This window comes from Sciurus carolinensis, chromosome 9 (assembly GCF_902686445.1).
Source record: "Sciurus carolinensis chromosome 9, mSciCar1.2, whole genome shotgun sequence".
Taxonomy (NCBI): domain Eukaryota; kingdom Metazoa; phylum Chordata; class Mammalia; order Rodentia; family Sciuridae; genus Sciurus; species Sciurus carolinensis.
Window position 1 is genome coordinate 80,858,844 of NC_062221.1, and position 144,179 is coordinate 81,003,022.

The following is a 144,179-nucleotide window of genomic DNA, read 5'->3' on the forward strand; positions in this document are numbered from 1 at the left end:
GAGGTTCAGGGTAGGAGAAAACATTAAATTAAACATTCTACTACAAAATTGCCTTATTTTTATTGAATCTTTTGGTATAACCCTGTACATCCATGTGTGAAATCAACGGTACTGATGACTGAGGTAAAGTAACCAAAAGTTTCTATGTCACGGCTGACAGGCACACAGAATTAACTTCCAGTCCCACCCACAAGCTTCCAATATGATTGGGGAAATAGTTAAACAAGAAATAACAGAACTCATGTAGAAGCAGCAGACGGGAAGTTATCCTCTCTGGAACTTGAAATTCGGGGTAGATTTTCTGAAAGAAGTAAAATCTTAGTTGAAATCTAAAAAAAAAAAAAAAAAAAAAAAAAAAAACAATTTTTTTTTTTTTAAATAAGAATACAAGCTTTCAACTCAACCCATCTGATCTCAGCTGTAATAGTAGTGGTAGGTGAGGGCAGGGAGTGTGCCAATTGTGAAATGCTAGATTCAGTTCTGAATCATCTCCCTCCCAGGCTCTACCCGTGTTCTTCTCAGCATGGCCCAGACTAAGTGCATCTGTTCCTTCCACCATCCTAAACCTGCTGCTTCTCCTGTGCCAGTGTCCTTGGGAACACCACCTCCTCCCACTTACCACTTATCCAATCCAGTTGCTTTAACCCTCCAATTAATCACCAAGGCCTGTGGGTACTTCCTTCTAAATGTCTCGAGTCTGTCCCTTTTCTTGGCCTATGGTTTTACTCTCTTTTTCAGATCAGATCACCTCCCACTTGAATGACCTCATCCCCTTGGTCACAGTTCTGGTTCCATACATTCTGTGCTGCAGCCAGAGAGATCTTTCTAAAACACAAAGTTGATCTTGTTATTCACCTGCTTAAATCTCCTCACACTCCTGTTAAGATAATGCTGAATCCCTTTAACATGGTTGATTGGACCTCTAAGTACCTTTAGTTTCAGCTTCTCTCCTCCTTGTAAACTTTGGCACAACTATGATTAGTTGTTTTGGTTCGTTAATGGCCACTGTGTCTCTTGAAGGTCATCACCCATACTGCACTCTCCTGCCCGCTCCAGAACACTGCTATCAGGAGGGCTAGTTCCTATGTATCCTCCAGAATTTAGCTCCTCATCACTTCCTCCAGGAGGCCTCCCTGGACTTGAAAGTCTTATTAAGGTGCTCATGCGCTTCTTCCAGCTGCAACCTACACCTCCAGGGCTCTCTTGCACGGCATGTTATAACAGATTGATGAAATGTGCATTTCTCCAACTAGACTGTAAGCTCCTTGAAGATAAGGACTATGTCTGTATTGATCATCATCAAATTGGGAAAGAGCCTGGCACATGGAAGGAAATTAACACGCTTAACGTTGAATAGAATGAAAAAAACAATGATTTTCTCACCTTGACCCTCACTCTGTCTAATAACTGACAGGTCATTTTGTCTCATTTCACTCTTATGCAGTTATCTTACAGGCTTCCGACTGACCAAGTCATTCAGTGGCTGCTTTTTGCTTTTAGGTTGAGGTTCAATTGTAGCATGACAGACGAGGTGCGTTAGGATCTAATTTCTATCACTTTTCTAGTCTCATCTCCATTCCTTTTTCTTTAAATGAAATGTATTCTTTGACCACACCAGACTGCCTAGGTTTTTCAAGATCACCCTCATCTTCCTCTCCTCAGTCCCTCTGTATTTTTTAAAATATATTTTTTAGTTGTTGATGGACCTTTATTTTTATTTATTTATATGCAGTGCTGAGACTCAAACTAGTGCCACACACATTCTAGGTGAGTGCTCTACCCCAGCCCGGTCCCTCTGCATTTTGATACTCTACCCTCCACCTGTAAGCCTGGCTATCTACTCCTATTACTTATGATTCAGTGCAGGCACCTCCTCTTCGAAGCCCAGTCTATCAAGGTTTCCTCTTACTACCAGTAATGAAATTGGGTATTGGTTTTCTGAGTGTTATAATATGCTATGCATTCTTTTCTATCATGTTTGAATTTTAACTTTCTTCTAAGATCAAAATTTCATGGAAAGCAGAGAGAAGAATTTTACTCATCTCTATAATCACCTTATCTAATATACCTGACACAAAAGGGTATTCAATAAATATTTTGTGGATTAATAACTTTATTTTAAACAAATGCAGTATTTTACATGGGCAATGAGAACCAGAAAAAGGAAAAGGAGTACACAAGCACTAATATTATTGTAGTCAAATTAATACAACATGCTCACAAAATTTTCATGAGAATCCATATGGGCACTTCCTTCCAGGATCCGAACTCAAACCTAAGAAGGATGGGTGCAAGTCTTGTTTTCACCTTTTGCTGTCTGGCTTTTTATTTTTTTTAATCTAGTTTCAATTACACGTTAAGAATATTGTGCCCAGTACATAGCCCTCAAATCATACATGTTCATAAAATATTCATCCCAATCTGACAGAGCTTAGGAATTTTTCAGTTCTATCATTACTGTTGACTACTGCTGCATTCTAAACATCTCAATTACTGGGCACAAATGAGTCCTATTTTCTCCTTTATTTTTATATCATTAGATCTGTACAGAAAAAATGCTGATAAAATATCCTTTGAGAATAAAGGATATTTTATAGCTGACAGTTACAGAGTAACTGAAATTTAAAAAAAAAAAATCAACATGTTATTTTCTTAGTCTGCTTCATAGACAATGAATTCATGAAAAGACTATCTGTGTCTTATAGAAGACACAGCCTAGATGTCCCCTTTACCAGCAACACAGGCCTCCACAGCCTGACCCACTATCTCTTGGAAATGCCATCCTCCTGCATAATGTTTGATTCCAAAATTCTACCAGTATTTAACTAAGCAAGTGAGAGGGCAGCAAGATCCCTGCTTAACCACATGCATAAAATACAGAAATTTGCTCACAGGTCTCCCCCACCTAAATTTGTTTCTTGATGTGTGTTCAGATTCTTTTCACACACACGAACACACCCAACTATTACAATGTCTATAAGCAGCCCTTCCTCCACAGGCCGGATTCAAAACTCTAACTGGGGTTAGTCAGCATCTGCAAAGTGGTCTGCAATTTTCCCAAAGGCAGTTAACAGGATGCTGAAGCATTTCGCTGACATTACTTTTAGTGTGCCTGTGCTCATAAGTTCCTGGTATCCCCAGAGAGATATACCAGATGTTGCCATCTGTCGCATCTAGTGGAGGTCAAGTCAGACCACACATTAGACCAAGTCCTTGGCTTCAGGAGCATGCGTGAGGAGAAGAGTGTGCAGGTGAGAGCAGCCGGCTTGTAAGATGTGAGAAGGGCGAAAATAAGAGGCATTAGTTAGAACCAAGGCCTTCTGAGGGTGCAGTTGAGCTCACAGCTAAGTGTGTGTGTGTGTGTGTGTGTGTGTGTGCGCGCACGCGTGCCTGTGAAGACGAGGTGTGGCGCTTGTGTGATTGTATGGAGGATGACGTCTGTGCCGAGAGATCAACAATAAAACATGTATGCAGGTTTGTTTAACAAAAAGCATTCTGCAATAGTCTCACTCTAGAGCTGGAAACACAAGACTGGGCTAGGACTCGGTAAGTAATAAGGAAATGGGAACAGCAGAATGAACAATATGGTCCTGTCATGTCACAGAGAACTGAATTTTTCCCAAAGGCTTCCCATGTGTGCAAATGAAAAATCTGACAGCTGAATTTTGGATGGGTAGACAGGACTGAGCAAATCCTAAAGACTTTCTGGCTCTCTTCATCAGTCAACCTCATATTGCATTTAAGACTCACTGGGCAGCCCTCTGAGTATCCTTTCCTTAACTCTAAAGCCCCCTGGAGGGGTGGCCTGTGGAGTTGCCCTAATCTGATCAAATAGAGTGGGCAGGGCTTAATTGGATAGTCAACTCCTTAATGAGATTGTGAATTACCTGAAGGTATGGACTGCATCTTACACCTCTTCTTCATTATATAGTCCAAGCACGGGCTTTCGATAAATGAATATTGTGATATGATAACAATAGTCATTATTATATGGTGCTTATTTTGCATCAAGAAAGCACACTGTCTGAATTAAATTCTCACACCTAGCAAATGAAGTGGTACTATAATCATCTGTTTCAAAGAGAAGGATACTGAGGTCCAGAGAGGTTAAGTAACCTGCTTAAGATCACACAGCTTATGAGGGATAAATCCAAGCAGTCTGGCTCTAGCATTCATACTCTTAACCAATCCATGATCTTGCTTCTTATAGACATGCATAATTTCTGAATTCTTGGTGGTTTTTGTGTGATTTTCAGGGAAGGTATGATAGGAGTGATAAACTGTCTCAGAGGACAAAATCTACTAATGGGAACACCAAAGTTATAACCTCTTTTTATCTTTTCACCATGACCACCCAAAGGAAAAGTGAAAAACAAAATAAGAAACTATTTCCATTTAAGAAACCATTTTAGTCTCATACAATTTTTTTTTTCTTGATTGAGTCAGAAATGGTAGATTTAGCTTTGTCCTTGGTTTTCAAGTCTCAAGTGCTGTGAAAAAATGGATTTGTTTTAGGCCCGACTCACAGCTCATGCTATCCTTCAAGTAGAGCCAGCCAAATCTTTTTGTGAGACAAGTTATTCTGCAGTCTTTGGGGATAGTTCCCAACTCTCTTTTAGCTAAACCAGACCTGGTCCGACTTCTAGCAGCAGGAGTTATGGCCCCATCATCCTTGTCCCCTTAGTGATTCTGTCTCCAAGTCACACACGTGGGAAGACAGCAGGGACCCACAGGGAAAAGAGCAATAGAAATTACCAAGTGGTCGCACTTGCACAACTGCATCCCAGAAAGGTAGGAAAAAAGAGAAGCGGGTGAACACCAACAACTTGAGACGACAGAGCCATTTGGAAACTGGAGAGCCATGAGGAGCACCTGAGGAAAGGCAAGGGGAGGCGGGAAAGGAGAATTGGGAGCAGGGAGAGGCAGCAGTCAGGCAGGAAAATGAGACGCTGCAAGGACAGAAGGAAGACAGAAAGCATGCTAGGGAAAGAAAAGAAAAGAAGTTACACCAAGTTCCGCCTCTGACTCTTCCGACCATTTCTTCTGTCTCAGCTTTTTTTTTTTTTTAAAGGGGGCCTTTTATAGTAGGGTTTCAGAATGAGACGCAGCCAGGGATGGACTGGAAAATCTTCCTCTGGCTTCAGGTGCCTATTTATGAAAGGTGAGCCTAACTAAACCGCCCATTTAGCTCTGATCCCAGAGGAAAATGAGGGTGGCTATAAGACACTTCTGCAGCATTCTTTACTCTGCGGGCTATGCATTGAATTATTCACCTAACGGTGACCAGTGACTGAGCTGCTGCCTTCTACTAGAATTTAGGGTTAAAAACAGAAGTAAGTCATATTCTTTATCTCCAAGTTGTTCACAGGCCATGGAAAAGATAGATACCTAAAAATAACTATGTCAGGAAGTGTTATGATAAGGCACCAGAAAGGGACATGGAAGGACAGGAGAGGGTGTCTTCTAGCTATTTCCTGATTGATCCTCAGTATTTAGCTCAATTAGTTTATTTCTCCTGGGAAGTCCCCTTCCTAATGCTGACCCCTTAAGCTACATCTTTTGAAATCCTGGACATTCTTCAAATCTAGGTCAAATGCCATTTTCTCAACAAAGTAGTTCCTCCTCTTAAAAGCTGTAATTAATCTTTCTATCCTATGTTATTCTGTAACACATTATTTATATCTGTTCTGACATTTATAACAATTTGTTCTTTTTTTAAACTATGTTTGGTGGGGGGGTTGGATAGATGGGTGGATAGACAGATTGAGGGTTTCATTAGATTGTAAGGTTTTTTGTTTTCTGTTTTTACTATAGGGCTTTGTTCTTCTTTTGGTTTACCACAAGCCTGAGCATAGAAGTTTCATAAAAATGTTCTCAGATGAAAGTTCATTTTAATTAATCTACAAGCCCTGTTAGGATGCTAAACCGAGTAGATTCCGCTTCCTTTGGGGCAGTTGTGAATCCTTGATTGCAAATATCAAAAATAATTTCTTGTTTTAAAGAGGCATAAAAGAAATGACCTTCCAGACCTAAAAAGACCCAACCATTCTTTCCATCTCTTTCTAAATTTGGAGAAAGAACAGGTAACAAAACAAAACCCTCTAATTAATAAAAGGCCGGGCATGGTGGCACATGCCTATAATCCTGGCGATCCCAGAGGTTGAGGCAGGAGGATCACGAGTTCAAAGCTGGCCTCAACAATGGCAGGGCACTAAGCAACTCAGTGAGGCCCTGTCTCTAAATAAAATACAAAACAGAGCTGGGGATGTGGCTCAGTGGTTGAATGCCCCTGGGTTCAATCCCTGGTACCTCCACCAAAAAAATTAATCAAGTAATTTTTAATGTGGAAGGGACTCTGCATTTCATTTGATACAATATCTTAACTATGAATTAAGAAACTAAGTCTTGAAAAATTCAGATACTTCTTCCATATCACACAATTAGAGTCAACAACAGATTTCCCAATAGGTAAATAGTTTACCTTCAATAAAAGAGAAAGAGCTTGGTTAAAGAGGAAAGAAAAAGAAATAGCACTGAAATATACAAAGAAAAATAATTCACTGAAGGGTACTACACATTATAGAAAAATATTTCCTTCTCAGTCCACCAACCCACAGAAAATATCATGCTTTCAATAACACGATGAATACATTATGAATATATTTGTAGAGTTTGGAGCCTCAATTTTAAAACCCAACTTTTGCCATTTCCAGATCCTTCAAGCCTTTGGATATCAAATGATTCTATACAGTTGGCAATGAGAAGTATTCCGAGGTTCTTCTCTAAGATATTTCAACATGTTTGGGTGACACTGGTGATTAACAGGTGTTCTTAACAGTTGCAGAAGTAAACTAATACATCAAGGCTCTGTTGTGAGGTGCACATTCACACATGTTCTCTCCCATCATGACTTAGGAAAACGCAGCAGGTGCACTCAGATCTGACACAGTTTACTCCAGTCCAGTTCTGCTATTATTGCCAGAACCCCTACCTTTCCCCTGACCTTTCCTATGTTACTGCTGCCCTCTCCCCATCCTGATAAAGCTGACCCAGTCTTATAGATCAGGCACAGCTCAGGCACAGAAGCATGCACACACACACTCAGACACAAAACAGGTTGAAGCACTAAATTTGACTTTGAAGTTTACTGGGTTCAAGTTCTAAATAAGGACCTATCTATCTATCTGTCATCAGATATATAATATGTATACATCTAGTTAGCTCTATCAATCTGCCTAATCTTCACAGTGATGCATAATCACTCAGATAAAGACCACCTGATTTTAAAAATTCCTTCACTCCCTGTAGAGTACGGTCTGTGAGCACTAGTTTTCAGTTAGAGACTAGCTACACTGCTCTGCACTTCCCAAAGCCCCCTCAAGGGCAAAGGGACAGTGTGTGGGTTTTGCAGCTACACATGGGCTTAAATACTAGTTCTGCCACTTAGCAGTTGTGTCATCTTGAGAAAATTAGTTAAAATTTCTAGATAATCATTTCCAAAATGACGGACGATGTTAATACCTACTTCATGGAGGTATAAGGACTTGAGGTTGTGTTTACCAAAGGGTGCCACATGGCAGAGTTCAGTAAGGAATAATTATGGTGAAGAAGATGACAACAGGGGAAAGAGGAAGAGAGGAAGGAGAAAAAATATGATGAACCCCCCCCAACTTCCTGAAAGTCTTCCATATTTCAGAATTTCTCAGCAAAGCTTGACAGAACTTGAGTGCCACCCTCTATCTGAGCTTACATATACATACACTTACTTATATCCCATCCATTCCTGGGGAAAAAGACATTTCACAGTAGTGAGTTCAGCATCTTTGGAGAAATCAGCTCCCCACTTTTTTTTTTTTTTTTTTTTTTTTTCGCTTAGCAGGACTGGACTTCACAAAACAGGGTGAAAAAATTCCTGAACCCCTCATAGCAGCTAATCATAGGATTTCCAGTTACAACCACAGGCCCCAGCTGTTTGCTTCTCTGGCAATTCTAGTAACTGTGAGATACCCTATAGATCACAGAAAAAAAATGCCCAGCTCCTTTCTGGAGTTCTGGAGTCAGAATTCACAGCTAACCCACTAGCAGAGCTGTTGCTACAGTTCGAGCTATCCAAAGTACCACAAGGAAGGAGGAAGCCCCTAACTACCTGGGACATGCCCAGAATGACAGGGCCATTTACTACCTGCCTAAGATGCCATTCTGCTTGCAAACACACACTACCTGCCTTATCACTCGACAAAATAATTGCATTGGAAAGCCTGAAGGCAAATGACTAATGTTAAAAGTGGCCCATGCATCATTTCAGTGATGACTCCACAGGCGTCAATTAAACATGGAAAAGACGTGTTCTGAAGCATGACCATCTGACATTTCCCAATGAGCTGTATGTAGTCAAATGTTAGTAAAAAGAAGTGATCCTAAGTATAAAGAATGGAGCAGCCCTCTCCTTGCTCAAAAGCAGAAAGGGCCCACGAGGACAACAACTCTGGAAGACCTCCAGAAGAAGAGGTGAGCACAAGAGAGCCTGGATTTGAAGTCAGCACTGTTCTTCCTCATGCATAGAAAGCACAGGTTGGGGGTTGCATGAGGTCATCTTTTCAGCCACCCAAAAGGCAGACTGCTCCAGAGAATGCTTGGGAGTCTGCCTGGTAGTCTAGAGGTGAACTTCAATTGTTGTGCCTCCAAGTGGGAGAAAAGATTGGCAATAGTCCATCCTTTGCTCCTTGACTGTTTTCCAAGTATCGGCATTGTAGGACTTTGCTCAGCACATTAGGCCAAGTTCAGTGTGGTCTAAACATATGTCCCTAGAAACCCTGTTTAATATCTTCTTCAGTGGAAGGAAAAGGATACATTTAACAAATCTAATGAGAGTGATGTCAAGGTATAAAACCCCCAGCGAGAGACAGTGCCTGGAGCAGAAGTGCTTTTCAAGCCTGCAGTTCTAGATCAGTCAGGCAGACACCTGTGTATATATAGACAAAGCTTCAAACACCACCACCTCATCACACCTAATGACTGCTTGTGATGATAACTTGCAGTCCCTATTTCTGGCCTTACCAAAAACAAAAATATGTGCCTTTATACTCAGCTCTGATTCTGAACCTGTTCTCTAATGTTCATCTGTTTTTTGTTTCTGTACTATACATGGAGAGATAAATGAGAAAGGAAATATTTTTCAGTCTTAATTTTGACCCTGATCTAAAATTGCTAATTACTTTTTAATCATTACCCTTGATTTCTCCTTTTTTCTTTTAGTGATTCAAGTACATGCTGCTCCCCACACATCCCCCGGCCCCAGCATTAAGGTTAATATTCTTAGAATGAGGCTATCAAGTATAAACCAAACAAAACCAACAAAAACAACAGTGCAGTGCCTCCGTTCTCATGAGTCCCCTTTGCCAATGATGCAGTGTACTTAAATCTCTTTAAAGCAGCTGGTTCAGTATTAAGTTTTGGGTTTGGAATAAAAGGGGTCACTGATAATTATTTTCTCAGCACAATGGAAAAGCAACCCAACCCATTAACACTAAAATGGCAGAATTCAACACAGTGTGAACAAGTAGGAATAGAAGAATACCTGGGATTGCCAGATTGGAAAGGGGGACGTTGTGGAGGTGAGGGGGGAGCGAGGCCATCCAGTCGGCATTGCAGACGTCTGAAGCCGCCTTTGTCCCGCTGGGGTTGGGGGAACAGATGGTCCCCATCCTGAGTTTCCTCCTTGCCTTCCTAACTGCTAGCATCCCTCTCGTTCACAAATTGGCCAGGCTCAGCCCAGTGACACTTACTCAATAATCATCACCGTTCCAGCTCACTAGACATTTCAGGGCCACTTTTGTCATGCCAGTCTTTCCAAAATGCCTTTCTGGCTGGGAGAGGGGTCAGAGAAGCGATTCTCTCTCCCCAGCGCCCGCAGTCCCCACCCTTTCGGCCCTTCCTCTGCTCCACTCCTTTAATCTGCTCAGTCTCAGCTCGGTTAAACTTCTTATGTTCCCCTCTGGAGACGGGGGCGGTAGGCCCCTGGAGATAAATCTTACAGAAACAGAACGTCCCAGGAGCAGCCACGCCCGGAGCTACTCACACGACAGGTGCCCCCACGGCGTACAGACATGCCTGGGGGTCTGCACACATGTGCGCGCCCGGGCGCTCCATCTCTAGCCCGATTTACGCTTCTATGTATGTCACTGGGCTGTGCATAAACGGGGCCTGCCTGCTACTCGCTCCCGGGTCCTCTGCACGGACGCCGACTGCCCTGTGGCTTCCTGAAAGGCACTCACAAGTGTAACCGGCGGAACCCCGACTGCCTGCAGCCCCGCCCGCACTGCCGGGCAGATTTGCCAGACTCCGCGGCCCGTGATTGGCCGCTGGCGCAGCGCGCTCCGATTGGCCGGCGCCCTCTGGGCTGCCCCTCCATCCGGCTCCCGCACCTCCCTTGCTTCCCGGTCTCCTCCCTCCGCTACTCCTGCTTTTCTGTGTATAGACAGTTGCCGCCGCCGTTACTGCGGACGTGATTTGCAGGCTTTGACCAGTCGATGCTTAGGTCTTTCCACCAGCCTTTCACACAGTCAGCACGCAGATGTTCAGCGAGACCACACATGTTTCTCTCCATCCTCTTCCCCTCCCCGCACACGCTCACGCTCCGTGACAATTACCCAGAAAGTATTACATGTCCGTAAATCACAGTAGCCGCAGAAATAGGTGAGGCTGAGACCCGAGAAGCAGAGAAAGATGGTGTATCTCAAATTGGGATGACGATGTCAAGGATGGTCTGTGTTTCAAGCATTACATAATTAAGATTCACCTACACACTACTTAGCAACAGATCTGTACTATCATTCCCATTTTACAGGTGAGGAAATAAATGATATTGCACATTTGAATTGCCCTGTTGTTTGAACCTTCTTTTAAATTATTTGTCCCATTTCCTCTCCACAGTACCCCGGGCGGGAGGATTGATGGTATGCTTCCCTTAACAGATGAAATAGTCCGGGAGATTCTGGGAGCAGGTCATGCGCTAGTACTATTTGCAAATCTCATTTTGGAATGAGGCCTGTAGACCAGAGGTCTATAGACACACAAATGCTTTCCCCTGCTTTCTGCAGTGTTCCCTATTCCTTCAAACTTATTTATGGTGGGAACTTGAGAGTCTCTACGAATATAAGAACTTCGCCTACCTAAAATCACAGGGACATCCTCTTAAACAAGCAAATTAAGAAAAGCATCCTGGCCTTGATAGTAGGACTTGAAGGGCCTTGGTCAGGCAGATTCTCTGTGATTCAGGAGGATCTTGAGGGAAGAGAAAACAATGGCCTGAACTCATCCAAAGGGAACAGATCTGCTCCTGTACAGATCTGTAGAAAAGCTTATGTATTATATAAGTATATATTTTTATACAGATACAAAATTCCCAAACACAAAATTTTTTGTAAGCCACATAAGGCAAAGAAAATGTGTTTTTTGACCTCAACTATAAAATGATCATCTCAAAGTCTTTTTTTCCCTTGCCTTTTTCACCTGCTAATGGAGAGGGAGCATATTAAGAAAGTATCAAACTTTAGAGATGTAAAGGCATTACTGAGTGAAAACTAGAAGCGAAGAGAAGTGGAACTACTTCAGAATGAGCTGGTTTGCACCTCTCTGAAATTAGTAGCTAACCTACTTGATCTGTCCAAAAAATAGTTCAAAAGGAGGGCAACACTCTTTCCTGAATCAGTCTTGAAAGGAATCTTGCAGATGAAAAGAGCATCTAGTATAATACTTGGCACACTGCAGGTGTTCAAAAAATATTTATCGGAAGGAGGGAGATGCTCTTAAAATATGCTCTGCTGGGCTTTAGGTATTACCTAAAAAGCAGTGTTTTGCAAAATTAAAGGTGCAAATCAATCCCACTTTGCTTAAATTGGCCTGAAATGCACTGGATAGTCTGCATTTCTAACAAGATTCCAGCTGGTTGCTGATGTGGCTGGATAAGACTATATTTGGAGATTGAGCTCACATTTGATAGGGCTATACACAGCGTATTCTTACTTTTTCAAGGTTTAATTATACACACACACACACACACACACACACACACACATATAAATCACTTGTAATTAAAAAATAAATTGCATTAAAAATCCAGACTAACAATCTCTAAGAGAATAATTTCTCTGTCATTTTATGTAATGAAAACCAACTTATTGATGGAATTTTACCACTGTACCACAGATGTTTAGGGAAAATATTTTAAAATAAAAATTAATATTTAGAATTTGAATAGTTAATATTTTTGTATACTATACCATAAAAGTTATCAATGAGAGGAAATACAGTCATAAGAGGAATGCAATTTTAAAGTAATTCAATGTTAATGAATAATGGCAACCAAATGGAGTATTTGCCACATACAAATTATTCTAGTTGATGCTAAGAATGGAAGGAAAGTTAAATTATCCTCAGATATATAATCCAACAGAAATGAGAGTCAAATATGAATTTCCGATTGCAATGTGTGACAGAATGGACAGCAGAGGCATATGAAGACACAATGCAGAGGTGTACATTCTGATGGGGGAAGAGCCAAGGGATGTGTTGCTAGAGGAGAATGCATTCAAGTTTGGTCTTGAATTCTGAGAAAAGCTTCTGCTCATGGAAAAATGGATGGCGCACTGTGCTGTGGGAAAGGGATGTGCAGCTGAGAAAACTGAGGCAAAGCTATGACAATGAGTGGCAGATGCAAGGAACAGAAAGCATGCTAGCGTGGCACATGGGATAAGTGGGAAACACACACTTCTACTCTCATTTCCCCTTCACAAGAGCCCTGGGAGTTAGTACTGGTGCTATTCCAGGGCTTACAGGCTACATAACCCTGCCCAATTTTGTGGCAGAGCTGTGACTCCAAGTGTCTCCACTGCTGTGCCAAGGACTTGCCAGTGTGTGTTACCTGTTACTACTATAAATCAGGCAGAGCTTGTTTATAACCAAACCTATCAAAGAGTTTGGTCTTTTTTTTCCTTTTCTATGAACAAGAGGGACCATTGTAGGCTTTCGAAAAGGGGAGTAAAATGATTCACATTTTACTTTATGTGGATTGTACTATAGAAAGAGAAATAGTCAAGGAAACAAGAATCTTTCAGGTAAACCACTGAAATCAATTATCTATGAAAGAAAACGTGAGAAAGCATGTGAAGGTCAGGAACTAGCTGAGAACTGAGTGGTCTTGCTTCACACTGGTGCTTCCCTCTCTCGTCACTTCCAAGGACCTAACGATTCTAAGACCTAAGTGCAGCCTGAAATTAGGTTTCATCATTTGAAACCCTCATCAAACAGTTCATGCACTTTTATTATATACAACCAAAACTGTTACTATGAATGTATCCACAAATTTGGTTCTCTGATTCGTTGCCTCTGTTGATAGATGAACTTTATTGTACTTCTGAAGAGCTGATCACAGCATTTACCAACTCCTTAGAGGCTACATTATTCATTGAAGAGTCTATGTTTGAAAACTGGTTCGTTTTGTTTGAATTCATGCCATAAATGGGTAATGAGGGTCCCAGAGCAAGTGCCTGAACAGCTTACCATTCAGGCAAGTCTGGTTGGCAGGATAAACTGGCCTGGATTCTACTTGATTGAAGGTCCCAAAGGTCCTCAAAGGAAATATATTAAGTTAGCGATGTTGAGGTTGGGACTGTCTTTGACCCTAGAACTAAGACCCTATGCAGTCTTATTTCCTGGTCGTGTTCTAGATGGGACAGGAACAGACCCCAAACAGAATCAGGACCCAGGCACATTTGGGCCAGGAAAATTGGCTGGAGCTGAGTGAGGCTTTATGATGCTTCCAATTCCACAGTGATGCCTCATCCACACTATTTTACTCCTGACTGTGGGGTGGGGTGAGGGTAAGGGATTGAAACGAGGTTTCAGGTTATGAAAGATCAGATGGAATTTTAACTGGATTTGTTTTGTGGCTTCATCTCATCAGAGTCTATTCTTAGCTAACCTGTTTCCTTCCCTTAGTTCAAACTAAAATACTGATAGAGTAGAATGAAGAAATGGCTCCAGCAGGGGTGGTGCTTGGGGACATGACAGCAGCAGCAATTACCTCCAGGAAGAATGACATCATCGCATCATCAGGGACCTTCAAGAACCTCCAAGGAAAAGGAGGTACTAAGGCACACTGTCTTGTGAACGCCCGAAAACCTGCACACATTCCCGTCCAGGCGACAGAGTCAGGGCACTGAGATCCAGTTATTTTGTTGCTCAGGGCTAGAGCCAGAGACCATTGTTTTGTCATTGTTATTGTGACACCTTCCCTGATTTTATCCAGGTGGTGTGTCCCTGAGAAACTGGATAAGAGAGCAGTAGCAGCTTAGCAGGAAGTAATGATGTGATATTACCTCTGCTCACCTGGTGTTTATGGCTCACAACTGGGATCGTATAATTAGATAAGAGTGAATGCAGCAGAGGCTGGTCAGAAGACTGTTTCTACTATATTTGAAAGCTCAATATCAGGAAGACCCTAAAAACCTCTGTGTTTTAAGCGAATTGTACATGAAGTTTTTCTGCTGTACTTTAAAGAAAATTTCCTTTAGCAACAACACTACATTGAATTACTTACAAGTGATGATTATAGAGTTTGTTTTAATGTCCATTTATTCCTTTTCCCACAGCACATTGCTGCAGCCCTTCCCACCCTACCTCCCACCCCTAGAAAGATCATTGAGCGGCAAAGTCCCTGATTTAAGATGTTATGGAGCCACCTGCTGGTACTAAGGGCACACTTCAGACACTGAAGATTTCCCTTCAGTTTCAATTACCCTGAAGATGTTAAAATCACCAGTTCCAGCAACAATAGGGAGCTTATGTAAAGTAGGGATTCCAGGGTTCAAGTGCCAACTCCTGAATCAGATCCTCTGAGCATGACATCCTTTCCCCTGTCTTTTAAATAAGCTCCCCAGGGGATTATTATGTCCCAAATACTTGAGATCAAGGCTTTGAAGTGTCAAACAATTTCTCCTTAAAAAAAAAATTAAAAGTTAAAATAGGTAGAATGACAGAGTAAGGGATTCTTATCCGTGTTGTATATGGATGTTTGCCCTTTGAGAAGAATATATTTAGCAGACAGTTGATCTCAACTCAACAGGCAGGAAGGCCAACTGCTCTACCTCCCTTACTTTTCTAATGATATCCCGTCTCCAGGACACCCCACCACAAGGTTCCTGGAATATCATAATTATATCAATTATTAGTAGACTTTGTGGTACTACTAACACTTGTTAGGCAGAGGAAGAGGTGAGCCCCTAGGTCTGAAAGGATACTAGGCAAGTTTGGCAAGAACAAGCCAGTAACTTGATAGAGGGTAGAAGCATTTGATGGAAGACAGAGTGGCATGAGCGTTATGGCCTCTCCGACCATATTCTACTTTTTCCTTCTGCTCACTATAGATACCTTTGGCCTTTGCACGGTTAATTAAGGCTTTTCTTCCACTCCTATTTATTACCTTTCCTCACACAATTCCTTACCTCTTTTGTTGGAACTGGTACTATCAAAGCTCTTTAGACATCAATATGGACCTGAGATTCTAAAGTCACGCTGCCAACAGCCAAAGCTTGAGATTGTAGTTTCAGGGGCATCTTTCCAATGAAATCTTTGTGTTGGTCGCAGATTCTAACCTCTGGTGACAGCTTACAATTTTCTCTATCTCCTCCTGCATTTGGCACCCAGGGTGAGATGCTCAGACCTCAGGAAGCCAGAGTCAGAAAGCACTTAGAGACACTCTAGCACCTGACTGGTGCTTCCAGCATCGTCACAGTGGGAAGACTGACGTGTGCTCCTCTCTGCCACCACAGCTGCCCTAGCCCTGGAGAAGAGTAAACGCAGGGTGATTGGACAGCAAGCACTGATCATGGCATTTCTTTCAAGTTGCATAGTTTTTGGTTTTGTTTTGTTTTTGCAAAAATTTTCAAATTTTGTTGACACACACATGTATATCACTTGAATACAATTGATGTTCTACATGTGCTATGTTTGTCCTGTACCTTTGAGTCCCTCCTGGAACACAACATACCTGTATTTGTTACGCCCACCCTCTGATATGAAAATGCTAGTTCTGGGAGAAAGGTGCCAAGAAGTCTGTTAGGCATAAGAAAGCATTCTTGGCTCACTCATTGTCCAACCCAGTTCAGCAAGGTAGAAGGTGGATTTGAGGCCAAAGCTTGAATTAATGTCCATTTGTACAAACCTCAGTCAATGGAAGGTAGAGAACCAGGAATATGGGCCAAATTTCTCTTGCCATGATAGTCATATCTTAGAAGAGAGTAGATGACTGGAGACAATGCACCCAGGGCCTAAATCTCTGTCCTTGACTTGATCAGGAGGAAGTTCCACCTATAGGTCCGAGTATGTCCTTTTAGCGCCAAATGTATTGTAGCGAAGTCAGATCAATTTACTCAACTGAGGTAGAAGAATAAAGGTGTCTGACCTAGGTATATAATCCCATGGCTCCATGAGATCCATTCTTGCTCTTAGAGTTTTAGGCCATGGTTTCTCACTTGACTAGACTGGTCTTTGTCTACAGTTTTCAGTCTTGGCTGACTCCTTGGGTCTAATTTTTTCTCTGTGGATACCTGCCTGATTCTACCAACCTGAGCCAACTGAAACCTCATCTCGTGACTATTTCAATCTAAGGCATCTACCAAACCATCCAGATTTAGGCCTTGATCCCTCCTTGCCTGACTGTTCGGCCACAATAACAACATCTAGAAGAAGAATATAGATTTATAGTGGATGTGTTGGTCTGTGACATGAATAAGTCAAAAAAACCTCAGCCCACCATACTTGAGTGAGAGAAGGTCACCCACTTTTAGCTAATTCTGTTTCACAGGCCTTTGGTTTCTCCTGTTTGATCATTCTCTATCATCTGTTATTCATCCACACACTACTTGGTTGAGCACTAACTTGCGCAAGACTCCCCCTCACTCTGGGGATGCTGAGATAGACAAGGCAGCTCCCCACTTTAAAGAACATTTGAGACCCAGAGGAGTTCACAGCTTCATTGCCTCAACTGGGAGGGACTTTGCAACTTTTGATTTAAACATTACACCAAAGCAATAGCAGCAAACTAAAAATTGTTCTCTCAGTAGAACATAGAGTGTCTGCAAATTATTTATTGACCAAATAAATGCCCCAAGATTTGTGCCCCAAGATTTGGTGTGATACCTGGGAATGGAAAGTGATCACTGAACCTGCTGCCCCAGTTCCTGTTTGGGGACACTGAGCAGGAATGCTGACCTGCAGCCTGTACCCACTGCCGCTGTAAGGCTCTTGCTGCAGGGCTGCTGTGAACTCTGAACTGTTTCTGTAGTTCCTACTAAGAGGGCAACAGAAAACACTGCCCAAGAGTTTGGGGGAGGACTGAAGTCTCTCTCGGGTGAAGTCTGGGCAGACACAGCTTAGACTCTTTTGATAGGAAATGGTTTAATGGTGAGAGGATATGTTTGCCCTGGACTTCTGCGAAAATCAAAGGACTCTATTCATTTCCTTAAGAAAGAAAAATCGATTGAAGTTTTGGTGGATCCCAGCCAGTACCTAGGGCAGAACAAGATCCAAAAATGAAATAAAAACAGTGAACTTGCATGATGAAACCTCATTTATTTTCTTCTGAACTTTCAGACTAAGCAATGCTCAGGAAAAAAAAAGAGAGAGAGAGAGAAAGAAAACTTTCCCCAAGAAACAGAACTTTGCATTTTGTCATCATCTGAGGGTTGAAAAAACAGTCTGGTATTGAACCAAATTCAGCATGTTTTGTTAGTTTCTTGCTTAGGTACATTTTATGTAAACTTTCTACTTGGAAATAATTTCAGACTTAAAAAAAAAACAGATATAAAAGTAAAAATAATAAACACACCCACACACAAACACAAACTGCATACATTTTCTTTACTGAGGATCATCTATCTTAATAATTTACCCTCTTTATTTTATCATTTGGTTCCTTTTCTCTCCATATATTCACACATGCCTGTAGATGTTCATGTAAATACATATTACTCAAGTGCACATGCATACCCTGGTGATCACATGGGGTGATTAAGTTATGCATCATGGCCTTTCACCACTAAATATATCAGTGTGTATTTCCTAAGAAATATTTTCTTACAAAATTGTATCATAGTTAGTATTACTTTTGTCTAGTCTTCAGCCTGCATTCCAATTTTGTCAGCTGATATACAATGTCCTTATAGCATTTTCCCTCCTTTTAGTACAAGACCCAGTCTAAAATCAGGGATTGCAATTCATTGTCATGTATGTTAACTTCTTTCAGTCTGAACTATTTTTAGAGCCTTTCTTTGTCTTCTAGATATTGACATTTAAAAAAATATATTTCCCTTCCCTCTTTAATAGGATATTTCTTATTTAATATTTATTCTATGCTAATTCATCATTGGGTTTAGTTTATTCATTCTCTGTCCTAATACTGCATATGTGATATGTTTTGTCCAGAGTATTGCATATGTGTATATGTGGGCATGCATGTGTGTGTGCATATGCACATACATACACACTGGTAAGGACTCAAGAATTCCTAGTTTTTCACAATGTTTTTAAATTCAGTATCATATTTATATTGGTGCTCAAATTATCCTAGAGCTATCCAGTGGGAGTTCCTTCAAGCTTTTCCCTGCATCTTTCTGATGTAACCCTGGCATTTGGGGACTATGTTCTTAATTTCTGATATTATAAGATAGTTCAAGATCATTTCTATCTACTTTGCCCTTAAAAAGACATTGTTTCTGAGAAATTCTAGGTAATTTCAGCAGGAAATTATAGTAGACAAGATTCTGGATTACAGCTGTGCTCATTTCTCTGCAGCTGTGCTTATTGTTCCTGGAACATCCTTGCTTCTTGATTCTTTAAAAAGACACATTTGGGAGTAATAGGAATATATGCATGCTTACAATACAGCACACATGCACGTGCATGAACACACACAGAATTGTGATCAAAACTGCCAATGAGGGAAAGATGGACATTGTGGACCTCCAAATGTAATACCTGGGAAGGACACTCTCATTCATTCATACATGCATACACACACACACACACACACACTGAGAAAGTGATGAGGTCATGTGGATACCTCTAATTGAAATCCATCTCTGCACCCAGGGTTCTTTCTTATCTTCCATTATTCTGTAATCCCTTATTCCATTCTCAATTTATGACGGGGCTACCTCCTGATAAATCTATCATAAGTAGAAAACATTGCAAGTCAAAATGCACTTACAGCATCTAACCTACCCAACATGCAGTTTAGCAACACAGGCCCCTGTAGAGGGTCCACTGTTTACCCTGCAGAGTTTACAGTGCTGACTGAGTGCTCTATCTCAGCATTAGGACCAGCATTGGGAGAGACTATCCTGCTTCAATCCACTAGTTCAGGAAAAGATGAAAATCCAAAATTTAAGGTATGGTTTCTCCTGAATACATATTGCTTTCATGTCATCATAAAGCTGAAAAATCATAAGCTAAACCATCATAAGTAGAGAACCATTCATATGCAAATTTTTAAAATTTTTCTTCTTTCTTACACAAAAAGAATACATAAAGTGTTCTTTGCACTTTGCCTTTTTCTCTTAATATCTCCTGGAAATCACTCCTTATCAGTTGATAGAGATTTTGTCCTTGGTTGTTGTTACAGTTACCATCAAATCTAGCTTGGACCTTGAATGTCCCCCAGAGGCCCGTGTATTAAAGGCTTGCTCCTCAGGGTGGTACTATTGGGAGGTGGTGGAACCTTCAAGAGGCAGGGCATAGAGGGGGTGTTTGGGTCATTGGAGAGGTGCCTTGACATGGACTATGCCCCGCCGGCCCCCTTCCTCTTTCTGTCTTTTGTTCTCTGACCATGGGGTGAGCAGTTTTTCTCACCACAAGCTCCCACCATGATGTGCTGTGCCCCCACAGGTCCAAGAGTAACGGAGCTAAGGACCAAAACCTCCAAAACTGTGAGTCAAAAGAAAACTTTTCCACTTGTAAGTTGCTTATCTTAGGTATTCGCTATAGTAGCAAGAAACTGAGTAACACACATGACTCAGTTTTATGTATTTACCATGGTTTATTCAACCAACCTCCTAAGCTTGGACTTTTAGATAGTTTAAAATATTTGCAGTTAGAAATCACAATGCCAAGAATAAATTTGTACATATATATTTGAATAGTGTAGGAAGTAGAGCTATAGGATAAATGCTTAAAGAAGAATTATTAGGTCAAAGCATGGGTTAGTGTGTATTTTTTCTAGATATTGTCAAAAACCTTTCTATAGTAGTCACATCATTCTGAATTGTTATGGTTGGATGTGGAGCATACCCCTAAAGGCTCATGTATTTAAAGACTTGGTCCCCAGTGCAGTTGTGTTCAGAGGTAGGGCCTTCAGAGGTCATTAGATCCTGGGACCTAATCTCGTCTGTGGATTTTTCCATTGAGGATTTCATAACTGAATGGAATACTGAGAGGCAGTGGAAAATGTAGGAGGTAGAATCTAGTTAGAGGGAGTGAGTCCTTGGGTATATGCCTTGGGGATTCTCTCTTGTCCCCAGTCCCTTCCTCTCTCTGCTTCCTGAGAGCATTAACTCTCTTTATGTGATGAATTATATGAGGAATTCTATAAGTGGTTTTCTATCATCAAATCCTTCTTGCATGACTGGATAAGCCTTAGGTAAGGTTTTGAATTTGTATTACTATTTCAAATAGGGTTCCTACTATAATGTCCTTACCTTATTGGTAGTTTCCTCTCTGGAGACTTCTAAATATATTTGTCATATTCTGTCCCTGAAATAATGCCCTCTTCTTTATTTCTTTTCCTTGTGTATAATTTTATTTATGTATATAATATTTTACTGTATATATTGTTTAAATACCTGACTCATATAGTGAGTGTTTATACTTATTGGTGGCAAGATGTACTTCTTAGATATTTTTGTATTAATTCCTTGAATGTGAAATCTATAAAGCCTCAACTGGACATCCAAAAGAGGTATTTAGTAACATCACTTGTCTTATTTTTAGCCAAAAAATTAAAATCAATCTTTATCTAGATTCATTTCTGTCATCAAGATTGTCCTATTAAGTTAATGCAACAGCTTTGTGTATATGAAAAATCCAATGCAATTCAATTTCTGTAAGAATGGAATCATGCTTGCCCCCAACTAAATTAGTGATTCAAAAATGGTTCTACTATAGAATTTTCAAATCTCAGTTCATCTTTATATTCATCATTAATAGATGTTTGTGTTTTAAAGACAGAGAGCACAGTTCCCTTGTCCATTCATTGTTTGGTTTATTTGGAGTTTTTTGTTTGTTTGCACCAATCTGAGGTGCAGGTGGCAAAGATTTTCTCCTATTCTCTAGGCTTTTTCTTCACACTCGACTGTTTTCTTTACTGTGAAGAACTGTTTAAGTTTGATGCCATCCCATTTATTGATTTTTTATTTTATTTCTTGTGCTTTAAGAGTCTTGTAAATTGGTGCAATTCCTCTGGAAAGCAGTGTGGAGAGTCCTCAAAAAACTAGGAATGGAATCACCATTTGATCCAGTTATTCCACTCCTCAGCATATATCCAAAAGATTTAAAATCAGCATACTACAGTGATGCAGCCACATTAATTTTTATAGCAGCATGATTCACAATAGCCAAACTATGGAACCAACCTAGATGCCCTTCAATAGATGAATGGATAAAGAAATTGTGTTATACATACACAATGGAATATTACTCAGTCATAAACAAGCATGACTTTATGACATTTGCCAGTAATGAATGAATCTGGAGATTATCTATTAAGTGAAAAAAGCCAATCCCCCAAAACAAAAGATTGAATGTTTCTGCTGATATGTGGAAGCTAAACCACAATAAAGGGGGGAAGGGGAAGAAAAGAAGTTCAGTAGATTAGACAAAGGGGAATGAAAGGAAAGGAGGGGGGATAGGAAAAGGAAAGACAGTAGAATAAATCTAACATAATTTTCCTATGTATACATATAAAAATACCTAAGTGAATTCTACCATGTGTACACCACAAGAATGGGGTTCTAATTAGAATAAGATATATTCCATGCTTGTACAATTTTATCAAAATGGATTGTACTGTTATGTATATCTAAGAAGAACCAATAAAGAAAGAGAGAGAGCAGAGAAGTGAACTCTTGTACATTGTTCTCAGGTTCTCAGGTCCACCATCAAATTCCTCTTCAGAATCCATGTAACTATTGCTCCATCCCCTTTCACCCTGCCTTCCCAGCACTTTTACTTATTTTCTGGTAAAGTCTGAGTGGTATTATACCATAGTCAGTTTTATTTGGTCGTATGCCTTCTTTGGACAGTAGTCGGACATAACTCAGTGCAAATGTGTACAGGCTCCTGGCATTTAGTGAGGCTAGCTGGTTATGGTCCCATCCATGTTCTGTTCTTTGTTTTGATATTGGGTTTGTTGCACTTCCTCTTTATTATCCTCAGTGTCCTTTCCCGTAATCACAATCTCACAGACCCGTTGAGTAAGCATGAAGAATTTGAGTAAGAACAGATGAAGAATAAAATAGATTGAAGGGTTCAGAGATGCCCTCTGAGGGAAAAAATTAGATTCTATTGTTCTTTTTCTTAGGTTAATTCATACCCAACTAATATCAAGAACAATCAATTTTGCACTAGATGGGGTTAAAAATGAATTCCAAAAGAGCTTCCTGATTCCAACCTTGCCCAAAGTCACATTCTTCTGGATTCTGGTCTTTTCTTCCTGGATGCAGTTGGGACCCTTGTTAGTAATTATAGAATCTAAGAGGAAATACTGTTTGAAGGAGCTGGGAAATAAGCCTCATTGCTTCTACCATCTCACCATGTACTTTCGGCTAGAACAATGGCTCCTTTCTGCCAGTTAATGTATTTTTCTCCCATGGTGGTAGCTTTCATTGTCTGTGCTAGATTCTAATCCTTAGCTGGTTGGCATAGCCAAGACTGCTATTGCTAAGAATGCAGTAATAATATGCATTTTGGCTCTCATCTCAGAAAGAACAGATTCTCTGTTGAAACTCTTTCTTTACTGGGGTCTTCTGAGAAACATCATTTTCACTATATCTGTTAAGTTTCTCTAGTGAAACAATTCATATATTCCAAACTCTGCCACTTTTTATCCTGATACTTCTACTTGTATTCATTCTACTTGTTTCCTAATGGAACAATAAAATGAAATCACATTAACATTTACTCAAATTACTGATGACTAAGTTGTACTAAATAAAAATAACTATACAACGAAGCAATGGCTATATTTATGAAGCAAATGTTTGTTACTTGAGAACAAATGAGGAATTAAGGATAATTTAAGCAGTCAAACATCAGTTTGTTTTTCCATTTATTGAGATGTATTGGTTATCCATTGCTAAGTAACAAATTGCATCCAGACTTGGTCGTGTTGAACAAGAAGCATTTATTCTCTCATAATTTTTACGGGTCAGAAATTAAAGGGAAAAAAAAAAAAAAACTCAGCTGAGTGGTTCTTGCTGTCATGAGCTCACAGACAAAAGATCATCTGAGATTGTAGTTATCTGAAGACATAAGAGGAGGATCAGCTTCCAAGGTGGCTCACTTCATGGCAGGCAGGTCCCTGCTTGTTTGTAGGAGGTTCTAGTTTCTCCACAGATGGACCTCCATAGGGCTGCTTGTATGACATTACAGCATGAGAAAGGGCTTCCTCCAGAACCAGTGATCAAATGCGAGATCAAGGTGGGAACTACTATACACTTTAGGATCTAACCTTGGAAGTCACACTCTGGCCTTTTCTGCAGTATCTTATTGGTTACACCAGGGCTAGGCTGGGCAATCACTCTCAAGATTGTGCAAGCGCATGACCTTCAGTGTGAATATCTCCTTGAGTTGTGCACCCTTGATGCCCCACTTGCTTTACTTTAATCCTGGTCCTGCTTTACACAAGTCAGTTATGCTCAGTGATTGGGGATTGTACAGGGTATGGGTAGCAGGAAGCAATAATCACTGGAGGTCATCTTGGAGGCTGGCCAAGTATCTATTATTCTACTCAGTGAGCAGGGATTCCCCAGGCTCAGTAGTACTCAACTTTGGCTGAACATGTGAATCATCTAAGAGTGTTGTTGCCTGTACCCTGCTCTTCAGAGACACTAATTTAGTTAATTAGGAGTGGGACAGCAATGGTATTAAAAATACAAACTCTAAAAAAATAAATAAATAAAAGTCAACCCTGAAGTTATTTTCTTGTGCAGTCATGGATAAGAATACTGCAAAGGACCAAGAAAGATTTCTTTGGGGACGAAAGTCCACCTAGAATTTGCCTATCGTTATAACTGTCAACAACATCTGTTCTTCCCTCCTGGGGCAAGGAGTTGGGGAGGGTTTAGGAGGACAAGGGGATTGACAATTTATTCACTCACAAACTGTTGCTGAACACAGAGCGCATCAGGCTAATTAGATTTCTTCTCCACCACCTCTACATTCTGCTTGAATTATTTTGTAAAAGATTGGTAGAAGTGGGCTTAATTGATCAGTACTAGTCTGACTTGAGGCCATTATCTATTTCAAGACAGATCAAAATAGGCAGGTTGGATGAACAGGAAAGTCCCCAGATGAAAAAGAGAATAATGGGAATTAAATGAGTTAGACTGGGTCTCAATTGCCTGTTTACTTATGCAACAGTTTGGTAGCAGTTTGATACAAACAGACACACAAAGTTTGATACACACACACAAAGGCAAACAGAATGAAACCATTCTTAGCTCATAAAATATTAGCAGCCTACTAAGTCTTCTATCTAGCAGTCTACCTGGTTGTTACTCAATGTCTCTTTGATCCCTCATCCTGATCCATTTGGCAGGAGTCTGGGATAAACATGGTGAGAAGAAGGGAGTGAAAGAGGATTGGAAATCTGAATCTTGAGCAGGCTATTTCGTTTTCCTTCAGTGAAAATAAACAATGGTATTTCAGCCTGAAGACTAGCTGCACCTCTTCATCCTTTGGGACACTTGCTAGAACTTTCACATTTTCTTCTTGAAATTTTCTTAGGGAATGCAATAAAAGTTAGAGATCATCATGCTTTTGGCAGACAGTTCAGGATGTTGGAAGACATCCAGAAGAAGAGAATCTGGTATGGTCACACGCTTAAAATCACTGTTGTCCTCTTAATCAGAGTTAAAATGAAAATGCTATACTTATTTTTTAATGAGAGCAGTCTAATGCATATCTCTTACATAAGCAACAAAATCCCTACAATTTGCACTGCAGGTGAGTGTGGCCTTATCCTTTCACTCTTGTCTAAATTTCAGGCATATGCCCACAGGGTAAGTTGCTGGGAAAACAGATCATTTGCTTCTGACATCCATTTCAGCAGCAGCGAGGCTTGGCTGGAGGGCGATTATATTAAAGAAGAACATTATCTACCTTTTCAATAGGATCCCAGCAGAGTTTTGCTGTAAGGCGAAGTCTCAAAGGATTAGAGTGTCTCCATTTCGTGACAAGGCAGATCACTTCCAATGGGTTCTTGGATGCATGTGTACTTGATGGGAGGTGGTGGTGGCTTGAAAGGTGGGGGTCTTTCCATGCTAGGAACAAAATATTGTTCTTTCAATGCTAAGAATGTGAGGTGGTATTTCTATTTTTTAATTCGAAGACCCATTGATAAAAAGGAGATATCATCTTAGTTCTCTCAGAATTTTTGTTTTCTTAACCCTGTGCTTGTGAGTTCTACCAGGCACTGGAAAACCATGTTCATACCATTAATTAATATTTATATGGTATTTTATAGTTTGCAAAGTATTTTTATCTTAACATCATTTATTTTGCATTAGGAATTAAGCTTTATTGTCACCACTCTACAGATAAAATGGAGGCTTAACAGTTTTAAGAAATTTGCTCAGTTGAGCTCTTGGAACCAGAACCCATTTTCCTCATAAAACTGCCTCAATAAAATTTTCTCTTACATGAGTTAAACATTATTCTAGGAACAAAATCTTCAAATTTAGGAACTTGAGACTGAAGTTGTCAAATAGCCCTTTTGCTGACCCTACCCGGATCCTGTAGACACACTTGTGTGTACTGCGTGGATCCCTTAGAGGTGGGAAGTAATGCTCTTCTGAATCCCTGAGTTGGTCGGTGCTAGCTGGATAATGCCTGAGTCCCTTTTGCTTGAATCAGTGAACATTATTAACCTTGTCTTTGTACAAAGCACTATTTCATACTTCAATTCATCTCTGTCTGAAATGCATTAAGCATACAGGTTAGTGTGGGACTTAGTTGTACAAATGCCCCCACTATATTGATGGCAGGAAAAGGAAATACCTGTGTGAGTATTTTATGTTCATGACTCAAACAACTTTCCAACCCTGGAAAACTATATCTTCTTAATTTTGGGAGAGATAGACACACAGAGACAGAGAGACAGAGAATGAATTTCTTATCCTTGTACCACACCGGCGTTTGAAGAGAACAATTAAAAATCAATTTAGACTTCCAGATTCCCATTTGATCATTTTAATATTAAGATCTCCTAATTCTTACTTTCTGGTTTTTGGATGCTTTAATGGAGCTTAAAATATATCAAAAAGTGGATCCAATGCTAATAAACTTGTACTTTTGCTTTTTTCAGAGGAATGATTGATTTCTTAAGGTCATATAGTTGCCAAGATGTAGTCCTTAGGTAAGAACCCAGAATTGCTAACCACTGGTGTTGTGTTCTATTCACTGTGAAACAGTCACTGCAAGGATGCTCTGAGAAAGTAGAAGAGCATATTGCACAACAGTGAATGTTCTGACACCTCCACGTAGCAAGCATGTGGAAGATCAGCTGTGTATCAGAAGGTCTCCTATAACGTGGACTAACCCAGACTTATCCAAAATAGCAAAGTCAGAAAAGTGGGCTTAACCTTCCATACCACTTCTGAGTATGGTGTGGAGAAGAATTTTGGGAAATGTTTCAATAAGACAAGGAGGGGAAACCCAAACATCTTTCTTTTCTCCTTAGGGAAAAACGAAAAGGGGCAGTAAAAGCCCACTGTGATGAAAAGCAGCTGGAAATCTCTTAAAATTACCTTTCTCACTCAATTTCACACTTGAGCATCTGGGCCCAGCTGGGCCCAGGCGATTCAAAGATGCATGAAAATGAAAAAATAATGAAGATTAATAGAAAAATCACTTTTAGTTTTGAGGTGAGGTGAGGCTCAGTTTTCATTTCATGCCTACTAACTTGCTCCATCTGATGAGTGTGACAGTCTCACCAGGCCAATGCAGAGAGGGATAACCCGTCCGGAGTGTACGCTTGGTCCCTACCATGTGGTGTTGGCAAAGCTATATCGCCTTTCTGAGCTTCTGGGAGCCTATTTGCTCATTCAGATAGGAGCAGAATGCTACATACTAACAACATCTGGGGCTGTGTAAATATTTTTCAATAAAAATTTACCAGTTTCCACATATTTTAGTATTGTACTCACATTTCTTTTTGGTATTGACACCATTTTCTCACTCCAAGACCAAACAATGCCATGCAGAAAAAGAGCAAAGCTGCTATAGTCAGGGGCCAGGACATTCTGCCAGCAGGCTTATTAACTACAATGCCTGAAAAGAGTGTTAAGAGAGATGAACTTTAATGCCAAACTTTGGCATTCAGGGAAAAAAAGGGATTACACCAGTTCTCCTACCCGGGGCACGTTTTCCTCTAAGGTCCACAGGGCTGTTCAACTGTGATTACACTCTGATGGCATACCTGTGCCGTGTCATGCAGAGATGATGACTGAATAGTTAACTATGAATCCTGTCAGCAATTTTCTCTGACTACATAAGCATATATGTGTATCATGAACACATCCCTTTATTACAGATGGGGACATACTTATTATACACTATTCTGTCCCTGATCTCTTTTTCTTAAAAAACATTCTTGAGATCCTTTTTAGAGCAATACACATTTACCTGATTCTATTATATGACAGATTAATTCCCCAATATCTTTATTTAATTTAATTGTATTATTTACTCACACTTTTATTCATAAATTTAATCAATTCAATGTTAATGTAGTATAATTTAATAGAATTAACAAATATAATGTGAATTTATTTACAAATTTATACATTATCAATTTATTAATTATTTAGGTGTCATAATTTCAGATGGTCAAATTATTTTCATGATTTTCTATTTCTATCAATAATAAGGTACAAGGAATGAAATGTCTTATACATTATAGCTAGATTTTTAGATATTTGAATTACATAGATTATTTGGGCAAAAAGTTATCTGAATTAGTTTTTCTTATTGTTTCAGCTAGATGGTAAACTTATTGCAGATTAGACGAGATTTTAAATTTCTTATATTACCTTGATTTTATTACTGCTTTTCATACAGAAAAGTTTCAACAAAACAAAACAAAACAAAACAAAAAACAGTCCAAAGACCTGGACTTAAGATGTCAGTTACCAAGTCCTTCCTCTGTTTTATATAGTTTGAACTGCAGTCATAGGACATTATCATATTAGCATCTGTTTTCTTGTTGGAAGATTTTTTCCTCTTCATATAACACACAAGCAGGGATTCAAAGTCCTCTTGATGCTCAGCCCTGTCAAAGGAGGCACTGCACATTCCCTGGAAGCTCATGTAATCCTATCATGCATAACAGTGTGGCACACTATACAGGTGTCTAGAGAGCTCAGGGTGCAAATTGCTCAAGTAGCATGACCACGAAAGGACAATCACACAGATGGTCAACTCAGGACTGAGTCCAGTTCTAAGTAAGTCCAGTCAAACTTCATTAGGTTCTACATTGGCAATATGGTGAGATAAAACATTTTACCTCCAAAGATTTGAAGAAATGAAAGAACAACGATTTAAATAGGTCTTATATCAATGCCTAAAAATTATCTTCTAAATACAGAAATGAGGTATTTCCTCAGGAAAATCTTAGTGGAGAAGCAGAGCTCCAATCTTGCCCCATCTCTAATTTAGGCAGTTCTCTAGGGCACCAATACCTTTAAGAAATTGGTAGGACCTTAGTGTGCAGTTCCATTGCCATGATGTGGCATGATGCAGGATGATGCGCCAAAAGTCTGAAGACTGTATGACTTTCCATATGAAATAATCTGAGGATCTAGTGAAGACTTCACCAGACAAGGGAACTCCACTGAAGAGAAAGAGTTGACTGTACCTATGAATTTATAATCACAACTGGCATTGGGCAGCTTCTATATTTATTTGAATCTTTTGCTTTCTTGTGACATGTGACATAAAATAAGGGATTGCCCTTTGCATTGGCAAAATGTTATTAGTTGAATTACAGGAATACTCTTTGTTTAAATAATCTCATTCTTCCTTCATACTATATTTTCACAGGACTGAAATGTTTCTTGCTACTTTCACCTGTTTAATTCTTTTTCTTTTTTTTCAGATTTTAATTTAAATATCATATACTTAGAGCATTTCCTGCTCTCCAGTTAAAATCAGGTCTTTCTGTTAGACTTTGACGTACCTTATCATAGCACTTTTCACAAATAAGTTTAATCATGTGACTATTTATTTACTATGTATCATCTCTAATACATTATAAGCTTTAGGAGGACAATGTTATCACTATGTATACCCAACACCTGGCATGGTGCCCGGCAAGCTACTCAATACATATTTGCTGAGTGAACAAAACATAAAATTAAAAAAATATGTATGGCAACTCACTGGTGATATGGATGTGATTATTGTTAGTAGATCCATTGATTGATGTGGGGGCTTCTGAAAATTCACTGGTTGTGCTGGTGAAGACATCATCTAGGGATGGAAAGAGAATATATGAGTTGATCTTAAGAGTCACTTCAACCTGATCAAGTGATATAAAATCATGATTGAGTTGTATGTGTTATTGGGAAAGATCTCAGTTTGGGTGGCCTGAATGTCCCTCAAATATTACATGTAAAGTTTTGAAAGGACCAGTTTACAGCAAGGTTGTGATCCTGGGGTTTGTGTAACAGATACCAAATGAATAAAATTTCTGAAGAAGAAGAAGAAGGAGGAGGAGGAGGAGGAGGAGGAAGAGGAGGAGGAGGAAAAGGGGAGGAGAAGGGGAGGAGAAGGAGAGGAGAAGGAGAAGGAGGAGAAGGAGAAGGAGGAGAAGGAGGAGGAGAAGGAGGAGGAGAAGGAGAGGAGAAGGAGAGGAGAAAGGAGAAGGAGAGGAGAGGAGAGGAGAGGAGGAGGAGAAGGAGAGGAGGAAGGAGAAGGGGAGGAGGAGGAGAAGGAGAAGGAGAAGAAATACAGTCTTCCAAATAATAGAACAATATCTGCTAAAGAATCTCAAAAAAAATTAAACGGTATGGCAAAAAAGCATTAAGTGATATCACGGGAAGATGAAGTTCTATCCCAATTCTACAAGTGTTACTGATTCAGCTGATGAAAATACTAATTCTCCCCACCCCAATGTGTTTGATAAGGTCAATAAGGATTCCTTTGCAACATAATATATTATACAAACTACTAATCATTCCATTGTCGACTAATCATTCCATTGACCATAAAATATTTTAAAAAATGAGAAGCATTTTTTATGATTATAACTGGTCAAAAATGTTATTGTGTAGATTTCATTTGGAAATAAGACAGGGAAACATCTAAGACTAGGCCCCTTTTATTTCTTTGAGTGCAAGAGTTTTGGTTCCATTCATTGTCATTTTCATCACCAAGATGCACTTTTAAATACGCGCAATTGGCTTTTTACCAGTCCTTATTTCTTCACCCGTGCTCAGGTAGAGCCAACCACTACATTCCAAGCTCCTAAATCTTTCCCATGTACTCACCACGAAGAGTTGAGCCTACCCCTGAAGGGGATGAACTATATGTTTCACTGGGTATCCATGAAACTGCTAAAGGAAGAAGATATTGGAAGAGTCAATCTATGTATAACTGATTAGTCTATTCTCTCTTCTTAACCATTAATGGAAAATAATAATTATAAAAAAGTATACTAAAGCTACTTAAAGCAATATCATTGGACAGTCCTGCAGCATAGTTAGATTAACCCAAAATAAAGTGAGTTGAGGGACTGCTTGTGATTTAGATGTCTCTAACTAGGAAGGTTCTGATCATAGCCATTTCTCTGATTTGAAGTCTCCGAAATCCAGCTGTTGGAATGTGACAGCATTAGGAGGTGGGAACTTTAAGAGGTGATTAAGCCAGGAGGATACCTCTCTTCACAGATGGTATTAAGGCCCTTATAAAAAAAGTTTCATGCAGCATTCAGTCTTGCCCTTCCACCTTCTGCCATGTGAGGACACAGCAAGAACTTCCTCACCAGATGGTGGTGCCTTGATCTTGAACTTCCCAGTCTCCAAAACTATGAGAAAATATACTGGTCTTCCTTACAAACTAGTCTGTGGCATTCTGTCATAGCCACACAAAAGGATCAAAGAAGTCACTTAAAACAGGCAGAATGCAAGGCAGAAGTTTCTCCAACTGCAGAGGATATATTCTCAAGTTCTCATGCTCACCCCATAGATGAGACAAAAGGAGATGATGAAAGCCAAGAGTATTATGGTGGCCCTTAGTCAAAAAAAAAAAAAAAAAAAAAAAGTGCCAATAGGACTTTGTAGACCTTGGTAGAAAATGCATGAGGGAAGGAAGTAGTTGGTATGTAAGGTTTGGCTAATATGCTTGTCATCTCTGTCAACTGAATAGTCAGCAGCAAATGATCAGACCCCTATGGTTATAGGCCCTGATTCTTAGCTGTGGGTTAGTACCTTTGAGGCCCTCAGAGGCAAACTTTCCCTTGAGTGGACGGCAGCAAACTCAGCACACAGGGGTTTTGAAATAGATCTATTAACTCATTTTGTTTATTACTCTATCTCTGGAAAGAAAGATCTACTTCTTGGCACACACCTGGATTGGATAACAGGCCTCCGACATAATGTAAAGTAAAATAACTGTAGTGGTATACTGTTGCCATCAGCAGCAACAAACTCATTTATTTAAAACACTAACATATATTATGCCCCCAGTCAAGTGTTTTCTTCTGTGTCAAGAACAAAACAAAAATACAACATTTGAAAAACCTTTTTTTTTTTTTTTTGGGGTGCTGGGGATCAAACCCATGTCCTTGTGCTTACAAGGCAAGCACTCTACCAACTGAGCTATCTCCCCAGCCCCTGAAAAACCTTATCCCACCTCCACTTCTTGGTTTCTCTCTTTATGTCAAACAGTAGCTACAGTTACTGTCCAAAGTATGTGATCAGGTTCTTTGAAGAGATGCAAGTCAATGTTTTCAGGGATTGCTCACAGGACATCTGCCATAAACTGTGTGTTGAGTCTGAGTAAGTCAGGGACATGTTTCTTTCTTCAGTATCATTCTCTGACCTTGTTCCAAGTGCCCTTGACTATTTTGTTGTTCTAGGTAGAGTTCCAAGATCTATAGATGATGGTGAGCATTTTATAATGTTTATTTTTAATAATTAAGCCATTAGCCAGGAAATTGACTGGCAAAGAGCAAGAAGTAATTCAAAAGCAATTGTGACTAGGCCTGGATTTAGGCAAAATAGTGAAGGCGGCAGTTCATTCTGGATAACCTTACAGTTTTTGACTCAACATCATGTCTCCTTTAACTTACTTTCAGAGCTTGAGGTCTTTATTAAATACCTCTTCAAAGTATGTTTGCAAGAAAGGATGTGATTAATTTATGCTAGAGTTAAAAAAAAAAAAGTGAAACCAGTGTTATTCCTTTGAGGGAAATAGGCATTTAAAATGAAAAAAAAAAAAAAAAGATTTTCCCCTGCATGTTTATTATGAGTGGACCAATATAGAATATTTTGTAATAATTACTAACATATGGACACCAATAGGTTTTTCACCAAATACAGAGTCAGCCTTTTGTAGTCAATCTTGATTTTCCCTGCATAAAATAATCCAACGTGGTGCAATTTCCGGAGAAGATGATATCATCAGCACAAAGCAACCCAATTATAAAGATAGCAATACTTAAAACTGTGCAAAGTATTTGACCATTTCATAAAACTTCTTTTCAGACTTCTGCAACGTTTCCCAACATAAAAGACTCCTCAATCTAATACACAATAACATTGAATTACAAAATCCTCTTGGAAAAGTAAAAAGCTAGTTTTTTACTTTTGACTTTAAGAGTTGTTATTTTATATCTGATTAAAAAATACTTAGTGGAGACTGGTAGTGGGGTGAGAGAGGTAAAGAAAAAAGAGGTTTCATTTGCTGGATTCAATATGTCTGAAAATATTTAAGTCATGTAAAAGTGAAACTTCAAGACCAAAAACATATTATAGTTAACAGTCTTCCAGAAGATGAAAAGAGATGAGAAGTTCTTGCATCGATTGCTCCCACAGGAGAGAGGTCTTCCTGAAGAATGGTTGTTTATAGATCTTCTGTAAGATAGAGTTGGCTACATTCAATGATTCATCACTCACTAAAACAATAGCTTTCTGAAAACTCACTCACACCCATCATTTAGATGCCTAATTCTCAGAATGTATTAAACATTGGTTACTACATCTGCCATTTGTACATCTCAGCAGAATTATCTTTTAGTTTGACAATTGTCTTTTAGTTGATTGAAATATTCTATGTTCCTTGAGGCACCATCATATTTGTTAACTACATGAGTTAATTACCCTTTAAGTTCTTTGAGCATCCGTTTTCCTCCAAATCAATGACTGAATATCAATTTGACATTTGGGTGGTAAACACCAGTTAAATCCATAACCTTCTCTTGTATATCATCAATAGGACCCAAAAATGTGAACACAGGGTTACTATGTTGTTAAAACTTCTCAAATAAATTCATGTAGCCTTCCTTGAGTGTAATGTTAGAATCTTCAATTTCTTTATATTCAGCACTCGGTAAAGTTTGTTCACCAAGAATGGTGCTTCTATCTTTGGTAAGAGTAGTATCAACTTCAGTAGTATAGTATTTTTCCTTTAGTTGCAATAACTCTTGACTTCCACTTATAACCGGTTCACAGTTGTTAATAACATTATGACATATTAGTAATCCTTCCCCTTTGTAGGAGAATCTACTTAGAGTCTTATCAAGGCCTATTATTGTCTGAAGTTCAGCAGTTCTTTTGACAAAACTACAGATAATTTCTCTTACCCTTATAGGGTTCTTGATGTGAACTGAACATTTGTGGAATTCTGGCGTTCTTTTTACATACACAGTGGACTATCGATGAGACATTTCTTGGCTGTCCAATCTTCCTTAAGGCATTCTTTATCTTATGTTATTGACTTTGTTCTACAACAATGTCAAAGGTGGCAAACAACATCAGGACCTGGGTACAGGTCTTCTGTCCCATCTTTTTCTTCTAGGGGCAAATGCACTGAGACAGCAGCACCCCTGCCACCAGGATGCACATGCTGGTGCTAGCCTCTGTGCCCACTCTTGTCATGACCACCCAGTTCACAGACAAAGCCCTCACACTCTTCCCAACCACAAACAGAAGATGACACTCACAGACTTCAAAGGGTGGGGCTAGGCCTCACCAATGGAGAAATCTATGAACACCCCCCCCCACCAATGGTATTTTTAACAGAGGATAGAATTTTAAATCAGAGGAATCAATTTTTGAGACTGACATAAGAGGAATTAGGTGAAAGAATTGGAGGGAGAATAATGTCTTGGAGGTGAGGAACATAGAATGTGAGTCGAGGCACATGAAATTTTAGAATTTGAGAACAAAAGTTTTGAGTTTAAAGAATTAGTATCATAGCCGGCAGGGAACATAAGAACTATAGGAATTATCATGTAGCCTAAAAATAGAAGCCAGGACCAGCTTTGCTACAAGTCTTGCCACTGACTCTCAGTCTCTCAACTTCGATCTTTCAACCTCCTTCTGCCCATGAAAAACACAAGGAGTGCTATGAAATTATGAGGCTTAGCTACCAAGAGCTGAAAATGAACCAGACAGGGCCAGACACAGAATACAAATAACATTTGTAAGATTTTTTTAAAAGGGTATATAAATTTTGAGACATAAGGAATGCATGGTCAAAAAACAAAGTCCCCTTTTAAAGTTAGTAAAAGGCACCCTTGAGGTCCAGGTGTATATGCGTGTGTGTGTGTGTGTGTGTGTGTGTGTGTGTGTATGTGTGTGTGTGTGTGTGATGATGAACTTGACCTTGTTGATCTTGGGAATGAGATGAGTTGGAGGGTTGGAGGCTTAAGGGTCCATGGAGGCTCACAATCATTTTTTGTTTGTCTAATTTAGATAATCTGACTGGTTTCATTGTAGCTTTGAGCCCCACTGAACCAGATGAGGGGTTAGGGAAAGAAAAAAAGTAATTAGGATTCAACTTTCTATTCCATGGTCCGATCACCTGAATGTTGGGATGCATATGTGTTCCAAGACGTCTAACCTTGTACATTTCAGGTCTTAAGGTGGTCAGATTGAATGTTCTCATTTTATAGGTGGTTAAAGTAAAATATCCATTTTTATTTCAGCTTGTTGAACTTGGAGTAGATTCCAGTATTCTTGAATCACAGTGTACCCCTCTTCAGGTTGATAAACAGGATGACAGCAAAAAATACATTACAATATATTCTTATAAATGTAGATAAGTGCAATGTGCTCAGAACAGCGTAGTGACATTCAAATATGTATGATCTCCTCAAAATCCATTCAGGATACAAATATCTCAGAGAACATGTTCACAAACAGCAAAGTCCCTAGACGCACTAACCGTGGGTTTATTACACCAGAAATCTATCCATTATCATTCTTTTTTGCCTCTAAACATTTCCTAAATCTATCGAAATAAACATACTGGGAGGGGAAAAAAATCCCATTACCTATGCCTGTCATGAATCCTGCCAAATGCTTCATCCAATATTGGATGTCACATTGCAGTCCAATCTAACGAGTAGAAGCATGTTTCAAAAACAGTCTGGGAGTGAGAAATCAATTTTAACTTGTTGGATCCTAATGTGTTTTTTGAATTATCATAAATAGAGCAACTTACTGTTTTTCTCTAAGTTTATGGATAAAAAATGGTGACTAGTTAAGAGGTTCATCTCGCAGAAGTGACGATGTGAGTCCACATCACCAGAGACAAATCCTTTGATGGGCTTTAGAGCTCCTTCCTGAATTTCACCATTTCTAAGGTCATTCTAATGATAAGAATGATAAAGAGATGTCTGAGGATAAATGAAGTTTCCAAATAGGAAAGGGCAGAAAATGTGAAGGAGCATGGTAATTCAATTCATTATGAAATCTATTAAAAAGACTAAGAATATACTGTAAAAATTATAAAATAAGACTTTGAAGCAATATTTTTTTTCAGTTTCCTAGTTTCTGGGGCAGAAAGTACCTTAGGTGACCTTATGCTTCATACTGATGTAGAGAATGGCAAAGTTCTCTCTCTCTCTTCTAGTACACTTATTATAATAACAATTTAAAGAAAACAAAATGTTCAGAATTTCCAATTAAACAGATCATTTATTTTCACTGTGCACATGCCTGTTTTTCTTCTTTGTCTTTGCCCATCTATATTCATCCTTTCAATCATTCACCAAATGTCTGTTGAGCAATGATGGAATGCCTGTCATTGTGACAGACAGTAGGATACTGCAGTGAGCAGGACATAAAAAGATTTAGGACTCTGTTCTTGTGTACCCTACATTCTAGCATAATTGCAATAAAAATCACAGGCATAAAATAAAGGAAGACATTAGGCATTGATAAATAATATGCTGATAATTAAAATATGGGATAAATTATGCATTTAACTTGGAGTTCATCTTTTTCCTATAACATCACCTGAAAAATTTTCTATCCCCTCTCCATAATTCTACCATATACTCAACAAGTTTTAATTCATTTATTTATTGATCATCTATAGTTAGTGTGGCAGACATTATTTTAGGGACTGGGTCTATAGATAAACAAAAAAAGACATGGGAATTTCTTATACTATAATCTCAAAAATAAAGGATGACCAACAACTAGTGTAGGTAAACTTGGATTTTCAGTACATAAACACAACTGAAGTTTATGTTACCACCAAGCAGTCTATATGTAAATCTCTCAAGTGACCCTAGTGTTTTCATTGTCAACTTGTATCTGATTGGTAAATGATTTGTGATGGGATACATTGGCTTCCTGAGCACATTATGACTATTGTTTTGTCAGGCTTTATAATATTTCATCAAGTTAAGATTTCAGTCTATTTGATATTTTCCTATTATTGGTCGTATTTTCCTTTAACATCCTGTCACTGCTATTCATACACACAGATTTGGGTCTATTATAAGTAACACCATAAATGTCTTCTCCCTGTCCCATTCCTTATATCTCCATCAAAAAAAATGCTGTCCTGAATGTTGTGTTTATTATTTATTTGTATAGTTTAAAATTTTTATCATATATTATGCCTAATAATATGGTCCTTGGTTATACTTAATTTTACATTTTATTTTTAAAAAAACCAAACTATGTATTGTTACCTGGTATTTACTTTTTTGACTTAACAGACTGTTTTTAAGGCTCACTCATACTGGAAAAAGGAAAAGAAACAGGGTGGAGGGAGGGGGCAGGGATCTCATGAAAATCAAAGGAAGCTCAGTAGGGGTCAGGGGGTGGGAAATGGGAAGGGAGCAGGGAAGTGCTGGGAAGTGATATTGGCCATATTATATTGTTACATTGTGTGCATGTAGGAATACGTAGCAATGAATCCCATCATTACCTACAACCACAATGATCTTTAAAAAATGTGGAAAGGGGGGAAATAAGATTCACTCATGTCATTGTATATGGCTGTCATTCACTCATTTTTATTGCTCTGTAATATTTTGTTATATGAGTATATTATAAACTATCTTGTTCTACTATGGCTATCTAGATTATTTACAGCTTTTGCTATATTAATAGTGTTTTCTCCCAACATTTGTGTTCATATTGCCTGTTTGCATGCACTAATCAGGTAGTGTGGTGTATATTTAGAAATAGAATTGTTGAATTGTAGGTAGGGCATGCTCTTAGTCAGCTTTAAAACATAGTGCCACAGTGGTGGAAACCTGTGGCACAGACTTGTACTCCCACCAGAAGAAAATCACATTGATAAAACAATGTTTGGCAATCCAGACTCCATTTTTGCCAAAGTAAGATGTTTTCTGTTGTTCTACTTTTTATTTATGTTTCTTAATTTCCAGAGAGGTTGAGCATCTAGGTAGATGTTTCTAGCAACTTGTATTTCATGTTTTGTGATAAAACTTTTTGCTCATTTTCTACTGACTTTCGTCTTTTTATTATTGATTTCTAAACATTCTTTCTATATTCTTTATTTAAATTTATTTTTATTGTAAACAAATGGGATACATGTTATTTCTCTGTACATGGAGTAAAGGCATACCATTTGTGTAATCATACATCTACATATGGTAATGGTGTTTGATTCATTCTGTTATTTTTTCCTTCCCCCTAACCCCTATTTTCCCTCTATACAGTCCCTCCTTTCTCCATTCTTGCCCCCCCCATTATGTGTCATCATCCGCTTATCAGCGAGATCATTTGTCCTTTCTTTTTTTGAGGGTGGCTTATCTCACTTAGCACGATATTCTCCAATTTCATCCATTTGCCTGCAAATGCCATAATTTTATTCTTCTTTATGACTGAGTAATATTCCATGGTATGTATATATATATATATATATATGCCACAGTTTCTTTATCCATTCATCTATTGAAGGACATCTAGGTTGGTTCCATAATCTGGCTATTGTGAATTGAGCAGCTATGAACATTGATGTGGCTGCATCTCTGTAGTATGCTGATTTTAAGTCCTTTGGGTATAGGCCAAGGAATGGGATAGCTGGGTCAAATGGTGGTTCCATTCCAAGCTTTCTGAGGAATCACCACACCGCTTTCCAGAGTGGCTGTACTAATTTGCAACCCCACCAGCAATGTATGAGTGTACCTTTTTCCCCACATCCTCGCCAACACCTATTGTTGCTTATATTCTTGATAATCGCCATTCTAATTGGGGCAAGATGGAATCTTAGGGTAGTTTTGATTTGCATTTCTCTTATTACTAGAGATGTTGAACATTTTCTCATATATATGTTGATTGCTTGAAGATCTTCTTCTGTGAAGTGTATGTTCATTTCCTTAGCCCATTTGTTGATTGGATTATTTGTATTCTTGGTGTAGAGTTTTTTTAGTTCTTTATATATTCTGGAAGTTGGTGCTCTATCTGAAGTATGAATGGCAAAGATTTTCTCCCACTCTGTAGGCTTTCTCTTCACATTGCTGTTAGTTTGCTGAGAGAAAGCTGCATGGTATTGGTACCAAAATAGACAGGTAGATCAATGGTACAGAATAGAGGACATGGACACAAACCCAAATAAATACAATTTTCTCATACTAGACAAAGGTGCCAAAAACAGGCAATGGAGAACAAATGGTGAACAAATCTTCAACAAATGGTGCTGGGAAAACTGGAAATTCATATATGCAGTAGAATGAAACTAAACCCCTATCTCTCACCCTGCACAAAACTCAACTCAAAATGGATCAAGGACCTTGGAATCAGACCAGAGACCCTTCATCTTATAGAAGAAAAAGTAGGTCCAAATCTTCAACATGTTGGCCTAGGATCAGACTTACTTAACAGGACTTCCATAGCACAAGAAATAAAAGCAAGAATCAATAACTGGGATAGATTAAAACTGTATTCTTTACATAAAGTTTTGTGGCAAATATTTTCTCCCAGATTAGAGCTTGCTGGGTTTTTTGTTTGTTTTTGCTTTTGTTTTTGTGTTGTACCAGGGATTGAACCCAGGGTTGCTTAACCACTGAGCCACATCCCCAGCCTTTTTAAACATTTTATTTAGAGACAGGTTCTGGCTGAGTTGCTTAGGGCCTCTCTGAGTTGCTGAGACTGGCTTTGAACTTGAGATCCTCCTGCCTCAGCCTCCTGAGTGGTTGGGCTTATAGGCGTGTACCACCATGTCCGGCTAGAGCTTGCTTTTTAAACTTTCAGATAACTTTTGATGAAGCTGAGCATAATGGTGCACATTTATAATCTTGGCTACTTGGGAGGCAGAGGCAGCCAAGTTAGAGGCCAGTTTGAGGCCAGCCTGGGAAACAAATAAGATTGTCTTAAAACCAATTTAAAAAAAAAAGGTCTTGATATGTAGTTCAATGGCAGAACAGTTGCCAGCATGAGCAAGGCCCTGGTTTCAATCCCTAGTACTAACTATATATATATATATATATATATATATATTTTTTTTTTTTTTTTTTTTTTTTTTTTTTTTTTTTGACAAACCTGGGTTTCTCAAAGCTATTTTGACTCTGCAATCTTTTATGAGGTTAGTCCTTTGTGTCTCTTCATTAAGTCCTTCTGTACTCTAGAGCCAGGAAGAAGTTCTTCTTTATTTTATTACATGTTTTAATGTTTTTCTTTGGACATAAATATCTTCAATTCCGTGCAGTTTATTTTTATGTAGTGTGCATTTTAATGCTTTTTAGCATCCTTTGGCTGGACAATCCCCTCTTTTCATAGCTAATTTGCCATGCCGTCTTTGACACAACATCTAAATTCTGTTTAAATGTGAATGTTCACCCTTATGAATGCTGCCCTCTCGTTCCTTATAGCTGGGCACTGAGTTCACAGGTATCTGTTATGCTATTAACATATTTTTAAAGAGAAATATCTTAAATTATAAAGGGTCCTGCATTGACTAATGATTTAAGTGTGTAATGAATTAAAGATCATGATTAACCCAAATCTATGAGCACAGGGTCCATCAAAGCGATAAAATAAATAACTAATGCTACAAAGAGTAGTGTTATACATGCTCCTTTGCTCTCCTTGTTTCCTAAGGACAAATTCCCAGCAGTGGAATGACTGAGCCAGGAAGTCTGAAAGACTTCTAAAGGTTTCAGATGTACAGCTTAAGTGCTCTCCAAGAGGACGCACGCACCTACTCTCTGTGCAAGTCAATTGGCGTTCTGCACCTGAGGCATCAGGTGTCCTATCTCCTCTTTGCTCCAGCCACCTTCCCTTACACTTCCCCACTATATGATCTTTGTTGTACACCACTAAGAGGCAGTATATTTCCTTCTCAGGCTCTGTCAGTACCTGCTAAGTTAGCTCCTGCAGACCTGCTGCTAGTTGGCTGCATTAATAGTACCAATGAAACCGCTTCCAGACCTCGGACTGGGCTCCCTCCTTTCATTCTTATTGGCGATGTGCACTCTTTGGTCAGTTTGCTCTTTCCTCCCGAACACTCAGAGCTTGCTCTGTCAGCCTCACTTGTGTCACTGCACTGCTGGGTCTTCTCTGTATCCTTTATTACTGTTTGTCTCTCCCCTGCAGAAGGTGGAGCTTAGATCTGTTTTGTTCACTGGTATATTCCCAGAATCTACAACAAAGCTTTAAACATGATAGAGACTTTGTAAATATTTGCAAATATGATTATGAACAAAGCCTGTAGTAGTTGTTTAATATATGTGTCGGATGATTGGAAGAGGTCTACAGGATTCCAAGGGACTCATGGTTATAGTCAATGTTTTTTGGTGTCTATCCCACTGGAGGTTGAGAAGTAGTTAAAGTCTTGGAAAGTTACACTGGAATTTCTGGCTGAAAGACAAAGTTATTTTCAGAAATCAACTTTTTAATAAAGCTACACTCTAACTTTGCTTTGATGTGCTGAATTTTTAATCTATGTGACTTTGGGGAAATCCAAAATTGAAAATGTGCCTCTCTATGCAGAAACACTAGCTGTTATTAAGTAGAAGCTCTGTAGTTTATGTTTAATGCCAACTTGTTACTGATTTGCTTTCTTTTTCTGTTCTCGTCACCGACTCAGATCACTGGGAGTACTGTGACGATGACTTTAATATTGCCTTAAAATCCTCGAGGAATAAAGGATTCAACACAATAGCAAATCATCAACACTTATTTTTAACATTTCAGGAATTGTCACATCAATAGTCACTGCAGAGTAACTCAAAAGGAGCCAAAATATCAACATCAAATGAAAACTACAGACTTTTGTCCAAACTCAGCATTATAGAAGCTGTCGTGAAACGTGTGTTGTCTTGGAGGCATACATAGCCTTGCTGTACTCACTTTGAGGGATGGCGTGTGGCGTTGATGCACTCACATCCCCGGGGGTCACTGAAGGTGCAGCTGGATATCCTATTTTGAAAACAAAATTCCCAAGTTCTTACAGGTATTTGCATCCACATGTTTAACCATGCCGGTAGATTTAACAGGAGCAGAAAGTATTGGAATTGGAAAGAATCTTAGTAAATAACACAGTCTAATTGCCTCATTTTATAAATAATGAAACTGAATGCAAAAGAGTGTGTGCTTGTGGTTATATGATCACTATTCAACATCATTTCTTTGCTATTAACCCAGTTATCCTAAGCACAAATGTATTATGTTTATACTTCCAAAATATATTGCTTCAGTAGCCACTGTGTGCCCAGACTACTCAATATGCTGGGGATCTGGCAATAGAAAATGAAACTATGGTTCCTGTCCTCATGAAACTTTCTTTACAGTGAATTTTCATAATAATACATAATATTTTCACATACTAAATATGGTTTCATATTTACTTCCATTTTTGGTTTTCAAATTCACCTCCATCTTTAAAATCCATCATTTTTTATTGTCTTCTTTCTTGTCTTCCCAGAGAAATGAGAATGGTTCCTATTTACTTTAAAATATCTCTAGAGATGAAGAAGCAAGGTAGATTAAAGAGAAAGAAAACTACCAACCACTATTGAACTCATATTTATGTCTGCTTGAAAGACAAATTTTTAAATGTCTTATATATGTGTATTTCTCTTTTGTTCCAAAACATATTTAAGGTGGTTTACTTAAATATGCTTTATAAACAGACAAAAACAGTGACTAAAAAGGAAAGACAACAGAACTATCATTAGAAAAATATGTTGAGTCTGCTGAAACCTGAGTGTGGATAGTATACAAAATGTGATTCTTTATTTTTTGGAGGACGGAGGGAGGTTATTACCAGGGATTGAGTCCAAGGGTGCTCTACCATTGAGCTACATCCCCTGCCCTTTACATTTTTTATTTTGAGATGGGGTCTTGCTAATTTGCTGAGGGTCTCACTAAGTTATGGAGTTGGGCCTCAAATTTGCAATCCTCCCACTTCAGCCTCTTGAGTTGCTGGGATTAGAGGTATGTGCCACCACCCACCTAGCTAAATTGCAATTCTTGATGTCCTTCCTTTTGGTTTATGTAGTCCCACATTTGGTCTGAACTTTCTAGTAAAAAATGCTAAGAATAAAAGTATATGTTATATAATTGATGGACACCATAAAGTAAGTAAATTTTTCAGGAGAAACTATTATTCTATCTATTGTAATTTAAAATTTTTTCTGTGTCCTTATAAAAATGCTACATAATATGTATAATATCCATAACTATCCCTTTATAGTGTTGCATTCCAGCTTCTCAAGTTCCTCAGTTGGGGGTAAGTACATGCTTTATGAGAACATGGGTAATGAAACCTCTGGAAACAATATGTCTATAGTAAATAAATAAATTGACCTTGCAGTATTTGCATCTACAAGTAGTTCATAACCAGAGATGATCATAATAGTTACTTCTGTGATGCAGCCTGCCAATGAACTTCAAAGAGAAACTTACTGCACCATGGCTTCAGGAAAACAGTCAAACATGAGGAGATGTGTTAGGGACTGCCTTCGGAGATGTTGCATGGGAATATAAATGGGCAGGCAACATAAGCATCCCCCCCCCCAAAAAAAAAAAAAAAACATTTTAAGGCAAGAAATGCATAACTTCATTTATCCAGCAAATACTTGCTGAATGCCTATTTTGTGCCAGCACTGGGGATAAAGTGAAGAGCAAGAGAAACTTCACTCAACCTCATGGAGTTTACAGTTTAGTGAGAATAAAGGTCAAAGTGGCAGACCACTGGCTGAATGCCAAACCTATTCCTCCTCCTGCTGCAGAGAAACTATGTTTCCTAGCCTACCAGGCCCTTAAATATTGCCTTGAACTGAGTCCCAATCAATGGAATGTGATGGGGGTGATGCCTATCATTTCAAGACCTGGCCCATGAAATCTGCAAATGATCGTTTTTGTTTTTGTTTGTTTGTTTGCTTGTTTGGTACCAGAGATTGAACTCAGGGGCACTAGACCACTGAGTCACATCACCAGTCCTATTTTGTGTTTTATTTAGAGAGAGGGTCTCACTGAATTGCTAAGCAACTCACTTTTGCCGAGGTTGACTTTGAACTCGCAATCCTCCTGCCTTAGCATTTCGAGCCACTGGGATTACAGGTGTGCACCACCATACCTGGCCAAATGATCCTTCTTGATCTTTCCTTGTGTATTATGCAGATTTTATAAAGGTGACTGAGGAGTTACAAGTTAAGGATGACAGAGCTATCAGCAGCCCGTGTTCTTGAATGATTGTGGAACGGAGCACCCAGCCGCTGCTTGGCCCCTCATTGGCTACTGCCCTAAGGATAAATGAACTCATACTAGGGTAAATGAACAAAGCAAACTGGCACTGTAGTTCGTTTCCCTTTTCTTAACTGATGGTGGAAACAACTGCAGTGCAAGGCAATAAGTGCTATGGTACAGAAATTCATTGCATTGTGGGAATACAGAGAAGGGGAACATAACAGGGATGTGGAGCTCAAGGGAGGGCTTTCTGGAGGAGGTGATGTATCACCCAGGCCTGATGGAAGCTGGAAGTGAGGGAAAGGGAGAGCGTCAGCAAAGAGAGGACACAAGAAACAAGATTAACAGTGGGAATAAGAGAGGTGAAAAAATACTGAAGTCACGCAAAATGTTGGAGCTACTCTCTATGAAGTAAAGGATGAGTGAGGATGAGAAGGAAGAAGCAGCTCTACTCCTCATTCTGATACAGGACATGATATTCAGCTGGTCCTTACAAGATGTAATCTGAGGGTGAGTCAAGGTGGCCTGGACCCCATTGAAGGCCATAGGGATGAAGACAGGATAGGTTTAAGGGGCATTTAAAATGTAGACTTGCTGGGCGCTGTGGTGCACACCTGTAATCCCAGCAGCTCGGGAGGGTAGGCAGCAGGATCCCAAGTTCAAAACCTGCCTTAGCGACTTAGAGAGGCCTAAGCAACTCAGCAAGACCCTGAACTAAAATTAAATAAAGAATTACAAAGGGTTGGGATGTGGTTCAGTGGGTAAGTGCCCCTGAGTTTGATCCCTGGTACCAAAATATGAATAAATAAATGAATAAAAAATAAATTAATAAATAATAAATAAAACATAGCCTCAACAGGGCTTTCTGAATGATTGGGTAAAGGAAATAGGGTGAGATAAGTGAAAATGAATCTCAGTTTCCTGGCTTGGATAGCATTTCAGATCATGGTTTCATTAGCTGAAAAAATAAGCAGAGGAGAGACAGTTTTGGAATTTGCCAGAGGGCACACAGGTGAATTCAGTTTTGAATAGATTGATTTTGAGAGCATATGAAACATTCCATTCTAGCAGAAGTTTGACCATGTGAGCTAGAATCGTAGGAGTTAAAAATGCAAATCCAAATTTGTAAAACATCAGCGTGAAGACCATAACCAATGTAGCTGAGCACTAGGGAGGATGGTCTAGAGACATTCCATATAAGAGACTGTCAGAAGGAAAGGAGTATGTTTGTAGGGGGAGCCAGAGATGCTGGAAGAAAGCTAGAGATAGGTAGTTTACAGAAGCCAAAGTGACTGAGGGTTTCCAAATGCAGAACAAGCCAGTCCAGTTTAACAAATATTTTTCAGTGAACTCTGATGCTAGAAGTTGGGTCTGTGGAGTCAAATACTGCCAAGAAGAGATTTTCAGATAGCTCTTGACTGCTAGGAATCATTATTAGGCCCATCAACCTTCACAGAGCCTAAGAGACAGATATGCAAACCACTTGAACGTTTGTGTAAGCAACGTAGCTTAGCCATTCAAAGCATGGATTCGAACCAGACTCCCTGGTTCGAATCCTGGCTTGTGAGTTGAATGTTAATTAGAAGTATGATTGTGGGAAAGTTATTAACCTTTTTCTCTTCCTCAAATTCCTCACTTGTGAAATAGCACTTTACTAGTAGGGTGATGGTGATGATTAAAAGAATCATACTTATAAAGTACTTAGAAGAGCACCTGGAAGGAGACAAATGTGGAAAGGTGTATCTTAGAAGCAGATCATCTGCAGTTTATCTCAGGTGTAGAACCAGCATTAGGATAGCAGTGTATCCTAACAACTGAAATCTCCTAAACCTGTTCATCAATTGTCCCATTTCCCTCTCTTTCCATGAGAAGGTTGGCTTCAGGTCTTGAATGCCTCCTTGCTTAGGCTGTCCCATGTCAACAGCTTCATTTCAAAGACTGTGCCAGAAAAGGGTTAATTGCCGGGAATGAAGAGAGTGACAATTTGCTGAGGCATTAGCTTTAGGAGCGGGTAGTAGCTTCTCGATGGCAGAATCAACTATGGTTCTCCTCTTTCACCTCACTGAGCCCCCAGGAGCAGATTCCTCTTCAGTAATTGTAACTTTTAGGTCACAAGCTCCTACCACTCATCAAAGGCTCTATTGCTAGAACACATAAACAAGACTGCCTACCTAAAGGCTGTGTGATGTATTTGTAGATGAAGCCCGGTTTGCCTTGAACTGAGCATTGGAAACACTTTCCTGGTCACTACAGAATTGCTCTTACAGCAAAGAGCAGTGACATTTTTTCATGGCTCACACAGAATAACAGTCAATGGCCCAGATGCTGAGAGAGGTGGGCATTGCTGTGCTCAGCCACACCCTCTAGAGGAAGGTCTAGGTAGTGTCAGACTTAAGAGCAGCTGTGCTTACCGAGGGCTGATTTGCTATAAACTTAGGAAATACAGAATGCATTTGAATTTTATTTCTCTCATTGAGATGGTTTCATCTTGTTCCTCTCTACAGCAAGTTCTCTAGTTACTTCTTTTTAAAATTTTGTATTGTTATATATTTTTAAAGACATCCTACATCCCTTTTGGGATAAGGTTTTAAAAATACATGAAAGACAAAGAAGGACTAGCCATAAATAATCTATACATAGTATGATGTGCTCTTTCTAACTAATAGACAAATATAGTTCTTTCTTCCTCCCTATAGACAAATATTGTTCTTTTCTCTTGCTGCGCCCCACCCAGTACTGATCTCCAAAAGTATTTTCTGAGAGCCTTAGTGAATGCAAAGGCCTGGTTTTATCAGTGGTGATGCAATCACAATGGTCATAAGGAAGATAAAGAATGAGGAAACAAACAGCAGAAAGTTTTGAAATTGTTTGTGAACTACACTGCCATTCCTAGAAATCACGGTCTAATATGTGACTATAATTTGAGACTGTATCTCTTACCCACTATCAGTGACATTTTCCTGTTGCCCACACTGGGTGCTGGCATTGGATAGTGCCATGTGATTTAACTCTGGCAGGAATCACTGGAATCCTGAGGACTTTGGACTGGGAACTTCATTTATTCAAAATGACTCAATGTTCTCTTCTGGCGGTCAGAGAACAATGTGACCTAAATCCTCCCTGAGGTTTACTGTGCAGGGTGGGGTGGGTTCAATAGCTTGATTATTTCATCTAATGGGTTGTTTAGGCACCATGCTGGGGAGGACCATGTGGAGGCCAAAGCTCAGGCACGCGCACCGCCTGTGTTCCTGTGTTTGTACCAGACTTTGACCTCTGTACCCTGACAGGTAAGGATGTGGAAATTGTTGAGGGCTGAGAACAAAAGGATCAATGATACCTAATCACTATTCCCAAGGAGCATAGTGTATTTCAGTCTTATTGGTCTTCTGGTGAATGTTTTCTAGCCTTGGCCTGAGGATCTGTATTAACTTGCAAAGGTTATTAGGAGTCCCCATTCATCATGTAGAAATTCATTTAGGAAAAACTCTCTGGTTTCCTGATAGATTAAGTCCATTCCCCTTCCTGCCACTTTTCCCATCATGGTTCAAGGTTAAGGTCCCTTCACAATCTGTGACCAGACCTCTACCGATCTACGCATGGTCATCTCTTGCTACTCCCTGCCTACATTCATCTATTTGTTCAACCAACATTTGGGAGCCAGTATCTTCCAGGCATTAGACTTGGCACTGTGGATATTGCTCCCCTGCAGTTTAAGTTCATGGAGGAGATGGACATCAATTAGAGAATCAAGTAAACCAATTCACACATGAGAACACGTGAGTCCCTGAGGAATGCAGTGGGAGAATGGGGTCAGGCAAGGGGTGGTGGAAGCACTCAGGCAGAGGATACAGCAAGTGTCAAGGCCCTGCAGTTCTCACACACTGTGGGTTCTCACATACTGTCCGGCACCTGTCCCTTCCAGGGATGGATCTCTACAAGCCCCCAGGAGTGTTTTTTTTCTGTGCATTGAACTGAACTGGGTGTGAGACTGTAGGGTGATACCTGTCACTCTGCCGTCTTCAACATCTGCAGCAACAGGGGAGCAGGAGAGCACCATGGCACACTGGTGACAGCAACAATACTTATTTCTTAGGGTTTTCGGTTTGGTTTAGTTTGTTAAAAAAAAAAAAAAAAAAACACTTCATAAAACTGTAACTATAGGAGACTATCTGTCCATGTCTTATTATTAAGTGGCACATTTTAAAAGAATTTTATTTGCATTCCTCTTAGCTAAATTTTTTCAGGTTTCATATTGGTCATATTCCTCAGCATGTGAATGAGACAGCTTGCTTTGTGTCTGTTCTGATTCAAGGCTGAGTTTGTACTTCACAATAAAGGAAAGCCTCTTCAATATTCAGTAGATTCTACATTATGATGTACTATGTGGGCAAAAAATACACCAAACCCAGTGATAGAAAGTTGCTTGCTTTGTTTTCTGGTTGTTTATTTCTTCTTCATTGTGAATGTTTATTGTAGTTAAATCTAGCAAGTAACCAGACATACACCATAATGACCCTTGTTTCCTGGAAAGAAGGGGTTTAGAAATAAACACTGCTTCATATAAAATGTCTTGTTTATACGAGTTCAGAAACTGCCATGAGGATATATGAGGTTTGAAACCTTCTTAGTCTGTTTCTATTTTAACCCTTTGAAACACTTCTCACTAAAATTAAAAACCTTTTCTTCACATTGTCACTGGAGATTCAATTAAGTCAGAAGACAGCACCCCTCATTCTGAGTTGAATGGAGAAGACAAGAGCATGTTCTCCAGGAGCGAGTTCTGGATGGTACCCCACAATGTCTCAAGCAGAGTGGAGCTTTTTGACCCATTTCCCTCTGTCCATCTTCCCAGTAATCAACCACCTAATACTAGACTAGGGAAAGTTAAGGAAATGCTGAAGATCTCGTGGCTGACTAACTTCTGGGAAGTTCAGAAATGTTTTCCAAGTAACTTAAATTTTAAGGATAATTTAATGTGAAACTATTTTGTGCCAAATAAGTGATAGGTGAGCAGTTAGTATAAGGGATAAGTGGAGCATAAAGGTAAATGTTTAAAACATTTGCTTTGGTCATTGTCCCCCCCCAAGGTTTTGATTTGCTTTGAGATTAGTTTTGCTTGCCAGATTCTTCTTTAGATGGTGGCATTCCTTCTCAGACTGGATCCAGTGGGTCTGTGACTCGTGGTTGCTCATTCTGCATTTTCACTATGTGAACTAGATAATATCACTTCCATTTTTTAAAATTAAGAAGCAGAAGTAGAGAGGTGAAATGGCCCCAGGTGACAGAGTTAGTAGGAGGCAGAGATAGCACCGACACTAAAGACTATATTCATTCCACTGTGGCAACCTTGAAAAGCAGAGCCAACCTTGCCACAGCAGCATGGTCAGAACCACAGCCTAGCCCGCTTAGGCCGTTTTCTTAGGGGGGCTTCCTTCCCTTTTCCCATATTCTTCCTTTGTGAACATCTTCCTCCTTATTACTTAAAGAAATCCTTCATTCAAAATACATTTACTGAGTTATTGATATTTATCAATAACCAAGTGTTATTACTGTTCTAAGTCAGTAGTCAAATCAGAGAAACAATAACAAAAATATGGCTCTCATTGGATTTACCTTCTTCTCATGGGAGGAACAAAACAAGTAATTATAAAGTTATTTAACAAGTAAATTATAAAGAATGTTAAAAGATGCTATGGAGAAAATTACAGATAGGAACAGGGAAAGGGAGACTAGGGGGTGGATGCAATTTTAAATAAAGTGGTCAAGGAGAGCCTCATTAAGAAGGTGACATTTGAACAAAACTTTTGTGGAAGAATTTTCTAGGTTTAGGGACAAGTGAAAAGACCCCACAATGGGAGCAACCTGGCGTGTTGGAGGAATAGCAAGAAGGCTGATTAGGCTGCAGCAAAGTAAGCTCAGGGGAAACCACCGCCACATCATGTCTGCTTCCTTTTTACTAAATTTCTTTTAATTGTGCATTTTAAGGGATAATGCTGAACAGAATTTTCAAATGGAATTCCTTGTACCTTCATTTCAGATGTGTTCTCAAGGGTTAAGAACCATAGAACAGGGCAAGCTCAGCTCCACGTTGAAAGCAGAGTTCTAGCCACCTACATGTGAGGCAGGTTGCCGTGCCTTCTCTCAACTCTGGTCCTCTATCAACCTCAAAGCTGCATAAGGTGTGGAAGCAGCCTTGGAGAGTGTTATCAGGATCCTTTCCATCTGGCTTCCACCATAGAGGAGAAGAAGAATCTGCTCCCTCACTCATGACCAAGTAGAATGCAATTTCAAAAGAATCACTAGGAGCACTTGGCCTGTGTGTTCCGGATTTTTGAACAATGGGTATTGGTGCCTGACTCAGAAAGCAGAGGTTATGTTAGGAGTTCATGGCTGGCAGCTCTGAAGGGCAAAGAGAAGGGACAGGGCCACCCTGGGGAAGAGCAGCACTTCTCCCAAACAGGAGGAAAAGATGTATATTTTCCCAGACACTCTAGGATGCCCTGAAAAGAATCTCCTGCAGGAAGAACACGTACAAGAACAAAGAAACTTCCAAGAGGAACTGCAGGGGGCTGTAGGGAGTTCAGAGTTTGCAGGAAAGAGAAGCAGAAGACTGGAAGAAAGGTGCGGCCTGCTCCAAGAAGAAACAGCCATTACAACAGAGACAGGGATCTCTGAGAAATCTGCCGAAGTGTCCGTGACTGAAGATGGCCATTTTCATTCAGTCACCTACTTCTGATTATAGCCAGCCTGTCAAGGGGGTCTTTTCTCACTTCTCTGCTCTTCTCCCCATCCCATCTGGTCCCCATCCCCAAAGTGGCCCTAGTCAGTAACCAAGAGTGGAGGAGAGACTGGAGCCAGGCCAGGGAATCACCAAGATGTCTCCTCTCTCCCCATCTTGCACAGACAGAAAACACACAATCTGGTGCATGCCAGTCTTCTGAAGCTGAGGCACACCCACACTTGGGAGTAGGGACAGGACAGACGTTCTGGTCTGAATTAACTTTTGCAAGTTTTAACATTGCATTTGATGAGACTTTTTAATTATTGACATAAGTCTGTTCTTGTGGCTGAAATGGACCAGACAACATTTATTATGCAAAAATCACTAAAAAAGCCAAGTAATATATTTGAGATTTCTTTCAGAGGCCCCCCGCCCCAATTATTTAATAGCACTCATGTGGACAGGGAATGATGGAGAAAAATAAAATTAGTTTTGCTCTCTAGTCCAGCTTATGTAATCAACCAAATACAAAGATAAAAGTGATTTATAAGTACAATTTGAGTGATCTGACTAGTTAGTCCCTGTTATCTAAGGCTTTGTCAGGTTCCTATGTAAAACCAAATCTGGAAATTTAATGTTTTTCAAATAGTGTCTTTACTTGGCCTTCCAATGTATCACTGCAGCATTGATCAGCATCACATAGCCTCAGATCTCCTATCTTGTCTCCATGATACATGTGGTTCCCTTGCTGCCCAAAGGGCCTTTACAAACAGTGATGGAGTTAACTAGAGAATTGCACTTAGAGATATAGTCCAATAACTACATCTAAGCAGATTCAAATCAGCCCCATCAATTATGGTGGTCAGGATGAGTTGGATGCTAGCCACAGCCCAGGGTGAAGGAGACATGTGATATGAGTTCTAATCTCAGCACAAGACCATTCACATGAGGAAAGCTGATTGGATGGGATATATCTGACCAAATAGGTAAGAGGAACACATATTGCTGGATTACTGGCCTAAAAGGGGTTTCAAGACTCCCTTGAATGGAAATGACAGTGAGCAAGATGTGTTACATTTGCAGATACTCAGTAATTATTGAATAAATTGAAAAAGTGATCACCTGATAGCTTCTCCCAGAGGTACCTCACTCCCAATGGGGAAAACTTTGGGTAATTTATTTGACCTCATTTGTAAGGTTGGGATAATAGTTGTGTTTTGGGAAGGTTTAAATGAGACAATATATTTATTAGTTTAGAACAATTCCAGGCATATTGGAGCACTTCAGCAAATATTAATGTTATTGCTTAGCAATGTAACATAGTCATGGCAGTGGGTAAAATTTTTAAGAAAATTTCTAAGAAAAAACTGGAAGGTAATTGTATGATAGTATTCTAAAACCCTTTTAATTTTTTGCCATATTTAGGCAAACAACCCTGTTCAGTCTTCTGTGGAAGTATTCTCCATTTCTGTATATGCCCATTCTAGCTCAGACTATCATCAATTTAAGTTGATTTTGATAAGGATCATTTGGCCTCCTTGCTCCCTGCTCTTACACTGTTACTTATCATAAACATACCTTCTGTTTTCCTTTTACCCTCATACTAAAAAGAGTTATGTTCAGATCACAACCCAAATCCATAGCCTACTAAGCTCACCTTCACCTGGCTCCACCTCACCTAGTCACCTTACAGACCTCTCCCCAAGTACCATGAGCATTCCTTCTTCTAGTCTTCTCAGGTCTTACATTCCTTTGATTTTATGTTTTTGCTTAAGATGATAATTTGCTATCTTTATTCCATCAGAATTCATATTTCCTTCCAGACCCCCAATGCAGACTTCCCTGATTACCTTCCCCTACTGTAACTCTGATGCCCCCACAACCCCAACCCTCATTCTGGGGATCAAGGATACTATGAGGACCAGATAAGTTACTGAATAAAACAGCTTTAGTATCCAAATCAGTATCATTCATTGGGCTATGTACAGACATAAAAATTGTATACAGAGCCAAAGGATCTGTGACTTGGTGGGCAGAGAAATGGAAAGTCAGGCGAGAGTCACATGGGATTGTAAGCTGTGTGCAATAAGGGACCTGCCTGTCTTGTTTACTGCTAATCCAGCATTTCAAGAATCCCTGGTGTATTGTAGGCACTCATATCTATTTATCAGATGAATAAATGTCTTGAACGATTGCCCACATCAGGGTTGGCATTTGTGTGTCCTGTGGTCTTAGGTAAGATTACTTGTAGCCAATTCATAGCCAGTATATTGAAAGGCACAAGGATATCTCCTCTGGGCAAGGAAAGCACTATTGCCCCACCTGCATTTGCCTGGTATTTTAGATTGTTCCTTGTGGGCTTGTCTCACTCACCACTGAGCTTGTCAGTCTCTTATCTTTTCCTAGAACAGAGCTGAGAATGTGACTGGGATTCAGCAAACACTAATTAGCTCTGGTTGAATTGAGCTAGGTTTCCCCAGGTAATTCTTACAGTTTGTTATGAGTTATAAAAGTTCTCCTGTAGTTAAAGAATATTGCTTCCATGACCTTCTATATTTGTTTTAAAAAATCCATTCGCTGAGTGAAAAAGAATAAGAATTATATGCTTGCAGCCAGACACATAGCTTAGTAATTATGCCTGAATTGTATAGTTCATCGCATCTCAGAATTTAAAGTGAATCTGTTGCCTTTTGAAGTTGATTTTCCACAACATGCTCCATCTTGCTTCTTTTCTTAAAAGAACATGCAAAGATGACTCCTACCAGCTTCACAGGCAGCGAGTCATCAAGCCATCATGTGCTTTTACATTACCCTCCAGGTTGCCAAGATTAAATATGGGTTTTTCTAAAGAATTCAGTGATTATTCCAAGAAGATAAGTTTTATTTAGATATAATCAGCGACTAATTTAACATGTTTTCTTGACATATAAAAATCAGGCAGACTCATTCCAAACATAATTTGTTGCTACCGCCTTGACAGAGGTTTAGATTTGATCTTATAAAGTCGAAGATAGCTGATTTAATTATACTTGAACCTGGATGTAGAATAGGTTTCTCATCCTTGGCATTACTGACATTTTGGACCAGACAACTGTGTTATGAGGGCTGTCCTGTCCTGTGTTATATGATGTTTAACAAATCCTTGGCCTCTACACACTAGATGCTGGTAACGCTTTGCACTCTCCTCGTGAGAACAAAAAATGTCTCTTGACACTGCCAAAATTCCTCTGAGGAGGGGCAAAATTGAAAACTGCTGATCCTAAATACTGTCAGGTTCATTGGGATGGTATCATACTTTCCAAAAGTCTGACTCTTCAGAAACTTCCCAATTGCCTCATATTAGGGTTATAGTAGATTGGGTAGCATTTTTCCTTGTTTTATTTTTTTAACCAATGTATTTATATTTTGTGCTTTCTTCCCTTTCTAATACTGGACCTATATTAAATTGTAAGCTCTTTAAGCAGAGCTGTGCTTACTCCTGCTTTGAATTTCTTCCCAGAAGTAAGAATGGTGTTTTGTCTGCTATAAGTACTGAACATGTGCTGACAAAACTCATAGAAAATTCAACAGGATGAAATTCATGTCTGCATTCAGCTAGCAGAATGTAAATGCCAGTCTTTTGTGTTTGTGTTTTATTCACTGCTGTATTTCCAGCACCTAGAAGACTACCTGATATTAGGAAGTGCTCAATAAATATTCAGTGAATGAATCAGATCATGTTATGGATCTGGAGTGTCCCACAATGGTTCATGTGTTGAAGGTTTGACTTCCAATGTAGCAATGTTCCTTGGTGGGGTTTTGGAGAAGTGATTGAATCATGAGGGCTCTCACCTCATCAGTGGATTAATCAGCTAAATGGAATACTGGGAGAGAGGAGCATGGTTGGAGGAAATAGGTCATGAAGGGATGCCCTGAAAGGGTATTTCTTGTCCCTGGTCCCCTCTTCTCTCTTTCTTTATCTGTTTCCTGGTGTGATAACTAGAAAGTTTGGTGCTCCTTTTTCAGAATACAGTACTTAGCCTTATATGTAAAATTACTGATGATATAAGAAAGTCAACTAAAAAGAAAATAGAACAAATATGATCACCAGCAGTTAACACCTGAGTGTGATGGATTCACAGTCCCATTGAAAAACTGGGAGATAAGGGAGAAGGGGCTGGCCTAATAACACAAACTTCCTAAGTGCCAAAATGCACTCAACCCCAGAAAAACCTTTCCACCACAAGAGAACAAAGGGAGGCATGGACCTTTAGTTTAGTTAGGCCTATTTCTTTAACTAATCCAATAAGAAACAGCAAAACCTAGACAAAATTTGGGAAGATTGTGCATCCCATACTCAGCCAATGAAGAACTAGGGAAGGGACATTATGCCCCAGGGGATGAAATACTGATTGTGTGATGGGCTGACAGAACTGGCTCCATGAGAATGTTATAGGCCAGACTATAAGGGAAATGACTAAACAGACTCCATTTTGCTCTGAGATCCCATGTTCTGAAGTTTCTCCCGTGGGAACACTCCACCTCTGTACCCATCATCAGTTACTTAGTGTGACATGTTTAATAATACAAAATGACAATCCTTGTGTAATAAAAAATTACTCTCTTTTGATCCCTATTTCTCCTAACCAATGTACCATGTAAATGGTAATTGTGTGGTTATTAGTAACCATTCTTTAGTTTGTACCTAGGTGACCCACTTCCCCCTCTGTTGATGATCTCATGATGTTAGTTTGTAATTTCAATTCATAGCAACAGACACTTATGATTGATGTGATTTTTGGTATAAGAACCCCTACAACCCTGTGGTCAGGGTTGTTCTCCCAATAGCCATTTTTTTGGGGCATTGTGTGAGTCACCTGCCTGGCTTAATGAAGACTCTCAAATTTAGACTTCTCAGTGGTGATCGGTCTGTTCTTAAGTTGCGCCCCATAACAATTGTAACTACTCTGGATTGTGCCGGCTCCTCTAGACATCCAATCTTGCAATACTGTCATTAAAAGGTCTTGCTTTTTACTGTACCTTGTGTCCCTGAGCCCATTATTTGGCTTTGGGCAGTGAGTGTGTTTCTCACACTGGCTGCCATGGTCTGAGCTGCTTCCGTTGCTGCACCCTTCTGCTGTGATGTTCTGCCTCACCTCACACCCAAAGCGATGCAGGTGCTAATCATGGATGGAAGTCTCTGAAACTGTGAGCCAAGATAAACTTTTCCTTTTTTCAGTTGTTTATGTCAAGTTTTTTGGTCACAGTAATGAAAAAACACATATTGCTTTCTAAAAATAATGTTTAATGAGTTTCCACTCCATTTCCTAAAGGAGAATATTCAGAATCTTTAACTAAGGTTCAAAGTTCTCTTTATTCTGCATTTTCCAATCTTCATCCTTTCTTCCTTGATACACAATCTCACCTCTTTGACCCAAGCTTATCTACTGCTATTTACACAAATGACCATGAATGTTTTTGCCAATGCACAAGTGCTAGCTTCATTTTCTCTGTTTAAATGTTCTTTCAAGCTCTCCATCAAGTCAAGTAAATACAATACACACTTCAAAGGTCAATTTACTTCATTTCTTTTAGGAAACATTTTCTGACACAAACCCATAAGGACCTTTCCTAATGCAAAATCTGACACTTCATGCACCTCTGCATGGATGTTTTAATTTTATAAGGTATGCCACCTTTCATTGTACTACAAACAAATACACAAAATAAATATAGTCCCTGTCTTTATGAAGTGGTGGGCTGATGGCAGAGAAAAAAGGTGGTATCTAATGTGATAAGGACTATCTTAGAGTCAGAAGACCTTGGTGAATGCTAACTCTGTTGAGTAGGTGTTGAACATGTAAGCTCCCAGAGTCTTGGTGTTCATAATTGAAAATTGGTAAAGAATGCTTGCTTTCTCCATTGTTCATAACAGTGAAAATCAAACAGCATTGCATTTAATGTGCAAACATTTCAAATGACACAGAATCACCATTTAATTTGTCCTCAAATTCTTTAATACTCCTTTAAGACAGGGAACCCAAATCTCCTCTCCTGAGTATAGGCTGGACTTTGTGATTTTCTTGTAATGAACAAAATAAGACAAAAGTCATAGAAAGGCACCATAGGTTTTGACTTAGTCACTGGGTTTCTTGAATTACTTGATCTTAGGGAAGCCAGCTGCCATACTGGATGCAGTCCTAGGGAGAGGCCCCTGTGGTGAAGACAACATGCGAAAGCAGTGCTTTAGCACCAGCCATTTCCTAAGATGACTGATGCCCCAGCAAACAGCTTAATGGCATCTCAGGAAGGAACCTGATTTAGTCTCATTTAGCTGACACTACTCCTTGGTTCTTTTTTTTTTTCTTTTCTGCTTTCGGGGATTAAACCCAAATGTGCTTAACCACTGAACCACACTCTCAGTCCTTTTTTATATATTATTTAGAGACAGGGTCTCGCTGAGTTGCTTAGGGCCTAAGTTGCTGAGGCTGGCTTTGAACTTGCACTCCTCCTGCCTCAGCCCCCAAGTCGCTGGCATTACAAATGTTCACTACCACACCTGACTACTCCTGGGTTCTTGAATTCCCAAAACCATGTGAGACAAGTTTTATAATTTACTAAGGGTTGAGGCAATTTTTCATGAAGCAATGGATAACTATACAGGATACTGTAGAGATTTCAGGTATGATTAAATATGATAATATGTGCTGAACGAAGAATCTACTACAAGTTATTACTGAATGATGAGCTGAAAGTGGAAAGCAGAAGATTCAAAAATTAAAAAGTAGGAGGAGGAGGGAGAAGAGAAAAAATTAAAATTATGAAACAGTAAGAACAAGAAAAAAATCATCTATACCTAAAGCAGGCATCCCTCGCCTGCTCTCTACTTCATTTTCTGGGCAGCTTCTCCCTGTGACAGTGACTGCGGGCTATATGCAAGGGCTACTGGCTAAAGGAATTGCTCATTCCTACAGTCTGCTTTTATTTTGTCCCATTTTCAGCTAAAATTGATAGTTTTAATTAAATAAGAAATGAAAGCCATATATCCACTCTATATAGAATTCAACTTTGTGTGTGTGTGTGTGTGTGTGTGTGTTGGAGAAAGTCACCATGGTTCTTTGTTAAGCACAGGACCTTGGACGTGGGAATTTATGATTTGTTTGCATCAATGCCAACCTCTGGGAGTCACTGCCATTCCTTTGCCATAGCAACACTGACCCAGTGGCCTATACTATTAATGATACCACAGATGGGACAGCTGAATCCATGGTCCTCACCAGTCAGCTTGGGAAATTAATTTGAAACCAAACAAATTTAAATTTAAAATGGCCACCATTTGTGACCAATTTTTTAAAACTCCCCAAGGAGAACACAGTTGTGGAGAAGGACTGACAATTTATTAACCTATTTAGCAATAAACACAGAATCTAAATTCTCACTGAATATTTATTGGTCCTGGTTTTTCAAAGACTCCGAGTGAAGGACTTTGGAAGCTGTTAACTCTTTGAAGTCATGAGAACGGTACTTAATATGTTTATCTAAAATACCGTAACTGAAAAGGGCATGAATCATTCATGTTTACTGAATTCTTTTTTCTTTAACTATTTTCTTGATTAACTACTTAATAGTTCATGGAAAGAAAAGCAGCAAATGAAGGTGTTCTTACTGGTAGGAGATTCACTGCTGGCTGGAGAAGGCTGAGGGCTCAAAGGGGCATCAGTGACATTGGGTGGAATTGCCGCTGGGACATTCACAGAACCTGAAAGGATCAGACATTCAAAATGATCAAAAATTGGAAAAGTTGCTAAGAATATTTTCCTTTATTTGTTCATTATCTGACGAGTCAATCTGGAGAGTCTGCTATGGGCAAGGTAGTGAGCTGTAACAGTGAATGAGAAAGGCACAGGACTGTCCTTAAAGAGAGCACAGTCTAGTAAAGAGGCGGCCAGCTCCCTGTGGAGTGCCGTGACAATGCCAGGACAGCGTTCCACGAGAACACAGTGCAGGGCACCATCAAGAAGGAGATCTGGGAAAGCTTCCTAGAGAAAGTGGCAGTCAACCCAGACATGGGAAAACAATATTTCAAAATATTTTAAAAGTAACCCCAGAGTTTGCAAAATTTATTTATTTATTTATTTTTGGATGTGAACAGAAATTTTATTTGCTCATTTCTTGCATTTGAAGTACTCTTCGATGACATCCTCGGCCTGAGATTCTTTCCCAAAGTCCTTAACCGTTACACAATTGCAACCAATCACTTTCTGGGGTTTGTCCTCTGGGTCAGTTTTACAAAGGCCTACCCATTCTCCTAGTTTCTTGTCATTGACCTTAATTAGGTTGATTTGGTGCTCAGCACAAAGGGCCTCCACCAACTTAATTCACATAGGCTCATTACAGATGGATGTAGGCACACAAAGATGGACCTGGTGCACAGTTGCTCTCAAAGTTCAGATGCTTCTGCAACAAATATCAGCTTCACGTTTCATTAATTGAACATAATGCTTGATTTACTAACTGCTACAAATGAAATGAGGCTCAGGATCCTCAAGACAAAGAGATTAGAGTCACATCCTACTGGTTAACCAGGAGCACAAATAATGCTACTTAATTGGATTTAATGTCAGTAAATTTAAGATGTGTGGTATTATTTTGCTCTTTCTAAATTATAACTTTTGTCATAAAATTTTTGGCTACAACTCTTCCGTGTGTATGTTTGTATGTGTGCAAATACAGGCTAGTTTATGTTGCTTCACTTATATTTCACCTTCATTTCAATTCCTTCAATTTCCATTATACTTTATATTTTTTCTGTATGCTTTTTCTTTTTATCATTTTTTTTATTTTTACAGACTGCATTTTGATTCACTGCACACAAATGGGGTACGACTTTTCATTTAAATAATAGCCCTACTAGAGTTATGAAACAATTTGCAAATGCCAGGAGGATCTGTTGACTTCAGGAACATATAGCCTAAAAGTAATTTTTGAGGCTGGAAGATTTTTATTATTTTTCTAGATAAAATGTCATTGGATATAAAGTCACAGCTGATGAGCTATGCCAATTTTCCCGGTATTTAGTTACATATTATACAAATGATTCCAACCTGTAGCTTGCCTTAAGGGTCAAGCATATATTATTTGTTTTGTGATTTAGGTGCATCTACGTTTTGCTCTCATAGTTCTTAGTGTTTTTATTGCTGTAGGCTCTGCGCAGGGTTCACACTTGGCTCTGGTTGGCTGTTATGAGTAAGTTTTATGCTATTAATCTGAGGAGGCAGGGTTACCTGTAGAGTGCATTAGGTTAACAAAATGAGCATGCTCTTTCTCTATGCCATCCAAAATAAGTCGGAACTCTCTAGCATGCCATTATCATGATTTGACCTCTCTGTACACTCCCAACATTATTTCCTGTCATCAAATTTACCTTTTCTCTCTTAAATCACACATTGTATCCAAGAGGCAAATATTTCAACCCAATTTCTCTCACACAAGACCCTCTCTTTGGCTTCCTTGTCTTTTTTCATGCTGTTTCTTGACATTTTTGTATTTCCAAACTTCCCTGAATGTACCTTCTCAAACTTGGGGAAGCCTGGGATCTCTGTGATATGCTTATCTCTCAGTGTCTACCCTAGCAAAGACCTATTCACTCTATTTCATTGGTGTGCCCCTCAAGAGAAGTAATTGTTTTGTTCCTCACTGTATTTATGGATCCTGGCAAATGGAAGTGACAATGCAAAAAAAAATCATTCATAACACTGGAAGAGAAAACACCAGTTTTAACTTGTATCTGACTGTGGTAGATCATATGCATCATCTTGTAAAATGTATCTTAATAAGATGGAGCATGGGCCTGGAAAATAAATACCCCAGTGATTTTCACTAGATTAGTTAGAGCAGAGTTTGGTAAACTGTGGCCCTCAGTCAAATACTGCCACTGACTATATTTGTAAATAAAGTTTTATTGAAACACAGTGATGTTCTTTTGTTACATATTATCTATGTCTGCTTCTGTGCTATTGTAAAAGAGTTCAGTAGTCATGATAGAGATCACAAACCTAATGTATTTACTATCTGACAGAAAGTTGGCAACTTCCTGAATGGAAAATATTGCTAGATTATGTTCAATCCCAGATTTCCACAATGGGAAGCATATATATTTCATTGCTGGAAGATTTCTGTTTTAGGATACTATTCTGCTACATTTGATTAATAAGTTTTTGGAAGCTGAGGGGTTCAAGCTCACAGTATATTAGGAAGATATTAGTATGAGATTTGTATTTTGAGAAGAACTCTTGCCCTGGGACAAAAATAATGCATAGCTTTCAACATGAAACCTGAGGCCAAAAAACTTCTGTTTTCAGATTGGACTGTGAAGTAGAAACTCTGCTTTGGTCAAAGCAAACTCACTGGGTGGAAAAGGAGTACTTACATCCTACTAGGGAAAGTGATTTTCCAAAACTCAGGTGCAGAATTAAGCAGAAACACCTCACCCAGTGTTCAGATCATCATATTCACTACAGTGTGGTAAGGGGATGAGCTGCTGGCTTAAAGCAACCTACCCCATTCCTGAGTGGTCTACCCCAGAGAAGGAGAAGGCTGGGTGGGGCTCTCAAAACTGCTTCATGGTTGGTAGCTGGCATGGGTCTGGCTCATAAGGGCAGATGGGCTGATTCTGGGGCAATTTTAGGTGGTCTTATCTAGTCCAATTAGAAATGAACCAAACCCCAGGGCTTGCTAGATCCTTTTTCTCAAAATGTGGTCCATTAGGCTGGTCAAATGGGTTTCTCTTAGGTTCTTTTTGGAAAAGTAGAATTTCATATCCCACTGCAGACCTACTGAATCAAAACCTGAATTTTACCAAGATCCCTGGTGTTTTATATACATACTGAAATTCTCTGTTGATACTCTAAGGACACCAGGATCAGTCATGGGTATAAGACTGGCTGCACATCGGGGAGTCAGAAAACAAGAGTATCTGGCAACTTCTATCTCATTATTCAGTGTTTCTCTTATCCCATTATAGAGATACCCCTTTTCACTCCTCTCTATACCCCAAAATACATATGTCCATTTATATACACACACACTCTCTCTCTCCCTCTCTCTCTCTCTCTCTCTCTCTCTCTCTCTCTCTCTCTCTCACACACACACACACACACACACACACACAATTGTCCACTCTCAAATCTCTATTTCAGAGGTCTTGATTTTCAATAATCATAGTTGGAAATCATAATAGGCAAATCTCTATCAAGGTTGACCATAGTCAGACTTTTGACAACCCCAAGGGCTTCACTTTGGGATTAAAACAAAACAAAATCTCTCTCCTATACCTTGTTAAACAAACACTCCCTCCCCTCTAAAACAAACAAATGAACAAACAAACAAAAAACCTCTTTTTTTTTTTTTTTGTGGTACTAAGTATTGAAACCAGGATCTTCTGCATGCTAGGCAAGCACTCTACCATTAAGCCATAATCCCAGTCCTTTTATAGTTTTATTTTATTTGGGGAAACTGAATTCTTCTCGCTAATTGCTGAAACTGGTCTCAAACTTGTGATACTTCTGTTTCAGCCTCCTAAGTACCTGTGTGCCACTGTAACTGTCCCAATTGTATTAATATGAAAAAAATAAAATAAAATAGACTACAGTGCTACAATTTTAGATATTCTGACACGTGTCGGGGTAGGATGTCTTTGGAAAGGACTTTTTGTTCTGTTTTGATTGCAGCTGCTGTTGAATCATGGGAATTCTGCAGGCCTTGGTGCACAAATAGCTGCCTGAAGAGCCACTGATCACTTCACCTGGACTCTTCCTCTTTTCTGAGTTCTCCAGAATAAGCACTACTAAGCATTTGAACTTCCTGGGATGCTGGGTGTGTGGGGGGAAGGGAGCACCTCAGCTTCCAACATTATGACTCCTCTCTGGAATCAAAAGGAAAAAAAAAAACTCCTCCCCTTCTCTCTCTAAATCTCTTTCCTCCTCTCTAATAGTCTCAGAACTTCTCTTCAGCTCTGGATGATAGATTTTTCTTCTGTGTTTTCATCTCAGTATCTTGTCAACAAACATAGCAATGACTCTTGCGGAAGTTGACTGCAGAGTTCATAAAGCATCCAAAAGCACTACCAAGGCAGACAGCATGTTTGAAAGTAAGTGGTTACAAACGTGTCACACACAGGGATACGACACAGCGACAGCATTGCTCTGCAGAGCCTCAAGTGCATTTTCTAACACATTCACAATGATTTGTGTCACTGTGGGACCAGAATGGGGGCTATAATTTTGGGAAACTGAATTCTTCAAGATTTATTGTCTTTAATATTTGATCATAGAGGCTGAAGATCCATTTGACAATTGAAAATTAACTCCCTGCTCAGAGTCTAGAATTATACTAGATCAAGGGATCCCCTATAAAGTCAGAATTATGGTATGTTTTGGGTTAGAAGAATTAGTGTTCCTCCTTATTACCTTAAAGGTGTTCATAGTTTTTTTGATTTTGAAATCAAGCACAGTTTTCACATTACAAAATATCGATTTTTATTTTTTCAAGCACAGGTATAGGTTTCTCTTTAGGAATTTGAGGTTTTAAAGTCTTTTAGCTCATGTTCTTAGATACTGCCAAAGCTACTGGCAAATGTGAGAAACAGTTAACTTCATACTGTTCCAAAGCCACATCCATGTCCAACTTTGTAGGAAAGAGGTGTCCTTAATCCTGAGGGAGTTAGGAAGAACTGAGTAAGGCTGTGTTTTTGTAAATCCATCACAACTTCTGAATGATTGACTAAAAGTTCATTGACCAATTTGTTCATACATTTCCCTATATACACAGGCAAGGCTCTGGGGATGATGTCACCGTCCCATCATCAGAAGAACATCTGCTTCTGACTAGTGAGAATGGATTTGAGTGGTGACTTACATTATCCTTCATCCCAAGATCCCAGAAACTAACCACTGCATTTGCAAAGTAACTGAGCAGGATCCAAGATACCGAATGTGTCCTTGGGTCAAAGAATAACTCTTTCCCTCATAAATTGTTTTGTGTTTTTATGAATATGTCAGAGACTACAGTATTTCCGAAAATAGGAAAATTGTTAAAGAGGTTAATGGTCTTACAGAGTTGTAATAATGATTTGCAAATCTGTTTAGTTTTATAAGATTACTATTAAATATGCATATCTTACAGTTGCCATTATAGCCTTCTTTTTTTTATAGGTGTATCTGTTGTTACTGAATTTGTTGAAACATTTGTTCTCATCTTTTATGTAGTGAAATATTCATTATTTGATGTGGCTCAGGGTAGTAAATATTCTAGTTAGTCAAGTTTTGTAATAACTAGAGCAATGGTATATATCATTTTCAGGTCATAAAAGTCTTCTACATCCCAGATACTGAGCTTCAAACTAGGGCACTAAAATCATTAGGGTATAGTCCTTATTCTAATGATATTTATATTGCATATATGGTTTACCCATTTCTAAGTATTCAAATTATATATGCTGTAAACAATTGTGTATTTTTCATGAGTCAGAAGAAATTTTGGAATCATTTTAATCTCTATTAATCATTGATAGTTATACTAATCTTTGTTATGTGGCAAATTAACAAAAATGCTAATTAAGAGTTATGATTAATAGAATTTGTACAAAAATTACAGAAAGTCTTTATGGAAACAGGAATCATCTCCTTTCCTTTCATTTGAAGAAAATCTTGTAATATTATTTTTGAATTTCGTTTGTGAAAATGCTTGATAATTTGAAAATAATAGTTTTGCGTTAGGAAGAGCAAAACTATTTGGAGGAAGAGGGTTTGCTGAGATCAAAGTATTATGGAAAGAATGAATACTTTATTTGTTCCAATTAGACATGTTCTGAATTTTTGGCAATTTTGGCCACCCTTACTGACCTTATTAAATAGACAACTTACCTAAGAAAAAAGTGATCTCTTCTGAAGAAGTATTCCACATTTTATTTCCAGGGACTGGGGACAGAGCCATACACCAAATGGTCAGGTTATTTGATTGGACTGGTTCACTACCATGCATCCTTGTTAAAATAGACTTGAGTTCCAAGAATCCATTTTTGCCTTTTCTCTCTTCTTTAGTAATGTATATTCCTACAGAACAGATTAAAACATGGTTATTGCTATCATGTTCTGCATCAGTCATATAATGGTACGAAGACATGGCCTTCCTTATCACTTTGTTACTTTTTGTTTGCTTTGTTTTTTATTTTATTTTATTTTTTGAGATGAGGTCTCACTATGTTGCCCAGGTTGATGTTGAACTCCTGGGTTTAGGTAGTTCTCCCACTTTGGCCTCCCAAGTAGCTGGGATTACATGCTCGTGCCACCAGACCTAACTACTTTATGGTAATGCGGGGTTTAACGTAGTCAAACCGCAGCTTCTATGAAGTGATGCTCAATTGAAGCAGGCCTGGAATTAACCTAAGCTGTTTACTCGAGGTCCTACATAGTGTTGATCTGTGGTCAAGGAATGAAATTCATTGATTAATAGGATCCCTTTGTTTGTGACTATGGGTCCAGGGTTTAGGGGCAGATTGTCCTAGCTCATCAGCACAGTTTACTGTAATGGTGAGATTGATGATTTTCACCTGGACTGGGTTGGACCCTGGGAGGGCTCTGCTGCCGAGTTTGGTTAGGTAGCAAGAATATACCTAAGTGATGTGTAAAATAAAAAAAAAATAACCTCAGCCCAGACTCTATTTTGAACTTCTCACTTGGGACTGTTCTGCACCACACATTGGTGGTTCCTCATCTAAGAGAGTGCTTCTTGCTGTGGTCCTTTCAGAGAGAATATATAGTAGCTCACATCTGACTTTCAGGGACTCTTTGCTGTAAGTGTAGCAGATAACACATATTCTAGTTGAGTTTCTATGTGTATACTTTACCTGAAATAAGCTGTAGGTTTATAAGTATTTGCATTTTGCATCTCGTAAGTCTTTAGAAATTGGATGCTGTTTGGCTCTCTCAGTACAACTTCCACAAAGCACATATGGCTACAGAGAATTAATGTAAAATCATCCATCACCAGAGCTCAGATCTTTCTTTATATTAAAGCTTCTTAATGCTAGTTTTGCAATTATTTCTTAACAAAATAATAGTTAAATGCCATTGTGTGCTGATAGAATTCTGACTATGCCATCTAGTCTTCTGGTCGAGAGTAATGGGCACATCAAATCTGGGTGCTTCACCTATGCAGGGTTTATTTAATAGGACATATTTACAATAATTTTAACAGATATTTATTTTCAAGTGGGTGAACTGCCTAAAACAAACTAATTAACACAAGCAATGATCTATGCATTAAGGGATCAAAATAATCATACATCAACAAGAACTTTTAATTTTAAAAGTGAAAAATGATCACGCAGCAAGAGTTTTGTAATTCGGTTATTGTTAAAAAAATGTTAAGCTTAAAGGAAAAATGACCCAGAGGAGGGCCTGTTGTCCAGGCAGGGGATGACTGAAATTGTTTCGACAGAGGCTGTCATGGTTACCACCTATGAAAAATACAGCTTTGTGCTGAGCTTGTCTCAATGTGTGCTCCCGCCCCAGGAACTTTTAATCCTCCTGATGAATATGTTCTTTGTCAAGGATCCAACTCGTTTATATATACTTCCTCCAGAGCCACAGCCCCAAATTCTGCCCCAGACCCTCACAAGAAAAGTAGAAACTCTGTGGTTGATTTAAAGCAGTAGTGCTAAGTAAATTGAACACATTATATTGAGAGAAGAAAGAAACGAAGAACAGGTAGCAAGGTTACAAAAGCAGAGAATTTATTAGTAACTGTATGTTGAATTGAGTGTTTTTGCCACCATATAAGACATCTGCTTTCACTACTGCTTAAATATAACAGTGCTTTTATGTGGTTTGATGGAGTCAACTGTGTTTCTTTCATTCTGGGGAGGATGAATGAAGGAGTAAGATGAAGCATCAGAAAATGGCGTCAGATGGGTAAGGCAATGATTTTCCTTTAGTGAAAATTATTCTTAAATGTGAAGATAACTTGGGCAATGAAAATTTCTAAAGTTTTCTTTCTTTCTTTTTAAACCCAGTTCCACTGATTTCTTTCCTTACCTTCTTCTTCACCTTGAAGAAGCCTTCCATCTATAAACCATGTGAGGCTTGCTTTGGGAAACACATTCTTTAATGAGCAGGTAAATATTCTCTAGGATAGACAAAAGAAGATTACTTGCAAGTTCAGAAGAAATTTACACATTCACCAACATTCACATAAGACAAATTGGCAAAACATGATTTTCTCTCTTTTTAACAGGGCAAACTAATTCTGAGACAGGTTGTATTAAAATGTTTACTACACATTTTGCTGTACTTTATTGCCTACAGAGATGTTATACATTCATGGTTAGAACCCTAGGTCAATTTAAAAATCTAGGACTGTAGTAACATTACCTGTCTGGTTTATGGGTTTTGGAAAAGGGAAATTAGAACTTTGTGTAGGCAGACAAATCTAGTACTAAATAGAGACTACAGAATAGAAGGAAGGAGTTATATCAGGCAGAGGCCAGAAAGGAATATTGTTAGATTAAAAGGGAAGAGAGATGCAAACAATGTAAAAGACTCTTTTTGTAGCAACAACTACAGAAACCATTAATATAATTATACCATTTTTGACTTGTAAAGAGTTTTCCTAATTATTATTAATTTTTGTCTTGATTTTATGTCTTATTATTGCCATTTGACAGATGGAAAAAAATCAAGTCATCAAGAGGCTAAAGGAAGTGGAAAAATTTAATGGCACAATTAGGAACTAATTGTTCACCTCAATACCAGTCCAAGGTGTTTCCTGGTAAAACATATCATATCAAAATAAGAAAAAAAAAAAAAAAAAGGGAATAAAAGGTAGCTATCTTACAAAAGCAGGGAACTTAGATGCCACGTTAGTTGTATTTTATTTTTGACTATTATATGCCAATAATACTTTTTCTACTGCCCGTTGAAAATATTCAGTAATAGTTATTGAATCCCTTTTATTTTATCTGATCCCTATAAAATTATGATAAAATTGTAATTAACCTTGAACAATATGGAAAGCAACAACCCCCAGGGAGAAAAGGAGGACAGTGGGTCCCAGGGAGAGAAGGAAAACAATGGGCTCTGATCTTTCACAATTTCCAGTTCCTGACTGTCCAACCGACGCATTCCGCTATGATTAAGTCTCTAATGATTAAGTCACACTAAACATTCTGCTATGATTAACGCTTACTAAACCCTATAAAAATCAGATCCCTATTGTAACCAGCTGCCATTTTTCTTCCCTGAAAATGTGCCATTCTACTGCTTAATAAAGAACTTGTTGATCTGTGGAGGTCTGTCCCCGTTTCAATTATTTTTGCTTTCAAACCTGTTTTCTAATCAAGAGACATATATATTTTCATATGTCTGGCCCTAGTTCTTAGTTTCCAAATATTTTCCACGATTGAAAAATAACAGAGTTAACGAATAAAGAACAATTAACTGTGTGTGATATTTGGTGTGCTACCCTATAAACTGGTTACTCACAAAGAATTTGAACTACAGAGCAGAGAAACCAAACCGAAGGGTGCCAAGTAACATTTTTCTGGTGGGATCCCATTGAGGTGCAGTTTACCATCCCTCAGTACATCACTATTGAAATCCTAAGGAAACAAGCAGACTTACGAAGGGGTTTACATATCACACCCATGACAGTGGTTGGCAAATACTGCAGTTTTCAGTATTTTTGCTCATTCAACACTTGTATTCTCAAGGCAATGGGGACACATGCATGTGGCAGTGATGTAGAAAATAGGAAATTGTGTCATTTTTTCTTCTAAAAAATAAAAAGTAAAACCAGATCCCTGAAAATATATTCTTATTAAGTAAAGAGAATTCAGTTCATTTCATCCAATAAAATGCCAGAAATGAACTTTTATTTCCTGTTAGTCCATAAAGGAGTAGAGAGGCATAGGAAATGAAATGCAAAACAAAAAATGTTGTAAAGGTTTGTATTACATTCAATGTCTTTATCCATTCTTATGATTCATTTCCTCCACTTTCTGTTAACCCACCAAAAAACGACGATACAGTAATATCAGGAACAAGTCGGGGTTTCATTGTTTTACAAAGACAGCTGACTCACTGAACAGATCTCTTCCAAAGACAGTTGAACAGATTTAATTCTTAGAGGTTGCTTATATTCAGATTTCTGAAATATTCTGTAGGATCTCCAGACTCTGTGTTCCAAGATTTAGTTTAGGTTCTTGTTCTAAAACTCTTCCTGATCTCTGAAACTGAAAAGTCAAAGACTAAAGTGGTTCAACCAGAGGTCAAATGCCCGAGGATATGTCAAATATATGGGTTTGTAGGGCAAGCAGAACTGTCTTCAGTAGGGAACTTCCACTTGGCTTAAATGAGCAAGAACATGCTAAATCTGAAAATATATGAAGTAAATCTGCTTAGGAATATACATTCACACACATACTCATACACATGTGTGTTCTATGGTTGAGAAGTAAAAAACCCTTCACAAACTCCTTGTGTGTCGGCTGTTTGAGAGACAAGTTTTTTCCAATGCATTATTCTAACTATATATGGAATAAGTAAGCACTGGAAAATAATTATATAGTAAATTCCAAAAAAGTATTTGGACAGTTGTTTAGGAGTAGAGAATAGAGTGAAATCTGAAAATAATTTAGAAAACTGAGTCACATTTTGTGGACAAGGTATGGGTCTGGATTCTATTGGTGGTCTCTGTTGGAAAGTAGTGGGGGATTCCCCCACATCGACAGAGAGCAAGGGCTCCCTGGAAGAGCACTTTGAGGACCATATGTGAGCTGGGAATGTTGCCCCAGAGGCTGAGAGAGCTGGTATATGGTTAGAGCATGATGAGATTGATATGCCAAAGAAAAGTGAGTCCACATCTGACTCTAAGACTGGTCAATCATTTCCATAGCCACGCTTGTAGTTCAGAGGAAAATTAGCTCTACCTCCTCCATGTTGTATGTATCCACACTTCCACTAGACTAGAAAACACCTTGCTTCCCTGAGTGTGCAGCCCTTGTTAATTATTTAAGGAATGTTTGTCTAAAACTAATAATAGACGGTTGATTTAACTGAAACTTTCCTGAATTCTCTATCTTTCTTCCTCAAGGCCGATCATGCCTAGACAGGAATAATTCAGATGTCTTTATGATTTGCAGGGTCATCATGAACTTGTGACTACTTGTAAAATCAACAGAGAGTTAACTACCAGATTTTACAGCATCCCTTTCTAGGCTACTAGAAAGAGGTCTAAGCAGATGCAGCCATCAATCTCTTCCTAACTTAAATTCCCCTTTTCCTCCCCCTTGCCTGAAGATGAAAGAAGCCGGAAATGTATGCTGAGTTAAGATGGTCCTTAGGATGGTGGACAACAGTCCACCATCTTCTTGGATTGACTGGTTTATGAAATCAGTCTTTTTTCTTGCTCCAACAACTTGTCCTTAATTCACCAAGCCCTTTTCAAGCAGTGAGTAAAAGAACTAGGATTTATAACATTTCCTCATTTCTACAGATTAAATACTTTGACTATTTACGTTAACTCCATTCACCTTACCTAAATTTGGACAATACTTTTCCTGAAGATCTTTTCAACAGTTCATTTTGAAAACATTTAGCTATTTAGTGTACAAAGGGATTTTTTTCTTTTAAAATTTTCCTATTTGTTTCTTCATTTCCATTTGGAATCTTTCTACCCTTTTTTCCCCATTGGAAGTTTAACTTGTAGTCCTTACATGTTTTCTACTTTTCTTCTGCAATGCAAAAAAAAAAATGTTTTTATGGACATCTTCAATATGTTCCTATCTCCTCTTGGTAGGTCTTCCTTCTCATATTTAAATATGTGTTAATGTAAATACATATATTTGCTTCAAAGTGTATTTTTGCTTAAGTGGTGACTATTTTTTCATTTCTGTGAGTAGAAGCCAGAAGCATTTTAGTTTTTCCAACTCTAGTTACATAATACAATAAAAAACATTCCAAAATCCATTTCCCCATTTCCCATACTTCTTCGAATTTTAGGTGTTTTATTTCACTTAGTCTTCCCTGTTCAGCAAGTTCTTTAACTTTTCTCCTGACTGCATTTATAACAGCCATAGATGTCAAACCCAAAGTCAAAACTCATGATCTGACACTTGTAAGACTACTTGAAATCACAGATTCCTTGAAGCATGTGGATTTTGGCCTAAATTTTATCCCACTCTTTTGCCTTAAATCTCTCTTTGCTTGAGTGATCATATAATCTCATCACAGGGAAATGGAACTAAAACTTGTACGTGCTTGACAAACTGTTTTTCTACATGGCATTTACCAGGTACATCTATTTGGTGGTGGAGGGGTGGAGAAAAGGTTTACCTTTTTGTCTAATTGTTTCAGAGGAACCTTATGGACAGAGACACACCCAATGGAAACAAGACTCTCCTGTAAGTGGGAGGAATTCGGAAATGGAGGTGCCCTCCTCCTGGAGGTAACAGCCAGTTAACAAGCATCCAGGTGTTCAGGAGCACCTCCACCCAGCACGAAAGAGATCAGGGGCAATTTCAGAGACTTCCTGGCCTGTAAGTACCTACTTATGTCTCGAGGGGGCGTGGATTTCTTAACTCTTTGGGGTTGCCAAGCTTGATGAATAAAACTCTCGCCAATTTTAGAAATAACACATGAATGGAGAGATAAATCAAACTGTTTTAAAAATGCTATATAATTGTTTTTAAAATGCAATATAGTTTTCCATTTATTTATTTAGTCATCTCTAAAATGTGGTAGATAAGCCAAGCATTTGGTTGAAGGTGCTTCAGGATGGTTTTATTAGCTATTGACTTGGAAGGTGATCATGGTAGGGAAGGGGGAGTACAGTGAGCTGCCTGCTGAGGAAAACCAGGCAACACCAGGTTTGTGAGGATGTATGTGCCCAGCCCCTACTGTGTGTATTCCAGCCCCTCTTGCAAAAAGCAGGGAGGCCTGCTGGTAAGATTTCTTAAAATCCCAACCTCAGAGAAATGTCTCTAGGGACAACTGATCTCACACTGAAAACTTGATTATGCAGATCCTGGCAGGCCTTGCAACCTCTGGACTACTTACTGAAACAGCTTAGAAAGGGGGTGTCTCTCTTCCAAGAGTATCTGTGTTTGCTTTTCTCTATCAAGGAAGATCAGGGAGGCCCCAACCCTGTAGGTCCTGAACAGCCTGAACTCTGAGACTGTTCTTTCCCCCTCCCAAAACACATTTTGTAATTACCAAGGAGCACAGAAACAGTGGAAGCAGCAAGGAGAAGAATAAAGAGAAAACCTAAAATTTTCGATATGTAAAAATGCCTATTTTAATGGGTAATGTGGTGAACACTGAGTTCACTTAAAAGCATTGTAATTTTGGGGCAGTGAACATCTTTGCTACAGGAAATAATACAGTTTTGTCTTCCTGGCCTAGTCAAGAAGGGATCAGCAAGTATTTGGGGCATGGAAGAAATGTACTCATAGGCCATTCTGCCTGAATCTGACTCACCTCAACTCTCCAGTGAGGTAGAAAGGAGGAAACATCACATCCCCACAGCCTTTGACCATTACTGTGAGTCCCCAAAAGTTACCCAAGTCCCTTCCCAAATACACATTCAACTTGTGACTTGACTAAAGACATTTTGTCCATGTCTAGCACATCTGAAGACAGTCATGAAGACATGATGAGGCCAGAAGAGGAGGAAGAGGAGGGAACCAGGATTCAGGCAAAAGGAGACTTGGAGATGAAGAAGGAGGAGGAGTTCTGTGAGGCTGGAGAGCTTGGTGCCCACCTTGATACCCTACAACAAGGGAACCTGGTTTTCTGAGGCATGGGAGTATTTCCACTTGGTCCCTGCTTGTGCTGGTCACCATCCCAACCAGTTTGCCACCTGCTGCCTATGTGTTCAGGGGTCAACATGGGCACCACTGCTCTATGGAAGCATCTGAAAAGCACGCTGGAGAAGAGCGGCCACAGCCAGGCTGGGCAGCGCGAGGACCCACGGCCCCCAGGGCCGCAGCTTCCCGTGTGCATTGAGGGAGACTGGGGCAGGCTCCTGGAGCAGCCCAGCACCCTGGCTTTGTGGGCCAACCAGAGGGAAAAGGAGGTGCTTAGGAGGGAAAGGGCAGTGGAATGGCAGGAGAGGGCTGTGGAAAGATGGAAGCAGGCCTTGGAGGAGGTGGAAAGGGCCATCCTGGGAAGGAAGTGGAAGGTGAAGGCTGAGAAGGAGGCCTGCCAGCGTGGTGAGAAGGACCTGCCAGCAGCTGCACATCCTTTCCATTTTGTTTAAATTGTGCTTAGGGGACTGTCAATACTGACTTCAGTCATTTTAGTTCCAGCTCAAACATAAAGCACGATTTGGTGGCATTTCTATTTTTAAGAGAACGAGTACATAGTGTGATTCATCTCAACAGGTCTGAGTGGACCAAAGGCCTATATACAGGGTCCGAGCATTTGCTGACCCTTGGCAAAAACCTCAGAATGTGTTAACTAAAGATGGAAGTCATTTGGCTATCATCTACCTGTGAGTTGTTTCAGGGCAGAAGGTAGTAGATGGTCAGTATTGTTTAGTAAAAATAACTGGATTTATGCCTAACACGTGGTTTCAGTGGAGTAAAGATTGAGACAGTTGAGGCTGGGCAGCGAGCTAGAATGTATCCTCCTGAGCAGCTCATCTCAGAGACTCCAGCAGAGCACAACCAGACTCCCTGGGACAGAGATGTTTGCACATATCCTGGTGATGATCTCAGACCTAGGTACAAAACTTATTCTGTGTGATCCCCCATGGAAGGACAAAGGTCCAGCCCAAGCTCTCTGGACACTTGAGGGCATCTTTTTCCCCACCAGTTATGTGTTTTGCCATCTGCTCAGATTAAAGTCATTTCATCGGTATTACCTGGCAGCTTCCTGTGAGTTTTTTTTCCAACAATTTGACACTTCAACAAATTACTCTGTAATTAGCACAGAGAAAAGCAAACACTTTTCAATTCATTTGATTTAAGCATGATAAAAATATAAAGTTGACTCCCAAATACCTTAAAAAATTAATCTAATGTCATATTAAGACCTGTTAAGAGAGGAAGAGATCAAAGAAACTCAGAATGAAGATAGATGGAGTAAGTAAGGAGACATAAAGAACAGAGATAGGAGTGTCAAGAAGAAAGCAAAAGGGACCGGGAAGAAATGTGAAGATGGGGAAGACAGACCTCACCATATAAAGAAAAAAGAAATTGCAATTGTCTGGGCCAGTGAAGGACAGAGAGTATTGTCTTAGCTCTTAAGGTCAGTTTTAGTACGTTGCTTTTGTTTTGTGCCAGTCATTCATTCATTCAATAAGTAGGTTTTAGATTTTTCTTGTGTCTTTCAAACATAACTGCAGGGCAATCTGTTGTTCTCTGATTTTTAAAATGACTGTCCATCTTTAAATGTTCACAGATACTTTTGAAAAAGGGAGAGAAAAATCTCCTGCATTCTTAAGGATATTAAATGTTAAATGAATAAAATAAAACTGGAGACCACCCTGGGCTTTGTGCTGGGGTTGACTTTTGTGTTGGAAGATTCCTCTAGCACTTCTCCTTTTTCTTTTAAATGTGTGGGAGTGGAGACTGAGAGAGCCAGGGAAGACAAGAAGAGATGAAGACAGTGTCCCATCATCTCACTGATAGGCCAAGTAACTTATGGGAACCAACCTCCTCAAAAACTGATGAGACCTTGGTATAAAAATGGACTCTTGCCTTCTCTAGTCCTCACCTACATGGCTCATTCTTCCTACTTTCTAGACTCATTGGGAGGCTAGCAGTGAGACCTGTCTCCCCTGTGAGCTGTTTGTGGAACAAACAGAAGTCCAAACACTAGCCTTGAGAAAATCCCAGGCTATGCTGCAGTTCTACAATATCCTCTCTCTCTCTCTCTTTCTCTTTCTCTCTCTCTCTCTCTCTCTCTCTCTCTCTCTCTCTCTCTCTCTCTCTCTCTCTCTCTCTTTCTCTCTTTCTAGAAAAGGGCTGCTATAAGGACTTCACTTTCTCATGTGGTTTCCTCACAAGGGCACAGTGCCACTTTCTAAGGTCCTCCTCTTCTATGCTGAAAGTTCGGGTGCTCACCAAGGCAAATGGTGATGGTTTCTGGGACTCATACACTTAGACATTTGAAGTCAGAGCACTTTTAGTGCCACAAAATATGCCCGACAAAAAAAGCTGTCATACTTAATACATCAAGAAAAAACCCCAAATCATACATTGGGAATGAGACTTAAGAAAATCAAAATTCACAAGGGTTCAAGCTTTGCAAAACCAAACAAACACAAAAAGCTACCAAAGCTGTTCTGTAAATACTTTTTCCTAACTACAGCATGGTTTTTAAGTTATGGTGTTGATAGATAACTGACCTGAGGTCAAGGGGATACTATAAACTGGGCCCACTGTGTTGACCCCCATAAATGTAATTTACCTGCAGCCCTGCCTGGCTTAGGTCAATAGGCTATGTTATATTCCTCAGCAAACAACCTGCTATCTTCAGGAGAAATGCAGGTCTAAAACGCTGATAAGAACACAAGTCATCCTGTGTGTGTGTGTGTGTTGAGGGAGGGGGAGACCCTTACATAGACCAGATCCCAAAACTCAGGGAGATACAATAATTAGAACTGGTCAGCATGGTGTAAAGAGACCTAGTGTGGCCTTGGACCTTAACTGTGCACAGTGGGGACTTCAAAGTGTGCTGTCATCCTGCTATCAGTCAAAAGTCAAGGGGTAATCTGGAAATGATTCTCTGGAAACTTCCCTGGGATCCCAATAAGACTGGAAGGCAGAAGGAATGTGCCACTCTCTCCTTTGAGAGAGACCCCTTTTTCTTTTCTTATCCCTTCTAATAAACTCATGTCTGCTACTCTGAAAGACACGTCTGAAATCTTTTTGGCATGATCACAAGAACCAGTGAGAAAGGACCTCTGTGGCTGCCTCAGCTTGGTGGCAGGCCCCAGCCCTGTCTGTTTTTCATGGTTCCTATTATTGTTGTTTCTTTTCCTCTTTAGGCTACATAACTTCAGACTGTTTTTGTTTCCTGTTTTATGTCAGATAGCTTTCTTTAGATGTGTTTCCCTAACTTTTGTCAAACATAATAAAAGTAGGGAGTGACAAGGACAGGACCTATGGAGGTGATTGGATTAGAGCATAAAGCACAAATATAGAGATGCATTTGTGGTTTTGGAAAGCCTGAACTGTTGAATAAACTGGGGTTTTATGTGTCTCTTGTGCCTTCTTGTGCTACATCAGCAGCTGTGGGCTGCAGGGCTCTTTGGCCCAGCATCTTTTGCTCTAATGCAAAAATCTGCTACATGGGGCAGGGATGGGAATTAGAGACTCCCATCTCATGGCAGCTGCAGGAACATAGCTGTGTGCTATGTGGGGACACTGGTGAAATACTGGCCTCAGGAATGCACAAGAACATGCTATCCACAGGTGGTACATTTTCCTTGGCTGTCGCTGGTATATCCCAGTCTGAGAGGCATCATGGTTAGACTAATTTTGTGTCTTACCTATTTTAAAGAAAAATTAGATTAGTCATAGACTTTATAAGTTTAACTAAAACCATTGGAACTCAGCTCACAACTGATCAAGTCCCCAGCATAGTCCAAAACTGAATGTTGCAGTGAAGATGTAGGACAGACTACCCATCCAATACACAAGTGTTGATGTGATTAATTTCCAGGGAATGTAAAAGGGTAGATTACCAAAACTGAATACTTGTGCTCTCCAGATGTTGGTGCTTTGCATACATTCTCTCATTGCCCCATTTACTGATGAGGAAGCTAACGAACTGAGGTCCCAGGGACCCAAATTAATATGTGATAAAGGAGAATTCAGGCTCAGTTCTACCAGATCCCACAATCCATGCTCTGTTTTATTATTATTATCCCACACCATCTCCTACAATCAGTCATATAATGGGTTTATGAATAAATATATATAAAAATGCAGAGGAAGGAATGGGTGAAAGAGTAGGTGAAGGTAATAGGAAAAAACATATTCCTGAGACATCTATGTACCATGTACTCCAGACCTGTGCATGAGTTTAATTACACTAAGAACCCTATGAAGTATTTCTTCTTATTCCAGTTTTAGAGATTAGTAAACTGAGGCTTATGGAAGGTAACTAGTAGGTGATTGAGTTAGGAGTTGACATTAGGGCTATCTGACCCTGGAGCACTATCTCATCTCATCATTCCATCCTCCCTGGGTGTACGCAGCTCCACCTCTTGTTAATGACTTAGCCAAATGTTAGACTTTCCAGGCCCTAATATCTCATCTGTAAAATGACAGATGCTCCACCTATTTCAGAGCTATTGAAAGCACCACAAGATAAAAGTATGTGAAAGGGCTTTGAAGGGGTAATAAGTCATTAAGGATACAACAGTGATTGTAAGAATTTTAGAATGAGGAATTACTAATGTTTGGCAAGACCTTAAAAGAGCCATAAACAAGCCATGTCCTGCCGCTGGTTATGTGGAGTTGGAGAGAGATTATTTACTAATTCCCCAGGAAAGAAATTTCTCAGGTTTTCCTAGTCAGCGCCTAAGTGAGCAAGGGTACAGAAGAGGAAATTTTATTACATGCAGCCTATAAGGCGTAGTCATTTTTTTATAATGGATTCTTGGATCCAATTTATGGTTTTATATCTTGAGCTTACGTTACTTGTAAACATTGGCACCAAGACTCTAACAGATCCTTGTAAGAAACACAGATAACTACCAAAATCTGTAATCATTAGATTATTTGCCTTATTTAAACTATTGAAATTAAGTCCATTAATAAACTTGGGAATTAATTGAAGCAGAAAAAAACAAACACTTTTTAATATACTCAGGATTACAGAAGAAGTCATTTCAGAGATTAATACATGTAATTGTCAGGAGACATAGATACTTAGGTAATGCATATGTATGGTCATCCAAACACATCATGTAGAGTCTAGTTATGATTTGTCATAGCTGTCGAATTAAATGACTGATATTCAGCAGGACCACAAATCATGTTATTTAATGTTCTTGGCGTGAGAAGAAATTAGAGTGTCAGTATAATTTTCTCTCACACTATGTAACAGCAAATACTTGAGAATTAATGAAAGCACTTATTTTACCTGGGGATTTGTAGAGCTTGGTTGAAATCATAAGGTCACAAGATAGCTATTTTAAGCAGATAGTAGTAATAACAATAAAAACAACAATATTTAATGAACATTTAATACATGACAACAACTTTACTAAGATTTTTTCACATATTAATTTTGTTCTTAGAACAATAATAGTGAGCAGATACCTTTATGAGTTACTTCATATGAACAGTGAAACCAACTAAAAGATGTGAATTAATATGCTCAAGTTCACTGCCAACAGGAGAAGGATCTGGGAAGCGGGTCCAGATTCCAATGACTGGAGACTGGGAGCTCCCAGAAGAGGCTCAAGTCAGAAGAGCCTGTTCTGCTTTCCTTTATTTCCTGCCCTTTCTCTTACTTCCAAAGAAGTAGGTATGGTTTGGAGGAGTACAGGAGGCACATTTCCTCTTGTGACTGAAATAAAAGCACGGGAAAGGTGGTAGAGGAAATGGATTACAACAAATTAAATGTCAGCTGAGTAAAATTCTCACTCAACCAGGGTTCACACTGCTTTCAGTCCTGCTATTCCTTCAATTTTTATTAAGGAGAAGTTTAAGCAATTGGGACCATTTTCTAGGAAATTTAAGGACTAAGGAGAGAGATCACACTTTCTGAGAGCCCTAAGTCAAAGCAAGGATTCCAATTCGGTTTCTAGAATAAGCTCAGCTTCCCTTCATGCCCAGCAGCAGTTAGTAGGCTAAGGGCCCAGGAGTAAGGTCCTCTGAGAAAACGTTCCTGGCAACTGTGCAACCCAACACACCTTGGCATGTAAGACTATAGATTTTCAAAGACTTTAATATGACTCACCTCTCCCAGGACATTCATGGTACTGTTTTCCACAATCATGGGGATTTCTGGCTTAGCTTAAAAGCAAATAAAACATAGTTAGTGACACTGAATGCAATCCTACCTGGCCTCCAGCGTGTGTGTGTGTGTGTGTGTGTGTGTGTGTGTGTGTGTGTCTTGTGAGAAAAATGTGTTATCTCTCAATTATTAAACACCTACTGTGTGCCTGGCAAGATACTAGTGTCTAAGAAATAGACTCATCCTATTCATTGCCCTCAGATTATTTACATTTTCATGAAAAATACAGAAAAATAAACTAGAAATTAGAATACACTGAGATAAGCACAATGAGAACATGTAGAATTTGAAGAAAACTTTTAAGAAAAGTTTACAACCCAGACTTTGAGGATAAGAGGTTTTTGGAAGATGCAATGTTTAACTGATGCTTGGGTGGTGATCAGTGTGTTGGATCAAGTGAGATTAGGAATGTGCAGCGGTGGAAGGGTGGACAGTGGGGAGAGAGAAGAGAAGAATTCTATATGTCCAAAGGCCAAGAGGTAGAGTATCATTTTCAGGACCAAGAAGGGAGCCAGAAAAGCACTTAATACTTGTTGCTTGGCACTAGAAAATATCTGATGATAGTTAGTGATTCTTCTGTCCTGCTAGGTTGTAAGTGCCTCAAAGACAGAGTATTTTATCTGTCTCTTCATCTCTGGTACTTTGTACCCAGCACAAAGCAGTTTAACATCAGGCTACGCTGAAGTGACTTCAAGTAAGTTCTTCAGTCTAGCAGGCAGAGCCTTCTATGAATCTGTAGAAAGATCCCAAGACCCCCTGCCCCAGATGCTGTGGGCTTGGCTCTTAACTGCACACACTTGGCTCTTGCTGGTCACACCTATGACTCTCTGCCTAAGGATTCATTGGGATTGTGAGAGCATACTCAGTACAACAAAAGCGAAAATTGGAAGGAAGGAGTTAATGGTGACAGCAGATGGGGAGCTGGTGGATAGTACCTCAGCTTTCTTGTCCCCATTTGAGATAACCATTGTGTTCATGCTATTGCCCAGAGTTCCCAGTGAGACTGGCCTCTAAGCCCACAGTGGCAACTCGCTCAATCATACACAATTTATTACTTTCCATTCCTTCCTAGACTCACTTCCCTATGCCTCCTATTTCCCAACATGACCTCTCAAATTAATTAATTTAATTCAAATCCTTATCTCCATGTTTTCTTTCATAGGAACCTAAACCAAGACACAACCCTAAAACTCTCTTGGAAGGAAGGATATTTCTGACCTCCGACCAGCAGAAAAAAACCTGTAGAATGAATGACCTGAAAAAGAACAATTACTAAAAGGTGCAGGGGTAATCGAGAGAGACAGATTGTCTCTGAGGCACAGGACAATCAAGTTTTAGCTGAGAAGCAGAGAAGAGCCAACTTGTGATTATGGAAATTGACTCCCTGCCCAGGGACATCAAGCACAGGGGGAAGGAAAGGAGTTGGCCAGCCTCTTGTTCCTGGTCTGTTGAGAATGAAAAACTGGGAGTTGAGGCACCACTTGAGAAAAAGAAATGAGTGGATTAGGGCATGGTGAATGGGTGGTGGTACAGTAAGTAATTATTTACGGTTTCATGTTTTGTGTTCAGCTTATTCACTATGGGGAATCACCAATGGATAAGAAGTAGGTTTTTATAAGATGTGTGATATAACTCTGGACTTGGGTTACTATAATATATATGCAGGTGATACCCACAAATAGATCAAAGGCTGGCTAAGACTCTGTTCATACACAACCTAGCCAGTCCACTTACTAAATGGAAAGCCATTAAGCAGGGAAGATGCTCAGATTTCTAAGCATCTACTGACAGTACTTCAGAGAAGCAGCAGGAGAAAAGTAGAGACAGAGAAGTGGAACCAGATACGGTAAGAGAGTGAGATGTGAAGGAATGAAAAATATTCAAGACCAACGTGAAAGCATTTTAATGCAGCAAAGCGATACGGTACACGGTTTAAATGTTGACAAGGTGATTAGATCATGTTACAGCACAAAAAAAAATCTTTGCCAAATGGGGACACAGCTTGCCTAACTTAAAACTGGTGATCTTGCCACATCCTGGATGGCTGCTTTCGCTGTCTTGCCCATGGTCAGGCCAGATGAGGCTGTTTTGTGTTTGTGCTAAAGCAGTCACAGCCTGGCATGCTAACAAACGGTGAGAACCGTAGGTAAGAGAAATGAGCAGTCTGTTTCCAACTCTTAGGCTTCTTAAGGAACCAGATCATGAGGTGATGGCTGCCTAGCTCACCTCGAGGAAACCTGGAGGAAACCTGGAGAGCAAGGGGAGGGGCAGGAGGGGAGAGAGGAAAATGCTGCAAGCCTGGAATTTTAATCAAAGTAAATAAATCTTGGCTGCTGCTACTTCCATCTTTGCAAACTGTTTTGTGTTTTCTTCAAAATGTTACATTTCTTTTGATATCTCATAATATTATGGTAAGATTCTAAATAAAAATAAGTTTATTCAGAGAACTGAGCAATAGTCTAGCAGTCAATGCCCTTAGGTTTTTAAAACTCATTTTCTCTTTGTTTATTTTATATTTGAAAACAATTAATTGTCCATCCACATCACTGCTTTTCTTGCTGTCTTCCTTTAAGAATGACTTTTTGAAAACACAGGTCTTGGTCACAAAAATGAAAAAAATATGCAAAGCCGGGGCCTCTGTTTTTTAATATTTTCTTGTACCATAGGACAAAACAGAAAGCTTGCCCTTTCCTTTTAAAACTGCACCCTGCAGAGTCTCTGCATTTTAAGTTAGGCCACAGTAGATTTTACAGCTCAACCCTCTTCTTCTGAGAATGCAGGGTCAGAGGGTCCGTCCCCACAGGATCATTTGCTGGAAGAACTGACCCTGGCAGGATGGGGTGGGGAATGCTCCTGCAGAGTTTCTCCAGAGCTTTGTTTATCTCCTTTTCTTTTTTTCCCTCATGGTGGCCTTAGTCCACCTTGCTCCAGTAAGCAAGTGAAAAAATTAGACAACTAAGCACTTAGAGATGTCCAGTATCCTCAGGAAACATTAATATGGTAAATCAGGTAGTGAGATTTAGGAAACTGACCCATATATGGTTTTCTGTGTTTTATTCTATTAACCGAGTAGTTGTTTTTCAGCCTTCTACCCTTGCTCCCACCCCCAGCAAGAATGGTAAAGATCTAGGCAAACAGAGTTCCAGAGGTTACCCCTCAAATGGCTATAATCCAAGCATAAGAGGGAACTCCCTATTTAGGGGAAGAGCAATGTGGGGTGGCAGGGAGCCCAGACAGCAAAAACCCTTACCAAAAACCTTGACTGTGGTGGAACTCCTCAAGATTTTGCCAGACCTGAGTCTAACTTGGCAAGAGAACTGCCGACCATCGTCATGGATTTGGACTGGGGAGAGGCAGAGTCCGTAGTTAGCACAGAGCTTCACTCTGTCTTTAAAAGATGTGGAGCTGCTGATGTGGTGATCTTGGATGAGCATTTCCTGAGCTCCATTATCTTCCTGGCGAGAAAAATAGTTACCAGTTATTGTGCCGGTTTCAAACTAGGGGTTTCACAAGCACTAATTAATTCATTTTCTGTAAAACAGACAGGAAAAATGAAGAATTAAAATTGATGTATATTATGTATGTTACAGGGGAAAATACGATTACACTTAACTTTCAATAGAAACTACAGTCGCTCTCTCCTAACATGAATCAAGACTCACTGTTTTTCTAACTAGACTTTCCTCTTCACAACGTTCCATAAGCTGCATACCTTGGGTAAGATTTGGGGAGGTGAAAAGGGGGAGCTCATGGCAGATTCTACTTCCCATTTAGGAAGTTTGGAAATGTTAATGCTAAGATGTGCTGAGACGACTGTATCAGTTTTGCTTCTTAAGTCTTTCCATGAACTGGGTGATTACAGCCACCCTCTCTTTCCACAGTTCCTTTAGGAAAGGCATTATTTAACTTCTTAGAATCAGGACTAGGACCAGGTAAAAGAGACAAAGAGGGCACAGAATTAAGGAAGCATTCACTTGCAAGACCTTGAGGTTGGGACCTGTGAGGGGGGACCACCTAACTCCATTCCCTAGGCACCTCTTCACTCACGTTCCTCAACCTAACCATGATCCTAACACTGCTACCCTATTTCTCTACTTACACTTGCTTTGAAGAGGACACAGGAAGAGCAGCTGTATAAATAGGAGAGATCAGAGTTTATTTGGAGTACTTGGTTCCTCTATTCCATACCCTGTCTTGGGTCTATGAAGAAAAGCTCCCATTATCATTTCCCTATCCAGAATTTCCCTGGACAAGCTTCTGGGGGTATCACAGCTTTGGTCAATGTTGGTAAATGGGCCAAGTAACTGCCCAGGGAGGAGAAGTCTCTTAAGGGGAACAAGGAGAGAGGAAGGGTTAAGTATTCATACCTTGTTAGTGTAACTCAGCATTCTCAGGCTGCTTTGAAATCTCTGAAGCACAGTTCCTTCTCTAGGGATTCTAATTCAATCTGTATGGTCTCAGGCTGAGGCATATTTTAAAGATCCTCAGGGGAGTCAGGACTGAGAACCACTGGCTTAACTCAAAACACATGAATCCTCATGCTCAGAGAAATGGAAGGAGAAAAAATGGAGAAAGGTGAATAGGAATGCATTTGATGGGGAAAAGCTACAAAGTAATGAAAGCAAACATCTCTGACTTGGAATCTCTAGTTTTAAAATGAGATAGAAACTGTGCACGGTGGTCTGCGCCTATAATCCCAGTTACTTGTGAGGCAGAGGCAGGAGAAGCATCGGAGCCCAGGAGCTCCAGGCCAGCCTGGGCAACAGACACCCTGCCTCAGGTTTTTAAAAAAGGAGAGAGAGAGTCACAGTAGAAGTAATGTAAGCCGGGTGAGTGAGTGAATTAAGGGATGGTCTTAGTTTTAGGTGGGTTCAGAATATACTTAGTAGAATCTCTTAGGTAAGACACAATTCTTTAGCTGAATTTGGCTAGGATTTTTATCAACCTTGCATTGCCTGTAAAGAATCACACCCTGCTAAATTCCACCCCTAAAACAATGTGCTTACCTTTGCACCTTCATAAAGAAGGCCCTAGGAGACTATGCTGTTATCTTTCTATTGAAGAAATCCACAAGAAGATCAAAGAGAGCAAGTGTAGTCCTAAGTACTGGGTGGTGCCAACAAAGGAGAGTGAAGGTATTTCCCTCAGCATGACTGATCTGGAGCCAATAGTTAGGGAAGCTGGCTCCCCCTGCAGGCCTTCAGCACCGGACATGTTTTATAGCCTCTCTATGCATGGGACTAGTTTTGTAAGGATTTTGGAGTTTAAAATGTTCTGGGTTATTTAGTAAATGACTTGTCATTTGAAACATTTCTGTCTGTCACTCTGTTGTAGGAAGAAGGGCTGTGACAGGCTGAGGGTGGAGACTGGTGAGAGAAACTGCTTTTTGCCTTTATTATGTAGCAGGGCATTTATTATGTCTCAGTGGTTTAATTTATAAAGAAGATAGGAAGAATAATTAAACATACAAATAAAATGCAACATATCCAGAGGTTTTGTTTCCTATTGTTTTGTTTTTCATGGACAGATGACTGTTGCAAAGAGAGACTTTGTTCCTTCACTGGAAAGATGGAATTCAGTTGCAGAGAGCATTCTGTAACCTACAACATAAGGAGATCCTGGGAGATTCTGGAATCAATAGATATAAAGGGACCATGGCAAGAACCTGCATATGAGTAGCCACCTCACAGAACAAATAGGAAGAGGAGGGGAAAAAATTGCCTGAGGCAAACAATGAAATGCCTACAGCCAGGAGACAAAGAAATAATACTATTATGCTATGACCACTGCTAAAATTTTATATTCTCATCAGTTAGAGCTCAAATTTATTTCGTGCCTACTATGTTCTAGGTACCATGCAAAGTTTCTCCCAAATCTTATTTGTACTCTTTAAACTGAGGTTACATACTTAATCAAAGAGCACATGGGGAACAAAGATATTTAAGTCACAGCATTTCAAAGCAAGGATGCTTAGAATCAAGGATGGATAAGCTTCAAAGAAACATTACCAGTAAAATCTAAACCATAAAAATAATTTTAAAAAACCACAACCCTTGCTATCTAGAAGGATAATTTTTTTTTAGTTCCATAAAGCCAGACTCCTTTATATGACTTGTTGACTGCTGGAGTGAAGGTAATTTGCAGATTGAAAGAGGCCTTCTTGGATACTTTAACCACATTTGGTGTTAGGGGTCAAGAGCATCCCTCCACCTTTGCCAGATAATGTTCTTAGGTTCCCTGGTCTGCAGAAAACAAGCTGGTAGGTGTCCTTGTACAGAGTCTTTATGTCTACCTGCTTTTTCTTTTATTTTTCTGTTCTTAAAGGAAAGAATTGCTCACTTTAAAAAATATTAATAAATATTACTAAAAATTTATGGGTTTATCCTTTGGCAGACCTTTACATTTTAGTTGGCAATATAGATTTAACTCATTAATGCACAGAATATACCTACTCTAGTCCTACCACTTAATAGATTGTAAATAAGCTCACTGCTCTTCAGTTCCACTTGTGATCAATTTATTATTTCATGAACATGCAGCCCATGTTTGGCTCTATTGAGGGATTTTGGAGAGTCAGTGCTGTGGTTTGAATGCTTTTGTCCCTTCCCAAACTATTTCAAAACTTAATCCCCAATGCGACAGGGTTAAGAGGTGATTCTTAATGAGAGGCACTAATAAGTCATGAGGTCTCTGTCCTCATGAAAGAGTTAATGTTGCTATAAAGAGGACTTATAGTGGGCTGTGGGCATAGCTCAGTTGTAGAGAACTTAACTATCATGCAAAAAGGGTTTGGGTTTGATCACCAACACTGCAGGATGGGGAAGAGGAAAAAGAACAGGGCTTGAGGGAGGAGGTTCTTTTTCTTCCACTCTTCTGCCATATGAGGATACAATGCTCCTCCTTTCAGGAGAATGCAGCCATTCAAGGTGCCACCTTGGAAACAGGGAGACTAGTTCCTATCTTGTGGCACCTTGACTTGGGAATCCCAGTCTTCAGAACTCTGAGAGGATAAATTCCTGTTCTTTATAAACTAACCTATCTCAGGTTTTCTGTTATAGCAACAGAAAAAAAGCCTAAGACAATCATAAATTCATGCATTGTTCAATCTGTTAACCCACCACTGTCAACCTATATACATGTGTCGCTGGGGGCCATGATGGCCATGAAGACCCAGAAACCACAGGCAGATGGGAAAATACTATTCCTTGAGCAATGTAAATACAGCAAGATCTCAAAACAAACAAACAACCATGTAACTTTTAAATTTTTTGAAATTTTATTCAGCATGAATTTTCCCTAATTTTCATTTTTTCAAATATTACATGAAAATATTTATCTATATACACAATGGACTATTATTCAGCCATAAGGAAGAAGAATATTATGGCATTTGCAGAAAAATAGATGGAATTGGAGAATATCATGCTAAGTGAAACAAGTCAATCACAAAGAACCAAAGGCCAAATGTTTTCCCTGATAAGTGGATGATGATATATAAAGGGTGTTGGGGGGTTGGGGGTGAGAGAAGAATGGAGGAACTTTAGATTACACAGAGGGAAATGAGAGGGAGGGGGTTATAAAAATGGTGGAATGAGACAGACATCATTACCCTATGTACATGTATGATTACAAGAATGGTATGAATCTACATCGTGCATGACCATAGAAATGAAATGATGTACCATGTGTGAACAATGAATCAAAATGCAGCCTGTGAAAGTACAAAATAATTTTTAAAATATTTATCTTGATAACTGGGTTAAATTTTTATTTATTTAGTTTTAGAATATATTTTTAGTGCTCCCTTAAATTTTGCTATCAAAGTTGAAAGCCTTACTCACCTTACCCTAAATCTAGTCCTAAAGTTACACAGTGAGTAAGTGGTAAGTTCGGGCTTGAAGACAAATATTCCCCTCCAAAAGTCATGCTTTTAATGATTTTGATATATAGCACTTCACCAAAGTGGCAGAAGGAAATCTTTGTCTTTTTTGCTTGCAGTGAAAAGATGAACAAATTCACAAGCAAAAGATAAAAATCATGACCCAGGAAGAGAAATGAATGCGTGTTATGGTTTAGACATTAGAGGTCTCCCAAAAGCTCACATGTGAGACAATGTGAAGGTTTAGAGGTGATATGATTGGGTTATGACAGCCTTAACCCAATCAGTGCATTAATTTACTGATAGGGATTAACCAGGTGGTGACTATAGGCAGGTAGGGTGTGGCTGGAGAGATGGGTCACTGCAGGGCATGATTTTAGGGTATATATTTGTGAGCTGAACTTAGTCTCTCTTTTGGTTCCTGGTGCCATGTCCCCAGTGCTTTTGTCCTCTACACCCTTCTGCCATGATGTTCTGCCTCACCTCAAGCCCCGAGGAATGAAGCCAACTATTTATGGACTGAGACCTGAAACCATGAGCCCCCAAATCAACTTTTTCTCCTCTAATTGTTCTTGTCAGACTTTGTTTTGGTCACAGCACTGAAAAAACTGACTAAAACAATGCATAACTAAATTATGTGCAGGAATTTGAAAAAATAATTAGCATGACGAGGGTTGATTAGGGTCACACTGAGTCATGGAAAACTGCTGTTAACATGTTACTTAAAGGTCTGACAAATCCTAAAATAATTCACTGAAGCTTTTCTATTTTTGTACTAAGATCAGAATTTTCAGTCCAGAAGAGGATGTGGGTACTATTTGATTTGGTGATGCTGTCTGTTCTGGGGGCTGGTCTAAGCTGCCTGGAGCCAGCTCCCTGTCGAAGCCAGCTGTGTTGACCACAGCTCACAGCGGGCGCTGGGCGCTCAGAGCTCACGCAACAACTGCTGTTAGGACTCCATTGATTACTGCTTCTTTATCTCCAATCTCTTTCCTAACTTCACATTTCCTCCATTTATTCCCCATCCTGTCAGTGCTGACAAAGAAATCTACCTGCACAATCCCCCACGTCCATTTTCTAGAGCACCAGACGATATTTTTTAATCATCTTATTGGTTGTGAATACTTTGTAGCTTGGCTGTCACACTGCATTTTAATTATGGCACAGACAGGGTCAGCTGCCATCAGGTAACAAGTGGCAGTTCTGTTTTCTGAATAGCGAGGCTTCCCATCGCACGAGACACCATTGTTTATGATTCCATTTTGCTCTTTATTTAATTAAAAATAACACCAGTATTAAAGAGGAGCATAATGAAAAGATAAATTTGCAGATAAAAATATAAAGATATGTAAGCATCTAGGATTTAGTTAGGTGCTTTTATTGCTAATATTGAACTTGTTGAATTTCAGACATTCTATCCTTCTTTTAATGATTTCAAAGAGAAAAACTGTGGATCTCTTTTTATACACTGACTTTGGGAACAAATATGCCCTCAGCACCTTCTCCATGTGCACTACCAACTTGTGCCAACTGCTTCCAGGATTTTGGGTCAGTATCTGCCTATCTTTTGACAGTCAACTGTTTTTTAATTATCCAGCTCAAACATAACCTTTTCTAACAAGCTTTCACAGGTCCATCTAGTCAGAATCAAACTATCTTCCCCTGATTCAGATAGGTTTTACATTTTACTAAAGGTGTGTGTCATGGTACAGAGTATGTCCAATATAATTTTGTATCCCCGAAGGATCTAATAGGTTCACATATGTTTACTGGATCAAATTAAAACTTATACTGTGGGAAATCAGGATGACAGTTTGGAATGAAAATGGAATATTATAATGTATTAAGAAGCTCTGAGAATCAGCCTAAAGAATTTTCCAAATGACTCTATGCTTGTGCCCAGGACAGAAAATGGGAAAGGCATCTACCAACTGCATCCCATCTAAACAGACATATACTATGTTTCCTTTTATATCACCCCACCATTCACATGGTGCCCAAATTTCCACTGAAGCCTCGCCCTTTTGTGTTTAACTTCAGTTAAATTAGGTAACTGAAGCATCCCATGATAGTTCAGTGTTAGATACACTATTTCACCTGATGCCTGTCTGTTTTAGTGTAGTCATGATCCTGAAATGTTAACTTTCCAAAATGCAAAGAAGCTGCTCCATTTAGCACAGCTCTGACAGGGGATCAGGTACACATAGCAAATAGGTTTTCTTCATGCTTTTGAGAATCTCAATAATTGTCCCATGAAGGGCATAAATGAGTTAATTAGATTTTACTAAAATTTTATGTGCAAGAAGACATGACTCTTATTTTCTAGTGACCTACATAATTTTAGTTTGTAAAATCATTTCCAGGATTTAACCAGGTGTGTGGGGCAGCTTCCCAGAGTTACTGAGTTCAGAGCAGCAACTGCCTTCCTGACCTCGTCTTCACCATTTCTAGTTTTTGACCTTACATTCAAAGCCATGTTATTTTGTTTACAAGGACCAATTGGCTTGTCAATATGATCATTATTTTAAGTTTAGCAAGAGATCAAAGATCTAAAATATGGATTCGAGGGAATATTTGTGCTCTCTGAAGACATACAACAGTTATGACTCAAAGAGCTGCAGTTTTTCCCTAATATAAGGACATTGGGTGTTTTCATATCAGATTTGCTAAATCCCACAGTCATCAGCAGTTGGGGCACGGATGTAAATCAGAGGAGCAAATAGATTTTGACATTTAAAAAGGGAATGCACAGTAGGAATTTAATCAGCACATTAGCCAACACAATGTTTTCTTTGAAAAAAAATGTTTTTTTCAAAAAGTCTCTTTGAGTTGTCCAGGCAGTCTTTAAAGTGGCAGTAGATTTAGGACTCACCCTCTCACTGTGTGATCTTCTGTGCACTTCTCTGGCCCTCATTTATTCTGACAGAACTCAAAGATAATGTCTACATAGCCTTAGTTTCTTTGTAGAAATCTACTACATAAAGATTGTCTTATCAATTATCTAGTTTTTGATACTGAATGACCTGCCACCAATTGACCAACCCAATAGCTAGAATTTCAGCCATTTAATATGAGGGCAATTAATTGAACTGTGGGGGAAAAGGACACATAGTTATTTCTCATATGTTTGTTCTGGCACTAGATGTCAGGGATTTTTTAAGTGAGTCATGTAACTTTTCACCCTGGAGAAACTGAGTCACAGGAAAGTGACAGGTCAATGGATGTCATTGCATTTACTTAGGAAAACAGGCTACACATTCATGAGATAAGCACAGAATGCTACAGATCGTCTTACTGGCCAGCAAAAATCTCTACGGCAAAACTTTAAACAGACCCCACTGAGAGTGAATTTGTGATAATTAGATGAGGAATGTCTTGCTCTACTGGTGGAAAATATTAATAATGTAGGCAAGGTACAAACAGTGCATTTTCATTACTGTCACGTTTGGTATAGCGGGTTTCTATTCTCATGAGATCACCTCCACTTTTAACCTTTTCCTAACAACTGCATGGTATCATGTTTATTAAGAACAATTCACTTATACTGATGATAAGGCATAAAGCCCAGGAAGCCTCACATTTTGGAAATAAAATCCTGAAAAGTAGAAAACATGTTTTGTGACAGATGAAAAGACACTGTAAATTTTAAAATAGTATGAAAAGACATTGTAGATTTTAGAATAGTGTGAAAAGACATTGTAGATTTTAGAATAGTGTGAAAAGACATTGTAGATTTTAGAATAGTATGGGGAAATTGTTTGTGAATGTAATTTTATTGTCATATTACTGATTACCCAGAAATATTTGGATAGGGAAAACTATTGGTAGGTTGTACTTTAAGCTCTTTGTGCTGAACCCTGGAGAAATCTTTATACACATAGGACCTTATTTTCAAGAAAGTTCACAAAAATATAGATAACTTGTACTGTGAATAATCAATCATGTAAATCATGGTATTTTTCAAAACTGTGCCAGCTGCTACCTTAATGGAAATAGAAGAGTTTTATAGGAATTTTTAAATCCTGTTTTTATCTTGATGACAATGGAAAAACTTACTGTAAAGTTAGTAAATTTTAATAAAAATTAACATTCTAGATCATCTAGAAGAATACCTCATTATGATTTTTTTTATACCAGGGTGCTTAACCACTAAGCCACATCCTCATCCTTTTTTAAAAATTTTTTATTTTGAGACAGGATCTCATTAGATTACTTATAACCTCACCAAGTTGCTGTGGCTGGCTTTTAACTCAAGATGCTCTTGCCTCAGCCTCCTCAGCTGCAGGAATTATAGGCATGTGCTGCTGCATCTGGCATTATATGATTCTTGATATAATGGTTATGGTATCTTGGTAAGTATGTTATTCCCTTGTCATTTGATTTAACAGTTGCATATTGGTTACTAGCTGGCTATTAATCAATTACGGGTTATAATAATTTGGTTAGCTTAAAGTTAAAATGACACAATTATTTCATATTTATTATTATCCTCATGCTGATTTTGTTTACCTGTTATGATATAAAACTCTGATAATTTGCATTTTAAACTAAAATAGAATTTTAGTTTCAAAAATGCATGTAGTTTTTTAAAACAAAATATCACAGTATGGCAGAATAACAAGTAAACTAGTGATAAAATGACAAAAGCAGACAAAATGTATAAATGAAACATTCATGGGGGGGATCAGAACAAATTAAATTACGGATCTTTAAGGATGAAAATCTGCATACATAAATTTTGCAATATTTTAAGTACAGAAAAATAGTGGGAGAATTTAGTTATTACACAGGATATTACAGGCACCTTAACAAATAACTAACCATGACCACACCAATGTGATAACTCAGTGAAATCTTTTAATTGATAATTTTAAAAAATATCAGTTTATGTTTTAGGATGTCCTAGTAAATTGTTTCATCAAAATCACAGACTGGTACTTATTTTTGCTCTAGACACTATGTTTTAAATTGGAAAAGTTCTCATAAAAATACAGATTTTTTTTTTTTAATTAGAAGACTTGGTAACTATGGGCCGGCAGCACTCTGTGACATTAATATATGTGGTCTGTTTTTCTCAGGTACACTTTCCACTTACATTTTACAAGCATTAGATTTTGTGTTTCCTGATCTGAAGCAATGCTGTATATTTTCCAGGATATAGTATAACAGATTCTGGGGAAAGGGAGTCTATATCTCTACATATATATATTATTTGTAAAGCAAATATTTGTGAGTAGCAGCTCCTGCGGGTTGTGGCTCTTCTCCAGGGCACAGTAACACTCTGTTCTCTCTGTAGTCACGGTTTGGTATGTAGTTTGAAACAGAAATTAACCTTTAGGAGCTAATTTCTAAATCCACTGCCTGCACAGGCTGGAAGCTTGCCTAGTTAGAAAAAGTCCGAGCGTCCTTTCCTGCCTTCACCAGCCTTCCCCAGCCGCCGGCATAATGACTGCCTTTCATCCACTATTTCTCTGTTATTACTTGTTATTCATTTTACTTCATTAATATTTAAACATCACTGCAGTTATTCACTGAAAAGGGCAACACTTACCACCAACCACGTAAAGGTGAACTCAGACGAAGTTTCTGAGGAGCTATTTTGAAAGCATGGCATTTCCAGAGTCTGATTTATCTCTATTTCTATTGTGTGATTGCTTCTCCATTCATCCTGTGCAACTACAACAAAACACAAGGCAGAAAACACATGGATCTTTGGCATATAAAGTGCCTTTTATTGAAGAGACAAAAACAGTCTTTAGTATTGAGATTCATCCGCCTTCTGGGTACACCTGTGCAGTGAAGAGGCAGAACCCCACCAGGGCCTTCACTGTATAAGTGAAAATACTGAGCTCTGAGAAGCAGAGCTGCTTATCTCTGAAAGATTACCATGGATTCTGTTAGGGTTTCACTGAGAAACTCCTAATTTGATGTGCTCTTCTGCTTTAGCCCCAGATTGGTGCATTCGTCTTCAGGTTACATTTCCTTAATTAGATAGAATATAAAACTTTATAATCTAGTTTCAAATTGTCCTTTTGAAAATGTTAATAGACATTATTTTGGGGGCAGTTTCAGGTTCACAGCAAACTTGAGCACAAAGTACAGAGAGTTGCCGTGTCCCATTACCTTGCCTCTACACACCTATTGCCTCCCCTCCATCAGCACAGCACCAGGGTGGTACATGTGTTGCCAATGAACCTACAAGGACACATGGTTATCACTCCAAATCCAGAGTTTGCATGAGGGTTCTCTCTTGGTGTTGTACATTCTATGGATTTTGACAAATGAAGTGTGTTAAAATGACGTGTGATCACCATTGTAGTATCGTACAAAATAGTGTCGCTATCCCAAGAGTCCTTTGTGTTCTTCCTATTCATCCCTCTCTGTTCACTAATCCCTGGAAACCACTGGTATTTTTACTATCTTTATATCCAATTATCTTTTTAGAGTCTATAAATATTCCTCCAACAGTGGAATCATACAGAAAAGTAGATATGAAAACTCTGAGAGAACTTGTCATGAATTATTTTCATTTTCAAAGGTATTATGAGACATATTTATTTTGTAGTCTCTCTTTTGGGGAAAGGCAGATACACATGCATGTACCTTATGATTAGGATAGAATAACATCAAAGGATAATTTATAAATGAGAACAACTCTAGTATCCTAATAACCTAAAAATCTTACACTTTTATATCTATATAAACCTTATTTGCAAGCATGTATGCATGTATGTTTTCTCAGACTGCAATCCCACTTACTGACAAATGTTATTTATTCTAATTTTTAAAACTTTGCATGAAGCTTGAACTATTGTGCTTGAAATTTTAAAGGCTTTAAATAATTTAATAATATATGCCCATCACCATTTGTTTTGTCATTTTCAATTATTGAGTAATTATGCTCTTTCAGTTGGGTTTTCATTTTATTTTAAACTATTACATGTTATGTAGCAAGAATTATCCTTATGCTAACAGATTTCTTGTGTGTGTTTAGCTGCCTAAGATAAATTTCAGAAGTATAATTGATAGTAAATGAGTATGAACATACTCAAGGTCACAAACAGTATATTTTAAAAACTTAAAAATATGATATTATTCCATAATTCTTGGAAGTTCATCTCACTCCAGTAAGAGTGGCAACAATAAGTGTTGGTGAGGATGTGCAGAAAAGGTACACTCATACATTGCTGGTGGAACTGCAAATTGGTGCAACCACTCTGGAAAGCAGTATGGACATTTTTCAGAAAACTTGGAATGGAACCACCTATCTCACTCCTCTGTCTATACCCAAAGGACTTAAAATAAGCACACTACAGTGTTGTAGTCACTCAATGTTTATAGTAGCTCAATTCACAATAGCTAGATTGTGGAACCAACCTAGATGCCCTTTAACAGATAAATGGATAAAGAAAATCTGGTATGTGTGTGTGTGTGTGTGTGTTTATAATATATATATTGTATGTATATATATATATATATATATATATATATATATATATAATGTTCACACACAATTACTCAGTCTTAAAGAAGAATGAAATTATGACATTTGCAGGTAAATGGATGGAACTGGAGAATATCTTGCTAAAAAAAATAAGCCAAGCCAAACCCAAAGAAACCAAAGGTCAAATGTTCCCTCTGATATGCTGATGCTAATTCACAATAAGTGGACTGGGGAGACTAGGGAAAAATAGAGGTACTTTGGATTAGGCAGAGGGGAGTGAAGGGAGGCGAAGGGATATGTGAGTATGAAAGATAGTAGAATGAATCAGACATTATTACCCTATGTTTATATATGATTACATAACTGGTGTGATTCTACATCATATATGACTAGAAGAATGAGAAGTTATACTCTGTTTATGTATGATGTGTCAAAATTAATTTTACTATCATGTATAACTAATTAGAACAAATAAAAATATCTATGTCCTAAAAAAGAATATTATATCTAGCCTTTAGATATTTGCTATATTTCAATCTTTCATCAATATCAGCTATTCTCTTTATTGATATTTTTTTCTCTGTTAATTGAAAGTAGGTCTTTGCAATAGGGCACATCTAACCTGCAGCATTCTCAAACAGTGTTTTTTTTTATATATATGTTTTTAATTTCTCAAGTTCAGGAGATGGGACCAGTGCTTTCCTGTTCTCCATTTCTAATTCCAAATGTAATAATTCCTTATATCCACTGTGAATTGGATTTAGGAGCCCTCAGTGGACACCAAAACCTGTGGATGCTCAAGTCACATATATAAAATGTGTGGCATTTGCAAATAACCTATGTACATGCTACCATGTACTTTAAATCATCTCTCTATTGCTTATAGTACCTAAAACAACATAATATATAAATAGTTGGTATAGGATATTTTTAAGAGAATAATGACAAGAGGAAAATTATCTATTAACTGATATGGATGTGAATTTTTTTCTGAATACTTTTGACCAGTGGTTGGTTGAATCTGAAGATGCAAAACCCATGGATTCTAATCCCATAATTTTTAAAAAGAGCTCTGGTCCCTGTTAAAAGCATTTAGCTATATAAGTATTACTAGATGGAATTATTTGCACACTATCATCACTATTTTTGACATATTTCATGCCACTGTTATTGCTATTTAATTTTATCCTAGAAATTATTGTAATTGTTTTAGCTAAACTTATTTTAAATAGGTACCAATCTAGACACTAGTATCTGTGATGTCCATGAGACACACTTAATATGTTACTTTTAAATTCACGTTATTCAAGTACGAAGTATTAAATTTTTGAATTTTGTTGTGGATTCTGGAAATTGGGCAGTACAAGCAGCATAATTTTTTAAATATAATTGAAACCCCCTGTAAAAACAAAAAGAAAAATGAAACTAAAACCACACAGAAAGTATCTACAAGAAACTAAAAAACAACATAGCTCTATTAATGGGAGGGGACAAATCACTAGAGCCCTATGGTATTGACAACTTTACAGAAAGAAACAGGACAATCAACTGTGTCTCTGAAGGACTTTGGAACTGGATAACCATGCCCTCAATCTCCAAGTAACAGATAATCACTGGAAAGAGAGTTGGATTAATCTGAAAATAGTAGTAGAAATGGAGAAGGAAATTTGGAGGCTTCAAATCATCAGTGTCTTCAAGAGAAACAGGAAAAGGGTTCTCAGTGCTGGAGCAGATGGGACTTCTCAGGATGTAACTTGAGCTAAGAAGACATCCTTAGGGGTTGAATCAAAAGTAAATGTGTCAGCTCCGACAGAAGAGATCAAAGGGACAATTTAGATTAATGTGTGGAGGTTATAAGCAAAGGAAGTACAGTCAGAAAGTCCAGTGGCATAGTATTTGTCTTGAAAATAGCAGAAGAGGAGGGCTCTAGACACACGGAAGATCCTAGAAAAGCTAGCTTGGCTACCCTTCCATTATAAGAGTGAAAATGCATTTAATGTAAACTAGAGAAATAGAAAGGAATGAAGTAGAATCATCTATAAAGCTATTGTAAGGTGCCACGAGCAGTGGTTTACTTCTGTAATGCCAGCTACTTGGGAAGCTGAGGCAGGAGGATTGCAAATTTGTAGCTGGCTTGGTAATTTACATAGAACTTATCTCAAAATGAAAAGGGTTGATTAAATAGCTCAGTGATATGGTAACACACTCAATAAATCAATCAATCTGCTATAAGACAAAAAGGGTTTATTTATTTATTTTTTTTAAGTTGTGGTGCTGGGGATTGAACCCAGGGCCTTGTACCTGTGAGGCAAGCACTCTACCAACTGAGCCAGGCAGTATTACCCTATGTATAATATGATTACATGAATGGTGTGAATCTACATTGTGTACAACTGTAAAAATGAAAAGTTATACCCCATTTGTGTACAATGAATCAAAATGCAGTCAGTAAAAATAAAAAAGATTTTAATAAAAATTAAAAGATTAGCATCAGGAATAATAAAATAGAACTATTTTAACAAAAAAAAAAAAAAAAGAAAAAAAGGGTCTAGAGAGCAAAATAACATTCTTAAAACCATGAGAACATATTAGCAAGAGAAGACCACAAAATAGATAAAAGTTAAACCCTTGTCATTTAAAAATGAACTAAAATAAATTTAAAAAATAATATGTGTTATGCATAATCTTTGGAAAGTCAGTTAGTGAGTCCAATGGAGAAAAAAAAAACACTTGCAACAAATAGGTGTGTTAGTCAGCTTTCCATTGCTGTGACAAAATACCTGAGAAAAACAACTTAGAGGAGGGAAGATTTATTTTGGATCACTGTTTCAGTCCATAGTCTCTTGACCCCAGCTTTGTGGGCTTATGGTGAGGCAGAACATCATGGCAGGGAAGGTGTAGTGGAGCAAAGTTGCTCATCTCATGGCAGCCAGCACCAGAGAAAATGAGCAAGGAAGAAGTCAGGGAACAGATATATCCTTCCAAGGCACATCCCTAATGACTGACTTCTTCCAACGAGGCCCACCTGTATAGTTTCCACAACTTCCTAAAAGTTCATTCAGTTGTGAACCTGCCAATGGATTAATACTTTGATGAGATCTGAGCTCTCATTATCCATCAATTTTCCAAAGTCCCACCTCTGAGTATTGCCCTGGGGAATCAATCTTTCAAAACAAGTGTCTTTGGGGCACATTCCAGATCCAAATCATAACAATAGATGAGAAAAGTCAGGAAAGGGTTGGAAATGATAATTTTAAAAAATCACTCCAGAAAGTAAGATAAAATTAGATCAAAATAAAAGCATAAACACAAAATTTAATGCAGTTGTATAAATGAAAAGATAGAAGAAGGGAATAGGGGAATGTCTGAATTTATTAATAATAATTAATTTTAAAATAAAAGAAATAAAAAGAGATTCAAAGAAATTTTATGCAAAGATAAATATATGTATTAAAAGGCACTGAAGGAAAAAATTAAAGCACAGAACAACAAATGATTCAAGAAAAAATTTTAAATAAGAAATGCCTAGAAATACATATTAAAATATTTTATTTCAAAAGTAAGAAACATAATAGAAAATATTAACCATATTCTTTTGAAAGTACTGAATGAAGTCAACTATGGGGAAAAACTGAATAGTTGTTAGTTTTTGAATAACAATCCTATGTCAGAAAATAATGGAGTAACATGTTTAATATACTCAAGGAAAGAAAATGTGAGTCAAAGATTTTAAATTTAGCAAAATTAAACTCTTAATGGATTGACTACAGAAAAATGTGAGAATCATACAAGACTCAGGGGAACATTGCTTCTGTGGGACTTCCTAAGTATTCTTTAATAGAATACATATACCATTGAAGAGGCTTTACATAAAGGCTAGTGATAAATGTTGATTATGTATTTATGTTTAACACTAAGAGAAAATGTTATAAAGAGGGTTGATTTGGCTAGTCTGGGCCTCTTATTTTTCCAAATGAATTTCATGACTGCTTTCTCTATTTCTATGGAGAACATCTTTGGAATTTTAATAGGAATTGTGTTACACCTGTATAGCACTTTTGGTAGTAGGGCCATTTTGACAATATTAATTCTGCCTATCCAAGAACATGGCGATTTTTCCATTTTCTGAGGTCTTCTTCAATTCCTTTCTTTAGTGTTCTGTAGTTTTCATTGTGCAGGTCTTTTGCCTCTTTTGTTAAGTTGATTACAAAGTATTTTATTTTATTTTTTGAGGCTATTGTGAATGGGAGAGTTTTCTGATTTCTCTTTCAGCTAATAAGTCATTTGTGTATAGGAAGGGAATTGATTGGTGTGCCTTAAATTATGCTACAGAGCACAGTAAAAAAAAAAAAAAAAAAAAAAAAAAAAAAAAACCAGCATGATACTGGCACAAAAACAGTCATGAAGACCAATGGAACAGAATAGAAGACATAGAGACATACCCACATAAAAACAGTTCTATCATACTAGACAACGGTGCCATAAACATACATCAGAGAAAATAGCGTCTTCAACAAATGGTGCCGGGAAAACTGGAAATCCATAGGTAGCAGAATGAAATTGAGCCCCCATCTCTCACTCTGCACAAAAATCAATTCAAAGTATTAGAACAGAGTTTCTACGCTTACTAGAAGAAAAAGCAGGCCCATTTCTCCATGTTGGCTTAGGAGCTGACTTCCTCAATAAGACCCCTAAAGTGAATAAAGTAAACTCAAGAATCAATAAATGGGACGGTATCAAACTAAAAACTTCTTCACAGCAAGGGAAGCAATAAAGAACATGAACAGAGAACTCACAGAATGGGAGAAAATCTTTACCACCTGCACCTCAGATAGAGCATAAATATCCAGTATACACAAAGAACTCAAAAAACTTAACACCCACACACACACACACACATACACACACACACACACACACACACACACACACACACACCAAATAATCCAATCAATAAATGGGCAAAGGAATGGAACAGGCACTTTACAGAAGGAAAAATACAAATGATCAAAAAATACATGAAAAAATGTTCAGCATCTCTAACAATTAGTGAAATGCAAAATTAAACTATACTGAGATTCCATCTCATTTCAGTCAGAATGGCAATTATCAAGAATGCACAGAACACTAAAGAAAGACATTAAAGAAAACCTTAGAAGATGGAAAGATCTCCCATGTTCTTGGATAGGAAGAATTAATATTGTCAAAATGGCCATACTACCAAAAGTGCTATACAGATTCAATGCAATTCCAATTAAAATCCCAATGATGTACCTTACAGAAATAGAGCAAGCAATTATGAAATTCATCTGGAAGAATAAAAAACCCAGAATAGCTAAAGCAATCCTCAGTAGCAAGAGCGAAGCAGGGGGTATTGCAATACCAGATCTTCAACTGTACTACAAAGCGATAGTAACAAAAACAGCATGGTATGGTACCAAAATAGAAAGGTGGATCAATGGTACAGAATAGAGGACATGGACACAAACCCAAATAAATACAATTTTCTCATACTAGACAAAGGGGCCAAAACTATGCAATGGAGAAAAGATAGCCTCTTCAACAAATGGTGCTGAGAGAATTGGAAATCCATATGCAACAGAATGAAACTAAACCCATATCTCTCACCATGCACGAAACTAAACTCAAAATGAATTAAGGATCTCGGAATCAGACCAGAGACCTTGCATCTTATAGAAGAAAAAGTAGGTCCAGAGCTTCAACATGTTGGCTTAGGACCAGACTTCCTCAACAGGACTCCCATAGCACAAGAAATAAAAGTAAGAATTAATAACTGGGATAGATTCATACTAAAAAGCTTTCTCTCAGCAAAGGAAACTATCAGCAATGCAAAGAAAGAGCCTACAGAGTGGGAGAAAATCTTTGCCAACCATACTTCAGATAGAGCGCTAATCTCCAGAATCTATAAAGAACTCAAAAAACTCTACACCAAGAATGCAAATAATCCAATTGACAAATGGGCTAAGGAAATGAATAGACACTTCACAGAAGAAAATGTACAAGCAATCAACAAACATATGGAAAAATGTTCAACATCTCTAGTAATAAGAGAAATGCAAATCAAAACCACCCTAAGATTCCATCTCACCCCAATTAGAATGGCGATTATCAAGAATACAACCAACAACAGGTGTTGGCGAGGATGTGGGGAGAAAGGTACACTCTTACATTGCTGGTGGGGCTGCAAATTAGTGCAGACACTCTGGAAAGCAGTGTGGAGACTCGTTAGAAAACTTGGAATGGAACCACCATTTGACCCAGCTATCCCACTCCTTGGCCTATACCCAAAGGACTTAAAATCAGCATATTACAGAGATACAGCCACATCAATGTTCATAGCTGCTCAGTTCACAATAGCCAGATTGTGGAACCAACCTAGATGTCCTTCAATTGATGAATGGATTAAAAAAATGTGGTATATATATATACAATGGAATATTACTCAGTCATAAAGAATGATAAAATTATGGCATTTGCAGGCAAATGGATGAAACTGGAGAATATCATGCTAAGTGAGATAAGCCAATCTCAAAAAACCAATGGACGAATGATATCGCTAATAAGTGGATGATGACACATAATGGGGGGTGGGAGGGGTTAGTGTTAGGGTTAGAGTTAGGGTTAGGGAAGGGGTCAAGAATGGAGGAAGGAAGGACTGTATAGAGGGAAAAGAGGGGTGGAGGGGTGGGGGGAAAGGGGAAAAAATAACAGAATGAATCAAACAACATTACCCTATGTAAATTTATGATTACACAAATGGTATGCCTTTATGTTATGTACAAACAGAGAAACAACATGCATCCCATTTGTTTACAATAATAAAAAAAAAAAAGAAAAAAAAAGAATGCAAGCAACAATAAATGTTGGTGAGGATGTAGGAAAAAAGGTACACTTATACATTGCTGGTGGGACTGCAAACTGGTGCAACCATTATGGAAAGCAGTATGGAGATTCCTCAGAAAACTTGGAATGGAACCATCATTTGACCCAGTATTCCACTCCTTGGTCTATACTCAAATGACCTAAAATCAGCATACTACATTCACACAGTCTAATCAATGTTTATAGCAGCTCAATTCACAATAGCCAAATTAGGGAACTATCCTAAATGTTCTTTGATAAACGAATGGATAAAGAAAAGGTAGCATATACACACAAAGGAGTATTACACAGTCATAAAGAAGAATGAAACTATGGCATTTTCTGGTAAATGGATGGACCTGGAGGATATCATGCTAAGTGAAATAAGCCAATCTCCAAAAATCAAAGGTCGAATGTTCTCTCTGATATGTGGATGTTAACCCACAGCAAAGGAGGGTGGGCAAGGGAAGAAAAGAAATCCATTAGATTGGACAAAGGAGAATGAAGGGATGGAAGGGGGAAGGAGAATAGGTAGGAAGGAGAATAGGTAGGAAAGTAGAATCAATTGAACATAACTTTCCTATCCTTATATTTAAATACACAACCAGGGTAACTCTGCATCATGTACAACCACAAGAACAGGATCCTAATTAGAATAAATTATACTTGCTTATATAATATGCCCAAATACATTCTACTGTCATGTACATCTAAAAAGAACAAATAAAAATGTTATAAAGAGGGGAATAGTAATTAATGTTTTAAAATAAAAATGTGATGTAAGAATCAGAAAATGAAGAGGGTATTTTTGGTAATGGGGGAAGAAAGAGGTCTGTGAAAATAAGAACAAAACTAGACAAATGTGTTAAAACCATTTGATATTGACCAAAGGCAATATCAAATTAAGATGCATTTCTTCTTGAAAAATTCTAGGGATTTAGTAAAAACAGTAGGACTCTTCAGCCTTCTCGTCAATGGTGCCTTTATTTGCTTCCCCAGAATGGTCATTGAGAAATACAGTTTTACCAGCATGGGACTGTGTGCAAAACCAGGTCTTCTTCCAAGAGTCAGACTCCTCTCCGGAGGGTACAGCAAAAGAACCCTTGCCAGAAGCCAATGACTGGTTCTGGACTTAACGGCCTCTAGAACTGTGAGAGAATTCATTTCTGTTCCTTATAAACCATCAAGTCTCTGCATAAAGTGAAGTACACAGTGGCAAACCAGGTAGATATTTAGCAGGGAGATCCTGGAAATTAGACAGTCATAGAATGGCTGAAATAAGTTCTTCACACATCCTGAATGACTAGAAAAATACATATGTGAGTAGGGAAGACCTGAGGGAGCCTAGTAAGAAGGAAAAGTCAAAGGAGAAGGGATAAATGGGTGAAAGTTTAAAAGTACCCTGCAACCCCACACCCCCATCTATGTGGAGGGTAGGAGCCTAATGGTCTTGAAATGTTTGAGAACAAATTTTGCCAAAATCATTAGTGGAGCAACAAAGGTGCTTTGGCAATGAAGGGGCAACTCCACAGAATCCAAAGTAAAAAATAAGAATTAGTATGAAAAGCTAAGCAGAGATATCAGTGGCCACACACTGAAAAGGAGACAGATGTGCAGTTTAAGTACATGTAAGTTACTAAAATTAAAAGAAGACTAGACTCTCTCTTTCTCTCTATATATATAATTTATGATTTATAAATTTATATTTATATAATTTTACATAAAATAAAATATTGTATATATGATATATAATACTGTAAATATATTGTATGCATATTCTATATATACAATATATGTATTATACAATATGTAGTACATATATTATATGTATTGTGCATATATAGTATATATAGTACATATGTGTGTGTTATATATAATTTTATTTATATATGTATGCTATTATATATATGTGCATATATTTAATTTCCAGTTTTCAACAAATAATTTATGAGACATGAAATAAATAGAAAAGTGTAACCCATACTCAGGAGAAAAGCAACTAATTGCAACTTAATCAGTGTCCCCAGACATTGAATTTAACAGACTTCAAAACACTTATTCCAATATGTTCAAAGGATTAAAGAAGGATTAAAAAAAATACATAGTGACTATGACTCAATAAATAGGTCATCTAAGTGGAGAAACAGAAAGCTATAAAGGAACCAAATATCTATTCTAGAGTTGGAAAAGTCAAATAAAAAAATGAAAAATTACCTAGAGGAGCTCAACAGCAAATCTGAAGAAGAATCAGCGTTCATGAAAATTGATTGATATCAACAATCTATTATGAAGAACAGGGAGAAGAAATGATTGAAGGAAAATGAACAGAGTTTCAAAAGCAATGTAGGACATTCTGTACAACAAGAGTCATAGAAAAAGAGGTGAAAGAGTGAGGGAACAGAACAAATATTTGAGGGAACAATGACCAAAAATTTCACACATTTTGTTACTTATAACAGTTTCCCCACAGTTAATATTCGCAATCAAAATTTTCTCAAAGCCTGAATAGGATAAACACAAAGAGACACCCACCTATACACAGCATAATTGTACTGCTGAAAGTCAAAGATTAAAAAAAAAATTATGAAAGCAGCAATTTAGTGAGTAATATAAAATAAAACGAAACAAAATAAACAGAAAATAGCAAGTCATCCCATGTGGGAAACCAATAATACAATTAACGTCCCACTTCTAATCAGAAACAGTGGAGATCAGAAGAGATACAAAACACTAAAAGAAAAAACAGTCCACCAAGAAGTCTATGTACCATGAAATTATTCATTAAATTAAAAAAAAACTGAGATAATTCATTGCAAGCAGATTTGTTCTCCATGAATACCATGGTTTCAATGTCCCATCTGAAACTCATGTGGAAACTTAATCCCCAAATTCATATGTTGATGGCATATGGATGTGGGGCCTTTAGAGGCAACTGAAGTTAGATAAGATCATGAGAGTGTGGTCCTAATGATAAGACTTGGTGGTTTTATAAAAAGAGGAAGAGAAACCTGAGCTGACGTGTGCTTGCTCTGTCTCACCAAGTTACCCTTTGCCATGTTATGCAACAAGAAGGCCTTTATCGGATCCCAGAGTCTGCAGCCATGATCTTGGATTTCTCAACCTCTAGAACCATGAGTCAAATACACCTTTTTTCTTTGTAAATTATCCAGTCTGAGGTAGCCAGTTATAGCAACAGATTAAGACAACAAAATACGCAACTAAGTCCTTCAGGCTGAAAGGAAATGACACCAAATAGTGACTCCAGTTTATAAGATGAAATGGAGAGAATAGAAAATGAGATATTTGGGTAAATATAAGAGGCTATTCACAAATGTTTTTTTTTCTTAATTTCTTTAAAGTGCATGAAATTCAATTTGTAGTACTATACTGTTAGGATTATTGTACATACTACAATATGTAAGTGCAGTTTATTATTATATGTTATATGTAACATGCTTTGAAAAAATCAAATAATTCCTCTTTCTCCCCCAATTTATCCTCTAAACCAGAGGTTGTAAAACTACGTACAGCCTTCAAGCTAAATCTGACTATTGCCTGCTTTGGTAGATAAAGGTTTATTGTAACGGTCAGGCCCATTCATTTCCATATTGTCTAGAGACACTTTCATAAAACAACAGCAGAACTGAGCAATTGTGGCAGAGACTGTGTGGCCTCAAAGCCTAAAACACTTAATATGGGGTTTTCAGAGAAAAAGATGATTGGCTCTATCTCTAATCTCCCAATCATCCTCCATTATTCTTTGAAGATGTTGTCATCTCAACTGCAATACTTTTTCAGCCTAAACCCTGACACAATCCTGGATGATTTCAGTGACAACCTGATGACCTACCAGTACTGACTTCTCCGCTGTCCCATCATAATCTCCCTTAACAGTCTCCACCCCATTTCAGTTCTGGATTATATTACCACACATACTTGCTCTTCCTACAAACATTCATTTGACCCTACAAACACTTTTTCCCCCCAGTTTTTGCAACTAGGGCTATCTCCACTGTTCTCTGACCTCATGGGGTCTTTTAATAAGTTGATCTCTTTACTATCTCCCAGTCATCAACTATATATATATATATATATATTTTTTTTTTTTTGCTTTCTTCACTGTCCAGTTAAGATTCCATAGTTCATCACTTCAGCAATATTCTTGTTAATATCCCAAATCCCATGTCTCTTTTTGTCAGCAATCTAAAAAGGCTGACCACAGATACGCACATTTTTTTGTACCGGGGAATCGAACTCAGGACCTCACACACACTGGGCAAGTGCTGTACCAAGGTACCAGTTAGCTATCCCCCACCCCCCATCTATGCATTTGCTTACTGTTGTTGTTGTTACTTGAAATTGAACCCCAGTATATTTAACCACTGAGCCACGTCCCCAGCCCTTTTTATATTTCATTTTGAGACAGGGTCTCGCTAAATTGCTTAGGGCCTCACTAAGTTGCTGAGGCTGGCTTTGAATTCATGAACCTCAGCCTCTCAAGTTGCTGGGATTACAGGCCTGAGCCCCCATGTCTAGCCCACTATGCACTTTTTAAGGCCCAGTTCCAAGAAGCCAGGTAGTGATGGAGAAAGCCACAATGCAAGTTTCATACAGTTTCAATACCGTACTCCAGCGAGTTTTCAATATTGACCAAAAATGCAAATATAATTACCAGGTGAACTCATTTTCCCTCTATCAATATTAGCTATATCAAACTCTCTCCAATTACTTTTTCTGAAATCTCCTTCCTCTCTCTAGATAGATTCTTTTGCTTCCTACATTAGAGAAAATAAGAAAACACTTCCCTCCTCATATGCACAAATTTTATTTTCCTTCCCTCCTATTATAATTTTTTTTCCTATTTCATATTATTTATTTATTTTTTAAATGTTTTTTTTTTATTTGTATATCATTCATCAGTGGTCCTTAATTTTACTTCTTTGTAATTAGTAATATTTCCAGATTTGGTGCTGACAAAATGTAAACGCAATCTGTATTTGAATATCTGCTAATTTTGAAGAAATATTTTTATTGTTTTTATATTTTAAATTTTTTTCATTTTTATAGACGCATTTTGATTCATTGTATACAAATGGGGTACGTCATTTCATTTCTGTGGTTGTAAATTGGTGCAGCCACTGTGGAAAGCAGTATGGAGATTCCTCAGAAAACTTGGAATGGACTCACCTTTTGACGCAGTTATCCCACTCCTTGGTTTATACCCAAAGGACTTAAAATTAGCATACTACAGTGATGCAGCCACATCAATGTTTATAGCAACTCAATTAACAATAGCTATATTGTGGAACCAACCTAAATGCCCTTCAACAGATGAATGGATAAAGAAACTCTGGTATATATACACAATGGAATATTATTCAGCCTTAAAGAAGAATAATATGATGGCATTTGCAGAAAAATGGATGGAACTGGAGAATATCATGCTAAGTGAAATAAGCCAATCTCGAATGTTTTCCCTGATAAGGGGATGATGATATATAATAGAGGTGGGTGAGTGGGGGGTGAGAGAAGAATGGAAGAACTTTAGATTACGTAGAGGGAAATGAGAGGGAGGGGGGTATAAAAATGGTGGAATAATGTCATCATTACCCTATGTACATGTATGATTACACGAATGGTATGAATCTACATTGTGCACAACTTATTATAATTTTTAAGAACTATTTTTTCCCATTTCAGGATAGTCCTACTACCTATGCTGTGGGTCTCATTGCCTCCCTCTTCTCAGACACCTCAGGTTTTTTACTTTACCTTCTCTATGGTGTAAACTTCATTTCAATTGGATCCTGCTCACTGGCTTGGAAGTATACTCAAGGGTCTTGCATTAATTCAAACCATTACCATCACAACACCAACAAGGACTCTCATTTGAACATACATACTCCTTTCACACTACTGACCAGTTTCTTCAAAGTTATGGCAATATTTGCCTTCTGCATTTTCTTGCTCCTACTCACGCCTCTTCTCCCTCCTTCTTTCCTTCCTCTTCTCCCTCCTTCTTTCCTTCCTCTTCTCCCTCTTTCTTTCCTTCCTCTTCTCCCTCTTTCTATTTCATAATGCCACCCAAACAGTTCCTATTAAGGAATTAATACTTTTCATGATCCTAAATACCATCTAATGTCCATCTATCTTCTCAGAAACACCAGAGATGATAGCTACTGCTTTTTTCATGCAACTGTCTTCCTAGGTTTCTGTGACCCAATTTTCTGATTTTATTCCTACTTTCTTAGTTACTCTTCTCCAGCATTTGAAGAGTCACCTTTTTTCCACTCATCACCGTGGTCTGTTGAAATGCCACATTGCTTTCTTCACTTGAATTTTCTCTCCCCAGATGATTTGCTTCCCTCTCAGAACTTTAGGTAAACCCCTAACTCACATGACTCACCATTTGTGCCTTCAACCTAAGCCCCTCTGCCAAATCACAAGCTGTATATCCAGCTGCTTACCTGCCATCACCTGTATGTCTCAACTTCACACCTAGTTCAACATGTACAAAATTAAACTCAAAACAATCTTGGCATGATCTGACTATATACCAGTGTTCCCTAATGCAAGGAGCAATTGACTTATTGTGAATCCTTGTCTCTGCTTTTTACTCCTTATTCCACCCCCAAATCCTGTAAGGTGAATCTTGTAAACACGTTTCTGATAACATTCCTCTCCATCTATCTCATTGCCACTGTGCTCAGTATCACCAGCATGCCTCCTTGAGAGTTCTGCTATCGTATCTTCATTTGGTCATAAATATACATTTTTGTGTATTTGAGTACAAATGCATATTGTCAAATTGCAAAAATAAAAAGAAAGAAAGAAAGAAAGAAAGAAAGAAAGAAAGAAAGAAAGAAAGAAAGAAAGAAAGAAAGAATTTAAACAAAACAGCAGCCTTGGGGCTGGGGAGATAGCTTAGTCGGTAGAGTGCTTGCCTTGTAAGCACAAGGCCCTGAGTTCGATCCCCAGCACCACCACCCACCCCCCCCCCAAAAAAAAAAAAAAAAAACAAACAACAGTCTTTCCACTTCTCTTAGAATAAAGACACATCTACTCACCTGGGCTTGTTGGCTCTGTGGGTTCACGCTCAGTTGCCTTCCCCATCATACTCTTCGCTCCAGCCATGATTCTTTTAAGAATCCCCCACAGCTGACATAACTCCCTACACCACAGTCTTTGCTCATTCTGTTCTGTTTACTACCATAAAGTCGTGTGTTCTCCGTCTTTATCTGGTTAACCTCTGTTCCAGGAGCACTTCCCCAGGAAAGCTTCCCGATCTCCCGTTACACCCTGTCACACGCTGCCTAAGTCCTCACTGCAAGAATACGTCTCACTGCTGCAATCTGACATTTGTTCACTTATTGGATGGGTGTCTTTCTTTTCCTCTTGGACTCTGTGAATCTTAAGGACAGGGTCATCCTAGTTCTTTTGCTAATTCTTCCAATGACAACAATAACCACCCCTAAAGATTTCATTTTAACTATGTAAATTAAAGTCATTTTTTATTCTTATAATTCATCCTGATCACTACAAATTTTCAAATATGTCTGCGTTAGTTTTTTGTAACTGACCAAAATACCGACAGGAACAACTTCAAGGGGGAAAGATTTATGTTGGCTCCAGTTTCAGGGGATTTAGTTCATGGTGGGCTGGCTCTGAGGCAGAACTATCATGGCAGAAGAAGGCTGCTCAACTCACGGCACCCAGGAAGGAGGGAAAGAGAGAGAGAAAGTGGGGGGTGGGGAGATCGAGAGAGAGAGAAGGGGAAAGTGCTGGGTGAAGGAAAAACCCTTCAAAGACTCACCCCCAGTGACCTATCTCCTCCAACTAGATCCAACCTCCTAGTAGTCCATCTAGCTATCAAGTGCTTAATCCATCAACTGAATTAATCTACTAGGGAGGTCAGAGTCCTTGTGATCCATCATTGCCTAAAAGCTCCACATCTGGATTTTGTTGCACGGGGACCATGCTTTCAATACCTGACCTTCTGTGGGACATCCACATCCAAACCACAACAGCCTCAAAATCTTACATTCTGTAGTATTCTAGGATCCACTAGCATTCAAATTAAGGAAATGGTGATTACAATGACCCAAAGCTTAACTCAAGAGTACTGTGTTTCTTGGAATAGCTCAAAAACTTCTAACCTAGGAAGAAATCCTGTCAAGTGAAAATGAAAAAGAACTAAAGGCCAAACTATTTATTTCTATTCTCATCTGCAGACTCAGTCAACTGAGACACACAAAGGGACAGAATATTGTGAAAAGAGAACAAGAGAACGGAATCCCTTCTCAGCTAGACCCTCAGGGGACATGAGAACTGGATTTAGGTGCAGACTGCTTTGTAAGCAGACAAGGAAGAATGACTCAGATGACAAGAGAACGGGAAACAGGAAGAGGCAATTAACACAATCACCTCTGGTGCTTCAACATTTTCATATTTAGATTCTTCTACACCACTTCAATTTGCATTTGTTTATGTACTTTATAAGTGTTTGCACTTCATGTGTGCTTTGCTTACCCAACTACTTATAGACATGCATATCTCAGAGAAGCATAGGAAGGAAATGGTACAAGTGAGAGGAGAAACAAGAGAACATAAAAGAATAATGGGGGCAAGATGGGGGCTATTGGGTGGTGACTTAGCGGGGGCTCTCATGTGGCAGCTGCCCCCTCTGAGTTAGTTGTCTTGTAAGGATAGCACCATACAGGGCTTGTCACTCTGCGGGGAAAGTTTTTTCCCCTTTTTAGTTTGTTTTTTTTTTTCTTTTTCTTTTTTAATTTTTAACTTTTTGTACTCAACTCCACAATACCAGGACCATTTCTGTAACACCGAGGGCACTGTTTTTCATTTGATCCAGCAGATCAGTGACAATAAGACTGGAAATTTTCTAATCAGAGAGGGTGCAGATACAGCTCTGAGTCTCCAGCTATTTGTAGTCTTTGGTAGCTACAAGTTTAACTCCCTGTGTTTCCCTTTAAAAAAAAAATTTGCTTTCCTTAAAGGCCACACCACCCTCCTGTCTAGATACTACCTTTTTTCCATTGCTGTCTTCATCTAGGCCAACACATATCCTATTTTTTATAGAGTATACCTACCCATGTTGCCATTTCTCAGTGGAGATATGCAATAGTATATTCTCCTGGGGCAGGCAAGATGTGCACAATCTAAGTCTGAAGCCAAGGTCAATGTGTCCTCTTGCTAATGTGTGACAAATGTCCTACTGGAATCCAAATAGACCAGTATACAAAGAGGAGAAAGGTTCATTCTTATAAGAATTGAGAAACAATGTTCACTCAGAATTATTATTTCTCTTAATAAAATCTATCATTTACCAAACTCTTACTTTTAGGCAGGAAATATGGTAAGTGCTTTTCATAGATTATCTTACTTAATCTTAAAATAATGGTATCCACAAATGAGGAACTGTAATTACCTGTATTTGTTATGCAAGAAAATAAAAGCTTAGAGACATGAAGTAACTTGGCAGTGATGATCTGCATAGTGACAGAGCCAATGTTCAAATATATCCTCCTGACTTCAATGTGTGTGTAGATAAATGTTGCTCTGTGCAAATCCTTTGTATTTCTTTATTTCAACCCCACTCACCCACCCCCATCCTAACTAAACTGAAGTTTTGCTTTGTTTTATCTTTCAAAACAGCAGTTCAACAGGGCATTGAAAGGCAGTAGTTGGTGGGATCCTGGCCTACAGGTGGACTCTTTTAATATCATGGTCTTGGAGCAGCTCAGAGACAAGAAGGGAGAAGAAGAGATGGTAAATCCTTAACTGTTATGTGTCCTGAAAAGTCCCATACCTCCTTCAGCATAGACTTCATGAGTTAATTTTGTAGTTTTTTTCTTATATTGCCAGTTTCTTTTACTACCGAGTTTTACGCATTACACTTCCAGTACATTTTCCATTTGTTGGCTTTATTTTCATTCTTTTCCATTAGTAAAAATGGAAATCATTTACTTTAGGACTAGGTAATTTAGAGCAGTTTTTATCATAATTTTCCAAATGGGCTCAGAGAATCTACATGACAGACCCTAAGTCAAATTCATTTCTAGCCAGAAAAGAGATAGAACTTAAACCTAGGATTTCCATTTCCAAATGCAGTCCCCTGAAACAAGTATGATGTGAATGCTTTAGGTCCAGTAGCATCCTTAGCCCTATGCCTGCCCTATACCAAATATACCCGAAGTCATTTTTATAAATTCACTCCTAAACTCAGTCTACCTCCTTTGTTCTTCTGTCCCAGTGACTGTCCCCACCATGAAGGTGTGCATGCCACTCACGTTGCCTTTATCCTTTATCATATCTATTCTGTGCCCAATATATAAAATGTGTAATTTTCTTTCTATATCTACCAAACCACTATTTCCTGTCTGAGACTAGGATGATCTTCTAGCTTGTTCCCATTTTTTCCCTTTGGTCCACTTTTGTATCATTCTCATACTGAAACTCGTATCACCTTTTAATAACACAAATACAATCAAGCCATAAATGTCATACCACCCTTTCATTAATACTTCAATGTACTTCCATGATCAAAACCTTGAACATGAACGACGAAGTCCAACATGATCTGGTCTTTACATTATCTCCAGTCTCATCCATTAACCTCTGCACTGTAGTCTCTCTGGTATTTTACCATGTCCTCAAACAATACGAAGCCTTTCACACAGCTGTTTCCTTTCTCAGGATCACTCATAACTGCTGCCCTTCTTAAACTGTTAATACCTACTCCTTCTTTAGACTTTAGCCCAGAGGCAATTTCCCTGACCTCTGTCATATACCCTTCCACAGGACTGTTGCAGCTCTTGTTATTAAAACATCACCATTGCAATTTTACCTTCATTTGTGGAACCATTTGATCCAGTTCTATCTTTCTTGCCAGACAGGACCTCTTTCTGCTCAACTTTGCACACTCTGCACCATGCCTAGCATGTGGTTCGGTTCCCATGCATGTTTGTTGAACCCAAGCTGAATGAAAGCATGAGCTTCCTTCCCTCTACCAGTTACACTTACCAGGTAACTTCTGAACGAGAAGTTCGTAGTTTTTAGTCCAAATGCCTTCCGGATACAGAGTAAAGCTACACTCATACTTTCCACTGAGTGACAAAGATACATTCCTTAAGAGCAGAGTCCATATCATTATGTTCTCTGGAATTTCTCTGAAAGCCACTAGTGACTTGCAGGAATGCCCATGGGCACAGTGGAGGCCATATTGGGGATGATAAAGGGCAATCAGTTCCATCTTATCGGTGATCTTTGACCACTGCATCTGTACCAACAAGCCTTTCAGCTGTGTTTGGCAAGTCATGTTGACATCAGAGCCAGGAACAGCAAAAACGTCTTCTCTTGCATTAAATCCTTCTTCCCATACTCCTGAAAAGAAGACAGCAGCCATCACTTTGCACAATTCATATGGAGTGACTCAATTAAAAACCTTGGCAACCTTAGTGAGGTGAAGGAATAATTGAAGAATTTTCTTTCTGGGTAACTGTGTGTGTTAGTTTTTCATCACTGTGATCAAAATTCCTAACAAGAATAACCTAGAGGAGTTAAAGTTTATTTTGGCTCATGGTTTCAGAGGATCAGTCCATGGTCAACTGACTCCATTGTTGTGGGCCCTAGGTGAAATAGAATATCATGGCAGAACCACATGGTGGAGAAAAGTTCATGGCAACCAGAAAGCAGAGAAGGGGAGAGAGAGAAACCAGGGACAAAACATAATTCCCAAGGGCACACCCCCAGAGACCTATGTCCTCAAGTCATGCCATGTCACCACTCAGTAATAACATTCAAATTATTAATTCATAAAATGATTAATCCACAGATTTTCTTACAGTTATCATAATCTAATAATTTCACCTCAGAACATTTCTTCATTGCCACATGAGCTTTTTAGGGGTCGTCTCATATCCAAACATAACACTGTCTTAGAGACAGAAAACAGCTACAGAGAGAGAAGCGTGAGACTCGATGCAAATTAGGAGGCATTTACTTGGAAACTATTGCTTTATGAATATTTCTTTGTTGCTTTGTCCAAAAGTGAATTTAAGTTCTCTGATGACTTGTCAACAAAATTAAGCCTGTCTAAAAACTAAAGTGCATCAGCAAATTTAGTATATGAGTATTCTTACATTTAATAAAGTTGACTTTTTGTGGTTATAAATTAATAGCCACATATAACACAAAAGTGATGCTCTATGAAACTGCAAAAATAGCTAATATATGTATAGCATTTACAAATATGCATCTACAACAGGCATTTATGGACTATATTTGTTTAATTCTTTCACATTATTAGAGTGATATTACTAACCCTCTTTTTTGAGAAGGAATTAGATTAAGTGGTTTCCTCAAAGCCACACCTCTCCAAAAAGAAAATGAATTCAGCTGGTCTTCCTATAACCTTTAGAACCTCCAAACTGCCTCCCAAATTCAGTCTGACTGGGTAGGGTAAGAAATTTGACATTCCATATATGAGGATGGAAAAGACCTTCATCTTCATGTAGTTGGGTCTCCATGAGAGGTGGGGAGAAGATGCCTCAGATTCCACAGAGCATAACCTCTAATCCATTCCCTGAAATGTTCGTCATGAAAGAAGATTCTCCCTCCCATCAGTATCCTGATCACATGGTGCAGGGTACTTATAATGTGTTGATACTGGGTCTTTTGATATGCCTTCAGAAAGGTTAGCCTCATTTAGGGGCTACAGGTCCTACTGTAGCTCACAAAGAAAAATGATAAAAAGATGACAAGCAACTGAGAAGAAACAAGACTCTCAAAGATAATCGACAAATAGGAATTACTATACTTCTGTGGATACAAAAAGTTTGGGTAGACAGAAGTCAGTACTCCTCAGGGTGATTTCATTTAATAGGAGTATGCTTCTGATCCAATCTGCAGCATTATATTCCAAAGTTTCCTTTTATTTAGAAATTCTTAAAATCTTCATAGCTATACCTAAAAAGCACAGTTAATTCTTAAGACACTCAGGCTAACCATAGTACCCTCATACTGTGGAATGCCAGAACTAATCTTCCTTTCCTCCACTTTTGAATTGGCCTATTAGGTTCTGGTAGCCACTGTCCTGAGTACTCCACTTTGTCTCCCAGGGCCATTTCTACATAGGCCTCAGTAAAATTCAACATGTGTTCATGTCCAACTCCAATGACCTTAGTCTTATAACCAAAAGAAAAGAGGTACTTGAGAGAGTAAAAAGTAATTGAGCAAAGGTCTCTGAGCAAGGATCGTTTTGTGATTTTTCTTTTCTTCTTTTTTAGTTTTCTGACGTTGTTCTATCATTTGGAGAGCATTTCCAAGAAGCACAATTTCCCAATTACTCCAGCAATTCTCTTAAGAGGGAAATGGGTGAAATTGCACCAGAGCAGTGGCACAAATCACCCAGTCCCTTCCTGTTTTCAGTGTTCAGGAGGAATCCTTTCTAGACTCTAGCATCTTCCTGATAACTGCCACTTAAATACATAACTGAAAACTTTAGTAACTATTTTCCCTTTGATGATCAATTTCAGCAACAATCACAAGGCATTTTAAATGAACAGAAGCTCCTAAAGCAACCGATCTGACAAGAAAGGACAAGCAGAAGTCTTACCCCTGACAAACTGTATCTGGATGATGGAGTAGACAGCGCAGTATGTCCATTTTCTCTCCATTGTCTCCTGAAGAGCTCACACCAGCATTTCTGTAACGATCACAGAATCAATTGATGTCTTTAACTAAGCAAACTCCAGCCACCCTGTTCGTGCTCACAAACCCCAAATCTACCACAGGCCTGAGTCTGTTTATCACTTGGCAAGCCCCCAGGAAATGAACTGTAGACAGGAAAGTAGTGTGTGGTTCGGGGCTCAGGGCAAAGTATAACCTTCGACAGAACAATGCTGAAATTGTTCTCTGAAATCACCTTCTTTAGAAGACTTTTCATATCCAAAGACTGTCTCCTTTAGGATCCCTGTCAGTCAAGCTGCTTCTAAAATCCAAACAAAGAAAACCATGCAGAGCAGTTCCCAATGTGCTTTTTTATATATTTCTTTTCAAGAACATAAAACCATTTAAAAAATGTGAGCTCGGTGTCTTTCATGATAGGTTTTCTGCTTCATCTTAAGGTCTATTTTCTTTCTAGAATTGCTCCAGGGTGAAAGTACAAAGAATTAGTATGTTTAATTTTAATAAAATCTGAAAAGTAACAGGGTTTAGTGCCAGCTATGAAAATTTTATTTATCCTCCTCTTGCAGGGAAATCCACATTTCTTGAAAGGGGAGAAGTGAGGCCTCCTTTTCCACCCCTTGTCTGGGATATGGAGGTCCCTAGGGAAGTCTCCCATGCTATGGCTGAAAACCTTTTTCCCTGATGGCAGAAGAGCTGATCTGTGCTCTAACCCAAGCCATACAGAGCAAGGCTGCAACAATCAGAATCCACAGGCAGAGAATCTATCACTTCAATCAGTTACCAGGCCTGTTCCATCCCCTCAATTACTTCCATTTACAAAGGAGCCCAATGGGGTTGCAGAAGTGACCTCTTGGTAAAATTGTCTGCTTATACATGAAAGGACATGAAAGCTACTCCTTGTCAAATATGTTTTTATTTGTTTAACATCTTAGGATCAAATTAGCTGTCTTCACTCTCCAACATTATGAAAACATGGAGTGGGCTGATGTGTACAGTGTAAGTTTAATAAACAGAAAAATACTAAATACATTATGCATCTCCATATAGCCATATGATTGGTGAAATATTTGGTGACCCCAATCTCACTACTGGAATATAGGTGCCACCCAGCAAGACCAAGCATAAATTAGATGACTTATTATGTTCCTCAAATTCTTTTGAGGTCAGATGGAGACAGTTTTGGCCAGGTTGTCACCATGTATATATGATCTCTTCAACACAAGGACTCGTGGGGAATACGGATGGACATGAGGAATCCCCCTGATCGTTTAGACATTAGACTTTAGGCAGAAGAGAATTTGCACGTCACAAATCAATGGCTACAGTCTTCCTGGATGTCCAGGCTGTCAATGCCACCACTGCCAATACTTGCCACACAGTTGTCCTACCCATTACTACTCAGGTAATGTTATCCACAAAAGCCAGGAGACAGAATTATTTATTTCCTAGTTATTTTCAGGGCTCCCCTAACCTTTGTTCTCAATACCTTCCATCTCCCTAGAAGTGGGAGATCACTGCGATGTCAGGTCAGGCAGGGTACACAGTGATTTTTCCAAGGAAGGGTGGGGAGTTCAAAGCCTCTGAATGAAGACCAAGAAGAAAGCTAACTCCTCCAGGTACTGTCATCTCTTCCTTTTTTCCCCTTGGAAATTCTAGGAAATCAAAGTGAGAAAACACAGCAGCAAAAACAGGCCAGGAGGTGCACTACGAAGACCCTAATCTTCAAATAGGCATCCCTATTAGGTTAGAATATGCACGTTATAGGCCTGGAGAAGGGATTCTGTTACTTCGGTCTATTTGCAATAGCGAGAGGAATTTACCTAACTAGAAACCCAATAAAAATCCAAATTTAATGAATTCTCTCAGGACACCTTCTTTGCAGTATTTAAAGGTTTTCTATCTCCTATTGCATTAAAGTGAAGCACCTCTTCAAATGAAAGATGACAAGACATTAAAATACTCACAAAAAGGGAAATCGTCATTTATTTTCCATAGCTACGGTCTCACTTTTAACAGAATCCTCGCCTTTCATTAGGGTAGAGTGCCTGGAAGTACTCTTTCAGAAGCTACTGAGCAGATCTGCCCTCCCTAACTGTTTTTCAGCCTCCTGATTCAGGTTGTTATGCCTGGAAGTTTCTCTAGCCTGAAGACATCAGATGTGGCTAATTTTCCTTTGGGATCCACCTAGCCTCTGAGAGAAGAACAGTTTCAGATGCCCACAGAATATTAATTGACTGTGTTTGGCATTTTTCAGCTGCAAGACCCAAGTGGCAGCCCCTCCATGGCTGTGCGCATGCAGCAGGTGGCAGCAACGCCCTGCAGAGCAGCCCCACTACCCCAGGTGAAGGGAAGGGCCCCCACTGCTTCTTAATCCTGGCAATACTTCTTAAGGGCCCTTTCAGCATGGGACAGGCATTCTCTATACTTAAAAATAACTCTTCTGTGGAAGTCATGTCAATCTTTCCTATTATCCTCCCCGCTCACCAAATCCCAATTGCACAGCATTTCTTCTGCCTTATATTATAGTCTGCTGCATATAAAAAGGAAAGAGAGCAGTTTCACACACAAAAGGAAATCTTGAACTTCTTGAACTTCAGAGGCAAATTCAATTATTTACAAAGGGAAGCAGGAACACACATTATTTCTGCTAGAGGCAAGACGTGATTGTGTGTTTTGGACAAACTTTTTAAACGTTCTATCTAAACACGCTCAATGAGAAAAGGACATTTTCAGAAATAAGAAGTTGAATAATAGCTAAATTTATTTTTGTGGTTTCCATAGTGGTTAACTCAGATATTACTGATTTGTCTTGGATTTTATTCTTTCACTGCTTACATAAAAAAAATGAAAATATGGAATGTTATACTTCAGTACATGTTTCCCAGAATGCTTAGGAAGCACAATACTTAAGGTCTCAGATATTTAAAAATATTTTTGAGTGTCAACTTTTAAGGGATTATTGAAGAGGCAGAGCTCTAGGTGATTCTAACATACAAATGATAAAACATGGCCCTTGCTCTTAAGGCACTTGCCATTCAGCTGCGGGGAGAGTATCCACGTGCTGAAGTCAAACAGCCCCAAGCACCACCTGAGTGAGTAGGCCGCACAGGGCTTTAGAAGAGATGTCATAAGGATGGAGTGGGCCAAGAGCATATGAAATGTCAAATCTGAACTTGGCCTTATCTTAAAAATCAGTCTGGTAGAAACCACAAGCTAAGTCATTACAGGCAGAGGAAACTAGAAGAGCCAACATTTGGGAGTGTTAAAGTTCAAGGCTGATTTGTTGTGTAGGCTTTTCTGGTGGAGTGGAAGCTGTATAGAAAAAGAAATTATCCAAGAGGCGAGCTGAGATTATGGAGGTTGTTTGTTTCATGTTGGAGAGTTACTATAGAGTTTTCAGCATCAAAGAAACTAATATAACATTCCTTTAGTGCAAAGACACATTTTAAAAGTAGAAATTGGGTGAACATGTATAGTTGAATGGAAGAAAGGAATAAAGGAATAAAGGAAGGTAGAAGACTTGTTAGGAGTTTTATGTTTCTGTAAGCAATTTGGAAAGAGAGCCTGTTGATTGGCAGTTGTTATGGTGAAGTGTCATGTGAGGATGGGAAAGAGGAGGTAAAACATTGTTTTAGTTACCTTCTTCACTGTGATCAAAAGACCTAACAAGGACAAATCCAGAGGAGGAAAAGTTTATTTGGTGCTGAAAAGTTTCAGAGGTCTCAGGTCATAGACAGCCAGGTCCATTGCTGTATGCCTAAGGTGAAGAAGAACATCATGATGAAAGGGTATGGAGGAGGAAAGCAGTTCATGACATGAAACCAGGAAGGAGAGAGAGAGAGGGAGGGAGGGGAGAGGGAGAGAGAGGGAGAGAGAGAGAAAGGAAGAGAGGGGAGGGGAAGAGAGAGAGAGAGAGAGAGAGAGAGAGAGAGAGAGCAAGAGAGAGAGAGAGAAATTGCACACCAGGGACAAAATATGTACCCCAAAGTCTTGCCCCCCAATAACCCATCTCATCCAGTCATACCCTACTTGCTTATAGTTACCACCAAGTTAATCCTTATCAGGGGATTAATGCACTGATTAGGCTAAGATTCTCATAACCCCATCATTTCATTTGTAAATTTTCTTGCATTGTCTCACACATGAGCTTTTGAGGGACACCTCATATGTAAACCATAACAGGTATGGTGCACTCCTGGACATGGAATGGAAATCTGCTTTCTGGTTTCATACCTCAGAATTAGAAGAAAGAAAAAACCAATGAGTTGGAGTCCTGCTGGAAGAGCCATCCTTCTTAGGTAGCAATTGTCAAGGGATTGATTGACTTTGAATGGAAGTGAAAGATAATCTATTACAGTCTAGCTAGAGTTTTGATTTTTCTTTTGATGTTCACTCAATTTTCATGAGTTCTATGAATTGCCATGTAATGAAAAAGAAATAATTTCACGAGATTTGGCAGAGCAATCTCTTTTATTACTACTATTTCTGCCAGGCTCAATTCCATCCACAAAAGACTAATTTTAGTTTAATGCATGTTTTCAGTTACATCAATATCTGCTCATTACAGGAAAACATTTTAAAGGGATAACAAAGGAAATGAAAATCAGTCAGAATTCTAACTACTTAAAGACTATCCCAACTTATGTGCTGTATATTGTTTTTAGAATTTTATGTCAACATGTATATATGTAAAAAAACTGTTTTGTACCACACGCACATTAACCTGGGCTTTGTTCCTTCATAGTATATTATAGACACTTTACATTTTATAAAATGAAGATTTATTTCTTCCTTTAAAAAATACTCACATAATATTTTATTATATGGATATGTAGAAACTAATTTTAAGTAAGACCAATATAAAATTTCCACCTATTTTACTTTGAGAAATAGAACTGTACAATTCAGTTGAACAATTGTAGTAGGTAACCTTTGAATGTTTCTTGAGGGGAAAGTGATATAGATAGAGCTAGAGAGAGCAAGGATGGGGGAGAGGAAGAGATTTTGATTTAGTCAAAGTCCTGGGAATCTAATGTTTATTCAACACTAACTTAATAATGTTGAATTTTTCAGAAATATACTTAAGAATACACTAATATTTCCAGAATTGTTAACATAGCCAGAATTAAAAGAAACATTAAAATTTTTGTATTCTACCTGGTTTGAACACTTTGAAAAACTGAGAGGTGTTGCAGTTTATTTAGTGTTTCAGTAGTAGGGAGCAAAATCACATACTGAGGTCCTTTTGTAGACTGCTATAACAGTGTACTTAACTGAGTTACATAAGCACAACCATAATCCACAGGGAGACTATGGTTCTACATGTGGTGAACACAATAGGTGAAGACAACCCAAGGTTGAACCTGCCCTCTGTCAGTAGGTTCCACCCCCTCACACTTTTTTCCCCCAATAATTTCCTTTTAAATGGAGTTCTGAATTTGAAAATGAGAGTGAGAGTAACAGAATGTGCAGGAGTGGGCAAATGAGAGAGAGAGAGAGACAACGTGCACTTTGGTATTTGTGGCCTTTCATAATGGGGATGCCCGATACAACCTCAATTAAGTCGGTATTATTCAGGATAGGAGTTGTGAGTGCCTGCAGCTAAACCAAATTACTTTCTTGGAAGAAGAGAAGTTACGATGGGGAGGAGAAATGAGTAGGATAGAAAAATTAATCCTTGACGTTGAATATCTTTTGAAATGTATCATTTCACATGTATGACTCAACCAAACCCTATGATGATCATTATTTTATTTATGATTAAGGATTTTGCAGAGATCAGAAAGTGTTCCAAATCTCTCACTAGCATAAAGAATATAGAAGGGGCTGGGGAGATAGCTCAGTCGGTAGAGTACTTGCCTTGCAAGCACAAGACCCTGGGTTTGATCCCCAGCACCGCAAAAAAAAAAAAAAAAAAGAATATAGAAGACAGTTATGTATAAAAACACTCTTCTCCCCCAGAAAAGAAATACAACCTTTTAAAGATGAGCCTCTTTTGTGAAAGAGAAAAACAGAGGCATGAACATATTTGCAGAGAGTTGTCTATTTCCTGCCATGGCCTGTAACATGCTGAAACCAGAGGAAACTGTCTGTCATTGAGAATAGACAGAGCCTGTCATTTTGCAGATGAAGAAACTGAGACCCTGACAGGTAAAAGCGTGTTGCTCATGATGACGGGGCTCCTTATGAAGAATTCTGTACTACTGCTGAGTCTCGTCTTCCATGATGAAGCAATTTATTGAACTACATAGCATTCAACAATCAAAACCAACCATTCTCCAAATTAAAATGCAAATTGCCTCCAGCATCTTGACACGTAAGCATTCCAGAAAGCATATGTGCTTTGTATTTCTATGACCTTTGTCTCAACTAACCTGCACCTCTATGTCACTGAGGAAACAATAGTGACTTTCACATACATTCATATATATAAATATAAATATATACACTATATATATTTATTGTGTGTATAAACATGCATACAATAAACATGCTATATATGTTTGGAAAGTTTCTGCTATTCATCTGATCTCTCTCTTGCTTTTAAATTTAATCACTTGGAGGAATTCTGACCAACTCTTAGTGGAACCAGGCATGCTATTTTTTTAATTAAAAGTATTGAATTAGTCCCATCCCATGTTATATAACTTGGCACTAATGTTATTTTGTGGTCCCTGTTCTTTGTTATGTATTATTTCCTTTGGTTTTGATCAGAAAAGACACAGATCTCCAATTTATTTTTCCAAACAATTCTCTCCTTGCCTCTTTTCTATCCCCAGTACCTGCCATGGGTGGCTTATTGGGAAGCTGCTCTACTTACAGGGAACCTCGTTGGGATTTTAGTGCAGCTAGACAATGATGGAGACAAATGAACAACAGGCAACACAGGGAGAGAGTCCTCTTAAGCAAGCTGAAGATTCTCAAAGGGTTTTGTTTTTTTGTTTTTTTTTTTTTCCCTTTTTCTCTAAAACAAAATCATGCCTTTTGCTTCTGAGAGTAGAATCTACTTGGCATTAGGAGTACCTGTATCAGTTTCATGCTTCAACCAAATTATGGAACAAGGGAACTTTAGGAGAATCAATTCCCTTATTTTATCAATGAGAAATCTATTGCTCAGTGAAGGGAAATGATCCTGAGGTCAGAGTTATTTATAACGGAAAAAAAAATGGAATCAAAGTGTCTGGCAGTTAACCCAGCAGAGCCATTCACTGGTACTCACAACTCAAATGTGTAATGTGGTGAAAGAAAATGTCAAGGAACATGTATCAGGACCTTGACAGTTACATGTTGGAGGTGCAAACCTCAAATGTCCACTCTGCAACATCTCTAAAGCATGTCCAGCCACAGTTGAGGAGACCCTGCCTGCCTCATGAAACCTGGCCATCCCTTTTTCCTCCCCCTGGACCTGGACCCTTTTTCCTTTCTGCCTGTCAGTTGTTCCTGTTCATTTCACCTCAGGACCTTTGCATTTGCTCTACTTAGAATACTCATTCACAGACTTGGCCTGTGTTCTGGTGTCTTTCAAAGGTCCTCACCTCTCCCAATCCCCAACTGTCTAAAGGAGTCCTGCCATGAGTCCGTGGTTAGACCAACAATTCCATTTTCTTCCCAGGGCTTATCACTAAGAGAAGATAAGTTGCTTATTTTCTTATTACTGTGGTGTCACTTTCCTTTAGGATGTAAGCTTGTAAAGATCAGAGGCTTTGTATAAAAATCACCTCTTCTGCCTTTTCATTCTTACTCTCGACCCACAAAGACAGGGAAAAAAAACCATGTGTTTTATTCTTCCTGCAGTCGCTCACCATTTCACACATTCCCCCCCAACACCAAGCCCTTCTTCAGATCCCCAGTGGACTGTACTGGCTGCCTTGTAATTTAGTGCAGCTATGACACTGTTCACCTGGAGATAGCATCAGATCCCACAGGGTAAGTTCCCAGCCCCACAGTACTGAATCTCCCCTTCAGAAGCCCTTCACAAGCCCCAGGTTGTGACCTGGGCTTCTGACCAATTGACTTAAAATTGGAGTTCCCACAAACCCGCCTTCATGCAAGAGTGGCCCATAGAATTCAGGGAAATAGTTGACTTGTGTTACTCATTTATTACAAAGGATAATAACGGATACAGATGAACAGCCAGATAGAAGAGTTGCATAGGAAGACATATCTAGGAAGGAGCTCAGAGCTTTCCTACCCTCTCCAGGAACATCACCCTCTAGGTACCAAGAAGTTTGCAATCCAGAATTTCCATGAACCTCACCCTATGGGGTGCTAATGGAGATTTTATTAAGTATGCACAATTGGTTGAATCATTGGCTTCATTTACTCCTCCAGATATACACACACACTCAAGGGTTAACACCTTGTTGCACAATCTTTGACCAATGGGGAGCAGGAGGAGTTTCCTGCTTCTGTGGCCCAGATGGAGTTTCTAGGGTACATTCTACTTGGCTCCTTAAGAAAGTACCCAGAGGGATCAAGGCGCAGTTGACCCTAGCGTAAGCCCCTACACCTGTTTCTAGGGACTGAATCTCAAAGTAACCGTAGGAAAGCCCTGATCTCGGCTGTTCTGTTGCGGGGAATGCAAGCGAAGACTCTTTTCTTGCTGCTCTATCTCCAATCCCCAAATGGTATTGTGCACATAATAGATACTATGTGAATAATTTTTGGTGAAACTCTTTAACACTGTTTCCCATTAATTGAATCATACTGATTGTACAGAGTTTGCAGAATTGAAATAAAAGAGTCCTAAAATTAAGATAAATCCTTCATTCCAGTGGTCTTATGAACAAATATAGGTATCTTCCTACATGTCAGTCTCTAGGACTGCCTAGAGGAGACACAAAGATAAAGAACCCCTCTTCTCCTGATATTATTTCACCAATATCAAGGAGAGAGCTGCCCATGGTAAATATGAACAGTTCAAGGACCCTTTTACTGGATCTGCTACCAATTATGACTTTTAGTTCTCTTGTAGATTTGAAAGATCAAGAAAACTAGAAGCTCATGGAAGAGCAGATAATATGTACCTTGACACAGTGAATATAAATTTTAAGGTATTTTATAGCTGGTTTTCCAAATACTCAAGTCAATGGCAGAAAATAAGAATCCTTGTTCCATGAGCTGTGGAATTCAATACCACTTAAAATAGAAATGAGGACAACAAACCTATTTCTACCAATGACAAGATACTTTTCTCTGAAAACAGATTTAAAGGGTCATATGACATACTATAGGAAAATGCACATTGTAAAATCTAGGTTTCTTACATAAAGGCACATGATAGTAACATAAGAATAAACACAATAGGACTTTTGCCATCATTAGTGGCTTAGAATTTACTAAAGTTATTGCTTCCTGGAAGCCAAATTATCTCAGAGTTGGCATGCCAATCTAGTCCAAGAAGGACACAGAAGGCATACTCAAAAGTGATAATTATATTGAGTTTAATGTAGGGTTTATCGATAAACATGTTGGGTTTAGAGGAAGCAACCACGGGCTGCATAGGTCTTAGGAGCTATCCATCCCGAGAAGCTGTCTCCTCTCCTAGGACTGCAGGGACCAGGGAAAGAGCCATCAGAGATACCAGCTGTAAGGAGACAGCCCCCTGACAGGAGGTACAGAAGTACCTGCCAAGCCCTGAACACCCCTCAGAGAGGCAGCCAAGGTCATCAATATCTTGATGTCACTGTCCTTCTCACTAAGGTCTTAAAATTCCTTATGTAAAGATTAAATGGTATAATTGGTTATATGAGCTTTTCAGGTTTCTGTCATCACTTACCACCAACCTTGGTGATCTTACACAATAGAAATTTACTTTCTCACAATTGTAGACATAAGAAGTCCCAAATCAATGTGTTGGCAGGACTATGCTCCTCTCTCTCTCTCTCTCTCTCTCTCTCTCTCTCTCTCTCTCTCTCTCTCTCTCCTCTAGAAGACACTGTTCCCTGTTTCTTTGAGTTTCTGGGTATAGTTAGTATGACTTCTATCTCCACTTCAGTCTTCAATGGCCTTCTCTTCCTCTCCCTGTGTCTTCTCTTCTGTCTCTAATAAGGACATTAGTCAGGATTCAGGGCCCTCCCTGTTTTTCTAGGGTGATCTGATCTGGAGATTCTTTACTTACTTATATCTTCAAATATCCTTTTTCCAAATTAGATTTAATTTCCAGGTGTTGGGACTTGCATATATCTTGGAAAGACCACCATTCAACACCCTAAGAATATGAGGAAAGATCATTTTCATAAACCAAGCATGCTATCAGCCTGAGAAACCTCAGCCTTGTAGTGGATACTGTGGGGCGTGGCCCAGCTGCCTGCATCAGGCCTGAAGTGGTGGATGCTGTGGGGCGTGGCCCAGCTGCCTGCATCAGGCCTGAAGTGGTGGATGCTGTGGGGCGTGGCCCAGCTGCCTGCATCAGGCCTGAAGTGGTGGATGCTGTGGGGCGTGGCCCAGCTGCCTGCATCAGGCCTGAAGTGGTGGATGCTGTGGGGCGTGGCCCAGCTGCCTGCATCAGGCCTGAAGTGGTGGATGCTGTGGGGTGTGGCCCAGCTGCCTGCATCAGGCCTGAAGCGTTCACTTCTGCTGCTCTTCTGCAGCTGCAGTGGGTGAGGTGCCCATTGATCTCCCATCGCTGAGTCATTCTCCAAGAACTTCCTTCATCTGCAGAGAGCTGCCTTCCAAAATTCGTGATTCCTCCCTGCAAGCACCTGGCAAGTAGTAGGTAAATGAAGAAGGGAGAACACTTTGCCTTCATTTGGGATAATTTTTTTAAATTATTTTTTTTATTTTTATGGAGTGCATTCTGATTCATTGTACACAAATGGGGTACATAATTTCGTTTCTTTGGTTGTGCATGATGTAGATTCAGACCATTCATGTAATCATACATGTACATAGGGTAAAGATGTCTGTCTCATTCCACCATTTTTCATACTCCCTCCCATTTCCCTCTACATAATCTAAAGTTCCTCCATTCTTCTCTCACCCGCACCCCTCCACCCCCATTATATATCATCATCTACTTATCAGGGAAAACATTCGTCTTTTGGTTTTTTGGGATCAGCTTATTTCACTTAGCATGATATTTTCCAATTCCATCCATTTATCTGCAAATGTCATAATATTCTTCTTTATGACTGAATAATATTCCATTGTGTATATATGCCACAGTTTCTTTATCCATTCATCTGTGGAAGGGCATCTAGGTTGGTTCCAACTATTGTTAATTAAGCTATTGTTAATTAAGCTGCTATAAACATTGATGTGACTGCCTCACTGTAGTATGCTAATTTTAAGTCCTTTGAATATAAACAGAGGAGTGGGATAACTGGGTCAAAAGGTGGGTCCATTCTAAGTTTTCTGAGAATTCTCTACATTGTGAAAAAAGAACGTACAGAGTGGGAGAAAATCTTTTCCACACGCACTTCAGATAGAGCACTAATCTCCAAAATTTATAAAGAACTCACAAAACTTTACACCAAAAATACAAAGAACCCAATCAATAAATGGGCCAAGGAACTGGACAGACACTTTATAGAAGAAGATATCCAGGTGAATAATAAATATATGAAAAAGGGTTCAACATCTCCAGTAATTAGAGAAATGCAAATTAAAACAACTCTAAGATTTCAGCTTACTCCAATTTGGGATAATTTTGAAGGGTCTTCCTAGCTCCTGAGTTACCTTTTGGGATGGGACTCGGTCTTTGTTACAACCTTATCATGATTAAATTTTTCCTTCTGTGCATCCTTTTCCCCACACTCCCTTGAAAGAATTATTCCTAAGAACATCCTAGAGTACGCCTCCTGTGCTCTAGTCTCACCGGGACCCGGATCCACGACACGCCCTGGCCTGAGACAAATGGAGACATTCTGAGTAACTCAAAGGGAGGCTTTTGGAGAAGTGCTTTCCCAATGGACTGGGAGAAAAATGAAAGAAGCCCTTGTCCTTCATTGTCTGGGACTCTGCCCTTTTATTGCCCTTGTCATTAGAAACATGAGATAAGAAGTTAAACAGAAAAATGAGAAGGATGAAAAACTTTCCAAAATGGAGTTGATATTTTTCAAAAGTTGAACAGAAGTTAAATAGATGATGAGAAAACACTACTAGCCAGAGTTTTAAACCCAAATCTTATATCATAAAACATGCAAAAATGTTTTTCAATATATTTTTAATTGACGTATAGTACCTGTACCTTTTTATGAGGTTCAGTGTGACATTTACATCTATGTATATAATGTATAATGATCAGGTTAGGGTCATTGGCATAGCTATCACCTTAGACATACATCATTTCTTTGTGTTGGGAACATTCAAAATCTCCTCTGCGAGCTCTTTTGAAATATTCAATTAATTGCCATCATCCACAGTCGTCCTATTGTGCTGTTGTCCTATTGTGCTATTGTGCAGTTATTTTCCTTAATCCACCTTCACCTGTACCTGTTAACCATCCTCTCTCCATGCACTTCGAGAATATATTTTTAAACAGAAAATGAAAGTGAAAGACCCTGAATATTGAAGGCAGAACATAACAAAAAACAAAACATGAGCAAGCAACACCAACAAAAATAAATGGGGGTAAAAAAAAAGGAGAAAGGGCTGAAAGCAAAAAAGTAATGAGTGCATCACTACCTTGAGATGGACCGCCTTTCCCAGTCCTGCACTGTGACAGAGGAGACCTGTGGGCAGGGTCCTCCTCCTCTGTCTGCACCATCCACAGCTAGCCTTTCACAAGGGTTGGCTTCCCAGTGCTGACCACTGAGCAGGGGAGTTCCAGCAGCACCCTGCCTGGTCTCCAGACACCTCCTGTCTATCCCAGGGAAACTATTTGGCAGAATTGCAACAGAAACCTTTCAACCATTTTACCATGTCGGACTCTGAAACTATTTATGAAAACACCACCTACCCCTGTGCACAGATCAGGAAAAAGACCTGTGCTGTATTAATTTGGCTATTAATGTAGAGTGGAACAATGTGGTGTGGTCAGCTCCTGGCTCTGCTGTTTTATAACTCTACCCTTAACCTCTCTGAACCACTACGCTCTACCATCTGTACATTGAAGCACATGAGAAGTTTGAAGACACAGAAAGTACCAGGTGCTAACCTAAGTCAGTTGCAAAAAAATGCAACTACCAATATGAAGATACACGGAACTCTCTTTATTGTTTTCCTAATGACAAGAATGTTCTTTTTTGCTTAAGATGTTCATATTTATTGCTTGATTCTTTCTTCAATGAAAGTAAATCAGAATCTATTGTTATCTCCTGTGTCAACTGTATAGATACAAGAAGAAGAGATGGTTGGTGCCATCCATCATTAACTGAAGCTCTCAGCTCTGTTTCAGATCCCTAACACGGTGACATATGGAACAAAAAATGGTCAAAGAGACCGATTTTCAGAAAAGGATTTGAGTTTTAGAAAATCACCATTTGCCCTAAGAAAGACATTGAGGAAAGGGGAAAAGTGAGAGAGAACATTTCTAAGTCGTCTTTCTAAGCAATGTTTTGCATAAGGCATGGTGTGTGGAGTTTTGAGTCTGAAGTGAAACAAGCTAGTTTAAAATCTGGTATTCTTCCAGCTCTTAGTTGAATGACCTTGGTCAAGTAACTTGTTTGAGCTTTAGTTTTCTTCCGTATAAAATGAGGATCATGACAATACTTATCCTTCAAGGTTGCTGAGAATATTTAGTGAGATCACGTGGGAGAGCATTTAGTGCAGAGCCCTGCCTGTAGGACAGCACACAATGATGCCACAGTGATGCTCATAAACATAAGAAGCAAAGAGCGGGAGCAAAGAGGAGGAAGAGGGCTTCTAGACACACCTCTTCCCCAGATCAGTGGTGTCAGACAGAGCGGTCGTTTAACTTTTCTGGGCTTGCATTTCCTCATTAATAAAATAGTAAACTGCTCAAGATTACACAAATGAAAATAGCTTTCTAGTTCATTGATTCAAGACAGGTTTAATGGTCATCACTAAGTAACTTGGCCTGCCATGAAGATATAAAATACAAGATTTCCATGAAGTATACAGAAGATGATAGGCTATGTAAATCATAGAAAATTACAATAAATTATATGGGTTAGCATCTTAGTTCTGGCAGAAGCAGCCTACAGTCCCTTAATGCTCTTTTCCTCCTGAATGAAGGAGACCTTTTCTCTGATCCTTAAAAATCGATGCTTCAGTACATTAATCATAGCCTGCTGTAGTGATTGGATTAAAGGGAAGATCTTGCTAGGGCTTACATAAAAACCTAAAGTAAACAGTCACCCAATATACAGGGCTACTGGTTTGGGCACAGAGACATTATAAAGATATTTAAAATAAATCCATCTGCTTTAAATTACCTTTTTTTTCTTTTTTTTCTTCTTCTTAAAGAAACTGAGAGGCCAGATTCTCTATTTTTCAGCCTTCTTAGCAGTTTTGCTCAATCAAATTTGTCTTATCTTGTAGATTCCTTGGACGTTACAGGCAAGTCAGTCAATATACCTGTTCCAATGGCTTCCTGGAATGGGATTGGTTTTAGATTCTCACGTGGATCAGAAGAATGCCTACATTTCCATCAGCTTCATTTCCTTCATTTGTGAAATTAAATTAGCCCCAGATCATTCAACAATCAAGTCTTTTAGGCTCAACTCAAGAAAGTCTTTTAAGCTTCCACTGTGATATAAAGGCAGGTATAGCTAAGAACTGAGTCTCTACTAATTTGTGTGCTTTAGAATGTTTGGCATAAAGGTTCATGGAATGATGAGTCAATATGTACTCAGAGGTTGCCATAATGTTCTGATTGATCATGTTTCACTTTCCTCACAAAGCAGGTGACAAAATGGGAATAAAGCAAAATGAATCTATTCTTATTAGATTGGGCCCACAATCTCATATTGGGTTTAGATATTGGATTTCCTGCCAGCTTCCTGAATTGTCTGCTTATTGCTTTCAAGGGAGCCAGCAGTGGCCTGGGATAACTTTGTCTGTGGCATGAGACATTGTAAATGGATGACACAATTTCTCTGGGCTTTGCTGCTCATGGAGTTCCCTAAGCAAGTTAGTGTTTATGTGTCAGTGATGCTTGGGGCTTGAGGGAGACCAGACAGGAATGATCCTTACCTAGAATAATGGTATCATAAAAGAAAGTGGGAACACAAAGATGAATATTCTTACGGATGATATTTACTCAGGGACAGTATTGTCTTTCTGAGTGAAGAACTGTTTCCTTTTGGCTGAGAAAAGCTTAAGGATTCATTCTGCATTGATTTCATCTCTCATTTCCTCTTAGATTGTTACTGAGTACATTTGCTTCTTACATTTCCCTTATTCCCAATTGTGTTCCTCTTTCCCTCATTAAATGTGGCATATACCATCCCCCCACAAGTCCAAATGTTGTAGAGTGGTCTTTTAATATTTTCTGACATAAACTTGCTCTGTCTGTCTCAGTCTTCAGTGTGAAACAATAAAGTACTTTCTCTAATTTGAATGACTCTTGAGACTTAGTCTGACTTTTCTTCTTATAAATATAAGCTTAATGATAGGTCTTGAAGTTTACTGACGGAGTGAAGACTAAGAATGTTTTCTGTTAATTAAAATAAAAATGTAATATCTGATACAGGTGCTGAGAGAAGTGTAGAGATTCTTAAATAAGAACAAAAGCCAGGAAATCAGGCAAGATTTGTCAAAATCGAAGTTCCTGGGACTAGAAGGTTGGGTGGAAAAAAATAATGGGGCAACACACTCTTAACCATTCGGTGAAAAAGAAGACGAAGCACATGATTCAAGAAAGAAAGAAAAATTCACAGGAAAATTTCTGGAAGATTCAGAGTGCTGAGAGCCAGAGCAGATGGAATGATCAGATAGAAGAGACAAGTGTTCCTCGTTGACAGGGAGGTTATAAGACAAATTATGGTAAAACCGGAATGGGGAGAGTAAGAAATTTTAAAAAAGAAAAGTTCTGACATGAGCCCCCAATCTGGTCTGTGAATAGAAAATAAGGTGGATTATTTATGAACACCAGTGAGGGAGGAGTCCTGAGGAAAGAGTAACGGGGAGCTTTGAACTAGTAACCGACAGGATGCTGACAAGAGCTCAAAATAAATAAATAAGAAAGTTTCCGAGCAACTGTGAGACTGCTGGTGCAGGGGTGGACTGGCTCAGGGTAGGAGCCAACAGTTCTTGGTGTCAGGATGCAGGAGAAGAGAATGCTTCCTGGAGGTGGCGAGTGAACCTATAGGTTGAGGGGCCCATGTTCAAAGGGATAAAGGGAAACAGATTTCCTGACTGTGGGGTATCCAGGGAGAGTGAAAACTGAAAAAGTGGCCAAAAATTGGGAAGAACAGGAGGACTAGAGTGGACAAGAGAGGTGAGCAAAGAGGTAGGTAGCTCTCCCTTGAGGCTTGTGTGTTGTTCTCCATACCCTTACTTAATAATTTCAGCTTCAACGTCACTAGCAGGTTAAAACTATGTGAGTAGCATTCAATTTAAAACTTAGCTACTTACTTAGCATGTCGTCCCAACTAACACCAACATACATGAGAACTGGACTAATTAAAGGGGAACTATATATGCTAGAGTCTCCCTGAATGGAGTGAAGAGGAAAAAGATCAGTACTGAAGGCCTAAAACAGTCAACTTAGCACTGCAGGTCTTATACTCAGGGTCCAGAGAACAAGATGCCCCTCAGAGGAAGCAGAACACCAAGGAATAGCTTGACTTGTGCCATATTTGCCATTTTGTGTTTTACCATTATCTGACATTTCAGGTAAAGAAATGATTAGAAAATTCTGTCTAACCCCTGACCCAGGATCATGCCAGAGTTCAGTGAGGGACTAAGAATCTGTGAGAGGGAAATCAACTACTTAGACTCAGACAGTTCTCCTCAACCAAGTAAAAATGATGGCGGCCCTCAATCGCCTCTTTGTCTTTGGACAGCTGCCAAGTTTCATCTCAGGAGGTCTTTATTTTCTTTCAAGAGTCCAAAAATCAATCACTTAATTCTTGGTGAGGTTAAGGTAGAAGATTAGATTGGATTAGAGTTGATTATAAACACAATTTCTCCTGCCATGCTTCCTGGGGGCCAACAGAGCCCATCAGATCCCTCATTAAAGCAATTACTCTCACAAGCCGGTGATGTGATACCTACTTCATTGACCAGACCAGAGTCTACACTGAAACCAAAACAGAGCAATTAAGAGAACAAATGTAGATATTAATATTAGATCCACACATTCTGAACTAGAAGAAATGAAAACAATGATGCTGGTGGACAATGAAAGGGAACTGAAAGTTAAGCAAATGGCCAAGGACAGACCCAAGGTTAGAAAACACTGCCGATGTCTCCACACCACAAGAAAAGGCTTGGCCTTGGCTTTGGCCTTTCCCTTTGCACACTGCCCACCGCCTCCTCTGCCACAGTAGATTTCATGAGGCAGTTCTTCTACCCAAAAGAATGGCTAAGTGGTTCACAGATGTGCTGTTTAAGTTTTGGCCAGATGCCAAGTATAAGCTAGACAAACAAAACCTGACAAACTAATGTCCCTACTGTGTGACCTCACTGTCATTTCCATGTGTTTTTTCATCTTTTATGAATGTTAATTGAGCCAATAAAAACCTTATGTAATTATTTTTAACATTTTTAGTCTTTATATATTGATGCTTTATTTTTAAAGAATTTTTTTTTATAAAATAGAAGTGAAATGATTGAAATTCAGGTAGTGTCAAAGTGGTATTTTAATCACACTGAGAAGAAGAAAATGTAAAGTCATGAGTCCCTGTGCTATGACAATCTAATGTCCTAGAAAATATTTAAGTTTTTTTCATTAGCCTGTGTAGTATTAATTCCTTCTCTGCTGGTGCAGTGGGTTCTGCTCTGTTTGCTCTGGGATTTTAAACTTGGGATTTTTCCTGGCATTTACATGATTAAAAGCATGGCATCAATTTTGCCTTAATATTTAGCTGTGCTTTATTTTTATTTTTCCTATTTAAGAAACAGGAGTTAGTGAGATCAGAAAGGGAACAGGGACATTCATTTGGTAACTCACGAGAGACTGAGTTGTTGATGTAAGCCTTGCAGTCCCTGAAGGAAAGTACGAAATGAAGAACAAAGAACAAGGGGGAAAAAAAAGAACTCTTCTTCTCTGTTTACTACTGTCCTTCTCCACTGAAGTGAACCAACTGACCTGATGATTTTCAGAGAACACCCAGCCTCCCCAGCCACAGGACTGTAACTGAATTTGAGCTGGCAAGAGTACTAGTTTGAGAGTCACAAAATATGAACTCGAGCCCTAACTCTACCAGGTACTAGTTCTGTGAACATCAGGCAAGTTATTTTATTCTTTGTGTCTACTGTCTTATCAAATTTCCAGGGTCTTTTTAACTGGAACAAGAACTTGCGTAGGAATCATTTATTTTATTTTTGGTACCCAGAGCCCTTAACCATTAAGCCACATCCCCAGTCTTTTTATTTTTTTCATTTTGAGACAGGGTCTTGATAAGTTCCAGCCTTGCTAAGTTGTTGAGGCTGACTTTGGGAACTTGCAACCCTCCTTCCTCAGCCTCCTAAACTGCTGGGATTACAGGCTGTGCCACCACACCCGGCTTGCCTGGGTTTTAGAGGGACTAAATTGACTCACAAAAAGAAACACACTGAACCCAATGCTTGGTGAAGTGGGCATCAAATAAATATTTGACTATTTTCTCCTTCCCCATTTTAATTCATGAAGGATGACTTGAGAAAGCTTTCTGGAAGTCACATTTCTAGCCACTCATGACATAGGCAGAGACATCTGTGTAAATCATTTTGTAACCATTTCCAAAGCACCATCAATCTTACAGTATCCCAATGAAAACCGATCTGACTTTAAGAATCTTCTTGTTCACTTCCCTCATTTTATAGACAAGGAAATTGAATTACAGAGGTTAAAGGAAACATCGAGTTCACATAGATATGTTGTGGCCCTGTCAGGATTTGAAACTAGGTCTCTTGCCTTGAGTCCAGAAATCCCCTCCCTTAACATACTGGTACCATTGCTTCTGTGCCTATTAAATGCTGAGCCTGGTAAGGGCTCCTGGGAAGTCTGAAAGTCTGGGGAAGTTGGTGAGTTTCCAGTCAGTCCATTGGTTTGAGCAAGTGGCTGAACCTGGCATGTACTCAAAATCACAACAAAGAAAAGAACACTCAACATGAGTGACAAATAAATGCTTCCAGGAATGTATGGAGGAGCAGAAAGCTAAGCTTTATGCTAACCCAGTTCCTGCCTCACACACTTACCCACATGGCCCACAGCGGTCTGACTGACTGTGTTCTAAATAGCTCTCCCGGATGGTGGCAAATGAGAGTCTAGACATAATGGATGGGATCAAAATAGACTTGGGGGACTTCCAAGTATCACATACGCCACCTTTTTTTTGCAGGCATTTCTTCTTCAGATTGGGCTCACAGCCCAGTCTTTAAAATAGATAATGTCATGTGGTGCACTTAGGGAACACTTGCCCAGACCCATTGATGGGCTGTGTGGGATTGTGATTGAGGTCATGTGGAGCAATGGTTTCCAGAGGCCATTCTGAAGGATCTTGCTGTGCTGGCTCACTATCCATCTAGGAAGTTCTCTGTGTTTTAAGAGAGTGCTTTACAGACTCCATGATGGACTCCAGAGATCCTCTTTCATTCAGTCTGTGGTGAGGCTTAAGCATCTCTATATTTCTGAAATGTCTCAAATGCGCTGATTTCCAACCAACACACTAACTCAAGGAGGGAGGATCTGGGGGACAATAGAAGGGACTGGTACAAATGGCAGGTGTCAGCCCTCCATATGGTATGGATGTTGTGATGTGGAAGAGGGTGGTTAAGTCTCCTCACCTCTTTCTGCTCTTCCACAAGTTACTCCTCCATCCACAGTGGAACTTAACTGCCCTTCCATCAGAATCCAGGCATGCACCTCGGGTACTCCCCTCCTTAGCGTTTCACTTTGCCTGGTGTGGGTACCCGTCTGTCCCCTGTACTAGGAGCGGGCATTGAGTCAAGAGCAAGAGGCTGTGTATATTCTTCAGTGACCCTTGTACCCAGTACTGTGCCTGGCATGAACAGTGAAAATACAAACCTAGTTTCCTTATTGTCAAAATGATACCATCTCCATTTCAGCTTGAAGAGAAAGGATGTTGACTTGCCTGGGGACAACCTCATGTCACAGAGAACTCAGATCATTTTTTTTTTCAAGAGAAGTGCTAGGCTCAATCCTTGAGCTCAATTTCCATGAGATAAAAATCCTGACCCGAAGAGCAATTTAAACACCCACAGTGTCACTTCAGGAGAGGAGCCATGTGGCCCTTGGGCCTTCCACATGGCATTGGTGATTCTCAGAGTGATTCAGCCAGTGGCTGTTAAACAAACGCAGATACCGATCTGAGAAGCAAAATGAGGTTGAAAGCTGTGAGCCCATAAGTCCTCAATAAATCAGCCCCTAAACCGACTGGGATACTTTGGGAAGCATGTAATCTTTTGAAGCAGATTCATCTTCAACTGCTCTGAATTAATTTTGGGATTTATAAAACTGGAATGCGAGAATGAAGGAACAATGAAAGTGTCAACTTATTCTGGCACCCAAAGAACTCAAATGCACGAGTCGGAGTTGCAGACCATGAAACAGGAGAAAATTCCAGTTTTTATTGAAAATGAGGAATGAGGTGGTCCCGTCGAGGATACGCTCTGTTCCCTTTGGTTGTGGCTCAACGAGACTGCACGACTCTAGCACACCCAGGAGTGGGTCTACTAGAAGATTATGGTATTAAAAAGTAGTCTTGGGAAAAATTCATCCTGGGGGAGGAGAGACAAAATCAGGCTTGACTTTGTAGTGAAGCCTCAGCTTTAGGAAGCCCTGGGGGTTCTACATACATCTTTTTTTTTAAATTTATTTTTTAAATATTTTACAGACTGCATTTTGATTCATTGTACACAAATGGGGTACATCATTTCATTTCTATGATTGTATACGATGTAGAGTCATATCATTCGGGTAATCATACAAGTACATAGGCTAATGATATCTCTCTCATTCTACTATTTTTCATACCCCCACCTCATTTCCCTCTACATAATCTACAGTTCCTCCATTCTTTTCTCACTCCCACCCCCAACCCCCATTATATATCATCATCCCCTTATCAGGGAAAACATTGATCCTTTGGATTTTTGGGATTGACTTGTTTCACTTAGCATGATATTCTCCAATTCCATCCATTTATCTGCAAATGTCATAATATTCTTCTTCTTTATGGCTGAATAATATTCCATTGTGTATATATACCACAATTTCTTTATCCATTCATCTGTGGAAGGGCATCTAGTTTGGTTCCACAATCTAGCTATTGTGAATTGAGCTGCTATAAACATTGATGTGGCTACATTACTGTAGTATGCTAATTTTAAGTCCTTTGGGTATAAATGGAGGAGTGGGATAAATGGGTCAAAAGGTGGATCCATTCCAAGTTTTCTGAGGATTCTCCATACTGCTTTCCAGAGTGGCTGCACCAATTTGCAACTCCACCAGCAATGTAAAAGTGTGCCTTTTTCCCAACATCCACGCCAACATCTATTATTGTGTTCTTTTTTTTAAATTTTTTTGTAGTTGTAGATGGCAGCATGCCTTTATTTTATTCATTTATTTATATGCAGTGCTGAGAATTGAACCCAGTGCCTCACACATGCTAGGCAAGCGCTCTACCACTGAGCCACGACCCCAGCCCTATTATTGTGTTCTTGATAGTAGCCATTCTAATTAGAGTAAGATGAAATCTTACAGTTTTTTTAATTTGCATTTCTCTAATTACTACAATGTTGTTGTCTCTCTTTTATATTTGTCTCCTGACCTAGTCCTTACAAATTTCTGTCTTGGTCTGTGGGAATAGGGGTGATGAACAGGGTAGGGATAGGGTGCTGTGTGGAATATAACTCCTGAAATATGTAGGTAGTCTGTATGAAGTTGCACCTAGTCCAGATTGAAATATAATACTTGACTTCTTGTATCTCTCAAGCATTACACAAGTAGAGAAATTTAATTCATAGCTACTCTAATGAAAACCTTCTGTTCTCTCCAAATTTTTAACATTCTCATATTCTTATAAGTCCTTCATTCTTTCAGAATAACAGAATCATTCCATCTGTTTTTGTCAGCTTTTTCACTGCTGCGACTGAAAGACCTGTCCAGAACAACTGTAGAGGAGGAAAGGTTTAGTGAGGGGCTCACAGTTTCAGAGGTCTCAGTCCATAAGAGGCCGGCTCCATCCCTCAGGGCTCAAGGTGAGGCTGTGAGCCTTATGACATCATGGCAGAAGAGTGTGGCAGAGGGAAGCAGCTCACATGATGATCAGACAGCAGAAAGAGAGAGACTCCACTCTTCAGACACAAATAAATACCCCAAAGCCACGCCCCCAATGCCCCACCTCCTCTAGCCACACACCAGCCTTGGGTTACCACTCACTCCCATCAGGAGATTGATTCATGATTAGATTAAGGCTCTTGTAACCCAATCCTTTCTTCTCTGAACCTTCTTGATTGTCTCACACATGAGATTTTAGGGAACACCTCACACCCAAACCCTAACACCATCTATGTAGTCTTGTCTTCACCATGTTAGTCTGTCAGATCCCCTCTGCTCCACACAGAACATACATAATATACATTATGCATGCATAGTCTGTGTTCCCCCGGAGTACTTCATGCCTCCTTCCCTCCCCCTTCTTTCAGAAATGTGGCTCTTTTTCCTTAATTGCTTTATTGAAATGAATCCAACCACTTAGACTTTATCCATTATCTCTTCAGATGAGAGAGCGACCAAGAAACTAAATGGTATTTTTTTTTTTTTTTTGTGGTACTGGGGATTGAACTCAGGGTCTTGTGCTTGCAAGGCAAGCACTCTACCAGCTGAGCTATCTCCCCAGCCCCCAAGAAACTAAATGGGAGTGAGGGAACAAAGGAAAAAGTTATGAACACTATATGCTAATATGTTAATTTTTTAAAATTTATTTTTATTGTAAACAAATGGGGTACATCTTGTTTCTCTGTTTGTACATGATGTAGAGGCATACCATTTGTGTAATCATACATGTACATAGAGTAATGATGTTTGATTGATTCTGTTGTTTTTTCCTTCCCCCTACCCCTCCCACTCCTATTTTCCTTCTATACAGTCCCTCCTTCCTCCATTCTTGCCTCCCTCCCACCCCCCATTATGTATCATCATCCGCTTATTAGCGAGATCATTCGTCCTTTCGTTTTTTGAAATTGGCTTATCTCACTTAACATGATATTCTCCAGTTTCATCTATTTGCCTGCAAATGCCATACTTTTTTTTTTTGGGGGGGTGCTGGGGATCGAACCCAGGACCTTGTGCTTGCACCGCAAGCACTCTACCACTGAGCTATCTCCCCAGCCCCATGCCATACTTTTATTATTCTTTATGGCTGAGTAATATTCCATTGTATATATATATACCACAGTTTCTTTATCCATTCATCAATCGAAGGGCATCTAGGTGGGTTCCACAATCTGGCTATTGTGAATTGAGCAGCTATGAACCTTGATGTGGCTGCATCTCTGTAGTATGCTGATTTTAAGTCCTTTGGGTATAGGCCAAGGAGTGGGATAGCTGGGTCAAATGGTGTGTCCATTCCAAGCTTTCTGAGAAATCTCCACACTGCTTTCCAGAGTGGTTGCACTAATTTGCAACCCCACCAACAATGTATGAGTGTACCTCTTTCCCCACATCCATGCCAATGCCTATTGTTGCTTGTATTCTTGATAATCACCATTTTTATTTGGGGCGAGATGGAATCTTAGGGAAGTTTTGATTTGCATTTCTCTTATTACTAGAGATTTTGAACTTTTTTTCATATATCTGTTGATTGCTTGTAGATCTTCTGTGAAGTGTATGTTCATATCCTTAGCCCATTTATTGATTGGGTTATTTGTATTCTTGGTGTAGAGTTTTTTGAGTTCTTTATAGATTCTGGAGATTAGTGCTCTATCTGAAGTATGATTGGCAAAGATTTTCTCCCACTCTGTAGGCTCTCTCTTTGCATTACTAATAGTTTCCTTTGCTGAGAGAAAGTTTTTTAGTTTGTATCTATCCCAGTTATTGATTCTTGCTTTTATTTCTTGTGCTATGGGAGTCCTGTTAAGGAAGTCTGATCCTAAGCCGACATGTTGAAGATTTGGACCTACTTTTTCTTCTATAAGATGCAGGGTCTCTGGTCTGATTCCAAGGTCCTTGATCCATTTCGAGTTGAGTTTTGTGCAGGGTGAGAGATAGGGGTTTAGTTTCATTCTGTTGCATATGGATTTCCAGTTTTCCCAGCACCATTTGTTGAAGAGGCTATCTGTTCTCCATTGCATATTTTTGGCACCTTTGTCTAGTATGAGAAAAAATATGTTAATTTTATCACAGCTGTCTTAGTGAAAACTCTGTAGAGAATGGAACCTAAACATCTCTTTTTGATATCTCAGTAAAAAGAACACAAGTCAGAGAGAAGGGATCTTTAGAGTTTTCACAGAGCCTCATACAACTTTGGAAAGGATTCCTGTACTAAAACAGGCCCGATGCCAGTGAAGATAGCCAAAGTAAGTGGCAGGAGAACATTGAGACGAGAGTGGCACATTGTAGCAGAGGCACCTGACAGCCGTCTCTGAAAGAAGCAGTGCCAGGGAAAGGCAGAGGTCATGCCGAGTGGTAGCATCAGTGCCTTGTGGAGGTCGTGGTGATATCTGTGGACACTGGTGTCAGAGAGGATCTCTGTGGGCTCTGCCAGCTGAAGCAGGACTCCTTCACATGGTCCACATGTGCTGGAGGCCCGTGAAGTAGACATCCATGAATGGACGTGGAACAGAAATATAAGAAAATGGCCTGCTCTCTGTGGTCATTAGAAGACTTACTTGAAGTATATGAGATTTGAGATACTCCTTAAGATCTAAGGGATGGGTTGGGAGCTGGCGATACTCTAAAGCAAATGGCAGGAAGAGCCCATGTAAAACATTTTACTAAAAGTCACAGTGTGGCCTGTTTTATATCCTTCCATGGAGTCATACAAGCTAGAGCGACACATGGGTCACTTACACAAAAAGTAACATCAGTATAGAATATAATCTGACATACTGATATCTAGGTTTTCACAGCAAAATCTAAGGGGGAATCTTCTCTTTTAAATTTGAATTATTTTTTTGGAAGTCCCCATGGAATCTGTGACCAGATGTTCTGTGTTATACATATATGTCCACTCCCTGGGTCAGTGTTCTCTTGAATGTAGGGTGTGGAATGCATGCCTTCCATGTAGACCCTTACAGAAATGCTCCAGATTTTGAGTACTTAGGAATTGGATGGATTTTTTATAGCATTTGTGCTGTATAACTGTATAATCACAAGTAGGCATCTAGTATTAGTCTATATTTCTTTGGCTAAAGATGGATGAACATATGGAAGAATGAATAGAGACTTGTATGTTTTAATACTCTATAACATCTATAAATGGAAATATATTTTCTCAGTCTTCATTCTTTAAGTATTGCTAGTGTTGTATAACAATAAAGAAGAATATTGGAACATAAACTGATAGGTCTATATCTGCAATTCACCATGTGTCCTGGATGGGTCTCTTCATTTTTCCCCTGCTCAACTTTCTCATCCATATAATCAGAGAATTGGATTATATTGTCCCTTAAATCCATTTAGTTCTAAATCTTAGTGTGTCTAATTTTGTTCTTTGGCTCTAAATAAGGTAGAGCAATGGGTTTCCAACTTCTTTAGGCTGTGATGTTCTTAATTCCTACCTATGGACTAACCCTAACATACAGAGCAAACAAAGGCAGAAATTCTGTTGATGAAATGTGGGTGCCAGATGGATTTTACAATTCCTCAGTACTCTCCTGAACCCTTACAGCCCTGTGAATTTTCCTTGGACACCATTTTAAAAACCATTATTCTAGGGAAGTGGGCACTAAAACATGAGAAACTAAATAGGTGCCTTTGAAATGATGCAGTAAACGCCAAATCTTGAAAGCAGCCTGAGACTGGGGTGCCAGTGAGTCTGGCTAGAGTAGGATCAGCTCAGAAGAACTCAGAGTTTCAGAGAGGTGCCCAAAGGAGAGAGGAGAGGACCAAATCCACAAAACACCAGTTTTATTTTCTCTATGATTTAAGGAACAAATTGTGTAAAACATTTATGTCAACTTCACGCTCCTTAAAAAATGAGGACTCCAGGTGGAGCATCCCTGGAGGAGTTTTGGACAGACAACCTTAAATCAGACTCAGGAAAACAAAACTGCATTTTGAATTATATCAAGTAGTGTGATGCAATGTCACATCAATAACAAGTGCCTGTGGCCACATTTTTAAGTGATGCTTGGAGTTTATCCCTCGAACCCTCTTCCCTCCCTTCCAAATTGGCAAATAAGGCCGAGTGAGAAGTGTCTTCTGTGCTTTTCCCACTCTTCTTCCATTCAGTTCAGACGTTGAAATGATGATGTTTTATTTTGGTCACCTTTTGTTAGAATCCTAACTACAATCCATCATGTCCTCTAAAAATATTAACAATTCCTTTTGACCTAGTAGAAGACAGTAGTTTCAAATTGACTGCCTGACAGGGGTAAGTGATAGACCATACTACTTTTCAGCTATTTTAGGTAAAACCTGCTCTTGGTATAACTGTGATGGATGGTAGCAAAAGACAATGGACACAAGGAAAAAGGAGGTAAAGAGAAAAAGTCATCATGATAGTTCTCCCACATTCCTCTCCACATACCTCCCCAGAAGAGAATGGTATGTCAGAGAGATCTTCCCCATGGAATTTATAATTGTTCCTTTATTTAGCGCAGCTCAAGGATGTTTCATCAAGGACTGTTCAGGGAAAGTTGTTGAAGCAGACATTGAAAGCAAAAGACAAAGAATAGAAAAAAAGCTACACTTCTCTATTGTTATGGTTTGGATGTGAGGTGTCCCCCAAAAACTCACATGTGAGACAATGCAGGAAGGTTCAGAGGAGAAAGGATTGGGTTGTAAGAGTCTTAACCCAATCAGTGAATATTTAATCCCTAATGGGACTAATTGAAGTGGTAGGGTGTAGCTGGAGGAGATTGGAATTGGGACATGGCTATATATTTTGTATCTAGAGAATGGAATCTCTCTCTCTGCTTCCTGATGATGCGAGCTGCTTCCCTCTGCCACACTCTTCCGCCATGATGTTCTGCCTCACCTGGAGCTTGGAGGAATGGAGTTGGCCTTCTATGGACTAAGAACTCTGAAACCGTGAGCCCTCAAATAAACCTTTCCTCCTTTATAATTGTGCTGGCCAGATCATTTAGTCAACAGCGAAAAAGCTGACTAAAACATCTAGGGTGATGTCATTTCCTGCAAATGAGTTACCATCCCTTTATTTCTTAACTATCCTTAGTTTATCCCATCTTATCTTCAACAATGTAAGGCTGTATTGATTTATATTTCAAATAAAAATTTGAAAAATAGTGAAAAATAAAAACTCAAAGGTCTGTGCGTAACATTTTTGTTTGTTCATCCCAAATCAATCATTCTGATTTATTAAGAATTTATGAGTTTCCTATATACTAAGCACTGTTAAATGCTAGAGAGAAAAAGTGAGTAAGACATTAAAATCACAGCATGGGTATAGATAAAGAAATTTCTATATCAAACTTATTCTTAACAGGAAACTAAAAGTAAAACCAAGACTTTTAGTCAGGGACTTATAAGCAGGAATACAGTAAGAAAAAAAAATCCAGCTAATTCTTAGCTTCCTATGATAGCTCAGATACTTATCTTCATGCTCCCTTATTTACTCCTAGCTCATCTGAGTTGGAGATGCAACGCTATTATATCAGACCAGAGTTTCTCTTTTGATACTAATAGCAGACACAAATAGCAATTTGAAAAAGAAACAGCTCACTAGTCTTTTTTTCTCTTGACCTTAAGTTGTATAAGATCGAAACCTACAATTTGAAAAGAAAACAAATGATATAAAATGGGTTTTAGGAGGAAATATGGCAGAAGAGAGAAAAGGTGCCTTTTCCAGATACCCTGTGGTTCAGGATTCAAGAGGTAAGAGTACAGCTTCTCAGTCAAGGTGGGTAACAGAGGGAATGCACTGACGTTCACTATTGGACAATATAATAATCACAGAGCAAAGAAATTGAGGTGTTTGAACACTGGAGAAGAAAGAGTACTTTGGAGCCAGGCAGGTGGTATAAGCAGCATGACTTGACCTGGGAGGGGTGGCTGATGCAGACAGAGAAACACAGCAAACATACAGCACAGGAGAACCAGTGGAACTGAGAGGTGGTCTGATCATAACTGAGCCAGAGGCTGAGCTGTGTGCTGATGCTTGAATCCTGCATGTTTCCTGGCTGGTGAATAGAGAGTTAAAGCAGGAATTCATTTTGAAGTGGCCACATTGCAGTTTTCTGCTGCAGGAAATTGGGGTGTCTTGAAGGTCTCGCCAGGCTACCCCTGGAAACACTTGCCCTAGGTCCTAGAGTGTCCCTGATGGGGCACAACTGTACATGTGCAAAAGATTGTGCCCCAGGGAATTCAGCCTGGGGATACAAAGGAGAGTGGAACCCACCAGACCAGTCAGGGAGAGTCCAGAAACTGGTTGGGCAGGTACTACTGATTCTGGGCAGACAGCATTTATGGGTAGTAAAGTATGTCAGACTTGTGAGGAGTTACTCTGCCCTAAAGTGGAGTTCTTGGGAGCTCCCTGAGATCCAGGTGTCTAGGCAGAGATTGGCATCTCCTAGGCTTTAGCAGTGTGTTAATCTAATCTCTCCACAGCAGATACCATCAACGAAGTTCTGAAGTTCCTATTAGGGCTAAATGCCAGCTACCATTCACTGGAACTTTCCATTTAGAACTCTGTATCAGCCTCACATTGATCTGGTCTGTCCACTGACCTGGTTCATCTGGACAAAACTCCAGTTGTCAGTACTTCCCATTCTGTCCTACCTTATCCTAGTGAAAAGGGAAGCTGAGAGTTATGACAATCAGCTTCAGTTCCAGTTCAAACAGCAGATTGTTAAAACAGATTTGACAATCCCCAACCCTAAG

The 144,179-nt window shown here is 39.0% G+C and overlaps 3 protein-coding genes across 3 annotated transcripts in view; 1 reads left to right on the top strand and 2 right to left on the bottom strand.

Annotated features, from left to right (window-relative positions):
* Positions 1–10,248, bottom strand: part of Plcxd2 (phosphatidylinositol specific phospholipase C X domain containing 2) — a 46,163-nt gene extending 35,915 nt beyond the window's left edge. Inside the window, exon 1 of the mRNA XM_047565057.1 lies at positions 9,578–10,248. Within this exon, the coding sequence (XP_047421013.1) occupies positions 9,578–9,740 (163 nt within the window). The 5' untranslated portion in view covers positions 9,741–10,248. The remainder of the gene's footprint in view (positions 1–9,577) is intronic.
* Positions 10,249–23,501: 13,253 nt separating this feature from the next.
* Positions 23,502–115,146, bottom strand: Cd96 (CD96 molecule). Its single transcript, XM_047565059.1, has 14 exons — positions 115,026–115,146; positions 112,441–112,792; positions 103,502–103,506; positions 92,618–92,742; positions 82,438–82,642; positions 79,131–79,186; positions 67,248–67,338; positions 65,076–65,264; positions 58,820–58,912; positions 42,114–42,182; positions 30,822–30,887; positions 29,713–29,802; positions 27,480–27,603; positions 23,502–25,595 (listed from the first exon to the last, which is right to left on the bottom strand). The coding sequence occupies exons 1-14, from the start codon at positions 115,084–115,086 to the stop codon at positions 25,487–25,489; spliced, it is 1,635 nt and encodes a 544-aa protein (XP_047421015.1). The 5' UTR covers positions 115,087–115,146; the 3' UTR covers positions 23,502–25,486.
* Zbed2 (zinc finger BED-type containing 2) lies at positions 72,859–74,012 on the top strand. Its single transcript, XM_047565058.1, is given in 3 exon segments — positions 72,859–72,959; positions 72,961–73,079; positions 73,082–74,012. Coding segments are annotated over 3 exon segments (606 nt in total). The 3' UTR covers positions 73,468–74,012.
* Positions 115,147–144,179: the final 29,033 nt, after the last annotated feature.

Coding starts and splice junctions, on each gene's coding strand:
- Cd96 (XM_047565059.1), bottom strand. CDS start 115,086: ATGGAGAGAAAATGGACATACTGCGCTGTCTACTCCATCATCCAGATA. Junction 82,643..92,617: donor TCACCTTTACGTGGTTGGTG/GTAAGTGTTGCC, acceptor TTTTCTCGCCAG/GAAGATAATGGAGCTCAGGA. Junction 27,604..29,712: donor TAATCACATCCATATCACCA/GTGAGTTGCCAT, acceptor CACTCTTTTCAG/GCATTGTAGTTAATAAGCCT.